Source organism: Dipodomys spectabilis, unplaced genomic scaffold (genome assembly GCF_019054845.1).
Source record: "Dipodomys spectabilis isolate Male_0828 unplaced genomic scaffold, ASM1905484v1 ptg000095l, whole genome shotgun sequence".
In the NCBI taxonomy this organism is placed as follows: domain Eukaryota; kingdom Metazoa; phylum Chordata; class Mammalia; order Rodentia; family Heteromyidae; genus Dipodomys; species Dipodomys spectabilis.
The window spans coordinates 43,317,253-43,433,767 of NW_024870772.1; the positions used below are offsets into that span (position 1 = coordinate 43,317,253).

Genomic DNA, 116,515 nt, shown 5'->3' on the forward strand with positions numbered 1-116,515 from the left:
CTTGGGGGGTCGGTCACAGGTCTTGAACTCAGGGCCTGGGCGCTGTCCCTCAGCATTTTTTTTTCTTAAGGCTGGGTGCTCTTTCACTTTGAGCGATAGCACCACTTCTGGTTTTTGAGTAATTAATTGGAGCTAAGAGTCTTACAGACTTTCCTGCCCAGGCTGGCTCTGAACCACAATCCTCAGCTCTCAACCTTCCGAGTAGCTAAGATTATAGGCATAAGCCACTAGTGCCTAACTTTAGTCCTTTTTCTCTCCATACATATCCTATAGTTTTGGTTTTTCTGGACAACTTGAGTAATATGGATCTGATTGCTACTTTTTAGAAGAAATAGTTACTGAATGGCTCTTCTTACACAATTGCACAGAGACATAAAATTTTACATGTGGCTTCCAGGGAATCAATCACACAATTCTAAAGCCTAGGCATGGCTAAAGCCTCAGGCCTCTTGCTACTGAAAGGAGTGTACTAGATTCCTTCCATCCAAATATCACTTCCTGAGAGCATTTATACCTGGTGAATGGAGTAAGGAGTATACTGTACAGAGTTACACAAGAGCCTGGAAAGAACTCAACCTAAAATCTCCTCCCTTCCTCATTGAGAGCCAGGAATTCCTCCTCTGAGCATCAGGTTCCCAAGTCAGCTAGTCAACCTTGCTGGAATAAAGCATGGCTTGGCTGAGACCAGCTGCCTGTCACTAAACATCTTTGTGGTCTGTCATTTCCTCACTGGGCTGGGAGGGCAGGTGAGATGGGTCAGCTCCAGTCAGAGGTCATTGAAATAGGGATATGTTTTCCTGTTCTTTCTTCCCTTTCAGCAAGTCCCAAGACAATCTTCTCTGAGTGATGCCAGAGCCCTAGAAGTAATGAACATGAAAGAAAAAGGGGCCAGGTTCCCTTCCTCCCTTGCCCTATATTGAACCAGAAATAACTTTTTCATTTTGCTAAATTGCAGAGATCTCCAAGTTGTTTGTCAGCCAACCATGACTAATACAGAGAGTTTGCCCTTAGGATATTACTAGGAATATTAGGTAAATACCTATTTAAAGACCTAAGATGAGTCAAGCCATTGTCATGCATGATATTTGGAAGGTCCCAAGGAAACAGCCCTGATGAGAAGTGAGGAGTTCAAAAGCAGAGACTAGGCCCTTGTCACCGCTGCTATGCTGCAGAAATCAAGGGGGTGCTGTTCACACAGATTCTGTTGTCCTCTGAAGTTAGGCAAGACACAGCCTGTCAATCTTCACCAAATAGACCTGTCCCTGAAAGTGGCAAAGAAGTACAAAAGAACTAGAAAGATGGAGAGAGGGAAAAGGGTGATCCAAAGACAAGGGTGGGTATGTTCATGGCTGAGGCCATGGAAGGCCTACCCACACCTCAACTAATAAGATTCCAAGACAAAAGTCCATGTGTTAGCCATTGTGTCCATGAAAAGAAACATTATCTGCTCTGAAATAGTTCTTCTAGGGTCTTCCTTAAATTATTGGTTATTAAAGGAACGCCAGTACGTAAGGATGTCCTTTATGTTATCTCTGCAGTTGGAAAATAAAAACAACTGGCATCATTTGTCACCAAAAGCCTTTCTTTAGGACTCCTTTGCATGTGCTTCCTAGCACGTCACCACCTTCTCTTTTCTGCCTCCTCTTCCCTGTTCCTTCATTTCCTCCTCTGCCTCCTCCTTTAAAAAAAATTTTATTTTAATACTTGTCCTGGCATTATATTTTTTAATTCCTCAAGGCCTGGGTACTGTCCTTGAGCTTTTGTGCTCAAGGCTAGTGTTCTATTACTTGAGCCATAGCTTTTACTTCCAGCTTTTTGGTGATTCATTGGAGATAAGAGTCCCACTGACTTCCCTGTCTGGGCTGGCTTCAAACCAGGATCGTCCGATTTTGGCCTTCTGAGTAGCGAGGATTATAGGCACTCATGCCAATCCCCTAGTTGTTCTTCTTCTTTTTTTGGTCAGTCATGGGGCTTGAACTCTGGGCCTGCATGCTGTCCCTGGGCTCTTCAGCTCAAGGCTAGTGCTCTCCTAGTTGAGCCACTGGCACCCAGCCTTAGTTCTTCTTTTTACATTTTGCATTGAAAACACATGAAGAATGGTCACTAATGCAGTTATCTACACATGGAAATCCCACGTCATCTATTTCTCCCCGCATTATCCACCTCCTATGATCTCGCTGGATTATTTTGATATCATACCATGTCATTCATATGCATTTTACTATGTAGCTAAAAATAGAGGCTCTATTAAAAACACATGACCACAATATGTTATTAGTACATCTAAAAAATTCAAATATCCTCTGGGCGCTGGTGGCTCATGCCTGTAATACTACCTACTTAGGAAGCTAGATCTGAGGATTGCAGTTCAAAGGCAGCCTAGGCAGGAAAGTCTGTGAGACTTTTACCTCCAGTTTACTACCAGAAAACCAGAAGTGGCACTGTGGCTCAAATGGTAGAGCACTAGCCTTGAATGAAAAACTCAGAGACAACACCCATGCCCTGAGTTCAAACCCGACAAACAACAAAATAAATGAATGAATGAATAAATAAATAATTAAAATATCCAATCTGTTCAAATGCCCCCCCAATTTTCTCATGCTTTTTTAATAGTTTGTTTATAATAATATCTAAACATGATCCACAGATTTCAGTTGGCTGATAATGTTTGCAGACTCTCTAATTTACAAGCTCCCTCCCCTGCCCTCTTTTTTTTTTTTTTTTTTTGCCTTTGCCTTCTAATTTATTTGTTGGAGAAACAAGGTCATTTGTCCTGTGGAGTTTCCTACATTCTGAATTTTGCTGATTGCATCCGTGTAGTGTCATTCTGTGTGTTTCCTTAAGCTCTGTCTTTCCTGAAATTTCCAATTAGGTCTACAGCCTTGATCAATTTGGTGGTATTGGGGTTTGAACTCAGGGTCCTGTGTTTGTTAACGAGGCATTTTGCCTTGAGACATTCCCTAACACTTTTTGTGTTGGTTGTTTTTCAAATCAGATCTTGAATTTTTCTCTAGGCTGGCCTTGGACCTCAATCCTGTCTATTGTGTAGCTGAGATTACCTCTAAACAGCTTATTTGTTGAGATGGTTTCACTAATACTTTTTGCCCAGTTAAGTCTCAAACTACTGTCCTCCTAATCTTTGCTGGGATTATAGGTTCGTATTACCATGCCTATCGTGGGTATGATTTTTGTTGTTGTTTTAAACCATTATTCATAAGTAGTGCTGTAACCTTCAGGCACATCAGGTGTTTGTTTATCCCTCCTTTGTGATGTTAAGCTTAATTAGTGGGCCAGCACCAGTGACTCACACCTGTAATCCTAGCTACTCAGGAGGCTGAGAGCTGAGGATCACAGTTCAAGGCCAGCCTAAGCAAGGAAGTCCGTGAGACTCTTATCTCCAATTAACCACCAGAAAACCAGAAGTGGCACTGTGGCTCAAGTGGTAGAGCACTTGCCTTGAGCTGAAGAGCTCAAGGACAGCACTCAGAGCCCTCAGAGTTCAAGCCCCACAACTGACAAAAAAAAAATTAATTAGTGGGCTCAGGTAGTCCCAGCTTGATTCATGAATTACTAAGTCCCTATCAGCCTCTTCCTCAGTATCTCCTCATTCATTGATCATCACTCAGATCTATTATTGTTGATCATTGTAAAAATTGTGGCATTCTAATTCCACCGTTCCTCCTCCACTATTAGCTGGAATGTTCTAAAAGAAGATCTTCTCCTCAACAACAGTGCAGCTACCCTGAAATACTGTCCATATAGAAAAGACAAATGCTTGATTTTTTTCCCCTTTCTAAACCAGTTTTCAGAGCAATGAGTTGGTTCCCTAGCAACCTATGAAGGTGACCTATGAGAGATTTTTTTTCCCTTAGTATAATTATAAACTCATGGATTTTTAACATATTTGATGTATTTCAATCCATTGCAGATGCTCAGATGATTCCATCTTTGGACAGTGAGAGGCTGTTTCCATTAGTTCCTAACTTAAAGTCTTTTGGATACCACCCCGTCATCCTTGAAAGCTCCCTTACATTCTAGCTTCTTGTCCCAGCTTAGGAATCAGTGATTCCCAAGGAAACCCTGTTTCCCCCTTAGTCACAGATGAGATTCCAAGATCATAGGTGGTGCTGGATTATCCACTGTTCCTAGAGTGCTTTTCCAGGCCTTGTTGCTGATCTGGGTGACACTGTCCCTTCTGGTCTCATCTCTACTTTGGTCTCTACCCTGCTAGCCTACTCCTCTGGCTTTCCCTGCCCCTAAAGGAAGAGTACAGGCAACAACTTTTCTTGCTCTCCTCTGTCCCCCAACACAACTGGCTCATTTCCACCTGTCCTTCAGTCTTTATCCAAATGCTGCCTTCCCAGAAAGACTGATGCTGGGTCCTCTCACCTCAGAGCCCATAGTCTCTCCCCACCCACCCCTCCCTTTCCTGAGTTTTCTCTGAAGCATTTGTTCCCCATGACTACATAGTTTACTTGTTAACTTGTGTGTGTGCACGTGTGCACGCGTGTGCGCTTGCATGCACACGTGTGTGCACGCATGCCAATCTTGGGTTGAACTCACAGTTTGGGCATTGTCCTGAGCATTTTTGCTCAAGGCTGGCACTCTACCCCTTAAGCCACTGATTACTTCAGGCTTTTGTATGTGTGTGTGTGTGTGTGTGTGTGTGTGTGTGTGTGGTTGGGGCCTTTCCTGACCAGCTGGCTTCAAACCATGATCCTCCCGTCTCAACTGCCTGAGTAGGTAGGATTACAAGCGGAAGGTACTGGACCCAGCTACTTGCCAACATTTTGTTTGCCATCTCTTTTCCTCACTGGAATGCCATCCTTGGAAGGCAGATTGTGTTTTCTGTTTTGTTCAGAGCCAGATGCTGGGTACCTAGAATGAGGATGGCCATAGAGAATGAATGGAGAGGGAACAAAGCTATTGTAACAGATCTAAGCCCACTTGTGTATCCTACACAGTTCCTAATTATGTCAGGAAACTTGACTAAATTCAGTTATAGACACATTAGCCTCATAGGTCATTATAAATATTCTAGATTTTAGGTTGAGATGGTACATGTAAGAGAAAGAGTCCAGAAAACTCCAGGGTTATTTACTCTTTTTCTCTTTTCCCTTTCCCTCTCTCTCTTTCTCTTTTTCTCTTCCTTCCTTTTCCCTCCCTCTCCTTCTTTCATGAGATAAACAGGTTGTGAGGGTAAATCAGAATCCTAGACCAATGATGTGTTGGATTGCCAAGTAGGCAATGTGCTTAGAAGATCCAGAGAAAGGCCTGCCTAGGTGCATATATTTAGGAGACATCATTATAGAAGAAAGACTTAAAGCCACTAGCCTAGATGAGAAGAAACAGAAAGGGGATAGGGCCTGCAATGTCCATACTCAAGAGGTAAAGATCAGAAGGATCACAGCTTGAAGCCAGGCCAGGCAAAAAAAAGTTAGTGATCCTTCATTTCAATCAATAAGCCAGAGTTAATGTAACGCTGAGTCTGTGCCTGTCATTCCAGGAGGTAGTAGGAACTGCCTCAAGAAAGAGAGCAAGCAGGGGGGAGGTGGAGGGGAAGGAGAGCCAAAAGGAGGGGGATATGGCTCACGTAGTAGAGAGCCTGCACAAGATCCTGAGCTCAAATCCCAGTACTTCCAAGAAAAAAAGAAAGGGATAAAGGCTTTGAGACACTTATACTCTCAAAGGTCAGGAAGATGAGTTGCTGGTAAAGGAGGCTGAGAAAATGGGCAGGATGGCAAGGAGAGCTGTGTTGCTGGCTACGGCTACTATTGTTCCAAGGAGAATGGGAGGGAGTGGGGGGAAGGTGGGGGGGGGAGCGGGAAGCAACTGCTTTCTCTGCTGCCATGAGATCATGTAAAATGACCACTGGATTAAAGATGGTGACCTTTGATCTATGATATGAATCCAAATCAACTCACACATACCTATCAGCATCCCCAAGCCAATCCCTTTTAAAGCAAATCACAGACAATAAGACAAAGAGCAAGACAAACTTTCTCAGGGTACCTCTTCCTGAATATGGGAAAAAGGGGTGCCAGAAGACAACACAGCCCTACTCTGACTTGGGCTGCAGAGAACAGCATACAGGCTGTGGGGTTTGCAGGTAGCACTTAGGCCACAGCAGGCAATGGAAAGCCAGAGGCTCCCTCCCTCCAGAGAAAGAGAAATAAATGCCTTTCGTGCTTGAGAACCACTATTCCCAGGTCCCCTCCGCAGGAGTGTGATAAGCCAGGTGGAACTGGTTCCTCTGGAGTGAGGGCGTGGCACTACCTGTTCCCCAACCCATTTCAGGAATCTGCCTGCACCAGAGCTGTTTAGCTGAAAGGAAATTGAGACTTGCAAATAATCATCATCTTCTTGACGTGGGTGCAGATTGACAGCTTTCTCCCTGATCCTGTTCCCTTTCCCCTTGGGCACAGGACTCTAAAACTATAGCTCCCCAAACATGGAGGTGGAAGGTGAGAGGACCCTGACCTTGGCCCACCTAGTGCATATCTATCTATCTATCTATCTATCTATCTATCTATCTATCTATCTATCTATCTATCTATCTATCTATCTATATCTGTATATACAAATATACAGGGTCAGACACTGGTGGCTTACGCCTGAAATCCTAGCAGCTCAAGAGGCTGAAATCTGAGGATCAAGGTTCAAAGCTAACCCTGGCAGGAAAGTCTGTGGGACTCTTATCTTTACTAAAGCGTCAGAAGTGGAGCTGTGGCTCAACGTGGTAGAGTGCTTGCCTTGAGCACAAAAATTCAGGGACACCACCCAAATTATGAGTCCCAGCCCCAGGATGAGTACAATCAATCAAATCATAAAAATACAAACAAAACATCACAGCTGCTTCCTTGAGCATCTTGCAACCAAATGTCTGTTAGAGTATATATCTCTGAGCATTTTGCCTGGAAGATTTTATCCATACATCTAGTGGGACATATGATCTGAAGGCATGGGTTAGGGAGATATCTAAGCCATCCTGTAAGTGCAATGTTCTTGTAGCCACAAAAAGCCTTTAGACTGCCAGGTACTGATAACTCAAGCTTGTAATCCTAGCTACTCAGGAGGCTGAGATCTGAGGCTCAAGGTTGGAAGTCAGCCCAGGCAAGAAAGTCATGAGCTCAGAGATAGCGCCCCAGCCCTGAGTTCAAGCCTCAGGAGAGGTACACACACATGCACAAAAAAAATTTTCAGACCTGCTGGGTGCTGGTAGTTAGCCTTGAGGAGAAGAGCTTGGAGACAGTGTTCAGTCCCTGAGTTCAAGCCCCATGACCAAAAACAAAAACGAAAGAAACTCTTCAGACCTACTTCAACAGAAGAGGATCCATCAGGAAGATCTCCTCAGGTAAAAAAAAAAAAAAAAAAACGACAGTATTTATTATATTGTCAATGTGTCAAAGGGAAAAAGAGGGCTTGTACAGCAATGTGCATTACTGAACCTGTAACCAATGGTATAAAAGTAAAAGGGAGACATTTGAGAACACACATTTTTTTACATTTTTATAATGTAATGTTATTATTGTTATTGATTATTGACTAATGTTATTGCTATTGAAAAATTGAATGAAAACCGGGGGCTGGTGGTTTGTGCCTGAAATCCAAGCTTCCCAGGAGGCTGAGATCTGAGGACAGTGGTTCAAAGCCAGCCCGGGCAAGGAAGTCTATGAGACTCTTATCTCCAATTAACTACCAAAAAGCCAGTAGAGCTATAGCTCAAGGGGTAGATGTAAGGTTCGCCAGAAAGGAAACAGCCACATGGTTCAGGCAGAAAAGAGTTTGGGGTGAGAGGGGGGAAAGCAAAGAACCTGTCCACAAGAGATGGAAGAACAGGGAGACAGAAGGAAAGGGGGGGCGGGGAAGAGGAGGGGACTCGTTATTATATAGGGAAAGGCAACAGGCGGGACCAGACTGGATGTGAAAGTAATCTCAGAGCCTGGGGAACCTCTCACTGTGCAAAAGAGGCTGACCAGGACAGTTCAGGAAATGACCTAATCGGAAGAGGAAGTGACCTCAGAGCCTGGGATCCTTTGCTAAGTCACAGTCAGGTGACTGACAGTCAGGAGATTAGTAGTTTCAAGCAACTGAAGAGGCAGCAGGGAGGGCCTGTTCTCCTGGGTAGACCCAACCATAGAGTGCTAGCTTTGAGCAGAGAAAAGCTAAGGGCTTTAGTCCAAGCCCTAATACCAACCAAGGCATCAGGGAACCAATAGTGTTGAATTGACTGATGAGTCTTGTTCATATGTCCCCTTCCATTTGGGGCTTGACAGGGCCCTCAGCATGATGTATCTCTAGCCCCCAGCTGTATCAGTGGAACGCCTGCCACAGGGGCCTGAAGTCCACCCTGCCCTTCCCAAAGGAAAGAGAACTCTCCCCAAGGGCTCCCATCACCTTTGGTTTCTCTGGGATAGGTCCCCATTTCCATTCTCCCACTAGACCTAGTAGCTCCCCTGAATAGGGAGATGCCATTTCTCCCTCTCCCATGAGTGAGGTGGCCTTGTCAGACTTGGCTGACAAATAAGCCCCCTTTCCTGTATGTGACTGTGTCTGCCAGGTCTTCTAGGATGGGTGCTTTCAAATCTCATTTTCTAAGAATCCCATAAAAAGAAGGGAAGAAGGGTGTGCTTTTTGAGGGATACTTCTGTTTTCCAGGAAGAAATGTCCACAGAGACAATTGTGCTAGAAAGAATTTGTGAAAGAATTTCTGACACCTGGAAAGGTGTCCCTTTCTGTAATAGCATTCTAAGATATGACCAGGAGCTTGTTGGGAAAGCCCAAGGCATCGGGCCTCAGGCTCTGGAGCCTTGCTAGGGAGTCTCCTCTCCGTGCCTGGAAGGGTTGTGTCAACTTCATGCACATCTCAATGACCACGCATCTTTTTCCAGCAACTGGTGAGAAAAGGCAGAGATTGATTAGAGTCCAGGCTACAGTGGGTTTGTTCTGGGGAGGATTCTAACACCTCTCTGGTATCTGCCCTCTGGTGGGGAGTGGGAAAGAGGAAAGAGTTGGCTTATTCTTAAAGAAATGTCCAGAGGGGACACATAGTCTCAGGTCTGAATTTGGAATTTGGGATTTGGTTCTAATAAGATTATTCTGAGGGCTGGGAAGGTGGCTCAGTGGTAGAGTGCTTGCCTTGTATGCATGAGGCCCTAGGTTCGATTCCTCAACACCACATAAGCAGAAAAAGCTGGAAGTGGCACTGTGGCTCAAGTGATAGAGCGCTAGCCTTGAGCTGAAGAGTTGAGGGACAGCGCCTAGGCTCAGAGTTCAGGCCCCAGGACTGGTTTAAAAAAAAAAAAATATTCTGGGTTTGACTTTTAATAAGACTAAAGCAAGAAGGGCATAAGGCTTTACAAGTAGTAGAGTACTTGCTAGCAAAGACAAGGCCCATAATTCAAACTCTAGTCCTGCCAGAAGCAAAATAAAACATCTATTGAAATACAAAACAACTTCCCTCCAGTTGTTAATCTTCTGTTGTTCAGTGTAGACTTATTTTAACTGATTTTTTTTTTTTTGGTGGTGGGGGGGATTGGTTGTGGGTCTTGAACTCTGCACCTGGGTGCTATCTCTGAGCTCTTCAGCTCAAGGCTAGAGCTCTACCATTTGTGCCACAGTGCCACTTCCAGTATTCTGGTGGTTAATTGGAGATAAGAGTCTCACAGACTTATCTGTCTGGACTGACTTTGAACCGTGATCCTCAGATCTCAGCCTCCTGAGTAGCTAGGAAGACAGGCACCTGCCTTTTGTTTTTGTTTTTGTTTTTGTTTTTGTCAGTCATGGGGCTTGAATTCAGGGCCTGGGTGCTGTCCCTGAGCTCTTCAGCTCAAGACTAGCACTCTACCATTTGAGCCACAGCACCACTTCCAGTATTCTGGTGGTTAATTGGAGATAAGAGTCTCACAGACTTATCTGTCTGGACTGGCTTTGAACTGTGATTCTCAGATCTCAGCCTCCTGAGTAGCTAGGATTACAGGCATGAGCCACTGGCTCCAGGCAACACATCATTAAATAAGTCCATATTTTTCTTCCAGAATATATTACATTTAGTTACTCTGTCTCCTTGCCTCCTCTTGGATGTGAAAGCTTCTTAGGTTTTCCCTTGGTTTTGATGACCTTGACAGTTTGAGAAATACTGTTGTAGTCAGGTATTTTGTAGCTGGACCTCTATTAGGATTTGTTTAATATTTTCTCATGATAAGATAGGGGTTATGTTTGGGGTGGCGGGGGGGAAGAGCACAAATGCAGCCAGGTGCTGGTGGCTCACATCTTTAATCTTAGTTATTCAGGAGGCCCAAATCTAAAGATAATAGTTCAAAACCAGCCAAGGCAGAAAAGTCTGAAAAACTCTTGTTTCCAATGAACTACGAAAAAGCCAGAAGTGGAGCTGTGGCTCAAGTGGCAGAACACCAGCATTAGGCTGGGGGGCGGAGAGAAGAGGAGAGAACAAATAAGAACCAAATAAGAACATGAAGCCCTCAGTTCAAATCCTGGTACTGGCAATAAAAAAGGCCCTGGGGGCTGGCACCTGTGGCTCATGTCTGTAATCCTAGCTACTCAGGAGGCTGAGATCTGAGCATAACTATATACGTTCAGCCCTTTGTCTGAATGTGGTGTTCTTGGTCATTTCCATAATCAGAGCCAGCCCTGTGGCTGGAGCACAGAGGCTGAAGAGGTTTCACTCATATCAAGTCACAAGTTTCAGCCAAGGAATCCTTCCCCAGAGGATATATTTCAAAGTAAAAATTTCCAGTACGGGGACTGGGAACATGGCTTAGTGGTAGAGTGCTTCGATTCCTCAGTACCACAAAAACAGAAAAGGCTGGAAGTGGTGTTGTGGCTCAAGTGATAGAACACTAGCCTTGAGCACAGAGAGCCCTAGAACTGGCAAAAAAAGTAAAATAAAATTCCAGTGTGTAAACCAGAAACTGATGAGAAGAATGAATCTACATAATCCAACAAGGTATTATCCTTTGAATATGAAAGGTCTTTTACAAGCTCATGTGTTGAACGCTTGGCCTCCAGTTAGTGGCGCTACTTTGGAAAGTTCTGGAACATAGACAGCAGAACCTCACTAGAGAAAGTAGGTTTCTTGGGACAGATCCTTGAAGATATTCTGTCCGTGCTCCCTTCCTGTCTCTCTTTTTCTCTGCTTCCTGTCTGCCATGAGGTGAATAAAACACAAAAAGTACTAGCACAGAAAGTATTACTGTTATTATTCTCACTCTTATTTTTAGTGGATAGGCAGGAGAACATGACCTTCAGCCCCCGAGGCCTCTCGTTTTAAATCCAGTGCTTCTCTGCCATCTGTCCCAGGTTATGTCCCCTAATCCATTGGGACTTTTCTCCTTTTCAGCTGTCAGCAGAACCAAGCTGTCTGTGACTTCTGCTTTTAGTCTGTCTCTGTCTCTCCTGCACTTTTTCCTTTCTTGCATCATGCTTAACAACTCTTTTTTTTTCCTGCCAGTCCTGGGGCTTGAACTCCGGGCCTGGGCACTGCTCCTGAGCCTCTTTTTTGCTCAAGGCTAGTGCTCTACCACTTGAGCCACAGTGCCACTCCTGGTCTTTTTCTGTTTATGTGGTATTGAAGAATCAAACCCAGGGCTTTATGAATGCAAGGAAAGCACTCTATCACTAAGCCACATTCCCAGCCTGTTATGTTCAACAATTCTTTTCCTATCTACAACATCTACAAGAGTTGTATCACAAGAGAAGATTTTGCTGTCACTAGGAAAAATGTAAAAGGTAATATTTGATGTCAGTCCTTTGGCTTGTTCATCTCCATCTTTTTACAAATTGTTTGTACCTCATATTTCTTCCTCCAGCACCATCCTCTCAGGACTCTAAGCCTCTTCCTCTCTCCTAAGCCATCCCCCATGGACCATTTCTAAGTGAAATATTAAGGTACATGTCCATCGGCATTTTTACAAATGTATTATTTGCTGAGCACTGGTGGCTCATGCCTATGATCCTAGCTACTCAGGAAGCTGAGATCTGAGGATCTGTTTCAAAGCCAGCCCTGGCAGGAAAGTCCGTGAAACTCTCATCTCCAACAAACCACTAAGAAAACTGGAAGTGGAGCTGTGGCTCAAGTGGTAGAGCACTAGCATTGAATAGAGAAGCTTGGGGACAACACCACCTTGATTGACAAAAAAAATTATTCAGAGCTGGGCACTGGTGGCTCATGCCTGTAATCCTAGCTATTCAGGAGGCTGAGATCTGAGGATCATGGTTCAAAGCCAGCCCTGGCAGGAAAGTCCATGAGACTCTTATCTCCAATAAACTACCAGAAAAACAGAAGTGGCACTGTGGCTCAAGTGGTAGAGTACTCACCTTGAGCTGAAGAGTTCAGGTATAGTGCCCAGGCCCAGAGTTCAAGCCCCATGACCAACCAAAAAGAAAAAATACACACACACACACACACACACACACACACACACACACACATATTCAATAGTAGGTATCCTATTTGGCTTTCTACAAACAAGCAGTTATGTTAGATGACTGTTGGATAAAAACTTCAATGTGTTATCCTTCTCTGAAGACTTGCTTAAGAGTCAATACCTTTTGGAACAAACTACAATGAAGGTCAAATTTTAGGCAGCAGATAATGAATGAGGAAAGACTCTAGGGAGCATTAGTAGTTTTCCCAGACACTGGGTGCTGGTGGCTCACACTTATAATCTTAGTTTCTAAGGAGGTCAGATCGAAGGATCCCAGGCCAAAGCCAGACCAGGCAGACTGACGGAGAAACTCTTGTCTCCAATTAACCAGCAAATAGCCAGAAGTGGAGGTGTTGTTCAAGTGATAGAGCATGAGCTTTGAGTAAAAAAGGCTAACTGAGCGTGTGACACTCTGTGTTCAAGCTTCAGTACCTGCACACACACACACACACACACACACACACACACACACACACACACACACACACACACACACACACAAATAATCACTCAATCAATAGAAATCTTCAAGCCAGGTGCCAGTGGCTCACGCCTGCAATCCTAGCTACTCAGGAGGCTGAGATCTGAGGATCAAGGTTCAAAGCCAGCCCGGGCAGGAAAGTCCATGAAACTCTTATCTCCAATAAACCACCAGAAAGCCGGAAGTGGTGCTGTAGCTCAAGTGGTAGAGCACTCGCCTTGAGCTAAAGAGCTGAGGGACAGCGCCCAGGCCAAGAGTTCAAGCCCCACAACCAACCAACCAAAAAAAAAAAAAAATCTTCCCAATTCCCTGAAATTATACTGAACATGTCTGGAATCCAAAGCTGGACATATCTATTGTATACTCTGGTAAGACAATTGGCTGAAGTCAAGATCTCCTTATTAATATAAAATTAGTTGTTTGGGGCTGGGAAGGTGGCTCAGTGGTAGAGTGCTTGCCTTGCATACATGAGGCCCTGGGTTCAATTCCTCAGCACCACATAAACAGAAAAAGCCGGAAGTGATGCTATGGCTCAGGTAGTAGAGCACTAGCCTTGAGCTGAAGAGCTGAGGGACAGTGCCCAGGCCCAGAGTTCAGGCCCCATGACTGGCAAATAAAAAATAATAATAAAAATAAAAAAATTAGTTATTTGGTTTGTGAACTTTAAGTATTTATTGTGTATTTTGTTCAGTGTTATATATGTTCATTAGGTCGTTTATAATGTGTTATTTTTATGAGGTGTTGTGTTCCTTTTAGTTTTTTTTTGTCAGTCCGGGGCTTGATCTCAGGTTCTGGGCACTATCCCTGAGCTTCTTTTGCTCAAGGGTAGCACTCTACCACTTGAGCCATAGTGCCACTTCTGACTTTTTTTTGTTTATGTGGTACTGAGGAATCGAACCCAGGGCTTCATGCACGAAAGGCAAGCACTCTACCACTGAGCCACCTTCCCAGCCCCTACTATTAGATTTTTGAATAATCTCAAGTGTAGGATGTCCATCACTGTGGGTTCAACCCATCACTTTGGGCCCTCATCCTATTTTGGTCACTGACCCTTAAATGACTCTGGGCAAAACTCCAGGTATCCAGAACCTCATAAGCCACAACTGCAATTGAACAGATTGCTCTAAATAACAATAGCTAGAGTTTAACAAGTGCTTACTATATGCTCAAAATGGACCTAAACACCTTCCATGAATTATTTCATCCCTATGAAACAGGTATTATTCCTTTCACTCAACAGATGAAGAAATTGAAACCCAGAGAGATGATAACTTGCTCACGTTTCCAGAAATAAACAGAATAGAACTTAAGTCAAGACCAAAAGCTATTGCTCTTGGGAGATTCCATTCCAGGGCAGCAGGAGAGAGGAGAACCAGAGTCTACACATTGCTTGAATTATTTGTAACTAGCTCAGTGAAGTCATATTTAGCCCATAATTATGACAAGGCTGGTGAACAAATACAACCTTCTAGAAAAAACACTGTGATGATCATTTTAAGTGAACATTCTTTACCACAAACATTTTAACAAATGCACTTTTCTCTAATAAGTACTCTAACAACAGTCCTGGGAAGAAAACTATTGAAATTAAACTCTATGGCTAGAAAGTTCTACCCTTCTAAGCAATCAGAAACCCAAACCCAACATGGTCCCAATGCAAATACATTCCAATGAAATCTTATGGTAAGTAGTAGCAAATGTTTACAACCTTCTCCCTCACTTCTTTGTACTCTCGGGGCCGTCATATCTACTGCTGTTTATTCCGTTTCTCATTGAGTGTCATTTTAACTTGTGGCATAAGTTCAACAACGGTATTAACGCTAATGGAATCAAAGCATTTAAAGAGAGCTGTTTTTAGCCCTTTCAATATTCCAAATCCAGCCTTGCCACCCCCTCCAACCCCCAACCCCCATCCTAAAAGGAAGCTGCTGATTCCGGAGCCTGAGGAACAAAAGGCTGGCATCCAGCACAAGGGCATGAGCAGTTCAAGCCAATGGTACCAGCTGGCAGCCCAGAGGCTGGACAGGGCACACACACTGTTTTATTTGTCTTTATTTCAATTAATGGCCTACATTGAGAAGTGAGGAGTTTTACAAAGACAATTAAATTTCTGGCTTCCCTCAGAGGGGACAAATGGGTTGCTCTTTCAACCCTGAGCATGGAATCCTGTATGATGGTAGAAGAAGCAGGCATCAATGGCCCCTCCTCCGGCAATGTCCTTCCCTGGGAGACACAGTCTCCCAGTCTCATTCATGGGGTTCCAGGCTGCCTCTTATGGGAAGTTAGAGAATGTGACCAAGAACAGATCAAAGAACTCTCTCTCTCTCTCTCTCTCTCTCTCATCCATGTAGTCATAGCACCATTGCATTCTGAGTTCCAGCTATAGTAAAGTTCCCTGAGTTCTTGTATCTTTTGTTTTTGTTTCCTCTCAGTCTTAGCTTAAGTCATCAACATGGTCAACCTCTCTTCACCTTTCATGACATCACCTCTGGAGGGAACTTCCCTACATCCAGTGACTAGTTGCAAAGACTAGCTTAATAGACACATAAAGGTTTGTCTGGATATCAGAGAGATTCAGGATCTTTTTTTTTTTGGTTGTTGTTTGTTTGACCGTGCTCATACTGGGGCTTGAGCGCTGTCCCTTAGCTTTTTCACTCAAGGCTGGCACTCCACGACTTGAGCCATAGCTCTGTTTCTGGCTTTTTGGTGGTTAATGGAGATACTCTCACAGACTTCTCTGTCCCAGCTGCCCTTAAATCGTGGTCCTTAGATCTCTACCTCCTGAGTAGCTAGAATTACAGACGTGAGCCACAGGTGCTCAGCTTAAGATTTATTATTGTCATTATTATTTTATTTTATTTTATTTTTATTTTTGCCAGTCCTGGGTCTTGAACTGAGTGCCTAGGCACTGTCCCTAAGCTTCTTTGGCTCAAGATTAGTACTCTATCACTTGAGCCACAGTGCCACTTCTAGCTTTTTCTGTTTATGTGGTACTAAGGAATCAAACCCAGGGCTTAATGCATGCTAGGCAAGCACTCTACCACTAAGCCACATTCCTGGCCATGTTAAAGACAACATTATGGTCTTCCATGCGAATCATGTTTCAGGAAGTAGATCCAACACCCTGCTCCTCTCTCTAGGTCTGATGATCCATTACCCACAGCAGGCATAGTGCTCAGGGCCTGTGGTATTTTGGGAGACCCATAAAAATATTTTAATTTTATTTAGAATCAGAAAGGAGAAAGATGAATAATAATTAATAAAAATAACTACAGCTTGGATTCTATTTGTCATATCAGTGCTGTAGTAAAGCACATATTTAATATACTTTTTATTTTTGTGCTGGTATAGTACTGAGGTGTGAAATCAGGACTTGGAGTTCTCTCTTAACTTTTTCATTCAAGGCTGATACTCCACCACTTGAACCACACCTCCACTTTTGGCCTTTTGTTTGTTAACTGGAAATAAGAATCACTCAGATTTGTCTGCCTGGTTTCAAACTGAGATATTCAGATCTTGGCTTTCTCTGTGGCTAGGATTACCGGCATGTGTCGCTAGCTAAATACAATTTTTTTTTTTTTGCTTTTAAAGTTTTTGGATTGATTTACTTTATATTGTTATTAAGGAGTTGTACTCATGACTCAAGTACAATGTTTCTTGATCAATGTCATCTCTTCATTCTTTGTCATTTCCCCCGTTCTCATTTCTACTTACCTTTAAGTGATGTTGTTCAAGTTTTACATAATGTACCTTGAGTATAATGGCTGCATTTCTCACTCTCTCTTCCTCCGTTCATATGCCTTCCCCTCATTGCCCTTCCCCCGAACATGTTTTGTTGTTGTTGTTGTTGTTTTGTCAGTCGTGGGGCTTGAACTTTGGCCTTGGGCACTGTCCGCGCTCAAGGGGAGCTTTCTACTGCTTCAGCCACAGCACCACTTCCAGTTTTCTAATGGTTTATTGGAGATAAGAGTCTCACGGACTTTCCTGCCCGTGATCCTCAGATCTCAGCCTCCTGAGTAGTTAGAATAACAGGCGAGAGCCACCGATAACTAGTTATTTTTTTATTTTTTATTTTTTTACAGGCCAAGGCTAAGATTCTCAACACCCACAATTCTGCCTTGCCATCATTGCGGGCTGCTGTTCCCCTCATCCACAGGGTCTCCCTGACCCAGCACCACAGTGAGGGGAGAAAAAGAGGAAGGAAGGGTTCGAGCTTTTCCTTTAAGGGCATAATCTGGAAGTTGCACATGTTATTTTTGCCTCACAAGCCATGGTCCAAACCTTAATCCCATGACCATAACCAGCTGAAAAGCAGTGAGTTTTCAATGCTCACTCTAGTAGTTATTGTAAAGAACTATCTCCCTCAGCACAGTGATCGTTCTGGGTATTTCCATGGATTGACTAAGTCTGTCTCAAGACAAGCAAAGTCTGGTGGCCTGGTAGCAGGTCTGTCTTGCTCTTTGCTGCATCTCTAGAATTTACCATGAAATCTGAGGCATGGATGAATGAAAAAGCCATTTCATCAAAACATCTTCCTGAAATTATATTCTTAAATGTAAGACCCAATGTATATCATTTAGAACCTAGTCAGCCTCTGATGGCTTAAGAACTAAAAGCCTAGATTTTTTTGTTCTTTCTTTGGTTCTATTTCCTCTTACTAACTTCTTTGGTCGTATTCTAAGGGTGTGTGTGTGTAGAGATATAAAGGTTCTAATGTGCAACTTTTAAGAATAAGTTAAGCTAAGTATGGTAGTGCACATTTGAAATCCTAGCATTGAGGAAGCTGAGGCAGGAGGATCCAAGTGAGAGTTCAAGACCAGCCAGAGTTACATAGTGAGCTCCTGTCTCAAAAAGCAAAAGAATGCACTATATTACACTAGATGATAAATTTTCATTCCTTTTGTAATACTCATTTTTCCCTCACTTTAACATCTGTGGTAAGATAAAATAATGCAAGATAAAATAAACACAGAACATAAAATTTGCTAACCTTTTCAAGTGTCCACTTCAGTGGTATTTATTTGTACCTATTGTATAACCATCATCATCCATCTGAGAATTCTTTTTTTTGGGGGGGGGGGCCCGGTCGTGGGGCCTGAACTCTGGGCCTGGGCCCTGTCCCTCAGCTCTTCAGCTCAAGGCTAGCGTTCTACCACTTGAGCCACAGCACCACTTCCAGCTTTTTTCTTTTTGCTTATGTGGTGCTGAGGAATCGAACCCAGAGCCTCATGCATGCAAGGCAAGCGCTCTACCACTGTGCCACCTTCCCAGCCCCCTCCAGAATTCTTTATGTCTTACAAAACAGAAATTTCACCCATTCAAGACTAATTCCTTATCTCGACTCCCTCCTGCCTCTACCAACTGCCACTTTACTTCTGAATATTGACTGGTTCTTTAAAGCTTAGCTGGATGTCTGTGGGTGGCTCACATCTGTAATCTGTACCTGTAATCTCAGAAGGCTGAGATCTAAGGATTGTGGTTCAAAACCAGCCCAGGGAGGAAAGTCCATGAGACTCTTATCTCCAATTAATCACCAAAAAGCTCAAAGTGGAGCTGTAGCATAAGTGGTAGAGAGCTAGTTTTGAACAAAATATCTCAGAGAGGGCTGGGAATGTGGCTCAGTGGTAGAGTGCTTGCATCGCATGCATGAGGCCCTGGGTTCAATTCCTCAGCATCACATAAACAGAATAAGCCGGAAGTGGTGCTGTGGCGCAAGTGGTAGAGCACTAGCCTTGAGCTGAAGCGCTGAGGGACAGCGCCCAGGACTCAGAATTCAGGCCCACGACTGACAAAAGAAAGAAAAGAAAAAAAATCTCAGGGATAGCACTCAGGCCCTGAGTTCAAGCTCCAGAATCAGCATTAAAACAACAATAACAAACAAACAAAACCAAACAACCCAAAAACTAAACAGAATCTTCCTGTTCATCGTCATTTGGTTTCAATAGCTATTAATTTTTTTTTTTTTTGGGGGGGTCTGGTAGTGGGGCCTGAACTCTGGGCCTGGGCGCTGTCCCTCAGCTCTTCAGCTCAAGGCTAGCGCTCTACCACTTGAGCCACAGCGCCACCTCCGGCTTTTTTCTTTTTGCTTATGTGGTGCTGAGGAATCGAACCCAGGGCCTCAGGCATGCAAGGCAAGCGCTCTACCACTGAGCCATCTTCCCAGCCCTCAATAGCTATTAATTTATAACCAAATTTATTTCATCTACTCTCAACCTCCTTTCTACTATCAGACTCTGTGTGTGTGTGTGTGTGTGTGTGTGTGTGTGTGTGTGTGTGTGTGTGTGTGCTCATTTACTGTCCCTTAACTTTTACCACTTAAGCCACAGCATCACTTCTGGCATTCTTGTGGTTAATTGGAGATAAAAGTCTCACAGACTTTCCTGCAAGGGCTGGCTTCAAATAACTGTGCTCAGAACTCAGCCTCCTGACTAGTGCCCAGCTTTACTAGATTATTTTTAAGTACATACAGGGCAAACTATTCTGGCATGTATCTTGGTACCAGTTAATCAATGCTATTTAACCAGTCACTCCCAAACACAGCAGCTTACAATAACCATCATTTTTGGCTTATCATTCTGCAGCCAAGTGAGGGTCAGCAGAGCAGTTTTTCACATGGTCTTTCCTGCAGTGATTCATGCAATTGTATCATGGCTGATATATCTTGGGGGGGGGGGATGCTTCTTGATTTGGCCTGGAGCTTTTTCTATGTCTTCTCTCATCACTGAGTAGTCTGATTTGGCTTTCTTGTGTGGCAATGGACCATTTTAAAAGTAGAAACTAAGGCTCTGCTCTAGAACCTACATAGCTGTATCTCCCATGGCAGAGGGAGAGGCAAGGGAATTGAGGCCTTTTTTTTTTTTTCCAGTCCTAGGGCTTGAACTCAGGGCCTGGGCACTGTCCCTAAGCTTCTTTTGCTCAAGACTAGCAATCTACCACTTGAGCCACAGAAGTACTTCTGGCCTTTTCTGTGTATGTGGTACTAAGGAATCTAACTTAGGGCTTCATGCATGCTAGACAAGCACTCTACCACTAAGACACATTCTCCCAGTCCTTGGGATCTCTTTTATAAGACAGTGATCCCATTCATGACCTAATCACCTCCCCAAAGTCCTCACCTCCTGATAGCCCCTCTTTTAAGATTAAGGTTTCAACACATGAATTTGAGGGGACAGAAACATTCAGGTCATGGCAGCCTCTTTTGAGAAAGGATGTGTTTAACTCACCACAAGTTGCTTTCTAATTTTCTGAGTAATGATGTAAATGGACAATTAAAATGTTTACATTGAAATTTCTGAGCATTGCGAGAGATGGATAGAAGCTAATATGGATTGACTCTCTAATGTTGGAACACAGATCCTAAATGTATTTTATGTATGTGTGCCAGTACTGGGTCTTGAACTCAGGACCTGGGTACTGTCCCTTATCTATTTTACTCAAGGATGCTGCTCTACCACTTGAGCCACAGCTCCACTTCAGGCTTTTAATTGGAGATAAGGGTCTCATAGTCTTTCCTGCCCTAGCTGGCTTTGAATTAGTCCTCAGATCTTAGCCTCCTGAGTAGCTAGGATTACAAGCATAAGCCACCAGCACCTGACTAAAAAGTTACATTTTTTGGGGGGGGCGTCTGGTCGTAGGGCCTGAACTCTGGGCCTGGGCGCTGTCCTGACTCAGTTTTTCATCTCAAGGCTAGCGCTCTACCACTTGAGCCACAGCACCATTTCCGGCTTTTTTCTTTTTGCTAGTGATACATCTCTTAATTGAGTCTTCTATTTCATACCACAAAGCAGCTAAGTGGAAGACTGTGGCTATATTTCACATTCTTTAAAAAATGTAACTGGTGGGCTGGGAAGGTGGCTCAGTGGTAGAGCGCTTGCCTTGCATGCATGAGGCCCTGGGTTTGATTCCTCAGCACCACATAAGCAAAAAGAAAAAAAGCCGGAAGTGGCACTGTGGCTCAAGTGGTAGAGCGCTAGCCTTGAACTGAAGAGCTGAGGGACAGCGCCCAGGCCCAGAGTTCAGGCCCCACGACCGGAACCGCCCCCCCCCCCCCCCAAAAGAGATGTATCACTAAAGCCAACAACTATTTATGTTGATCCCAATTTTGTTCACATCTTGGGATGTAGGTTGATAACAATGGCCTAAATGTATGTTTATGTCAGTCATGGCAGCTACAGACCAGGGTGACTGTAAGTGGCCTACAGATCCTAAACACTAGCTGGCCTTTCCCTATCAGAGTGTGTGTGTGTGTGTGTGTGTGTGTGTGAGTGTGTGTGTGTGTGTGTGTGTGTGTGTGTGTGTGTGTACATGCTAGATGAACACTCTGTGACTGAGCTATACTTCCATCCCTCTATATAATTTTTAATAACAGAGACACTTTATTAACAATCGGAGTAATTGGCCTATCAATAGTAAAAGAGGCCAAACACGAAGTAGAAGTACAGAGAATACATACAAATAAAGTCTGGAGAGACACTGAGAACTTCCCAGGGAAAGCAGAAGGGCAACATTGCAACACTGCACAGCAAGGGTCAAAAGGATGAACTCCAGCAATGGAGCAGGCACTGAGACTGCCTGTTACTGTGTAACCCTACATGAGTGACTTAACCTCTCTGAACTTTATTTTCCTCACAGTATATTGTTTTGAGTTATATGTATATAAAAGCCTGGCCCATTTGAGCTATTATTAGAATGTCGATAATGGTCATCATTCTATTCCAAGCTCTTAGCAAAGTACTCAACAAAATGTAGATGGTGGGGCTGGGAATGTGGCTTAGAGGTAGAGTGCTTGCCTAGCATGCATGAAACCTTGGGTTCAATTCCTTAGTACCATATAAACAGAAAAGGCCAGAAGTGGTGCTGTGGCTCAAGTGGTAGAGCGCTAGCCTTGAGCTGAAGAGCTGAGGGACAGTGCCCAGGCCCAGCGTTCAGGCCCCAGGATTGGCAAAAAAAAAATGTAGATGATCAATTCATATTCATTCAATTACCAGACTGAATCTGATGTGCCAAATATCAACATCATTTCCTGCCTGGCCATATTCTCTTCTTAGAAAATTTGCCCTGGCTCCTTCTGTTGCCCCCAGGGTCCCCTGCTGACGTTTGGCCCCAACTGTTGCCCCAAGAGCAGACACAGACTCAGATGTGGCTGCTAAGATGGGATTATAACCCTGTGCATACATATAACCATGTATATACATATGGACAATAGATCAATACAATATGACCCTGTACATATGTATATATACACACATAGATATATGTATATATAACATATTTCACACACATACATATAGTTCATAGGTTGATATGTTTTTACCCTTGCCCAAGCCTTACTGGCTGCCTGACTTTGCAAAACTAAGTATTAATAGGAACATCACCTCACCCACCTGCTCAGGCATTATCGGTGGCAGTTTTTGCAGCATGAAGGTAGAACTGAGTTGAACAGATTCAGCAAAGACCACAGGGCTGGCAAGGCCTAACATAGTCACTGCCTGTAAATATGAACAGCCCTCAGGTGCCAAGAGACCAAAGAAAGAGGTGGACAGATACAGGCTTGCACTGAGTACAATTTATTGGGGACAAATCAACAGAAGCTGAGTCCTGGGTAAGTGAGTCCTAGAGATTTATTAGAAGGAGGTTTATAAATTGGTCAGGACAAAAGTGACTTCAAGCTGGGTGCTGGTTTATCTTAAGCTAATATCACATTCTTGGTTCTGATAGCCTCACTGAGTCGGATCCGCAACATGCTGCAAAGCACTTTAATGGTTTCCTTTACTTATGTTGGGTCAGGAAAATTACTCAGGGGACCTAACGCAGTTATGGAGGTTCACCATTCAAGATAGTTGCACTCATGTCATGCTGAATCCTTGGATTCAGACTGTGGGCCTCCCCAGTCTGCATAAGCTAGCTGGTTGACATTTCACATCTCCAAGCACTCAGCTTAGATTCCAGCAGATTCAGTCCCTTGAGTAAGGCTGTTTCCCAGCCAGTCTCTTAACCTCTGTCATCTCCTTTCTTCATGTCTGGAACAGAGATCACAACATCTGCCCTGATTGCTAAAGAGACCATGCTTAGAGTCAATGAGCCAGGGCAAATCCAAACGCACTGCTAATTCTTAATCTCTTAGGAACATGAGTCAGGCAGTCTTCTAAACAGACCAAGAGTTGTTCTACTAGTATGGAAACTGCTTTTCCTGTGGCCTGGGCCTCTGTGCTATGAGTCCATGATAGTGGAGAAACAATCCATTTCTCCAAACACATTTCCCATCCTGCTTCTGGCTTACAATTTACTTCATGAGGTCATTCATTGAACTAGATCTTGTGCATATACAAACACACATTCCTGTTGGAAAATAACTCCTTTTAATTGAAGGGTAGGGATGGTCCTGGGGCTTGAACTCTGGGCCTGGGTGCTGTCCCTAAGCTTTTTTGCTCAAGGCTAGGGCTCTACCACTTAAGTCACAGCTCCACTTCCAGCTTTTTGGTGGTTAATTGGAGATAAGGGTCCCACAAACTTTCCTGCCCAGGCTAGCTTCAAACTGTGATCCTCAGATCCCATGCTTTTGGGTAGCTAGGATTACAGGCATGAGCCACTGGTACCCTGAAAAACTCTTAAAAACAAAAACAAAAACAAAGCTGGGCACCGGTGGCTCACGCCTATACTAGCTACTCAAGAGGCTGAAATCTGAGGATCATGGTTCAAAGCCAGCCTGGGCAGAAAAGTCCGTGAGACTCTGATCTCCAATAAACCACTAGAAAACCGGAAGTGCGCTATGGCTCAAGAGGTAGAGCACTCGCCTTGAGCTGCAAAGCGCAGGGACAGTGCCCAGGCCCAGAGTTCAAGCCCCACGACCAACAAAACAAAAAACAAAAAAAACAAAAAACTTAGGGCTGGGAATGTGGCTTGGTGGTAGAGTGCTTGCCTAGCATGCATGAAAATCCTCAGTATCACATAAGCAGAAAAAGCCAGAAGTGGAGCTATAGCTCAAGTGGTAGACTGCTAATCTTAAGCCAAAGAAGCTCAGGGACAGTGCTCAGGCCCCAAGTTCAAGCCCCATGACAGCCATAAAACAAAACAACCCCCCCCAAAAACTTGCAGTTATTTATCACATCTCTCAGGCCAGTGTTCCAAATCTGTTTCTGGGTGTCCTGAGGAATTCTGAGCACTAGATTCTCTTCTCCTGTTCCAATGAGGACACTGGGCTTATGGGACTAATTTTGTAGGGCTCATGGAGGACAGAGGCAGCCCCTGATCTTTGTCCCTGCTGCCTCTGTTGCTTGCTTTTTGATCCTGTTAGGTGGCTGTGGACAGAGTTGGAACACCAGTGACCAGGCTTGGAGAGAGGGCTCAGCTGGGAACGGGGGATAAAGAGGGTACAGAAAGCTGAGCCGAGGACATCTTCATCTGGCTCTACCAAGGCTCGAGAATTGTTCTGTGGGCTTTCTCCTCTTCTATTGTGATGTTTCAAATGTCTCAGCCCTCATAGCACCAATGGGATTCATGGAGACACTGAGGATGATAGCAGACTCCAAAAGGGCCTCAGAGGCAGGAAGACCTCTGCAGCCCTTAAACTGAACAACAAAAATCCATGCAGGGCAGGAATCAAAGCCAGGGTGCAGGCAGGGCTCAGGGCTTGGTGCCAAGGCTCAGCACAGTCATTTCCATGGGGACAGATTTCTGTCTGTGAACTTTGTTGCCACCAGGAGAAAGAGATAGTAGAGGAATTTCCAGGCTGTGGTAACTGATGACCCTGACTTGTGACACAAGAGACAAGCAAAGCCAGAGAAGAATGTTAGGACCAACGATGTTGTCCACAGCAGAGGGTGGTTATGGCAGCAAAGATGGCTAGAGTCCCCACTACCTGGTGTGGGATGGAATCATTGTAATGCCCTTAACCAGAACCACCCACACCAGACAACGTGAACTCGGCATGAGCGCGCCCTTCATTAAGGACTGCTTTTTGAACATACTCAGTGCCAGTTCTTCTGTGGTGGCACTCTGCTGGGTCACAACAGGAACAGTTCCATCTCTCTACTGCTACAACCAGGCCTTCTTTGTGGGCTCTAATGGCTAGGTGGTTGATTGTGGGAGGAGTTGGGGAGTACCACCTGCCAATCTTCAAATACAAGTTCAGTGGCTCAGAACAGCAAGTTAACACTGTGGCCAGATTTGCTGGCCTAGAAGGCTCTGTGAGGAGGAAACCCTCTGAGACTGCCCAGCAGTGTGGATGGCAGTAATCCTTTACATGCAGTCACTGCCATTACCACTTTGGAGTGTGTGTGTGTGTGTGTGTGTGTGTGTGATTTTTATTTATTTACTTATCATTTATATCCTGGGGTTTACACTCAGGACTTTGTGCTTACTAGCAGATGCTATACCACTTGAGCCAAGTCTCCAACCCTTTTGTCTCCAGTTATTCTTTTATTTTTGTCAGTCATGGGGCTTGAACTCTGGGCCTGGGTGGTGGCCCTGAACTCTTCAGCCCAAGGCTAGCACTCTACCACTTGAGCCACAGCACCACTTCTAGTTTTCTGGTAGTTTATTAGAGATAAAATAGTCTCACAGAGTTCCCTGCCCTGCTGGCTTTGAACTGTGATCCTCAGATCTCAGCCTCCTGAGTAGCTAGGATTACACACATGAGTCACCGGTACCCGGCTTGGCTCCAGTTATTCTTGAAACCCATCTTTTTTTTTATTTTTTGCCAAGGTGAGCCAGAACCTTGATCTTCCTATTGACACTTCCCACAGGAGCTGGGATGACAGGTACTAGCCACTGTGTCCAGTGTTTTCTGTTGAGATGGGGTCTTGTAAAATTTTCTGCCCCCAGCTGGCCTCAAACAAGGATCCTACCAATCTCTGCCTCCCAAGTAGCTAGGATTATAGGCATGAATCATCAGTCCTGGCTTGTCATTTTAATTTTTAAAGTACCATATAATAGTTGTACTTGCTTATGGAATTTTTTTTTTGCCAGAACTGGGGACTTCAACTTAAAGTTTCCTGAATGCTCACTTGATATCCTACTGCTTGAGCCATGCCTCTGGCTCAGCCTTTTGCTGGTTATTTTAGAGATGAAATCTCAGACTTTTTTGCCTGGGCTGACTTCAACCTTGATCCACCCCAGATCTCAGCCTTCTGAGTAGCTAGGATTATAGATGTGAGCCATTAGTGCTCAAAGTATTATTACATATACAACTTATAACAATCAGATCAGAGTAATTAGCATTTCCATTTGCTCAAACATTTATCACTTGTAGTAAAACCTGTGTTTAGTATGTGAGAGGCCCTTGATTCCATCTCTGGCACTGTAAGAACAAGGAAGGAAGGAAAGAAAGAAGGATAAAAAGGGAGGAAGGAAGAAAGGGAGGTAGGGAAGGAGAGAAGAGGAAAGGAAGGAGAAAAAGGGAAGGAAGGGGGAAGGGCAGAGGAAAGGAAGGAGGGAAGGAATGAGAGAAGGAGGGAAAAAGGGAAGGTAGCAGAAAAAAGGTTAGGAAGAAGGAAGAAAGGAGGCAAGGAAGGAGAGAGGTAGAGAGGGAAAATGAAAGGACAGAGGAAGGAAGTTAGGAAGGAAGGAAGGAAGGTTAGGAGGAAGAACCCTTTCCTCTAGCCATTCTGAACTAGGGTGTAGGGGCAGCAAACAAAACACTAGCTCCTAAACCTTCCCTAGTACCCCTTTAAAATGGTGTGAAGTCATCCATTCTGAAGGGTAGAGAATTAACCTACTTTGCCTTCATCTTCAGAATAAGTCCAAATGATACAAATTAACTTACCTGTGGGTATAGATGGGCAGGGTTATCATGGCCACAATGGCATGAGAGGATTCTGGAGAGAGATCTTAAGAAATAAGAGCTATTCTAGCTTTCCTCGCCCTGGGGTCTTTTTCTGGGCTTTGTGGCTAAGTGTGTAAGTCATTTGGTCCCCCTCTGCTGCATTGTACAAACAGGGCTCCTTCTGTCCATCAAGGTATTTGGCAGACTTTGGGGTCACATGGATCTGGGTTCTTTCTAATCCATTAGCTATGTGACCCTTGGAAGGAAAGACAGTACTATCCAGGGTAAGGGATTAGCATGAGGGGCCCTGACCCACCCTGGAAAGGTTAGAGGAGAGGTTTCAGGAGGCTGCAGGAGACCAAAGGAGGCCAGAGGAGGCCGCAGGAGACCAGAGGAGACTGGAGGAAGTTGGAGCACCAGAGGAGGAAGCCTCAGGAGGCCAGAAGCAGCCCCGCAGCCCTGTGGCAACAGAGTAGCCGCGGGATCTGGAGCCCGCGCGCCCCCTAGAGGCCGAACTCGGGAACAAGACTGCTTCCAGGATAAGGTTGAATTCCAAGCTGTGAGGTGCCCTAGGCCAATTCCCAGCGTGGAATGGGGGCTTCCCAGAGCATGTCAAGCCTTTTCCTTGTTTCCTGAAACAAGGCAGATAGTCTTGGTGCTTGCAGCATCCCCACGCTGCTGAACTGACCCCTATGGGCCAAGCTGGAACCCTAGCTTGTTGTTCCACAAAACATTCACTGAGCACCACTATGTTTCCAGTGCCTGTGCTGGGTGTTTGCTGATGGAAATGACTCCAAAATGGAAAGTTTATATTTTATTTTTGCTGATAAGATCATTGAATCAGGAAATTGTTTGCCCACGAGTGAAACATGGCTAGTGGAGATAGATATTGGTTTCCCAGGGCTGCCCTAACAAAGTAGAAAACAACAGAACTGTGTTGTCTTCCAGTTTCAAAAGCTAGAAGTCTGGAAAGGTCTTGGTTGTGTTGGCTTCTCCCGAAGGCTATGGGGGCCAGTGCTCCCCTGCCTCTGTCTTTGGCTTAGATGGTTGTTTGCATGTTTGCGTGTGTGCAAGTTGTGTGTATGTCTCCAAATTTCCTTTTTTGTGGCATAGATTTTGTGTTTGGTGGTACTGAGGCTTGAACTCAGGGCACTGGGCTTCCTATGCAGACACTCTACAGTTTGAACCATGACTCTAGCCCTTTATGCTCTAGCTATTTGCCAATAGCATCTCTCATATTTGCCCCAGCCAGCTTAAACTTCAACTTCAATTCTAAAAACTCTATTCCTCCTACCAAACTGGGATGACAGGTGCATGTCACCATGCTTAGCTTTTAGTTTGGGGATGAGGTTTTTCCAACTTTTCCCCCTGAGCTGGCCTCAAACCTCTGTCTTCCCGATCTCTGTCTCCTAAGTAGCTGGGATTATATACCTGGCCCTCAATATTGTAAGAGGATCAGACTCTTTCATCCCAGGGGACCACGCAGAGGCAGGCAGGCACAGGAGAAAGATTATTATAAGGTTTATTAGAGGAGCCATATTTCCCCCAAGAGAGAGCACATGGCCTCTACCACCATCCAGGTAGCAGGAGGGCCTGAGGGATAGGAAGTAAGGTAGATGGGAGTTCAGGTGGATCTGGGCAGAGAGAGGGAGGGACCAGCTGTATGGAGGGAACTCCAGGAATGGGAGGGGGGCCCAGGTGTGGGTGGCACTGAGGACCAAAGGTGATCATAATACTAAAACAATTTCTCCTCCTCCTCCTCCTCCTCCTCCTCCTCCTCCTCCTCCTCCTCCTCCTCCTCCTCCTCCTCCTCCTCCTCCTCCTCCTCCTCCTCCTCCTCCTCCTCCGCCTTTCTTCTTCTTCTGGACACCAGTCTTATGAGGTTAGTGACCACATAGATAGTATCATTTTAATTTGATGACCTCTGTAGACATCCTGTCTTCAATATTCTGAAGTGCATGTTAGAACTTTGGCATGGGCTGGGATTGTAGCTTAGTAGTAGAGTGTTCGCCTCGCATGCATGAAGCTCTGGGTTTGATTCCTCAGTGCCACATATACAGAAAAAGCCAGACATGGCACTGTGGCTCAAGTGGTAGAGTGCTAACCTTGAGCAAAAAAAAAAAAAAAAATCTCAGGGACAGTACTCAGGCCCAGAGTTCAAGCCCAGGACTGGCAAAAAAAAAAAAAAAGAAAAAAGAACCTTGGCGTATGAATGGGAACAAGACATAATTTAATCTAGAACTCCTAATTCATGCTTTGCTGGAGAATCTAGCAGTGTCTCTAAAACTTGGATGTATATTGGCTTTATCTGGAGGAGTGTGTGTGTGTGTGTGTGTGTGCAGCACATAGATTCCACAGCTAAAGTTGGACTTAACTGACACAGTGTGTACCTAGAGAGCAGGATGTTCGAAAGTTCCTAGGTGGTTTTAAAAAGCCAAGATTAGACCCACTCGCTCAGCACATTTCTTTACTTCCATTGGATGGGCCCACCACAAAGAAGAAGGCCAGGGGAAGGGGGCCATATTTGTTTTAGAACCACAACCATTTCTATTCTGCAAGCATAGGCGCTCCTTGTACTTGTCAGAATAAGAACCCAGTACCTTGTCTGACACACCATAAGCTAACAAAAGATGCAAAAGAAAAGATGGCAGTAACGGCTCCAGACGTGTACATAACTAACCTCACTAGATGAAAGTTGAAAGTTTGGGTTAAGGGACTGGGAAGGTGGCTTAGTGGTAGAGTGCTTGCCTCCCATGCATGAGGCCATGGGTTCGATTCCTTAGTACCACATAAGCAGAAAAAAGACAGAAGTGGTGCTGTAGCTCAAGTGGTAGAATGTTAGCCTTGAGCTGAAGAGCTGAGAGACAGCGCCCAGGCCCAGAGTTCAGGTCCCAAGACCGACAAAAAAAAAGAAAAGAAAAGAAAAATTGGGTTAAAAAACCAGGCATGGTCAGGTGCCAGTGGCTCACATCTGTAATCCTAGCTACTCAGGGAGCTGAGATCTGAGGATCGCAGTTCAAAGCCAGCCTGGGCAGGAAAGTCCGTGAGACTCTTATCTTCAATAAACCACTGGGAAATGGGAAGTGGTGCTGTGGCTCTGTGGTAGAGTGCTTGCCTTGAGCTGAAGAGCTGAGGGACAATGCCCAGGCTGAAAGTTCAAGCCCCATGACCAACAAAACAAAAACAAATACAAAAACAGGCACGTACAATTAACATGAGATTATAACTAAAGCATAAGGAAATGTAAAGGATGAAAATAAGTGAATAGAAATGATATATCAGTAATACATTAATCAAAATTAGGATGCTATCTATATTAATGTTAAATACTGAACTTAGAGACAAAAATAAAAAATAATGATTCATAATACAGCCAGGTGCTAGAGGATCACACCTGTAATTCTAGATATTCAGGAGGCAAAGACCTGGAGGATTGCAGTTCAAAGCCGACCTGGGCAAAAAAAGTCCTTGCAACTCCATCTTCAAAATAACCTGCAAAGTGAAGGACTGGAATTAGGGTTTAAGTTGGTAGTATACTAGCTCTATGAATGGGAAAGCCAAGTAAGAGTGTAAGGCCCTGAATTCACACACACACACACACACACACACACACACACACACACACACACACACACACACCCCTCATTGTGGGAAATAGAGTAGGTGCAGTCTAGACATTGGGCTGGGTAAAGGCATTTTACACCAAACACCTATTAAATATAAAAATATAAAGATTAACTATAAAATCTTAACTATAAAAATGTTAATTATAAGCTGGGCGCTGGTGGCTCATGTCAGCAATTCTAGCTACTAAGATGGCTGAGATCTGAGGATCGTAGTTCAAAGCCAGCTCCAGCAGGAAAGTCTATGAGACTCTTATCTCCAATAAACCACTAGAAAGCCAGTAGTGGTGCTGTGGCTCAAGTGGTAGAGTGCTTGCCTTGAGCTAAAGAGCTGAGGGACATCACCCAGGCCCAGAGTTCAAGCCCCATGACCAACCCCCCCAAAAAATGTTAACTATAAAAAAGTTTGGGGCTGAGAGTACAGCTCACTCCTAGAGCGCTTGTCTGGCATACTTGGGGCCCTCAGTCTAATTCATATCATTGAAAAATATTGATAAAAATTATTATATAATATTGATAACTTTTTTGTTGTTGTTGGTTGTGGGGCTTGAACTCTGGGCTGGGCACTGTCCCTCAGCTCTTCAGCTCAAGGTGAGTGCTCTAATACTTGAGCCACAGTGCCACTTCCGGTTTTCTGGGCTATATATAAAACAAATTTGAAATACATAAAATTTAGATATTGATATACTAAGTAATTAAAAAAAAAAACAAAACAAAAATCCTTGCCGGGCACTGGTGGCTCATGCCTGTAATCCTAGCTACTCAGAAGGCTGAGATCTGAGGATTATGGTTCAAAGCCAGCCTGAAAAGTCTGTGAGATGCTTTTCTCCAATTAACCACCAGAAAACTGGAAGTGGCTCTGTGACTCAAGTGGCAAAATGCAAGCCTTGAGCTAAAGAGCTGAGTAACAGTGCCCAGGTCCAGAGTTCAAGCCCCACGACCGACAAACAAACAAATAGAAACCCTGGGTACCATTGTATACATCTGTAACACCAGAGCTGAAGCAGAAAGAACACAAGTTCCAAGCCAGCCTGGGAAACTTAGAAAATCTGATGTCTGAAGCTGGTTGTGATGTTGCATGGCTGTCATCCCAGCTACTTAGAAGATGGAAGAAGGAGGATCATGAGACAATACATAAGACTCTCTCTGAAAATAAGTAAAGCAAAGAGGGCTGAGGGCATGGCTCAAATGGTACAAGACTTGCTTAGCAAGTGGGAGGCTTTGAGTTCAATTTTAGCATCACCATAAATAAATACATAAAAACAAATTATAAATAAATAGTAGCAAACTATTGCATTATAGAAAGTGATAAATCCTAGCAATTCATTAAAGAAGTAAATTCCAAACATTGCATACAATGCAATGTCCTTTTCAAAAAAAACTTAAAAATAACTAAGCCGAAATGATTTCCTTTTTATAAATACAAGTAGATACAGCTACACTTTGCAAAATGGAAGGTATGGAAATGGCTGACATAGAATTAAGAAAGAGGGATGGGATGGGGAGAGGGGTAACAAAATAGACGAAGGGTCTCCTTGAAGTTGACTTTTTGCATAAGCTAGTAGGTTCATGAGCGTTAATCTCTATGGTCTCTATCTCTATAATCCATATCTATATAATTTTATTTCATGGAAGAGACACCTTGAGGGCCTCTTAGTAAGGAATATGATAAATAAGATCCTGGATCAATTCTGGACCAATTCTATGCATTTCAGACTATCCACATACTAAAATATTTGGACTTGATCAGATTTGCTCAGGATTCTACAAACTGATATTTCTAGCTTACTTTGATTTCCAAGGCTGGAAACTAGACCCACTCCTCCCACCCCCCCCCACCCCCACCAAGCTAACTGTGACGCATGGTGTGATTGGTCTTGCATGTTCCAGGGTTTTAGATGGAAAGCTCATTAGTTAAAATAAAGGCATCCAAGATTGAAAATTCATTAAGTTCATGGGTAACTCAGTGATGGGAGAAAGAAAATCAAAATAATTTTCTATATATAAAAAGGAAGAACTGAAATTGCTAGACCCAGTTAAAGATGCACAGACGGCAAATAGCTTGGGCAAGAAATGGGAGCCAAAATGTGAAACCACAATGCTGTGAAAATAAGCATTAGTAAAAGACTATAGCAAGAATATAAAAAGCTAAACAAATAAACCAAAACACAACTATAACAAAAACAGGTGGCAGAGAACAGAAAAATCTGATCTTAATGGTGATGGCTAGACTGTCATGTTTTGGCGTGTGTGTGTGTGTGTGTGTGTGTGTGTGTGTGTGTGTGTGTGTGTGTGTATTTTCTGCTAGCATTCCTACCATATGTCTTCAAAGGTTTGTTTTTGCTGGTGGTGGTGGTGATGCTAGGCTTTGTCTTGCTAAGCAGGCTCTTTGACACCTGAGCCCCTGCCCTAACACTTTTTGCTTTCTTTTTATTTTCAGATAGTCTTATATTCATGTCTAGCCTGGATTGAGATCCTCCTATTTATGCATCCGACGTAGCTGGAATGGAATGGAATGTCTAACTACCAGTTTTTGTTTTTTTTTGTCTGTCATGGGGCTTGAACTCTGGGCCTGGCCCTCAGCTCTTCAGCTCAAGGCTAGCACTCTACCACTTGAGCCACAGCACCACTTCTGGTTTTCTAGTGGTTTATTGGAGATAAGAGTCTCATGGACTTTCCTGCCCTCAGATCTCAGCCCCCTGAGTAGCTAGGATTACAGATGTGAGCCACCAGCACCTGGCATCACCACCAGCTTTTATTGGTTGAGGTGGAGTCTCTGAAACTTTTGCTGTGGCAAAATCCCCACCTCTCCAGTAGCTCTTCTTACAGACAGGGGCCACTGTATCCCTTTGAAGTTTTTCTTTGTTTTTGGTTTTAGTCTGTCCTGAGGCTTGAATTCTAGGCCTGGGCGCTGTCCCTGAGCTTTTGTACTCAAGGCTCTTACCAATTGAGCTACAATTCCACTTTTGGCTTTTTGTGGTTAATGGGAGATAGTTTTACAGATTTTCCTGTCCAGGCTGACTTCAAACTGTGATCCTCAGATCTCAGCCTCTTGAGTAACTAGGATTATAGGCATGAGCCACTGGCACTAAGATCCATTTGAAGTTTTAAAACCAATATATTTCAGAGATCTTGCAAGTACTTTCTGTAGATAAAATTGACAGCACAAATCCATTTCATTCAACTATATTTAAGAGGTTTAAATTCTTTTAAGGTGTGGCTGGGAGTTGTTCAGAAGCAGTACTGACAGCGAGTCAGGCATACCTAAGGATGCTCAAATCCAAGGAGAAGAGGTTTGCCACTCCCAGAGTGGCATGCGAACTTACACAATTCACAGCTTCAGTGCTACATCATTGCTCTTAAATTCCAGTGCACAGGGACTTTTTTTTTTTTTTTTTGGTCCAGTCGTGGGGCCTGAACTCAGGGCCTGGGCTCTGTCCCTCAGCTCTTCAGCTCAAGGCTAGCGCTCTACCACTTGAGCCACAGCGCCACTTCCAGCTTTTTTTTTTTTTTTCTGCTTATGTGGTGCTGAGGAATCGAACCCAGGGTCTCAGGCATGCAAGGCAAGCGCTCTACCACTGAGCCACCTTCCCAGCCCCCAGGGACTTTTTTTTATAGTAAGGGAAGGGATCTGAGGAAAGGGAAAGTATCGCAGCTATGCTTCTCTTGTTTCTTTTCTCTTCTACCCTGTAAATATGAGGGCAGAGATATTACTGAGCAAATATTCTTCACAAAAATTTGCTTTCTTCTCCTGTTTAGACATTTTGCTATAGGATAATCATGGTTGTTTACAGTATATATTCTGAGCCTGAAAACCAAACCCTGAAGTATTTACTATGCGTAGGTAAATCATATTATTCTCATGAGTACAAGCTGTTCAGGTTTATACATACCATATGTCACTTCTTAAGTGCTCTTTCCAGTTGAAAAGCATGAGGTCAGTTGTGTTTATACAAGTTGAGAGCCTTTCTTCTACATGTGAACACAACCACAGGGTGGCTGCCAGTTGATCAAGGGGGAGACTACAGGACAAAATCTACCTGCCCAGCACCTTGATCTTCGACTTTCCAGTCTCTAGAACTGTGGAGAAATCAATTGGTGTTGCTTAAGCCACCCAGCCAGTGGTATTTTCTTATGGCAGCACTAACAGAGGAAGGCATCATTCATCCTCAAATTAGAATTTAGATACATTTCAAAGTAAGTGGTAAGAGGGAACCAGGGCAAGAAGAGTGGTAGAAGGGTTGAGTCTGATCAAGGTCCAGTTTATGGATATATGTATATATCAAAATGAAAACCCTTTTGTACTACTAATTACTGCTAATTAAAAATGGAGGAAAAAGCCCAGTGCTGGTGGCTCAAGCCTGTAAATCCTAGTTCCTCAAGAGGCTGAGATCTAAGAAGTGAGGTTCACAGCCAGTTTGGGCAGGAAGCTGTGGCTCAAATGGTAGAGCACCAGTTTTAAGTGAAAAAGCTAAGAGACAGCACCCAGGCTCTGAGTTCAAGCTCCAGTAAACACACACACACACACACACACACACACACACACACACACACACACACACACACACACACACACACAGTAGAAAAATATGCATGTAAAGATCAGCCAAGACTCAAATGATGAAAATTTGGAAATATAAGATTAATCATAGAAATATGCTTTTCTACCTGACAAAGAGGCTTTAGGCTTAAACTATGAGTGAGCTTCTGCCAAGTAAACATTGTACCAAAACTAAATAAATGACATCAGTGAAGCAAGTCTAAAGCCTCATAGTACCTTTAAAATACTTACTCTCCTTGTGTCATTATTATTTTTAATTGTACTATTCTATTATTATTCTTAATAAAAATAAACACTCAAAAAGAAATATTTTAAAAATATTTTCAAATAAAAAATTACCAAAGTAAGTTGGCGATATCAGTAAGCTTCATGTAGGCCCATGTGAGCATGTATATTATTAACCAGAGTTCAATATTTGTTCATGGCTTTCTTTTTTGAGTTTTGAGAAAATAAACATAGTGGGAGGTGGGAGAGATGGATTTGTTCAAAGTACATTCTGTGTACTTACATGGAACAATCACAAAAGTGCATTAACTCAAAAATAAATAAAAAATGGGCATGGTAGTATATGCCTGTAATCCCAGCACATGGGAGACAGAAGCAGGGAAATCATAAGCTCAAATGAGACCATGTCTCAAAAGACTAAGGGCTAGCGCATAGCTCAGTAGTAAAGCATGTGTCTAGTGTGCACAAGGACCAAGGCTCAGTCTCCAGCACCACAAACAAATCAACGAATACATTATATAACTATATGGAAGTTACAAAATTTTTTTATAGCTGTTAACTGCTTGTGGTTAACATGCCTTACTTCTGTAAATTGTGAAAAGAACACATGACCCAGGAGCTATATGGCTAGATACCCCCAGTCCTCTGAAGGGGGACCTGCCCTCCAGGAGACCCTGGAGCTTCAAAACCATGCATTGATTTAAGTTAGAAAAAAGCTGGAAAAATGAGTCTAACAAACTAAAAGAGTGAAGGAGTATCCTCAGCATGAGAATTTTCCAGATGTTGGAAAAAACCTTGAAAAATGGGCTGGGAAGGTGGCTCAGTGGTAGAGTGATTGCCTAGCATGCATGAGGCCCTGGGTTCGATTCCTCAGCACCACATAAGCCGAAGCCGAAAGTGGCGCTGTGGCTCAAGTGGCAGAGAGCTACCCTTGAGCTGAAGAGCTGAGGGACAGCGCTCAGGTCCTGAGTTCAGGCCCCGTGACTGGCAAAATAAAATAAAAAACCACAAAACCTCGAAAGAGCAATGGCACAGCCAAGCCTGGCCTCTGGACACACTTCAGGGCCTCTTCCCACACAGCTTCTGCTGTTGGTGGCTTCAGAAGCAGACACCTGCTAATCCAGTTTTTCTGAGTGCTTTCCTCTCTTGAACTACAACATTTTTTCCTTTTTCTTCTCTTTCTTTCCTTTCTTTCTTTCTTTCCTTCTTTCTCTCTCTCTTTTTTTTTTGCCAGTCCTGGGGCTTGAATTCAGGGCCTAGACACTGTCCCTGAGCTTCTTTTGCTTAAGGATAATACTCTACCACTTCTGGCTTTTTCTGTGTAGGTGGTACTAAGGAATTGAACCCAGGGCTTCATGCATGCTAGGCCAACACTCTACCACTAAGCCACATTCCCAGCCCCTTCCTTCCTTTCTTTCTTTCCTTTCTCTCTCTCTTTCTTTTCTTTTCTTTTTTTAATGGGTAAGGAAAGCTGATTTTTTAAATTGCAAATAAAGCAAAACAAAAAAAACAAGTTTCTGCTGGGTGCTGGTAGCTTATGCCTGTAATTCTACCTAGCTACAAGGGGGCTGAGATCTGAGGAACATGGTTCCAAGCCACCCCAGGCAGGAAAGTCCTTAAGACTCTTATCTCCAATTAACCACCAAAAAAACCAGAAGTGGCACTGTCACTAGAGTGCTAGCCTTGAGCAAAAGAGCTCAGGGACAGTGCCCAGGCTCAGAGTTCAAGCCCCACAACAGACTAAACCCCCAACAAAAGCAAAACAAAACAATGCCCCCCCCCTCACTCCGCCCCAAAGAAATCCCAGAGAAACTGGACTAGCAGGTGTCTGCTCCTGAAGCCACCAACAGCAGCATTTGGCTGTGTGGGACGAGGCCCTGAAGTGTGTCCGGAGCCAGGCTTGGCTGTGCCATTGCTCTTTCAAGGTTTTTGAAGTCCCACATCTGGAAAATTCTCATGCTGAGGATACACCTTTACTCTTTCAGCGTGTTAGACTCATTTTTCCAGTTTTTTCCTGACTTAACTCCATGCATGGTTTCGAAGCTCCAGGATCTCCTGGTCCCCTTTCAGAGGACTGGGGGTATCCAGCCACGGGTCATGTGTTCTTTTTGCAACTTACAGAACTAAGGCACTCGGATGTCCCCTCTGCCCCACTTCCCCTTGTGTTGGGTGAAGCCGTAGGCAATTTTGGGATCTGAGGAGGCTGAGTTGTGCTACATTTCACTAGCCTCCCCCCACCCCCATTATGATCAAATATGCACAATGAAGAAGTATAGATGAATTAGTGAATTAATGTAGTTATTCTCTTTTTTGGCAATACTGAAGTTTGAACTCAGGGTCTTGCGCTTGCTAGGCAGGTGCTCAAGCACTTGTTATACCTCCAGCTCCCTTTTTGCTTTAGTTTCATTCCTTTCAGGTCAAAGATTCTTTTTTTTTTTTTTTGGTCGGTCATGGGGCTTGAACTCTGGGCTTGGGCGCTGTCCCTCAGCATTTCAGCTCAAGGCTAAGCGCTCTACAACTTGAGCTACAGTGCCACTTCCGGTTTTCTGCTGGTTTATTGGAGATAAGAGTTTCACGGACTTTCCTGCCCGGGCTGGCTTTGAACCGCGATCCTCAGATCTCAGCCTCCTGAGTAGTTAGGATTACAGGCATGAGCCACCCGCGTCTGGCTCAGGTCAAAGATTCTTTACCTTAATAATGGTCAGAGGGTTGACTAGAACATGTAACAGCCCTACTGTTGCAGTCATCGTGTATTTGTATTTAGGAGGCTCAAGACAGCAGGGACTGGAACCTTGCCCCGCCCCCACTCCCTCCTTCGCCCTTACAGATGATGAGACTTAAAAAACTCAACTCACCTGTCCTGGCATAGTGACTCATACTAGTAATTCCAGCAACTCTGGAGATGGAGATTGGGAGCAAATAGTGACATTACGTTTCAACAAACAAGCTAGACGTGGTGGTGCTAGACATGGTGGTGCATGTGTATGATCCCAGCTAGTCAGGAGGATAGAAGTTGAGTCTAGCTAGCCCTAGCCAAAACTACAAGACCCTATCTGAAAAATAAAGCATAAAATGGCACATAGCAGATGCTGAAAATATGTATTGAATGAATCCATTCAGTCCTTTCAAAACAAAATCGTATCAGACGCGTGTGATATTAACACCATCTCTGTAGAAGAGATGCCAAAGGAAGAGATGAAGTGTTTGTGAAGATTCTACCCTAACAGTAAAGTAGTGCTAGGGGAACAGAGTTATTTGGGGATAGTTGGGGGGGGGGGGCAGGAAGTAGAAAGCACACCTCAAGGTGTGAACAGGAGCATTCCTACAGGAGCAGCCTGTGGGGAGGGTGTGGAAAGAGATAGGGAGGTGATGAGGGAGGGGCCTGGCTTGGATGAGGCATTGACAGAAGTGAAGGGTCCGCTGCAGCTGGTAGCCGAGCATGCAATAGCAATGCAGGACCTGAGAAATCTGTGAAAACCAAGAGAAAGCATAGAGTAGCGGCTGGACAGTGGCATGAAGAGAGGGAACAGAGGCAGGGGCAGCGTGGTTGAAAAGCTTTTCTGAAGGAAGTCTGGGTTGGTTCAAATGCCCCAGCAGGAACCTATTTGAGCTGCCAGAGAAATAAAAGAAGCCTCAAGGTTAAATGGTGCCTGAAGATTTTATTTATGGATAGACAGACTACATGTCATCAAATACTGGTTCTGGGCTGGGAAGGTGGCTCAGTGGTAGAGCGCTTGCCTTGCATGCCTGAGGCCCTGGGTTCGATTCCTCAGCACCACATAAGCAAAAAGAAAAAAGCCAGAAGTGGCGCTGTGGCTCAAGTGGTAGAGCGCTAGCCTTTAGCTGAAGAGCTCAAGGCCCAGAGTTCAGGCCCCACAACTGGACCCCCAAAAAACAAAAAAAATACTGTTTCTTTCCCTTGTAAACTTCGTTTTTTTTTTTTTTTTTTTTTTTTTTACAAAATTGCCAAACTGCAACAGGATTTTTACTTTATTTGTTGAGCCTGATGAGTAATTCTACGGGGTATCTGGGAGAATACATATGTAAAACTAGCTCCTAGAATCTTAGAAGAGAGGACAGAGAGAATACTAGCCCTAACAGATGTGAGAACATTCTAGAAAGCAATGATAGCAAATCAGCTAACATCAGTGCAACAAAGAGATGAAAGAAGGTTGGACCTTGTGTGGATCGTAGAAAAGCCACATGGTGAATTAGTGTCTACTCTGGTGACACCCGGCTTGAATCCTTATCACTCCACTTTTCCCTATGCAGATAGTTTGTCCAGTGATGGCTTGCAGAGGTCTGACCTACCTTATAATCTGTCTTGAATATTAAATACGCCAGTGCTTATAGGATTCTTCCAATGGTGCCTGGAATGCACATAGTTCATGCAAAACCAACTTTCTTTTGTGATCCCTCTGAAATGCAGAAGCAAGTTGCTGTGTTCATGTCTAGATGCTCTTGCAGTTCTTTTCCAGTATTTACCTAGTGTCACACAGTGTCTTCTTCCTCAGAGCTGCTTGATGGTAAATTTTGGTAATTTTCCTCTTTCCCCACTTCCCACTCCAACCAAGCAGAAGTCCTATAGTGAACAGATGTCATGTTTCCAAAATACTTCTCTCTGAGTGCTAGTGACTCACATCTGTATTAGCAACTACTAGGAGGCTGTGAGATCTAAGGAGCGTGGTTTCTGGGCAAGAAAGTCTATGTGACTGTTACCTCTAATTAACCAGCAAAAAGCCAGAAGTTGAGGTGTGGCTCAGGTGATAGAGAACCAGCTTTGAGTGAAAGGCCTAGAGTTCAAACCCCCAGTACACACACACACACGCACACACACACACACACACACACACACACACACACACACGCATCAAATTGGCAAAAGCAGTTTTGTAATTAGTTTGGTAATTGCTTATAGGGAGCTACATACAAATGTTACAAATCTTTTTCTGATGGACCTTGTAATCTATATTAAGCTTGCACTCAAGCATCCTTCAAAAATAAATGGATAAATAAAACGACACTTCTGAGTTTAATCCTCAATCTGTAAAATCTAACACATACCAAGACTTTTATAAAGACCAGTTTAATGGGACAGACAGGGACAACAAAAACATTCAAGGATGCCAGCTACAGAAAAGCCACACAGGAAGGCCCACTTACACAAAGAACTGTTCATTCTCAGGTATTTCTAGTGCTCATAGTCCAATCTAATTATGAAGATACCATACAAGGCCAAACCCCACATGCTTTCATCTTACCTCTCCTTAGACCACACCCCCACCAGCAAAAAACCCGAGTGAATAATTAACTGGTGTTTGTGCTTATGGAGAAATGTCATACAGATAAACTCAAAAGGTAATTATTTATTTTTTCATATTTTTGGCACCACTAAAAATCTTCATTAAAGTAAGAGCCATCAAATGTGAACCTATGCGTCTTTCCTGGCTTTTGTTCTGGCTCAGGCATTTGTGTAAGGCTATGTTCTATAGGATTGCAAAACTACCTGTCATGCTGTCAGTGTTACAAAGGATAGACTGAAATTTCTAGTTTCTATCAACACTGTTTAGGAACCTTTAGAAATTGTCAATGGCTCTATCTAATTATATAGCATAGTAGAATGAACTACACACAGTATCTGACGGATGAAATGCTTACAATTAATAGATAAATATTGAAATACTTAGATTTTGCTATGTCACCTTGGCTAAGACACCTAACTTCATTCAGGCCACTTTGTCCATTTGTGAAGTGTGGATTTGGACAAGAGATCTCTCCGACATCTTCGCTTTTCACAATTAGTTTCAAAAGTATGTCTTGGGCTAGGTGCTGGTGGCTCACACCTGTAAGTCTAGCTACTCAGGAGGCTGAGATATCAGGATCATGGTTCAAAGCCAGCCAGGGCAGAAAAAATCCATGAGAGTCCTATATCTAATTTGCCACCTGAAAACCGGAAGTAAAGCTATGGCTCAAATTAGTAGGGTGTTAGCCTTAAGCAAAAGAGCTCAGGGACAGCACTCAAGCCCTGAGTTAACCCCATAACTGACAAACAAAACAAAATATAAAAGGTATATCTTGGGTTGGGAATGTAGCTGAGTGGCAAAATACTTGCTTAGCATGAGCAAGACCTGTTTTCAAGTGTCAGCACTGCAAACATTGCTCCTTTTCTCAATGGAGCAATCCTTATTTCCTTTCCTTTCCCTTCTCTTTTCTCTCCCTGATCCCTAGTCTCTCTCTTTTGGAGCAGCTACTGGGGCTTGAACTCAGGGAGGACCTATCTTCTAGCTTTTTTGATCAAGGTTAGTGTGCTATCACAGCACTAGAGCTCTACTTTTTGGTGATAAATTGGAGATAGGAGTCTCATGGATATTTCTGCATCTGTTAGCTTTTTTTTTTTTTTTAAGTTTTTATTTCTTTGTATTTATATAGTTGACATTATGTTGGCTTTGAACCATGATCCTAGATCTCAGTCTTTTCATTAGTTAAGATTACAGACATGAGCCACTGGAACCCAGCACCCTATTTCTTAACATAGTGTGGAAATATCAACTGTTTTGCCTTTAAGCACTCTTTTCTTTCTTTTTTAAGTTTCAAGGGTTGGAACTTCATTAGTTTCAGAGAACTGAGAAGCAAACTCGTAAGTTCACCCTCTACATCAGAGTTTACCATGATTTTGCACAGGTGAAATCAGAGCCCTTCTCCACCTTCGCACTGATCTGCTGACTGCCTCACCTTCTCCTAGCCACCTCCTGTATTTATTCCTGTATTTATTCCGAGACTATTGTGAACTTATCCCGTAACCTGAAGTGCAAGTGGCAAGCTTCCTTACATAGATAAGACAAAGATAACTGCTTAATTTTCCAAATCCCTTCCTAATAATAGGATTTCATTGACACTTTTTTTTTTTTTTTGGCAGTACTGAAGTTTGAACTCAGCCTTTTTGCTTGGTTTCCTTTTGCTTGGCTGGCACTCTACCATATAAACCAAGCCTCCAGACTAGCTTTTTGCTGGTTATTTTGGAGACAGTCCAGGCCGAGCTTGTACCTAGATCTTCTAGATCTACTGAGTAGTTCTTTGAGTTAAAAAGTTATTATAAAGGTAATGTGCAGAGGGGTTACAGTTACATAAGTCAGGTAATGAGTACTTTTCTTTTTGAACAATGTCCCACCCCCACCTCTTGCTCTCTCCCAGTTTTCCCCCCTCATTCCTACCCATAAGTTGTATAGTTTATTTTCTTTTTTTTTTGGGGGGGGGGGTCTGGTCGTGGACCTGACCTCTGGGCCTGGGCGCTGTCCCTCAGCTCTTCAGCTCAAGGCTAGTGCTCTACCACTTGAGCCACAGCGCCACTTCCGGCTTTTTTTGCTTATGTGGTGCTGAGGAATCGAACCCAGGGCCTCATGCATGCAAGGCAAGCGCTCTACCACTGAGCCACCTTCCCAGCCCTGTATAGTTTCTTTTCTTTTTTTATTGTGAAAATACTGTACAGAGGGGTTGCAATTACATGGGCAAGATAATGAGTACATTTCTTATCAAGCATTGTAGCCTCCTCCTTTGTTTCTCCTTCCCATCCTCCCCTCCCCACCCTCCCAGTATAGTTTATTTTCAACATAGTGTTCGGTGAGTATATTGCTGCATTTGCTCACCTAGTCCTTTGATTTTTAAAAATCATTTTAAATTCAAAAGCCATACAGGCTTTTTTTTTTTGGTCAGTCATGGGGCTTGAACTCTGGGCCTGGGCGCTGTCCCTCAGCTCTTCAGCTCAAGCTAGCACTCTACTACTTGAGTCATAGCACCACTTCCCATTTTCTAGTGGTTAATTGAAGTTAAGAATCTCTCAGATGTTCTGCCTGGGCTGGCATTGAACTGTGATCCTCAAATCTTAGTCTCTCAATTAACTAGGATTACAGACAGGAGCCACCTGTGCCCAGCTATTACAGGCTATTTTTAAATTTACCACATCATAAAAGAATAGCTTCTTGTCATCATATTTCCAAGAAATAATAATTTGGTGTACATTACTTCATACATCTTCCTATACATGAGACTCTAGGTCTTTGAAAAAAAATGGATTGATGAGGTTATATTTACAGCCTCTGTTTTTCCCTTATCAACATACGGGATTTTATGGTTATTGTATGGTTATTATAGTTGTATTTATCAATGAATTTTAGTTAGCAAAGTTTCTTTCTTTTTTTTTCCCCAGGGCTGAGGACTGAACCCAGGGCCTTGCGCGTGCCGGGCGGGCGCCCTTCCGCTGGGCTAAACCCCCAGCCCCTAGCAAAGTTTCTTAAGGGCAGATTTTCTTATTTATTTGTAAAATACATCATTGACTCAATTTTCGAATGCTTGCATTGTAATAATAACCTTGCAACCATCCATTTTTCCTTTGAATTTAGTTGGAGTGTGTTTGTTTACACTGCTAGTTGTATCTCACATTACTCTATTCATTCAAGGTAGTTTCATTATGTAGCCCAATTTAGCTTCTGACTTTCAATCTCTTGCCTCAGCCTCCTGAGAGCTGGTAAGACAGGTTTGTATCAGGTCTGGCACACTATTTAATAACTTGGTCCTAGTTATTTTGAGAGAGCAAGTTGGAAGGAAATCTCCTATCTGATTCAGTAAATAGAAGAACATTAATTAATTGGCTCTATTACTATGTTTCCACTGGTGAATAGTTCCCAACAGTATTTCTTTGCCAGGATGCATAAATAATGCAAAGTGATATAAGTAGAATTTGATATTCCTTTTTTGAGTACTATGCTTGGTTTTATCTGTGTACAAAAAATTTCCAGTTGGATAACAGATTTTTCATCTCAAACTTAGTGGTTTTTTAAAAAAATGAAATGATCAATTTCAGGAAATGATCAGTTCACTCATACTTTGTTATGTTTCTTGTCTGCATTTAGACTTACATTTATAAAGCAAGTGGGGTGGTGGTGTAGCTCAAGTGGTTAAGTGCTTGCCTAGTAACCCTAAGGCCCTGAGTTCAATCTCCAGTACCAAAAAAAAAAAAATAAATAAAGCAATGTTAGCAAAAATATCATGCAGTTGTCTATTAATGATTTAGGAAAGCTTTAATCCAAATTACTATTTTTATACCACTCTTAAATTAACTCATACTAATTTGCCATCCAATTTGAAAATACATTCTAATCTTATCTGATGAGCCAAAGGTAATTAAAACCCAAATTCTGCTTTTCTAATTTTAATATGTAAATTGATTATACATATTTTTATCAAATTTGAACGCTGCATATCAATTTTAATGCTTAAATCACTGAATAACACAGAAAATAATTTTGTGTGCAGAGGTTACACTAGTGTGGACAAATGGACAATAGCCAAGAGTCAAGGCAGTGGACACTATCTTTCTGGCCAAGAATAAAAGTAGGTGTCTGTGTTAAAACAAGAGCTGTGGCTGAGAAGTTGGCTCAGTGGTAGAGTGCTTGCCTCCCATGCATGAAGCGCTGAGTTCGATTCCTCAGCACCACATAAGTAGGAAAAAAACAGAAGTGGCACTGTGGCTCAAGTGGTAGGGCTAGACACCACCCAGGCCTAGAGTTCAGCCCCACGACTGACCAAAAACAAACAAACAAACCCAAGAGCACTTTATGTCACATTTATATGTAGCTGCCACTAATAGGCAAGTTATGGGTATACACTGTACTATGTTGTTAGCCTATTTAAATTTTTTCCTGGTTATTAAAAAATACATTTTTTGGGCATTGGACTGTATAGTTTCCATTTATGTCTTCCTTATTATTAACCAATTATTATACTTGAGTAAATATTGATATATTAGTAATCAAAATCCACAATTTATCCAGGTTTCCTTTGTTTTTACTGAATGTCCTTTTCCTGTTCCCTGGTCCCACACAGGACATCAGGTTACATTGACTCACAATGTCTCATTACACTTGTACTGGAGTGTGGCAGTTCATTGATCTTGAGGTTTCTTTTTTGTTGGCACTGGGATATGAACTCAGGCTATCATGCTTGCTAGGTAAATGCTTTACCACTTGGGCCACACCATCAATCCTTTTTTTTTTTTGTCTGTCATGGGGCTTGAACTCTAGGCTTGGGCGCTGTCCCTGCACTCTTCAGCTCAAGGCAAGTGCTCTACCACTTGAGCACAGTACCACTTCCAGTTTTCTAGTGGTTTACTGGAGATATGAGTCTCATGGACTTTCCTGACCAGGCTGGCTTTGAACAGCAATCCTCAGATCTCAGCCTCCTGAGCAGCTATGAGCCACCAGTGCCCGGCTCCATCAATCCTTTTGCTTTAGTTTTTTTTTTTTTTTTGGTCAGTTGTGGGACCTGAACTCTGGGTCTGGGCGCTGTCCCTCAGCTCTTCAGCTCAAGGCTAGCGCTCTACCACTTGAGCCACAGTGCCACTGCTGGTTTTCTAGTGGTTTTTATTGGAGATAAAGAGTCTCATGGACTTTCCTGCCAGGGCTGGCTTTGAACCATGATCCTCAGATCTCAGTCTCCTGAGTAGCTAGGATTATAGGTGTAAGCCACTGGCGCCCGGCTTGCTTTAGTTATTTTTCAGATAGATTTCTATCCAGATTTTGCTAGGGCAAGCCTCAGACTGTGATCCTGCTACCTGCACCTCCCTTGTAGCTAAGATTACAAGCCTGCATGTTCACAACTGGCTTTTTGAGATTGGGTCTTATCCAGACTGGCTTCAAATGGAGATTTTCTTGATTTCCTCCCAAATAGTTGAGATTACAGGTGTAGCCTACTCCTTGACAGCACTGAAGGATATTACCAAATGGTTTGTACAATGATCTTTTTGTAATTTGCTCACTGTTAGACTAAGGTATGAGTTTTGGAAGGAAGAGCAGCTCAGTGTAATCATCCTAAGAGGAATTTATTACCTACAGATTCAACACACATCTAGACTTCAAACTATTACCATAGATATAATTCATGTACTATGTCAAGCATTATGTCTCTGTATGATTACAAAGCAGAATAATAAAGTTTGGCTTTGTAAAAACAAAACTTAGAGGTAGATAACATTATATAGACAGAGAACAGTAGCCACTTTAAGTCACTTCCCTATGGAAACATTTTTTTTTTTACAAAAATTACGGACAGTCCGATGAACATGGATAAATAACATATATACCTAAACTTCATAGATCTTCACAGAGGTAAAATGTGGGATTTATGTCAATATGTATGGTACATAAGCATATCTGTTTTCAAAGCAGTCACATTTTTATCTACCAAAATAGTAACCAAGCATTGCGCAGAATTCTTTAGCTTATAGGGCAAAAATAGCATATTAAATCTGTACAAAATATATAGCAGGTAATTCTTCCTGAAGCATTCTCTCCTTTCAGTGGTTCTTTTTTTTTTCTTTCTTTTTTCATTGTGAAAAATCTTTCAGTGGTTCTTTCCTTCACAGTGATTAACTTGGGTGAGGATCAAGTCCACCCAAGTGCTTGTTCAAAAACAAATGCCTGGTGCTGTCCTCAACTTTTCTGATTTAGGGGTCTAGGCTGGGGCCTGACTGTCCATGAACTCAAAAGTTCTGAGGTACTGCCATCACCACTGCTGGCCAGACGCGCACCAGCAGACACTGTTCCACTGCAACTTGGAAACTGCATGTGTGCAGGGCCTATGATGAGTAAGGCGCAGGTACACTACCCTTATCGGCTAGACAGAACCTATCAGATAAGCATAACTGTCCCTTTTATAAGTGGGGAAACCTAGGAGTCCAGGTATTGAGGAATTCTCTTGAGGAAACAAGGAAGTAGGCAACACAACTGCAAATCTAGTCAACTTAAGTTACTACCTGATTAAAGGAGTGAAAGGTATGCATCGTGACATGCTCATTTGAATGTACCTGAAGATCAGTACCTTATCAGGTCAGTGGAGTTTTAACTAAAGGTAATGGTAAGGACAAGTATCAGGCTAATGGGGAGGACTTGCTTATCCTTGAACTTCTAAAATAGTCAAAGGCAAAGTGAATGTCCTCTATAAATTAAGATGGGAAGAATATTTAATATGTTATGAATATTCCTTAATTACTAGTATTTTATTGTTCCTTATAGAAAATACATATTTAAATAGAAGTCCTTCAAAGAATCATCTCATTTAAATTTAAAGTATCTTACTATATCATCAATCAGCCACTGCTTGCTCTTACAATGACTAGAACACTTATCTCCTTCAACAAAGCAAGTCAAAAGCAGCCACACACCACAAAGGAATAGGCAATCAAAGTATTAAGAAAAGTGGTACATGAGTACAGTAAAAAGACCAAAATGAAATTGCTAATAAATTTTGTTGTTTTGTTATACTGTGTATAAAAATGGACAAGGAGACAAAAAGTATCAAACTGCAGACTTAAATACACTTAGAGGTCTAAAGTTCAAAGTGATATTAAAAACAACTCAATTTTACATCTCTATCAAAACAAACATTTTATATATAAGAAAAGATTCCCTTTAAATACTGATATACATGTTGTCACTAAATACTGTTAATCACTCATAGTTACATTTATTTAAATAGGAATTAAATAAATTGCCCACAATGCAGATTTTCATATCATAAAGCATAAGTATTTAAAATTAAAACTTCTGAGTTGTACATTGTATATAATGGTTCCTTTGACAATATTAACAAGCAAGTTTTAAAGAATATATTTTTATCTATAGCCAGGTAAAGTTTTATTAACTGGGAAATACTTGTAACAGTGAAGAAGTACAAGTTTCAAAAACAAATCTATTTAGAAGATCTGCTGTTCAAACAGTATTTTTTCAAAACCTGGTGGAGGAGTATGGTAAAATTCACTGAATTGACAATCCAAAATTGCACTGTCATCAACTAGAGGACAGAAAGAGAGAAAACGAATTAGAAAAGCAGTTGAATAAAAACTAGAAGATAAACTGTTTTCAAGCTGCAGCAATAGCTCCATATTAGAGTACTTGGCTCAGCATGTGTGAGGCCTTGGGCTCCATCACCAGTACCGGAAAAAAACATTTGAAAATAAAGATTAAAAATAATGTTTTCCCAATATTATAATATTAATAGGCAATGCAAAAAAATACATCTTCTGTAAGTCACAAACCTATTATGTAAAAATAGTCACAATCAAAAGCAAAATCTTTCAAAAATACTGGGAGAAGCTGGGTACTAGTGGCTCATACCTGTACTCCTAGCTTCTCAGGAGGCTGATATCTGAGAATCACAGTTCAAAGCCAGCTCAGGAAAGAAAGTCTGCGAGACTCTTATCTCCAATTAGCCACCAGAAAACTGGAAGTAGCACTGTGGCTCAAGTGGTAGAGCACTTGCCTTGAGCTGAAGAGCTCAAGCCCAGGCCCAGAGTTCAAGCCCTATGACCACCACCACCACCACCATCACCAACAATAAAGAAATACTGGAAGAATATATATCAACATTATTAATAATTATCCCAAGATGGGGTGAATATGGGTAATTTGAATTTTTTTTTTGTCGGTTGTGGGGCCTGAACTCTGGGCCTGGGCACTGTCCCTCAGCTCTTCAGCTCAAGGCTAGCACTCTACCACTTGAGCCACAGCACCACTTCCAGCTTTTTTTTTTCTGCTTATGTGGTGCTGAAGAATCAAACCCAGGGCCTCATGCATGCAAAGCAAGCGCTCTACCACTGAGCCACCTTCCCAGCCCTAAATTTTTTTGTTACCTGCCTATCTGTATTTTTTTATTTTCATATAATTAAGATGTTTTATTTAGGAAAATGACTCATTAGTGGTAAGTTGCAAAAATATTACAAGGAGTCCTATGTATCCCTTACCCAGCTTGTCTCAGTGAAAAAGAAGACAGAGATCTTAATTTTTTTCAGCAATAAAGTATTTGCAATGCCTGGCAATTCCCGCAAGGAGGGGAGGCAAATGACAGAAGTGTTGGTGGGGGTAAGGGTGGCAAAGGAGCCTAGAATGGCTCCAAGTTGATTGTCTGAAGCTGAGTGGTGAGTACATGAGGTTCCATTATAGTGTGCTCTGCTCTACATGTCTGAAATTTACTATAATAAAAATGAAAATAATAAAGATAGACAAAGTCACCTCCCAAGTAATCTAATTCTTTTGTATGTGTAGGTGTGTGTATATGTGCCTGTCTGTCTGTCTGTTGGTCCTGGGAATTGAACTTAGGGACTGGGTGCTGTCCCTGAGCTTTTTTGCTCAAAGTTATCATTCTACTACTTAAGCCATAGCTTCATTTCTGGCTTTCTGGGTAGTTAAGTGGAAATAAGAGTCTCATGAGGGGCTGGGAAGGTGGCTCAGTGGTAGAGCACTTGCCTTGCATGTCTGAGGCCCTTGGTTCGATTCCTCAGCACCACATAAGCAAAAAAAACCCCAAAAACCCGGAAGTGGCGCTGTGGCCCAAGTGGTAGAGCGCTAGCCTTGAGCTGAAGAGCTGAGGGACAGCGCCCAGGCCCAGAGTTCAGGCCCCATGACCAGACCCAAAACAAAACAAAACAAAAGTCTCATGAAATTTCTTGCCTATGATGGCTCTGAACCTTGGTCCTTAGTTCTCAACTTCCTCAGTAGCTAGGATTACAGGTGTGAGCCACTGATTCCAGAAAGCAATTTAGTCTTAGGGGCAAACCTGTACATAAGTGACAGCACTTATGCACACAGGGCTACCATTATAAACTTCAGAAGAGAGTAAACACTTAGATAAGCTTAAAAAGCTAGTAAGGACTTATACAACCACTTTGGAAAGCAGTCTGGAGGGTCCTTAGAAAGCTAAAGATTGACCTCCCTTACGACCCAGTCATACCACTTCTAGGCATCTACCCTGAACAACAGGAACCAATATACAAGGACACGTGCACCTCCATGTTTATTGCAGCACTGTTCGCAATAGCTAGGATATGGAAACAACCTAGGTGCCCCACCACAGATGAATGGATCCAAAAATTGTGGTATCTATACACAATGGAATATTATGCAGCCATTAGAAATGACAAAATAATGGCATTTGCAGGGAAATGGATGGAGCTAGAAGGAATCATGTTGAGCGAGGTAAGCCAAGAACGAAGAGACAAACGGTACATGGTCTCCCTCATAAGTGGATGCTAAATCCAAAAGGTTAGTGATACGACAAAACTAACAGGACTTAAGAAACAAAGAACTCCCGCTCATCTGGTTGAACCACTACTAAATATCCTCATGCTGCTGATCACAAATATGGTATATAACATGTGAACACTGTTATATATTACAGACTGTGGTAGACAATTTGCTCCAGGGAAGTTAGAATGAACTTGTGACTTTGAAATTATGTAATCATTTAATCACAATCAAAAAAAAAAAAAAAAAAAAGAACCTCGGGGAAGGGAGGGAGGGAGGGGATGGTAGGGGGAAAACAATGGAGGGGGTAACAATGTTCAAGAGGAAGTGTACTCATAACCTCACTCATGTAACTGTGACCCTCTGTATAGTAGCTTTACAATAAAAAAAAAAAAAAAAATACTGGATTCACAAAAATAAAATGACAATCTGTGTTGTCAAAAAAAAAAAAAAAAAAACATTATCAGAACCTATAATGAAGTAAAACTGTCACCTTATTTCTTATCCTCTGCCACAGTTTTTTAAAAATGTGGTTTGGTGTGTTAGCTTCCAAAGTTTTGTCTTTTGAATATATACCTATATATGTAGTGATTATAATAAATTATACCAACAAGTCAAAAAAAAAAAAAAAAAAAAAAAAAAAAAAAAAGCTAGTAAGGGGCTGGGAAGATGGCTCAGTGGTAGAGCGCTTGCCTTGCATGCCAGAGGCCCTGGGTTCGATTCCTCAGCACCACATAAGCAAAAAGAAAAAAGCCAGAAGTGGCGCTGTGGCTCAAGTGGTAGAGCGCTAGCCTTGAGCTGAAGAGCTGAGGGACAGCGCCCAGGCCCTGAGTTCAGGCCCCATGACCGGACCAAAAAAAAAAAAAAAAGCTAGTAAGAAGCTGGGCGCCGGTGGCTTATGCCTGTAATCCTAGCTACTCAGGAGGCTGAGATCTGAAGATCGCAGTTCAAAGCCAACCTGGATAGGAAAGCCCATGAGACTCCTATCTCCAATTAATCACCAAAAAACCAGAAGTGGCACTGTGGCTCAAATGGTAGAGTGCTTGCCTTGAGCTGAAGAGATTAGAGACAGCACCCGGGCCCAGAGTTCAAGCCCCACAATCAACAATAATAACAACAACAACAAAGCTAGTAAAAATTCAAGCCACATATAATTTCCATTCCTGATTCCAAAATATTCTTTACAATTACACTTCCTGATCATCTAATTCTTTTATATTTAGCAAACTTTTTCAGTATGCAGGGAATATTCCACTTAATTCTGCAAATGAGTATATTCTAGATAAAAGTTATTAACAATTTATGATAAGTCTAAAATCTAGGCTGGTGAGCTGGTCATGCTGATGCTTACCTGGAATCTCAGCACCTGGTAGGTGAAAGTAGGCAGATTGTGAGTTCAAGGCTAACCTACTCTATATATTAAGATACTGGCTCAAAAATATTTGGGCTGGAGGGGCTGGGATGAGGCCCTGGGTTCGACTTCTCAGCACCACATAAGCAGAAAAAGCCGGAAGTGGTGCTGTGGCTCAAGTGGTAAAGTGCTAGCCCTGAGCTGAAGAACTGAGGGACAGTGCCCAGGCCCAGAGTTCAGGCCCCACCACCAACCAAAAAAAAAAAAATTGGGCTGGAGATACAGCTTAGTGTTAGAGTGCTTGCCTAGCCTGTGTGAAGTCCTGGGTTTGACCCCAGCACTACAAACCAACACCCCTGAGATACTATATACATGTATATACATATACATACATACATATATATATGTGTATATATATACATATGCCAAACGAAAGTTATCTGCTAATAGATGAGAAACATTTCAGCTTACCATACACAACTGGATACACTGTCCCTCGTATACCTGATGCTGGACAATGCATGTTTTTTCCATTCAAATACACATTTAATTCTACATGGTCATACGTAATACCCTACAAAGGAAAAAAAATTAAAAGGATAAAAACGTACATGTTCCATAAAAAAAATGGATAGCCAGAAAGCATTGATTGGAAATCATAGAAAAATAAAAACAAAGCACAGGGAACCAACACTTTTCAATAGGGATTTAAAATCTGGAAGAATTCCAATTCTATTTGGATGGAACTAAAACAATTAGCATTTTTTTTTTTTTTTTGTCGGTCTGGGCTTGGGCACTACTCCTCAGCTCTTCAGCTCAAGGCTAGAGCTCTACCACTTAAGCCACAGAGCCACTTCCGGCTTTTTTTCTTTTTGCTTATGTGGTGCTGAGGAATCGAACCCAGGGCCTCATGCATGCAAGGCAAGCACTCTACCACTGAGACACCTTCCCTAGTGTTGACTTTTATACTTTGAATATTAAGAGACTTCAGTGCTGCATTGCATGGATAGACTTTTAAATTCATACAAGAAAACAATGCCCTCCATAGAACTAGATCTTCCTAGGGGAAGCAGAGTAGTTTTTACCAGCAGAGTTTGCTACTGGCTTCTAAGTAGCAAGGAATATCTTTTTTTTTCTTTGTGTCAGTCATGGGGTTTGAACTCTGGGCCTGGGCGCTGTCCCTCAGCTCTTCAGCTTAAGGCAAGTGCTCTACTATGTAAGCCACAGGGCCACTTCTGGTTTTCTGGTGGTTAACTGGAGATAAGAGTCTCATGGACTTTCCTGCATGGGCTGGCTTTGAATTATGATCCTCAGCTCTTAGCCTCCTGAGAAGCTGGGATTACAGGTGTGAGCCACCAGCGCCGACAAGGAATGTCTTTATGGAACTTATTCCAAGAAAACTCTCTCTCTTTCTCTCTCTCTCTTCCCCCCCTCCCTCTTTCATCTCATACTGATACTGAGGCTTGAATTCTTCTCCTTAGCCTTTTGTTTAAGGCAGGTGGTCTACCACTTCAGTTCTACCTCTACTTTGCTAATTAACTGGAGATGAGACTCTCAAGGCTTTATTTTCCTGGGTTGGGTTCAATCTGGGATCCTCAGATCTCAGTTTCTTTCCTGAGTAGCCACTGGCACATGGCAATACTTGCTTTCAGTCATTATACCATACTACCTCTCTCTTAAAACTTTTTACAAGTTGAGCATTTCTAATCTAAATGCTCCAAAATGTGAGACTTTCTGACAAAACAAGTGGAAAATTTCCTAGCTGACCTCATATGATGGGTTATAGTCAAAATGCAGGCATATTAAAAATATCGTATAAATTACCTTCGGGCTATGTAGATAGGTATAAATGAAGCTTAAGTGAATTTCATATTTAGATGTGGTCTCATCCTCAGAAATTTTCATTGTATATATATATATATATATATATATATGTATATATATATATATATATATATGTAAATATTCCAACATCCCCAAAACCCCGAAATATTTCGGGTTTCAACCATTTTAGGTATGGGATTCTCTTTTGGTTACTACTGGTGGCCAAAAGAGATAGTTCCTTTGAAGAACTAAGGATAGATACTGTGGGCTAGGAATGCGTATCAGTGGTAGAGCACTCAGCATGTATGAGATCCTAGCTTGATTCCCAGGACCATTAAAACAGCAGACACCAGGCTGGGAATGTGGCTTAGTTGTAGAGCGCTTGCCTAGCATGCATGAAGCCCTGGGTTTGATTCCTCAGTACCACATAAGCAGAAAAAGCCAGAAATGGTACTGTGGCTCAAGTGGTATAGTGCTATCCTTGAGCAAAAGAAGCTCAGGGACAGTGCCCAGGCCTTGAGTTCAAGCCCCAGGGCTGGCACAAAACAAAATAACAGATACCAGTTATCTTTCAATTGCATATTGAATATGGGTCAATTATATAATTTTAAAGTTTTTAGAAGTAGAAAAAAGATCTTGGATCACCTTCTTCTCTTCTCCAGGTAAGACAACATTAGGCCCAGAAAAGGCAATGTGCTAATAATGCTTTATACATCTCCTCGAATTTTAGCAAAGGTGGTGTTAAACAGTTTGTAGATTGCCTTGGTTTCATTTTAAGTTTATCTACTTAAATGTAATAAAGTTAACTTTGCCTGCCTGCAATTTTCTTAAACAAAGTAGTTTACTTTTACTTTTTGAAAAACAAATTTGCAATTATATAAAAAGGAAAGTATGTTACTTTCTCTTTATGGGACCATAAAAAAAATCTAGCAGGCTATACTCCAGGCATTCTTTATCACCCAGTAGCAAGCATAATCTATTATAGGCAAGAAAGTTTCCAGGTCCCTAGCACAAGAGCAAAACATCAAAGCCAAGAAGAAGTGAGGAAGGATTTAAGAACCCCTACAATTCTAGTTGAATTTAGTTCAAATGTTGCTTTTTTTTTTTTTTTTTTTGGTCAATCCTAGGGCTTGAACTCTGAGCTTGGGCGCTGTCCCTCAGCTCTTTAGCTCAAGGCGAACACTCTACCACTTGAGCCACAGTGCCACTTCTGGTTTTCTGGTGGTTTATTGGAGATAAGAGTCTCATGGGCTTTGCTGCCCTGGCTGGCTTTGAACTACAATCCTCAGTTCCGGCAGTTCAAATGTTTTTGTAACTTATTTTGTCCCTTTATATGATTTAGAGACAGGGTTTGACTCTGCTGTAATTATACCAAATAATGTTTTTCTGGTCTTGTCATCCAATCTCCTTTTCCTATGACACTGTCAACAATTTCGGACACTTTGTTCACAAGTGTTTGAAGTACAAAGGTAAGTTAATATGGTAGGGTACTATTTGAGTTTTCTTTTTCTGCTTTTTTTGTTGGTCAGTCATGGGGCTTGAACTCACGGCCTAAGTGTTGCTGTCCCTGAGCCCTTTCGCTCAAGGCTAGCTAGCACTCTACCATTTTGGGCCACAAAGCCACTTCCGATTTTCAGTGAATACTTGGAGATAAGAGTCTCGTGACTCCACAACTGATAGAAAAAAAAAAAGTCTCATGAACGTTTTTGCCTGGGTTGGCAGTGAACCATGATCCTCAGCTCTCAGCCTCAGTGGTAGAGTGCTTGCCTTGAGCTGAAGAACGCAGGGATAGCATCTAAGCCCAGAGTTCAAACCTCATGCCCCCCCCCCAAAAAAAAACAGAGAAGCAGATTTTTTTCAAAGTGGTTTACACCTTGTATCTCTTCCATTCAGGAGAAAAACAACAAATAATCAAAAGCTAACTGTTCTTCGTATTTTTAAGTGATAGAGACAAGATCAGATCATAATTTATAATTTTAAATTTTAATAATTTCCCTAAACTTTCTAGAATGCTGTATCTTTATTTAATACCTTGGATTTGTTCACTGAGCCAGGTAACCAAGGTTCTGTATGCAAGGGTGCCTTGGCTAAATGAGACACTACTACTGTTTACAATCACTAGCTAAAAGCCTGGACTCTTGTGGACAAGATTTCTTGGTGAATATGGGAATAGTTGTCTGGAAAGACAGGAAAGGGGCTTTGGATGATATTTTTCAACAGTGATTGTTAAAGAGATATAAAAGAGAAGGCTTACTATTCTATAATCAAGTCTTAAGGTTTTGCATCAAGTTCTTTGAAGAGTTGGAAAAGTAGAGGAAATTTAATTAGATTAAATGTGGTGAAGACCAATACTTCTGATAAAATTCTCTAACAGGTGTTCAAATAAATGTGAAAATTTTCTGTAACAATACAAAAAATTTAAAAGAATATCTAACATTTCCTAATATAAGGTCAGGAAACTTTAAAAAACTGTGTCAAGATTTCTCTGATGCGATGTAAGTAGAAACTATTACTTGGCAGTGAACGTGTCACAACCCTCCTGTATGCAAATAAAAAAGCTCTCCCTGATGTCCTGTGCTGCCCCCAATTCTATACAGACAGGGCAGAGGTGAGGCAGTGGTGCTCTCTGGGAACTGCACTACCTCATCTGATTCAATCCTGGGGCTTTGGGTTACAAACTAAAAACTCCCAGGCAAAACCATGTATACAGTGGACAGCAACAGTGCCTGGAGACTCACCACCACATCTCCCTCCTGAGGAAGGCTGTTTGCTGGCAGCCTGTTTTTCTCTTCATTGTTGTGGTACAGAGCTCCATCGTTTCTCATCACCAAACTGTGCACATCTCGGCCGAGAGGAATCTGATTCAGGTTAACTTTCTGAGTTGCAACACCAATACCCCAGATTCCTAAAAATACAATAGCTTAAATGTCCTCCAAATCTGTGCCTATACATAAAATGCAGTTGTTTTTTTGTTTGTTTTTTTTTGGTCTATCAGTCGTGGGGCTTGAACTCTGGGCCTGAGTGCTGTCCCTGTGCTCTTCAGCTCAAGGCTAGTGTTCTACCACTTGAGCTACAACGCCACTTCCGGTTTTCTGGTAGTTTATTGGAGATAAGAGTTTCACAGACTTTCCTGCCCGGACTGGCTTTGAACCGAGATCCTCAGATCTCAGCCTCCTGAGCAGCTAGGATTACAGGTGTGAGCCACCGGTGCCTAGCTAATGCAGTTATTTTTAAACTGTTTTTTTTTTTTTTAAATAAGAAGTATCATGTTATTAGTAAACTGCTATTTTGTTCATCTTTTTAAAAAAATACTTTAAAAGTATATTGCAAAGTACAAGATGTTTTCCACAGATGAAATACAGCTTAGGAGCACAGTGGGCCCTGAAGTTCTATTACCAAGGCTTACGTAATAACTTAGCGAAGCTATCCTGGGCTGAATATTTAACCACTCTAAAGGGGTACATAAAACACACATAAATGTTAGCTATTTTTTCATTATTTTCTTTTTAGAAGATTTTAAGATTTTTAGCCATATGAAGAGGTTTATGCCTTTTCTCTCTTATTTTAGGAGAAAAAAATTGAAAAATTAAAAAAAACTGTCCTTCATATTTTGAAAGGTATGGGAAAGAGAAGATGACAGTATAATTAAAAAAATTTAAATTCCCACATCTTTCTTTAATCTATCCTATCTTTTTAAATGCAATGCCATGGCCTTGTCTTATTACTAAAAATGTATCCTGGTTATTCAGATTCCTGTTGCCTTTTTACCAGAGCCAGGATGCCAAAGTTCTATGTTCAAGGGTACCCTGTATATCTGTTGTAGAACACTAGCCTAACACACAGAAGGCCTGGGTTTGGCTCTCGCTCCTATTGCCCTACCCCTAACATGACCACCACTGCAGAAACACCACTAAATTTAAGTGGTCTGCAGTTCTTTCAAGCTTTATCTCTGAGAAGTCAGAGATTATGGACATTAGTTTTAAAATTCATAACAAGTGAGAAATAGTACATGCTATGAACAGTATCCTGGAGAAAAGAAAATTAACCATATGAAATAATTTTCTTACCTGATCCTTTAAGCTGGTGGGTTTAAAGCCTTTTGGTCTACACTGACATTTGGAATAAGAAGTTGGTCATATTCTTCCTCTCTCTCTTTCCTTCCCCGTATCCTTTCAGTGCTGGCCCCTGACCAGGGCCTTGCACATGCTAGGCCAGCACTGAAACATAGCCTCAGAGCAGCTGTTCTCTATGCTATTTGATTTGGTCTCAAATTGTTTCTTTCTCAGTTTTTATTAAAATAGGGAGAAATTCTAAATATGCAAGAAGGGATCATTTTGCTAATACATTGATTTTTCTGGATTGACTGAGACCATCAGAAAGTTGTACGTAAAGACGTCTCTATTTGGCCTCCAAAATAATTTGACCCTATACTTTATCCTCCCACGGGATATAACTGTGAGTCATTAGGAAGTGACAATAGTAATTTCACAGGACAGTAACATCTTAAGACAGAACTCTGTCTGCAAGTATTTTTAAAACACTTTCAAGTAGGAGAAATATGAGGGAGGGGGTAACAAGTTCGACAAAAAATGTACTTATTACCTTACTTATGCAATTGTAACCCCTCTGTACAACACCTTGGCAATTAACAAAAAAACACATAACACTTTCATAGATATGGCTCCTAGGAGGCAGAAAGGATAGCTCTTGTAATCTGAATTTTGTAGAAAAAATACGTGAACCCACTCACACATGAGTGGAAGACCAAGGACTTATGAGTAAATTTCTGACTTTTAGTCTTTCAGTCTTTTCATATATATTAAATTATTCTGCCTCTCTCTCTTATCCCCTCCTGTTTTTTCCCTTCTTTCCTCCCTCCCTCCTTACTCTCTTTCTCTCTGTCTGTCTGTCTCTCTGGAACAGGAGATTGAACTCAGGGCCTCACACCTACTAGGCAGTTACTCTACCATTTGAGCTATGCCTCAAATTACTCTTAATATTTGGAACAACTAGGAAGATTAATAGCAAAGTACCACTATAATACTAACCTGTGGACTGTATTTTGAATTCGAAGTAGCTTTTGTTTTGATGTAAAGGTGCGCTAGCTAAACAACCTCCTGTTCCACATATTCTTCTTCCATTTTTTACAATGACAACATCTGTTCCTAAAAAAAAAAAAGTAGACACAAAGTTTTATATTTTCATTTTTAACATTTAGGGTTAGTTTCTTTATTTCTAACTATTTTAGTCTATTAAATAAGGAGGTTTTATATATATATATATATATATACACATACTTCAAAGTACAGATATTGATAAATATTTTATATCTTCAATTTACTGATTTTAGAGAACATTTTATATAATATTTGTAGCTATGAGTCTTGTTTAATCAAGCTATTTCAAATAAACTGTATTAACTGAAATATACCAAATATTTTAAATATTTGTAAAGTAAAAACAGAGTAACTCCTTTAATTTTTAACCAATAAACAAATTTGATGATTGAATATATCTTTTAATTTAAGCCAAGCCATAAATAGGTACAATTCTTTTTTATAGGTCCAAGACCAGAACTTGATACCTGCTGCTTTTGCTCAATGGCTAGCTCTCTACCAGCTGAATAATGCTTCTAACCCCAACAATTCTCACCACTATCCAGATGCATGCAAACAATGTCCTAAAAAATCAGCTGACTGTGTACAAGCATAAGGCACTGTGCAAGTTTATTAGCCAAGAGCTGAAGAGTACACACATCTTTGGAAAGAGCTCACACTGAAAATGCTCATTTCTGGGGTCTTTGTTTAACAAGGATTAAAAATATTTAATAGAAGCCAGGCACCGGTGGCTCATACTTTTTTTTTTTTTTCATACTTTTAATCCTGGCTACTCAGGAGGCTGATATCTGAGAATTGTGGTTTATAGTCTCAAGGGGGAGATTAACTACCCCAAAAAAGACATAAGTAGAGCTGTGGCTCAAGTTGTGAGAGTGCTATCCTTAAGGAAAAAACAAAAACAAGTTCAGGCATAACACCCAGACCCTGAGTTCAAGCCCCAGAACCTGTACCTCCCTACCATACATAAAAGTTTAACAGAGTTACTGTCAACCACATGGACAATATGCAAATAATGGTTATTTTCTTTATTTGCTTGCTTGTTTGGACACAGGGTTACTTGATATAGCCTAGATTGGGTTCAAATTATAGTCTTCATGCCTCAGTTTCCCATGAAATTGAAATTACAGATGTGTGCCACCAAACCCAGCTGTACACAAGGTTTTAAACATCACTAAATGCACTTTATGCGTAAGAAAATTTTTTAACAATGTTTTAGTTTTAACTCATATGGTATTTGTAGACAGCAAGAAAAATAATGTGATCCTACTATTAATGTACTTCTGAATCTTAGGAAATAATTAATATACATCAGAGAAGATGAACAGATTTAACAAATTCTAATTTGTAAAAATATCCTTTTTTAGAATGGAGGCAGTACTGGGACTCGAACCATACTTCTACTTCATTCTTTTTGCTGGTTAACTTAAGAAAAAAGAGCCACTGGCACTAGACAAAAAATAACCTTTTATACCCGGCATATGACTCCCAGGGCCTGTGGACAATATACCCCTTTCCTGGTAAAAAAAAAAAAAAAAAAAAGGGGGTCTACAAGCTGTGTAGATATGCATATTAGAACTACATGGGACTCCTCTAGAGGAGGATAAATAAAACTAGAATAGTAGAAAAAAGAAAGGTTCAATTGATATTTAAACCAAAAATTATTTGTGATAAATACCTAAGAGAAATGCAAAATATATCAGATTCTAAAACATCTTAAAAGATACTCTCTTATAAGGTAAATTTTAGAACTTATTTTATGATATTAAAAAATCCATTAGCACCCATTTTTTTCTAATTAAACATATTTAAACCCAAATTCTAGGAAAGAATTTGGCTGCCCTGCATACCTGTAGTTCCAATTTCTCTAATGGCCAAAACCCTGTAGAGGTTGACATCTTGCAGATACTCAGCAAATGACCAAGAATAAAATGAATAAGTGACTAAGTTGTGCTAAGCACTTCGTGGTTTCTGGACTTACTTTCCCTCTGGAGATCAAATAGCTCCAAGGAAGCTTGGGCTTTAAAGGTATAACCTTTGATCCAGGTCAAATTTGTCAGTAAATTCACATTTCCTGGCTACAGTGATTGGGTGAACAACAGTTATATGACCTAACAAACAAGGAGAGTCTCAGGACTTTTTCAGACAGCCATGGGATAAAGGCACTCTCATTATTATTGGACCTGAATGAGGATGCTTGCAACTCAGGAAACCTCCTGCAAGTGATCCCAGGAACTAGCTTTCAGGAATCAGCAGAAGACAGAGGAAATAAGTGAACAGAAACTGTGTTCTTAGCAGCATTGAGTCTTTCCTGAAGCCAGTGTTGCTTTTGTACTTTTCAGGTAAATGGACTAATAAATTTCTTTCATTGGTTAAACAGTTCTGAGTTTTTTCTACTAAACATGGAAAGTACCTTTAATAAAACACATTTCCAAGGATTATGCAAATAAATGTCATTTGCTTTGTTTTTAATGAGTCTATGATCCACCACACAAATGAAACCACCATCTATAACAGATAAGTTATTATCTTGGATTTCATCCTAAGGTACTAAAATAATAGAAATATCAGAAGATTCTCAATACAATATAGTCTGCTCTGTGAGTTGTAATTATAGAAACAACCATGAGCGTGTTATTACCCTCTTATTTCAATAGTATCTCCAAAGAATTCTGTTAGGGAGCAAAATGTTTTATACAGAAAGGCGAATAGGGGCTGGGAAGGTGGCTCAGTGGTAGAGTGCTTGCCTTACATGTATGAGGTCCTGGGTTCGATTCCTCAGCACCACATAAGCAAAAAGAAAAAAGCCAGCAGTGGTGCTGTGGCTCAAGTGATAGAGTGCCAGCCTTGAGCTGAAGAGCTGAGGGACAGCGCCCAGGCCCAGAGTTCAGGCCCCATGACCGGACCCCCCCCCCAAAAAAAAGAAAGGTGAATATATTTAATAATATTTAATATTCTGGGTGTTTGCAAATTATTAGTCTATTTTTCTTTATCAATTACACAGATACTCAAAGTGCACACCTGTGTGATTTGTAGTGTGTGTATGTATTTGTAGAACTGGAGTTTGAACTTTTGAACTTTGTTAGGCAAGGCCTAGCAGCAAGCTGCTGACTATGCCTCCACCCTCATCTTTTTTCCCCCAGGTCTGAGACCAGGACTCAAACTTGGTACCTGGTGCTTTCACTCATTGGCTAACACTCTGCCAATTGAGCCATGCTTCCAACCCCATAGCTCCATTCCCCGCCACCCGCCAGCCCCCTCGTTATTTTGAGAAAGGGTCTTGCTTGCTTCCTGTAGATCATCTACTTGGGCACCATTCACTGTCAGGTTTCTCAGCCTAACTAGAATGACTCTAGCTAAGTCTCTTGAACTTCTCTGCCTCAAACTTTGATTTTCCCAATCTTAGCCTTCCAAGTACTCAGGATTCCAGGTATGAGCCACTGCACCTGTACCACAGAACTTTCCAGATGAGTAGCACCCTTTTCTAAGGAGCTACTTTGTGTGTGTGTGTGTCCTGATCCTTGAACTCAGGGCCTGGTGCTGTCCCTGAGCTGCTTCTTTTTGTGGATTGTGGGGCTTGAATTCAGGGCCTGGGTGTTGTCCCTGAGCTTTTTCCACTCAAGGCTAGTTGTTCTACCACTTTGAGCCACAGATCCACTTCTGGTTTTCTAGTGGGTTAACTGGAGATAAGAATCTTACAGACTTTCCTGCTAGGGCTCGCTTCGCACTTCGATCCTCAGATCTCGGCCTCCTGAGTAGTGAGGAGTATATATGTGAGCCACCAGCATCTGGCTCGCAGAGCTACTTTTGTTCCAGGCTAGCATTCTACTACTTGAGCCACAACTCAACTTCTAGTTTTCTGGTTGTTAATTGGAGATAGGAGTCTTTCCTATCTCAAACCATGATCCTCAGATCTTAGCTTCCTGAGTAGCTAGAATTATAGGCATAAGACACTGACCTGGCTCAAAGTAACTAGCTACCTTTGAAGGCTTTTGTTTCTAAAAAGTCAGTTCACAATTAAGATCAGACTATATATAACCATGCCACAGAAAAATCTAAAAGAGGAACTCAAATGATTTTATGCAATGTAACATCATCAATGTGAGTACTATGAAAGAGGTAGCATTCAGCTGCAAATGTTTAGACTTTTTTTTTTTTGAAGGAAAGGAAGGGAACACAGTGGCATGCACACCTGGAGGCCTGTTTACTCCAGAGGCTGAGGTGGGATGACAGTCTGAACCCATGAGTTATGCCTAGCCCGGGCAACACAGTGCGACTCCCTCTCAAAACAACAACGGCAGTTACATTCTTTAGGTTACCTATACAACCTTTCACTCATTCAAATATATGCATATTTATTCAGTGTGCCTCCTATATTTTCAACTTAAGGTCAACTCATGCTTGAAACATGCATTTCTAACTCAATACCCGTCTCCTCTCAGGTTTTCAAATCAATCTTGTGATTAAAGAGTTTTAATTTACTGGGAGACTGGTTAAGGGAAAAACCTCCACAGGTTGGAGATATGGCTCAGTTGGTACCGCGCCACCCAATGAACAAAGTCCTGGTCTTGCAGCAACAACGAGAGAGGGGGGGAAGGGGGGGGGAAGAGAGGGAGGGAGAGAGAGAGAGGAAGAAAGAAAAGAAGTATTAAAAAAAGAAGAAAACTTCCATACAAAAAGAAGATTGGAACATGCAATTATTCTAATTCATCCAGTTCATACCTGAAGGGTGCTGGGAAGCTTTGGAGAAAGGCAAATGTGAGTACAATGATTAGCTCTTCCTAGAGGAGAGGTCATGGAAAAAGAACAGTCTATACAGCAGACTTCAGTGATGCCGGAGTCTGATAGCAGAGATAGGAAGAAGAGCTAAAGTTGCCCAAATGCTCCATGAGCTATACAGAACTGTCCTTTACTATATCCCCAGCACTTTGAACAATGCCTACCACTATATAGTCACTCAATAACTAAATATCAGCTCACTAAATAAGTGAAAAAAAATTGGGTGCTAGTACTGGAGCTTGAACTCAGGGCCTTGCAATCTTTCTGGCTTTTTTGCTCGACAGATGCACTACCACTTGAGCTACACCTCCAGTTCCTGAAATAGAAATGTTTTCTGAGGGAAATTACAGAATCTGAGTATCCACTGTCTATAAGTAATGATGGATACAAATAATTTAAAGACATACATTATTTATGTATATACTTACATGTGTATCCTATTAAATACTGCACTTGGGAAATCTTAAAACTGAAAGTATTGTAAACATCCAAATACAAGGTGATAATAATCACGTTTAGTTTAGTATAAGCTATAGAAATGTGTTTCTAGAATCTCACACATACACACACACACACACACACACAAATCTGAGCAGAACAGAGTTTTGTTACAAATGTGAGGAACTCACTGTGAAAATGCAAAGTGCCAAGGGACACTTACAAAACAATCCACAAAAGCCAGTACTCTGACTGAACTAAGGATAACTGGGAAATCTCTCCGGCTAGGAGCATACTCCAGAAGCACCGAACTCTATAGGGGAAACGTCTCAAAAGAGAAATAATCATCGTGGTTTAAAAAAAAAAAAAAAGACAGAGGGGAGAGGAAGAACGTGGGATGAGAAATGGTCCGGCCATTTGTCCCCGGCCGGAAAAACCATGGGTGCAAGGGACCAGAGCCCTGTTTCATTTGGTAACCTGCTGGTCACGAGCCAGTCAAATGAAACTCCAGTGACTAAGGAGTCGGGCAGCGGGAGGCCGGGTGGACGTGGGGCGGGCTGCGCGCAGGTGCAGCCCGAGGCGTGTGCGATCTACCTTGTTTTGACTTTGGGAGGCGAGAGGCACTTATTTCCAATAAAACAAGCCACAGCCTCTCTAGGATGGGGCCGCGGGGACACCACCCGAGAGAAGACCCTGAAGCCTTCTGAAATCGCGCGGGTCCGGACCTGGGCGGGGGGGAGCGGGGAGATAGGGGACATCCACACCCCCGCCCCGCTCCCGACGCCGGCCGCGGCCACCAGCGGCGCAGCCTTGAACACAGAACCCAGACCAGGTCGAGTCCGCCAGCGGGAACCCCAGGGCGTCCAGACGCCGCCGCCTCACGGCGCGCGAGATCCTCCCGACCGGGCCCCCCGCACGCCGGGCCCAGCCTCCGCGGGCCGTTGGGGTCTGGGCGGGGAAGGGAGGCCCTTACCCATGTGCTGCGTGTCCAGCTGCACGGCCGGCATCTCCTTCAGGGGGATATGGCCGGTCCCGCCGTCCCTGCAGCACCGCAGGCAGCAGAAGACCGACGCGGCCATAGCTCCAGGACCACCGAGCTGCCGCCGGCCCTAGGTCGTAGCGACAACGCCCCCACCCCCCCACCGCTCCACCCCGCCTCCCGCCCCCTCCCGAGCGCCCACGCCCACCGGAACAGCGACGCCCGGGGCTGGGAGGCGCAACGCAGGCCCAGGCACGTCGGGCCTGGGAGAAGCTGTGGACCGGAGGGCGCGGCCGCTCAGGGAGGTGGGCGGGACCAGCGGCGTGACGGTGCGGAGGAGGCGTGGTTGGCGGGCGGGAAACGGCGTGCGCCTGCGCACTCTACATCCCTTGGGATGGCCTCGTGCCCGCCCCCCACGCTGACAGGTGAGTGAGGTGGTCGGTCCTTACCGTTGGGGTTCTCAGGTGCTGGTTTTGTTTGTTTGTTTTTTTCTTTTTGAGACTAAAAGTCTCACCTAGTTGGCCCGGCTTGGTGAGCTCCTGGACTGAAGTCATCCTCCCGCCTCAGCCTCCACGCGGGCGGGTGCCACCACACCCAGCTGGATGCTGTGTGCGAAAACCTGCTTTCCTGTGCCGCCATCATTTCTTTTTATTTGGGCAGATTGACAGAAACGGATCGATCTGGGGGGCGGGGAGCTAAGCACACCCCCCTCCCCCCCGGGGGTTCCCCCCCCCCCCCGCCCCCCGGAGCCGAGCAGCCGTTTCCTCCCCGAGGCTCCCGGGCTGGGTTTCGGAATGGGCGGCCCCGCGCCGAGGCCTGCGGGACGGCACCCCGCGCCACCCCGGCGATGCAGGGGCAGAGGTGCCCGTTCCCGGGTCCTGGGTGCCGAGTCGCCCCGGGCGCGCCGGAAACCACTTTGGAAGAGGAGAGACGACCCTGAGTCGGGCGGGGGCCGCTTCTGAGGAAGCCATCTGCTGTCCCGTCGGTGCCCGGGAGTGTGGAAGGAATCCCCCCGCGGCCGGGGCCAGGCTGTGGGGCCTCCAAGGAAGCTCCTTCCCGCTTCCATGTACAAAGTGAACGTGGCTGGGGGCTGGGAAGGTGGCTCCGTGGTAGAGCGCTTGCCTCGCATGCCTGAGGCCCTGGGTTCGATTCCTCAGCACCACATAAGCAAAAAGTAAAAAAGCCGGAAGTGGCGCTGTGGCTCAAGTGGTAGAGCGCTAGCCTTGAGCTGAAGAGCTGAGGACAGCGCCCAGGCCAGAGTTCAGACCCCACGACCAGACCCAAAAAAAAAATCACATGTTAATGGCCCCCCCACCCCCTTAGGCCATGCTTCCGAGGTAACTTTTACCTCTTCAGGTAACACTTGGTATCCAGAACTGGCTTCAGCCTCTCTTCCTAAGTCAGATTTCCATCCTAAAGACTTCTTTCCTGGGGGTCAAGTCGAGAAACTGGACCTAAATCCACACTACTTAAAGCAGTTATTCCCCATACATACCTTTTATCTAGTCACATGAGTATAAAAATCCCTTTATGGACAATTTGGGAAAGATTGAGGAAAGATTTTTTCCGTGCCCACCCCTTTTTCTCTGTCTATACAGATGTTATTCTATTAGGAAGATCTGCAAATTTTGTATTTTGCGATTTTAATTACCATAGAATTTATAGCCAAGGTAATTATTTAAGCAGATTGAGGATAAGTTATTGCTGGTCCCCAACTGCCTATGAAGTATTCTCTTGGTATTCATTTTAAACCTGAAATGTTATTTTACTTAATCATATTTCTTTTACTTAATCATATTATGGAAATTTAGTGTTCTGGTTCTTTTCCAGGGTCAAAGGAGTATTGCATAGAATGTTGGAGCATCTTTTTTTTTTTTTGTCTCCCTAGTAGAAGATGAGCCCCCTTTCCATATATATTATCTAACTGAATTATTGCAAGATTTCACGGTTAATAATGTTCCCCACTTTAAGGTTGAGGAAATAGGTATTAAGTGGCTGCTAACTAAAGAAATGTACAAGAGAGGGCTACAAACCTGCTAGTCAAAATGTAAGCCTGTTTTTACTCCACAGGTCATGCTGCCTCTCAAATTCTGTAGTTCTAATTCTCTGAAACATCCTGTCAGTTCATACTGCTGGTTTGTACTTCATTTTTGTTTGTTTCTTTTATCTCTTTGAATAAAGGTGCCATAACTCATGTACAGAGAATAAAATAAAATTAGTTGTAAGGTAAAAAAATTTGTTCAGAACTATTATTAAAAGTAGAACATAGGCGAGTGCTGGTGGCTCATGTTACTCCTATTTACTCAGGAAGCTGACATCTAAGAATCAAGTTTTTGAGCCACTCTGAACAGACAAATCCTGGAGACTCTTACTTCCTAATAAAGCTGCGATTGAGGGTGTGGCTAAAATGCTAGAGCACCAGCCATGAGTAAAAAAGCCAGGGAAGAGCACAAGGCCCTGAGTTCATGCCTGAATATCCAAAAAAGCCACCTGTAAAAAGTTATCTGTAAACTGGCTATGAATGTAGAAAGGTGGAAATGGCATCTCTTCCCTGACTGGAAAAGCAATTTTCTGGGACACTGCCCCATACCCTTTGCTCCTACTGTGGAAACTCAAGACTACTCAGCAGAACGAATCAAGCAAAACCAGTTTGCTCCAGGAACAGACTTCTCTGTCTTGGCAGGTGAATGTCACCCCTGAGCTCACAGACTTCCTTTCTAATATCAGGATCCTGTCAGCCTGCCATTATTATTTTCAAAGGAGTGATCCATTCTTTTTGAAAAGCATAATTTTAAAGATATTTTGACAGTGTTCCACAGCTATCACTTTGAATAACAATCACAAAGCCTAAAAACTGTTTCCCAATAGTTAGTCAGAAAGTCATTTATCTAAGTCAAAAGCAATAACCAAGAATGACTACTGGAGGGAGGAGTCTGTGTGTTTCAATGACCTATGCCAGGAATTCAAGAAGTAGTAAGACAGTAATGTAAAGCATGTGTCTCAGAGTTGCATTTAACATCATGCTCAGATTTTCTTTAATGGTTTGTATGGCAGTCAAACATCTCCTGTTAGTAAATTTCACACGTACTGGGTTGCACAAAATGGTTTCTTTCTTAAACAGTCATTAATCAGTTTTTAAGCCAAAAGCGTGATTGGAGTGATCCAAACCACATTTTAGATAATTTTAAAAATCAAAATAAACATTATTTTGAAATCCTCATGCTTCTAAAAGCGAACATGTTTCTGGAGCCTTGACTATTCATTTTTATAATTTGGAGTAATAGCAACTGACGTGTTTACTGTTGTCATCAGGAATTGATCTAAGTGTTTTCTCTTTTTTTTTCAGTGTTGTTTTGAATTCAAGATGCTTCTACCTTTTGAGTCACACTTCCAACCCTTTTTGCTTTCATTATTTTTTAGGGTTTTTTTTTTTTTTTGGTTAGAGTGGGCTTGGACTGTGATCTTCCTATTTATATTTCCCAAGTAGCTGCAGCTGATCCTATGTGGGTTTTTTTTGTTTTTTGTTTTTCTTTTGGTTGGTTGTGGGGCTTGAACTCTGGGCTTGGGCGCTGTCCTGCACAATTCAGCTGAAGGTGAGCACTCTACCGCTTGAGCCACAGCACCACTTCTGGTTTTCGAGTGGTTCATTGGAGATAAGAGTCTCATGGACTTTCCTGCCGGAGCTGGCTTTGAACCATGAGCCTCAGCTCTCAGCCTCCTGAGTAGCTAGGATTACAGGCATGAGCCACCAGCGCCCGACCCTATGTGGTTTTTTTATAAATTAATTTAATCCTTGTAACAGCCTTGTGTGGGAAAAACTGTCTTTCACTTTATAGATGAGGAAACTGAAGAGAAGAAAGACAATAAAGATACCCAGTGTCATATTCAAGGAGAGATGTAGCTCCAGTCAAACCCCGGCATTCTAGCCTTAGAATCTGTGCATTTAACCACTATGCAAATTGCATTTCTTAGGCTGCTACAATTATGAAGATATTCCTAATTTTTGTTTTCTTCTGTTACTTAGCTTCATACATTAACATTTAAATTTACCTGCAGTTAATTGTACTCATTTAATCTGAGTTTACTGAATTATGTTATTTTTTTTACATTCAACAAGCCAACGTAAGAAAACTCATGAGTACTTGGTAATGTAATAAACTGCCATCAGTAGGCTTGGACTCTATTATCAGCACCTTTAAACATTTTTCATCAGTCCTTTGCAGGGAGTCTAACTAAAGGCAAGGTTATCTGATACTTTTCAGTGTTAAGCCAGGTAAGCCAAGTTGGAGACTTGCAAAGTACCAGACATTTTTAAGAAGAAAAGAGAAGAATGAGTGAAGTAAAGATATTTAAAAGGTACTGAAGAATAAGAACAAAAGAGGAAGCCGGGCGCTGGTGGCTCACGCCTGTAATCCTAGCTACTCAGGAGGCTGAGATCTGAGGATCGCAGTTCAAAGCCAGCCCGGGCAGGAAAGTCCGTGAGACTCTTATCTCCAATAAAAACGACTAGAAAACCAGCAGTGGTGCTGTGGCTCAAGTGGTAGAGCGCTTGCCTTGAGCACGGGGACAGCGCCCAAGTACAGAGTTCAACAGAGTTCAAGCCTCACGATCAACCCCCCCCCTCCAAAAAAAAAAAAAAAAAGAACAAAAGAGGAAAAAGCAAGACTTTTCTTTGGTACTGGGGATTGAACTCAGGGCCTTGTGGTTACTAGGCAGGCAGTCTACCATTTGAGCCACATTCCTGGCCTTTTTTGTTTTTGTTTTTTTAATTTGGATAAAATCTTGCATTTTTGCCCAGGGTTGGTTTTAGACTGAAATCCTCCAACTATTGCCTCCTGAGTAGTTTGAATTACAGACGTGAGTGTGATCATGTCCAGTTTATTGATTGAGATGAGGGTCTGGATAACCTTTTTCCTGATTAGACTTTGATCTTCTCAATCTCTGCCTCCTGAGTAGCTAGGATTACAGATGTATGCCACCACACCTGCTCCTAAAACATTTTTTAATAGTGAAGAAAAAAGAAGCTGGGAGCAAATGGTTCAGACCTATAATCCTAGGTACTTAGGAGGCTGAGATCCGATGATCACGGTTCAGAGCCAGCCAAGGCAAAAAAGTCTGTGAGAGTCCTATATCCAATTAACTACCAGAAAACTACAAGTGGTGCTGTGGCTCAAAATGGTAGAGTATTAACCTTGAGCAAAGGAGCTCAGGGACAGCACCCAGGCCCTGAGTTCAAGCCCGAGGATCAGAAAAAAAAATAAAAAAGGAAAAGAAACCAATGGCAAACACCCTGTAAATAAAGTCCCAGGGAATGAAAAGGATAGGTAAGCTGGGCACCAGTGGCTCATGCCTGTAATCCTAGCTACCCAGGAGGCTGAGATCTGAGGATCTCGGTTCAAAGCTAGCCCAGGCAGGAAAGTCCATGAGAGTCTTATATCCAATTAACCACCAGAAATCTGGAAGTGGTGCTGTGGCTCCAGTGGTAGAGGGCCGGCCTTGAGCTGAAGACCTGAGGGAGAGCACCCAGGCCCAAAGTTCAAGCCCCATGACCAAAAAAAAAAAAAAAAAGTAAATTACCCCAGACTTTCAACTTTTCTTCTTTTCAGTGCAAGATGCCATAAACTGAGGGGAGTTCTGTGATACCTGGCCAATATTAAATTTTCCTCTTCAAAAACTCAATTATCTATTGTATTAAAATACAATGTAGATTCTCACCAATTTAGCTTCTAAGTTTTATTGTGACAATAATTAGGAAAAGGGAGTATTGAGGGTACGAAATAAAAGTAAAGCAAAGGTTGATGCAAAAGTAAAGTTTGGATTCTCAGAAGAAATAAAGGAAAATGAGGATAGGTAAACTTCTTGGATCTCTATTCTTTGTCTATTAGTAAAGAGAGTACTTGGAGCTGTGACTTGCCTATACTTCTCATGAGAAGTGTTTTGCAAAAAGTTTTCTTAGCAAAAGATAAGATTATATAGCCTGGTATTTTGGGAGGAAGATTGGCAAAACACTTAGCTGTGCCAAATAGTTCAAATAAAAATTTCCCAAGGCATCTCAAACATTCAAGTGATTATGTATGTTTGGACTACAGTAGGATCAGTGAGCAAGAAGTCACCAGGTCTGGATTATAAAATCAGAATGCATTTGCACATGCTATATGCTACATGCTATATGCTATTTCAGCACTTGGGAGGCTGATTCAGGAAGATCAAATTCATAGAGAGACCCTGCCTCAAAAGAAAATCTTTTTAGTTGAGGCATGCTGGTATAGCCTATAAAATCCCAGCTATTCAGGAGGTAGAGATGGGTATCACAGTTAAGGCTGGCCTGGGGCTGGGGGTGAATCATTTGAGAGCTTGTCTTGGATGTAGTGGCATGCCTGTAATCCAGCTAATTTGGGAGTCTGAGGCCAGCCCCAGGCAAAAGCACACAAGACCCCATTAGGGTCTTTAAAGCTAACAAGCTCAGTGATGGACAGCTTTTGAGGCCTGAAGTTCAAGACCTAATACTCCAAATGAACAGAAGTAATTTTTTGACATTTGCAGAATAGACTAGACAGAGGTCAAAGGGTGTATATATAATATATATATTAATACATATTGAAATTGTAGAAAAATTTTAAATGTTTTTGGCAAATAGGAAGGGCGCATGGATTCTTAGGTAAATTGCATCCAACATTACTAATTTAAGATAGATACTAAGTAATGTTACTGAATATAGTTTTATTTGGGGAATTATAAAAATATAGTTTTTCAAAAGGTATTTTTTTTCTCTAAGCACTATTGTTTCACGTGTTTTCTCAATAATGTTTATGCAGATGGGTATTCTAAGTTTCGGGTTGATCAGAAACTTGATTTTTGTGTTGTCTGTTATGGGGAACTGCATTTGGCCACTACACTTTGCAGACCCTACAGCTTGAATTACAGGGGATGTGTGAAACCTAATATTGTTGGTGAGATTTTGTAACAAACTGTACTGGGACTGGGGTGGGATATAGCTCATTGTTGCCTTGAACAAGACCCTGAGCTTGATCCCCAGCACTCTAAAAACAAACAACTCTATAGAACTTAAAAACAACAACATGAAATAATTTTGAAATCCAACAGTGAGAATAAGCCAGGGATATATTATGGCCAAGAGAGCTTCAGTGCAGGCAAGTAGACCTGCAAAGAATTGAGCATGATTGCACTGATGTGTACTGGCTTGTAGTAGGTATTTAGTCACATGAAATGAAAACTGAAATTCACATAAAACATGTTGATGAAAGTATATTCATAATTGCCCCCAAAATAAGCAATCCAGTATTTGTTAATGGATAAAACCAACTCTAATATTCCACATAAACACTAATTGGCAAAAAAAATGTAAAAAATTGATCTAACGTGGTTGAATCTTAAGTGCATTTTTACTAAGATCATTGCTGGGACTGGGTGGAAGGCACATGAGGATTTATTGTTATTCTATTTTGTGTGTGTGTATGCTTAGAATTTTCCATAATAAAAATATTGAAAAGGCATTTTAATGATATCACAATGTCTACATTCTGTACAGATGTGCCTAAAGTTCTATGTTCCAAGCCAGAAATACTGCATCTGAAATATTGTACATCAAACTGCTAGTTAAATGAAGACCAAGTCTAGTAATGTAAGTAATTTGATTTTATTATCTTCAGATATACAACTAGAAAGCATTTTGAATGTTTCTAAGGTACAACTTTAAGAGGGAAAGGCTTCTTGATTTTAAGACTGTAATTTCCCAGGTCCCTAGACACATTGCAGAAAGTTACCAGATCCTAGTAGTCAGACCTTGTAGTTGGAGCAGTAGGACAGAACATGATATAAATGAATACTTAGCTGTCTGTGTTGGTCAATAGAAGGGTGTCCGTGAAAAAAGAGGGTTGTGAAAACTCTGTGTTCATACTTTAATTTGAGAGTATTTAACATTTGAGACTGGCAAATAATCTTTTTTTTTTTTTGGTCCGGTCGTGGGGCCTGGACTCTGGGCCTCGGTGCTGTCCCTCAGCCCAAGGCTAGCACTCTACCACTTGAGCCACAGCGCCACTTCTGGCTTTTTTCTCTTTTGCTTATGTGGTGCTGAGGAATTGAACCTAGGGCCTCATGCATGCAAGGCAAGCACTCTACCACTGAGCCACCTTCCCAGCCCTAATCAAATTCTCTTGAATCTAATTACTAGGGGTTAATTCTTAAGATTATGCACATGCAGTTCTATTTGTCCCCACTAAAATACTACCCTTGAGCTTTCCCCCAGCTGTAATACATGCACATTGATATTTTAATACTTATCCTCCTCACTCATAAAAAGACACACAGACAATTAAGAAGCTGGCCATCGGTTGCTCACACCTATAATCCTAACTACTCAGGAAGCTGAGATCTGAGGATCATGATTCAGAGTCATCTGGGGCAGAAAAATCTGTGAGACTCTTATCTCCAATAAACTACTAAAAAAGCCAGAAGTGCAGCTGTGGCTCAAGTGGAAAGCACTAGCCTTGAACAAAAGAAGTCTAGGGACCATGTCCAGGCCTTGTCAATCCCTCCTCTCCCATAACAAAAATTATGAGGAATCAGTTGAGGGGTCTGGCTCACAGCAGAGCCTATGTCAGGTACTGGGTTATAGAAAGTTTCTGCTCTGTTCTATGTATCTTGAGAGGCATTTGTGATAAATAGCTGTAGGCTTTATTTCAACTTGGAAATTTACACTTCAGATTTTTATATTTTAGTGTATATAAATTTTACTTATGGAAGCGTTTCAACAAATATTTGGCTCTCATTAATGACATACATGCTGAATTATCTAGAGAGATGTCTACTGTCCATAATTTTCTGTTTTCATGATACTTAAGTTTGAACTCGAGGCCTTGTGCTTGGGGCAGGGAAGGTGGGTGGCTCAGTGGTAGAGTGCTTGCCTTGCATGCATGAGGCCCTGGGTTTGATTCCTCAGCACCACATAAGCAAAAAGAAAAAAGCTGGAAGTGGCGCTGTGGCTCAAGTGTTAGAGCGCTAGCCTTGAGCTGAAGAGCTAAGGGACAGTGCCCAGGCCCAGAGTTCAGGCCCCACAACCGGACCCAAAAAAAAAAAGGCTTTGTGCTTGTTAGGCTCTCTTCCATGTAAGCCACACCCTCAGCCTTTTGCTTTTATTACTTTTCTAATAGGGTCTTGTATTTATGTGTGTGGTGGTGGTGGTGGTATGGGAGGGATAGACCTTGATCTTTCTGTCTGTGCTTCCCATTTTGCTAGAATGACAGGTGTACACTACTGAGCCCAGCTATTTTTTTTTTTTTTTGGATCTTGTAAAAAAAAATTTTTTTTTGGTCTTTTCTTTTTGGTACTGGGGATTGAACCTAGGATGTTGCACTTGCTAGGCAAGCCCTTTGCCACTGAACTACATCTAAGTCCAACTTTTTTTTTTTTTTTTTTGGCTGGCCTCAAACCTGAGTCCCTGTGATTTCTATTTTCTTAGTAGTTATGGCTACAAGCCCACCATACTGGGCTATAGTTTATTTATTTTATTTTTTAGAAATACTGGGGCTTAAACTAGGGCCTTGTACTTGCTAGGCAGGTGATGTGCCACTTGAACAATAGCTCTAGCCTTTTTCCTTTAAATAAGCAGTTGTGCAAAGGGGTTTCAACAAAATTTTCTAAATTTAATTATTTTTGCTTTTATTATTTTTCTAATAGGTCCTCTTTTTTCCTGAGCTGGCCTAGACCACAGTTCTTCCATTAATGTTTCCCATATAGCTGGGATGACAAATGAGAACCACTGTTTTCTGTTTTCTATTGGTTGAGATGGAGGGATGTATCTCATGAACTTTTTTCCCAAGCTAGCCTTGAACTAAGATCCTCCTGATCTTTACCTTCTGAGTAACTTGGATTATGGCTGGTGATAGAATTTATTTGTTTGCTTGTTTATTCCAAATCTTTGGTTGATAATAGAATAGATAGAACCATTTTATTTTATTTTATTTTAATTTTTTTAATTTAATTTAATTTTATTTGTGAACATACTGTACAGAGGGGTTACAATTACATGGGCAGGATAATGCATACATTTCTTACCAAGCATTGCAGCCTCCTCCTTTGGTTTACCCTTCACATCCCTTCCCAGCCTCCCCCCTCCCCCCCAATCCCAATCCTTCTCCTTCCCTCCCCCTTCCCCCCCCCCCCCCCCCCGACGTTGTAAAGCTCGTTTTGGATATGACAACTTGTACTTCTCATTGTTGCAACAGGTCCACCTGTATCCTTAAACAACTGGTTTTTCCCCATCTCCTCCACAAGTTATACTGACATCAAATATAGTGAAAGCAGGAGTTATACCGTGGGGGAGGGACATACAAAGCAACAAAGAGATAATCTTATAAATGTGTTAGAAACACATGCATGAAAGAAAAAAAACATTAAAATACATATCTAAGGGTAGATAGAACCATTTTAGATACTGAATACTATATACCTCAATCCAAAGGTCTAGGAATTTTTTTAGGGTTCTATGAATTTTTTTTTGTGTGTGTATCAGTTGTGGGGCTTGAACTCAGGGCCTGGGCACTGTCCCTAAGCTCTTCAGCTCAAGGCAAGCACTCTACCACTTGAGCCACAGTACCACTTCTGGTTTTCTGGTGGTTAATTGGAGATAAAAGTCTAACAGATTTTCCTGCCCAGGCTGGGTTTGATCTGTCAACCTCCAATTTAAGCCTCCTGAGTAGCTAGGATTACAGTTGTAAGCCACCAGTGCCTGGTGAGAAATATTTTATGCTTGGGAAAAAAAATCTGTAGTTCACTAAAGAAAATTACAAAATCTCATTTATTCCCTAGGCTACTAAAGAACTCTGATTTTCTCTTTTTCACAGCTCTGAATCCTTTTTGCCATCATTCCTAGTCCTAGTGGCAAATGCAGCTCTAGTGTACATGTAAATGTAGCTCCTAGGGGAGAAGATTCTCTAGTGGAGCTAGGCCTGGATGCTCATATTCTCATAGCCTAATGCCATTGCAGCTTTATCTTATAATGTCTCTGGTGCCAACTCCTTGTTCACTAGGCCATTTTCCGAATGCCATGTAGGTCTGAAGAAAGGAGGCTGTATATCTTGTCTCTGCAAATGGCAAACCAATAAAGTAGCCCGTGTCTAATAGTTGACTGTATTAACTATAAAGGATTAGCACCCTAAGAAGACAGTGTTCTGTCCCTTTCCTTGTTGAAATGATTGAAATGAATTGAAATGACAGTTCTTTAAAAAGAACTGTCTTTTCTAATTCTTCGGTCTTCTCTAATTCTTCTCACTCTGTTGTATTAATTTGAATGACTATAAAAAGATTGAAATCTGTTTCTCTGAAAAAGACCCCAAAAGGTTCACTATATAGGATCTATTCCTTCTTGTCTTTGTATGTTCTGTTTTTTTTTCCTTCTGCTGTTCTTCTAGAAAACTGTAAGGTACAAATAGACAGACAAATAGATACATTGATAAACAGATGGATATAAATAGGTATTTGTATATACATATACATACATCTTCATTCAAAAGGATAGCACTATATATATATTTTTTTAATTTTATTATTTTTTCTCACTGAGACAGGGTCTCAATATGTAGCCCAGGATGATCTTGAATCTTTATCCTCCTGCCTCAGCTTCTTGTGTGCTGGGATAGCCACACTTGGCTATATTTATACGTATATATGTGCTCATATATACACAAACAACTTATAGAAAAATACATGTATTTTGTAGCCTGAAATCCTACTTCATTAGTAACTTCAGAAATTCTATCCTGAAAAACAATGACTATCATTAATTCATAATCTGATTGACCATGAAAAAAATTTCACTAGCATAAGTATATATTTATGTGTATAAATGCTATTTAGCATGTCTGTAATCTATATGATACGAAAGACCCCAGATGACTCTAGAACAAAGTTGGGAAAGCAACAGCCAGATAACAAACTAGATAAAGATACAATATGGGTGATTCAGAGTGTTGGACTAGTCCTTACATTGCTAGAATCTAGTTGATACACTGATGAAAGGCTAAGCAGGCACTTGAGAATTGTTACATAAAGGAATAATAATAACATAATGGAGCTTTAAAAATAATTGTAGAGGGCTGGGAAGGAGGGTCAGTGGTAGAGTGCTTGACTTGTATGCATGAGGCCCTGGGTTGGATTCCTCAGCACCACAGAAACAGAAAAAGCTGGAAGTGGTGCTGTGGCTCAAGTGGTAGAGTGCCAGCCTTGAGCTGAAGAGCTGAGGGATGCCTAGGCCCAGAGTTCAAGCCCCATAATTGACCCCCCCAAAAAAAATCATAGAAAGGATGGCATTCTGTATTTAGTTAGAAATATTAATTTTATTTTATTTTAGAGTTTGAACTCAGTTCTTGTACTTGCTAGACAGACACTCTATCAGTTCAACTTTTTTTGCCTTTGTTTCTGAATAGGGTCTTGCTTTTTTCCTGGGACAGCCTGGGTTGTGACTCTCTTATATATGCTTCTGGAATATCTGGGATGACAGATGTGTTCCACAGCACCCACCTCATTATTGGTTAAGATGAGCTCTTGTGAAATTTTTGCTTGGGTTGGCCTGGAACTATAACCACCTGATCTCAGCCTCTCCAATAGACAGGATTATATTCATGAGAAACTGTGTCCAGCTAAAATAATAATTATATTAGTCATTATACAAATACCGATATTTTTGTGGGTTACACAGATACATTTATTCATTCAAGTTACATATGTTATACATTAGATTGTACATTAATACTGTTCTTATTTATAGAATAGATAAGGTATTATATGCTCACTATACTTTAGGAGTTCTGAGTCTTATGTTAATGCTATTCAGAAAATATTGCTTAAACTTCTCCAAGATATGTGAAATGCTAATATAGCTGTGGAAATCCAACATGGTTTATCACCAGGTAGAAGACATATCTAAAAACCCTTCTCTCAGCTCCTTCCTCACGTGGCACTTATCTCCATCAACTAGGACAAAAGAAAGGTAAATAAAATATAACTCTTCATCTTGATGAATTAATAGAAACAAAACAAGTATAAATACTGTATAACTGGGGGCTGGGATCCTAGCTTAGTGGTAGACTACTTGCCTAAGCATGGGTGAGACCTTGGGTTAAAGTCTCAGCATTGTAAACAAAATAAAGACATCTACATTATCTATCTATATCTATCTACCTATATCTATCCATCTGTCTGTCTGTCTGTCTGTCTGTCTATCTGCCTATCTGTCTGTCTCTAGATATGTATGATATATTTATAGTATCTCCATCTCTCTATATATGAACAGGTGAATGAATCTGTGTTAGCTTTTCATTGCAGGTGACTTTTTTTCCCCTGGTTCTGGTATTGGGGCCTCACATTTTTGCTTGGCTTTTTCAAAACTCAAGATTGGTACTCTACCACTTGAACCATACTTCTACATCTCTTCTTTTGCTGGTTAATTGGAGATAAGAGTCTCCTGAATTTTTCTGCCTAGGCTGACTTCGAATAGCAGTCCTAGGATCTCAGCCTCCTAAGTAGCTAGGATTAAAGGTACAAGCTACCAGCTCCTGGTTGGTTATAGATGTTTTGATTCACTTATTTTTTTTGCCAAGTAAGTAAAATGCAGAGGGCATCTGTTGTTTCTGGCAGAGAATTTTGTTTTTGTTTGTCATCGTGCTCATATTTGCTGAGGAAGAGGTAAGGATATTCTGTGGCAGGAAAGCTAGCTAGGATATGGTGTCAACCCCATGTCCAGGCTTCTTTGTGTGTGTTTTATGTGTACGTTTCTTCATTACTTTTTCAAAGATGACTATTTCTTCAATTTGAATTGTAAATTTAAGATACTTAAGATGGTAGAAGCCCCTGCCTTCTGACTGTCTGATTTTATTTCCCACTACTATTTTCTTAGACCTCCTTTCTTCCTTCTGGTCTTTTGTTTTCTTATTTCTTATACTCTCCTGAGAGAGGGTCACTTTTTTTTTTTTTTTTTTGCTTGTTTTGTTTTGTCATGGGCCTTGAATACAAGGCCTGGGCATTGTCCCTGAGCTCTTTTGTTCAAGCTTAGCGCTCTACCACTTTGAGCCACAGCTCCACTTCCAGTTTTCTGGTGGTTAATTGGAGAAACAAGCTTCACGGACATCCTGCCCCTGCTGGTTTTGAACTGCGATCCTCAGATCTCAGCCTCCTGAGTTAGGATTACAAGTGTGAGCCACCAGAGCCCAGCAAGGTTCAAGTTTTTTTCTTCCATCTTTTCTTCTCCTTTTTTCCTCCTTACTTTCCTGTCTCCCTTCCTTTTCTCCTTTTCTTCTGCATAAATTTTCTAAACTATATCTTTTATGGAGCCATTTTTGAAGCGTTTGGAATATGCCTTCATTATGTTTTGAAGGTGAGAGGGATGTTCCTTTAGGCCCTGCGTCTATGTGATTTGTCCAGAGTGATAGTTGCATTCAGTGATATAGTCTTCTATGTCATTTATTTGTATCTACAAGTTCTGAAAAGAAATTTTATAAAATGCTCTTCTTTTTTTCACTCTGGTTAGTATAGTAGGTATGTTATCAACAGAATTTTCTCTAAAATGAAAATAAATCATTGCTAGAGGACATAGTTAAGTAAAAGCCACACAAAGTTTCTATGTGTCTAGAACCTGAGAAAATTTGAGAAGAGGTGCAGAAAGAATTTTTGTTTTAGGAATCGAGGGAGCTGCTTGGTCTAGTTTGAAAAACATGGCCATATAAAATTACATAAGGAAATAAAAAAACAATAACATCTAATGGGAAAACAAGCTAGAATCCTGTTACAAAAAGTTGCAGAGGTCTTGGTTGTGTTTTAAGTGAATGTATTAAACATCAAAGTGAAAGGTGCTCTCCTGGCCTCAGTTCTTAACTTTCTCCTTTCCCTCTGAAGACCTTCCTATGCTCAACCTTAGGCACAACAGAGCTTGCCTGATAAAGGCCTGTGGCCGGTTGTCAACACTGCTCCCAGGTGGCTGTGTCTCCAAGGTTTCACCCATTGGCCCTGTTACTCCTAGTCAGATCCTAGTGAGTCACCAGTTCTAACAAAAGAGCATTGTGTAAGGATGTGTGATTTGGGCTCTTGCGCAAACTTTGGTGGCAAACTAATGGATACATGAGGGGGCAGCACCAGTAATACAACTCTCCAGTTGTGAGATCCTTTAAGGCTCAGACTTTTATTTATCTTTGCCCAGCCCGGAGCAGTGTGCTTAGCTGATGAAAGCGCTGAAAGGCTTTGCATGGCTGAAAGCTGTGGGAGGCAAGAAAACTAGCAGAAATGTCCGATGTGCGCCGGCATGGCCAGCAGAGGGCGGGCTTGTACCAGCTGCTACTGTGCTGTTTCCTTCTGTGCCGCAACTTCAGAAATTTAAATTTAAACCTGCATAACCGTATCAGGATATTGTCAGTTGCACACAACAAACCCGCATTATGGTTAGTCCAAATAACAGTCCAGAATTTAAAGAACACTGAACCACAGCATCGCATAAAGTCAAAAGAAAAAGTTTCTGGGTCTGTCTTTCGGGAAATATGAGTTTTTAAATTTGAACGGCCCTTACATTCATTTGGCAAGTGAAGACACAGGTTTGTGAAACTAGTCCTTTAGATGTGTTGGCAGAAAAATTAAGGATTCTTTTAAATTGGGCTATAGGTGTTCCTGAAACTAGAGATGTGGCCCTTAGGAAAAAGGTTACTAAAGCACTGCTTGTCTCCCTGTGGATTATGTGTATAATTAAATCAGAATATTTATGGGCTGACAGTAGAGCCAGGAAGCCCTGGATTCTAACCCCATCACTGAAAAAAATTGAATACATTAATAAGATGTATACATGTGTACTTATTTTTTCACTTTATTTAGAGAAGTGCACTACTGAAGTAGTTCAGTATTTGGATGTGACACATTCAAATTATAAAACTAAGATGTATACATGTGTACTTATTTTTTCACTTCATTTAGAGAAGTGCACTAACTGAAGTAGTTCAGTATTTGGATGTGTCACATTCAAATTATCTGGATTTGAATTCTGGTTCATCGTTTATTAGCTGGGTGATCTTGAGGCAGTTACTTAAACTGCCTGTTTTCATTTTCTCATCTATAAATAAGGTTACTGTTTCCTTGGAGTATTTTAAAGATTGAGTTGTCTTAGAGAAACAACATTTGGTACATAAAAAAGTGCTGGGTCTGTTGGCAGAAGTAAAATGCAAACGCTGGGCTCAGTGGCTCAAGCCTGTAATCCTAGCTACTTGAGAGGCAAAGATCAAGGGATTGAATGAAGTTCATGGCCAGCCTCAGCATAAAAAGTTTGCATGACTCCATCCAACCATGGCTGGCTACAGTGTGTGAGGAAGATGGCAGCCCATGCCAGCCTGGGTAGAAATCAAGATCCTATCTGGAGATTAACCAGGTGCCATTGGGCTCACTACTTACATAACTACTGAGGAAACTGAGATCTGGAGGATCACAGTTTGAGTCCAGCCCAGGCAAAGTAGTTTACTAGACACACCATCTCCAAAATAACTAATAGAAAGCTGAGCTGGAGTTGTGGCTCTAGTGGTATATCGCCAGCCTCGAAAGCAAGCTCAGGGGCCTGACTTCAAACTTTAATACTACAAAAATAAAAGAACCAACACAGAATGGACTGGGAGTGTGAGTCAGGTAGTAGAGTACCTGCCTAGCAAGTATGAAGCCTTGAATTCAATTCCCAGTACTACTAAAAAATAAAATACATAAAACTTAAGGGAGACATTTTTTTAAAATAATGTATGATGGCTAGCATTTTGAGGGTATTTTTTTTTCTTCAGTGCTGGAGTTCGAACTGAGGGTTGTGTGATTGTTAGGCAGGTACTCTACACCTTGAGCCATGTTTTTCAGATAGGGTTTCTGGTGAGGCTGGTCTGTGCTTCCGAAATAGCTGGAATTATTGGCATGAACCATTACACTCAGGCCCTCTGAGGCTGCCTCTTTTTTTTTTTTTTGTTGCTTATGTGGTGCTGAAGAATTGAACCCAGGACCTTATGCATGTGAGGCAAGCACTCTACCACTGAGCCACCTTCCCAGCCCCCAAGACTGCTTTTTTTCAAGGCTAGAAGTGGGCTTTTAATATCTTTCTTGAGGAGAATCAGTTGTGTAATATATGGTAACAGTAAGAAAAAAGTGGATAGTTAGTCTGACCACCAGATTGAGAAACAAAAGGCCTTTAGTTATGATTCTAGACAAGGCTGTCATTTCCACAGTCCAGAAAAATTAGCTGACATCTCACTTTGTGAAGCTTAAAATACAGTAGTAAAACACAGTAGTCCTAAACTCAAGTCCCTAAACTCTCAAGGAACTGAGAGCTAAGAGTTTTTCTAATGTGTTCTGTATGCCAGTGCATACCTCCTCACTACAGAACAAGTCATGTTGTTTAAGGTTTCTGTTTTGTTTTCATGGAATTTGGGATTGAACTCATGACTTGTACTCTATATCACCAGAGCCACATCCCTAGAGCTTTTTTACTTTTACTTTGTTTATTGATAGGGCCTATGCTTTTGGCCAGTGCCTTACTCCACAATTTGACCTCAGTCTTCCAGATAGATGCAATTACAGGTGTGCATGCTGGCAAGGCAGTTTCTTACTGAGCAACTCCAGGTGTCCCCCATGTGAAGGCAACTACAATGAGATTATATCTGATTGTGTGCTGGGTTAGTAGGGAGCAGTTGGCAGGAAGGAAGGAAAAGAATTGTCAGTTCATGCATGCAAAGAAAGGAACCTGAGTTCAGGGTAAGCTATGGTAAAGAGGAGACCCTGACCCACAGGAGGTCTATGCAAGGCCCCTTCCAAGGATGGGTAGGGGTGTGTGGAGGGGGTGGAGAGTCAAGCTCAGCTCAGGGGCTCTTGCTGGACAGGTTGAAGCAGCTCTGAGAAGGGCCACAGAAGCTGGTATTAGAGGCCCCACTTAGAATTCTTCACCAGACTGTTTTTCCAGGGAGCTTTTTGGGAGATGCTGACACTCCCCTTCCAGCAGGGTATCAACTAGATTTAGAAGAGAGAGCAGGAAATGACTAGAGACCCGACTATAGGCCAAATTCTTCAGTAGTCTTTCACCTCAACTTCACATTCAAGGTTGCTTTTGCAGGCTCCTGGTTAACAGAAGAATTCAAGGAGACACTCACCCATGGGGCAAGGATGGAAAAGGCAAACCAGATTCAGGGAACCCTCTGTAAGAAAAATGACTGTTTTGCCGGGCGCTGGTGGCTCACGCCTGTAATCCTAGCTACTCAGGAGGCTGAGATCTGAGGATCGCGGTTCAAAGCCAGCCCGGGCAGGAGAGACCGTGAGACTCCTATCTCCAATAAACCACCAGAAAACCGGAAGTGGCGCTGTAGCTCAAGTGGTAGAGCGCTCGCCTTGAGCTGAAGAGCTGAGGGACAGCGCCCAGGCCCAGAGTTCAAGCCCCACGACCGACAAAAAAAAAAAAAAGAAAAATGACTTTTTTTTGTTAAGTGGGAAACTCACATCACCAATAATCTGGGAGATCAGGAGGTAGATGAAAAGCTAGCAATAAAGTCCCCAAAGGACTCAAGAAATAGCTATTAAAAGTCTCTACAGAGTTTAAGCTGCAGACTGACCAAAAAAAAAAAGTCTCTACAGGGGCTGGGAAGGTGGCTCAGTGGTGGAGCGCTTGCCTTGCATGCATGAGGCCCTGGGTTGGATTCTTCAGCACTACATAAGCAGAAAAAGCCAGAAGTGGTGCTGTGGCGCAAGTGGTAGAGCACTAGCCCTGAGCTGAAGAGCTGAGGGACAGTGCCCAGGCCCAGAGTTCAGGCCCTATGCCTGGCCAAAAAAAAAAAGTCTCTACAGGCAGCTTTTTCACATGTTACCTGCATGCAGCCATTGGGAAACTGTGCAAGCAGATACAGGGTTACCCTGATCAAGTATTTACAAAACAGAGGTCTTACTGAGAGAAGCTGCTACTTGTAATAGAAAGCATGATAGCTATACTAAGCTTAAGGCAGTTTTTCAGGGGGAAATGAGGACAGACTAAGGAAGCCAAAAAGGGTTGGGTGTTGGCTTTGCAAAAAGCTGAGTTACACTTACAAATAGAGTTGCCAGGTGTCCTTTATTGAACTGGACAGCGTGGTATTTTAGCTTCTGGTGTATTCAAATGCAGTCACTGCCTATTTTGAGAAAATCATTATTTCATTTGCACATTATCTTATGTTTTGATTGTTTTTTAATCTGCAGAAGTTTGTAATTTCAGCTTTTACTCACTCCTGCTAAGAACTGAATGGATAAACATGACCTTAAAGAACCTTTTTTTTATTTTTTGAAATGTGAGGAATCCTTTTATTTATCTATGTGCAAGTACAATGTTCCAAAACTACTGTTAAGTATTCTGTTAAAGAAAAAAATCTGTCCTTCAGATGGAGAAGGCATACTCTACAAGAAGTCATCTCTCTTAGGCTCTGAGGAGTGAATGTTTTTGTTATCCTGTAGGGAACACACATTTCTCTTTGAGGTAATAAGAAGAACTAACACTCACTGAGGGTTACACACGCCTGGTGCTAGGTGAGCACTCTCTGCCTTCTTTCTTACAGAAGAGAAAACAATTTAGAAAAATTCACTATTGAGCCCCAGTCCTGGAAGTTATCCTCAAGCCCTCTTTTCCTCTTTGTCAGCTATAGCTCCAAAACATGTTTCCTCATTCTCTTTCTAGCTTGAAAGTTACATTGTCCTCCAAACCACCCTCCCTCTTTACACAAGGGCCAGAGTGATTTTTGGTTTTTGAACTGTAAACTAGAGTATGTACTCTCCAAGGGCCTTCCATACATGTAAACAAACCCCAAAGTCCTTCTTGATTGCTTACTGCAAATTCTCCATCCATCCATCCGAGCCTACTATATGCTAGGCCCTTGTCTGGATGCTGGCATATTGTTCCTGTATAGAACTTACATTCCAGTTTGAGGGGACTATAATCACAAAAGTCCATAGTAGGTCAGGTGGCCGTAAGTGGTTTTGCTATGTAGGAAATTGCCTCCAAAGCGGGGAAATGAAAACTCAGAAGTGTCAAGAGGTGTGAGGGCTATTGTAGCAGGATAGCCAGGAGGGTCTTTCCAAAATGATGACATTTGAGCAATATAGAGAGTGAGCTGAGTGTATTCTGGAAGAATATTTCAGGCACAGGGACAGCAAATACAAAGGTCCTAAGGAAACATATTTGGCACATTTGAGGAACAGCCAAAAGACTACGGTGACTAGCGCAGAGTGGGGAGGACAGTCGGAGTAACTTACAAGCTTCCCATCCAGGGACTCGGGCTTTGAGCTGGTGTGGAGCTGGGTTGGGATGGTAGCACAATTAGCTATGTGGTTCTATAGAAGGATAGGTGTGGCTTCAGAAATCCTGATACAACACCAAAGTAAGGAGTGATCAATGGTGTGACTAGACTGAGAGAAGAGAGAAAAGCTGAATGAGAAAAGGCTGATGAGTAAACAGGGATCAAATGAACTTGCCCATGGCCACTTACTCAGCTTGTGATGGAGGTTTACTCCCTGCAGGCTGACTCTGGAGCCTGCCTCTCAGCCACTGGTAGAGTAGAAGGAGCACTAGGAGAGGGTTGTTGCAGCCCCTTAGGTTTCCTGTCTGAGAGGTTAGCAGTTCCCTAAGACTGAGTTCACAGGCAAGAAAGGAGACAGTTTCCTATTAGAAGCTTTATTAAAAGAAGCAAAAAATAGAAAAACAACTTCCTAAATACAGAAACGTCTAGAAGATCAAAAGCAGCAGAACAAAACCCCCAAATCTATAGGGTGAAGCTGGAGTCTTTATCAGTGCTTTTGTGTGATTCTCAAAGAGAATGCCTAGGGACAATGCTTTTGGAATTAAAAAGAGAAAAAGTTGCAAAGACTATGACTTTTGAGTTCCCTTTTCTGGGAGAGCAGCTGGTTTAGAAGGTGAAGGCTATGCAAATATAAAGTGAAGATTTTTTTTTTGTTTGTTATTTTGAGCCACCCATTCTCTGGCTTATACTTTAGTTTTTAGCTTCCTCTGGAATGATTTAGATCTCTATCCTTGTGATGCAAAACTTTCTCCTCGGTGTTATTTTCCATTTGTTAATCAGTTGGATTTATTTGAGTTAAACTGTGGACTTGGTTGAATCTTTTGGAAGTGTTTTTTCCTTCAAACTAGGTTATAGAAATAATTAGACACACAGCTGCAGCAAGCAGACTTCTACTTTCAACTTTAAGATAAAAAATATGAATATTCAGAAATTTGCTTCCATGTTGAAACTGACCAACTTTTTTGGTACAGTTCTAATTTGTGTGTGTGTGTGTGTGTGTGTGTGTGTGTGTGTGTGTTTGTGTGTGTGCGCGCGTGCGCGTGCGCGCCTGTATACCTGTGTGCCTGTGTGCCTGTCCTGGGCTTGAATTTAGGGCCTGGGTGCTGTTCTTGAGTTTTTTGGTTCAAAGTATATTCTACCGCTTGAGCTACAGCATCATTTCTGGCTCTTTTGGTAGTTAATTGGAGATAAGACGGACTTTTCTAGGCTGTCTTTGAACTTGATCCTCAGAAGCTCAGCCTCTTGAATAGCATGGATTACAGGCATGAGGCATAGAGTTCTATTTTTAACACATATATAAATAGGAGGATTGCATGTCCTTATTTCTTGAGAAGGCAGGTAGGCCCCATGAAGAGCAGGAATTGGCGTTGGCATAAGGGGACATAGGTATCCATTTGTGTTCAACATAGTTGGATGACCCTGTGACTTCCTTAACTCAAAAATTCATTTCCTCCAAACTAACTGATATGTTTGCTCAGTGTATTAATTGAAGTAGTGTGTGATAGGGTACACAGTGATTTATTGCATGATTGGAATCCTTACGTAAATTGCTGGCAGACCACTTCTCCCTTTTGTATAGTTATGGTTTTCACTTCAGCTTTGTTGTTTTACAACAAAGTAACTATTATTATCTAAACCAGGAATGAATGGGTAAGAATGAAAGACACCAAACCAGCGGGGTGGCTGGCTGGGCTCAGGAGCTGTCAGGACCCTGCCAGGTAAACCTAGACCCATAGTCTCCAGTGCCACCGACAGCTGGAGAAACAAGGAAACCCAGGGGATGACAAAGTCAGATCTTATCTGTGTTGTAGTGTCTAACTAGTAAGTATGTTAACAACTAATAAGCTAGTCTTTGAACACAATCAATGGTAGAATTGCTAAGTATAGTGGTACATTTTTGTAATCCTAGAACTCAGGAGGTGTAGGCGGAGGCAGGAGTCCAGAACTTGGAGGATCAGGAGTTCAAGGTCAGACTGGGTTTCATAGTGAAACTCTTTAAAAAACAAACAAAACCAAAACAATCACCTCTATCCCACAAAAGAAAAGCTTTTCTTTCTTCATATAATTGGGTAAAGGGCTTCCCTCCATTAAGTCCTGATTTTTTCCAAGAGATAAGCATAGTTAACATGTGCCAAGATAGTATGAAACCTGCAGAGTTCAGTTGGCCCCAGCATGAAGTTATAAGACCTTTTTTTGAGTCCAGCTTCAGGAATTTATGCTACTCATTTCTCTTTGTTACTTTCCAGCACAGTGAGACTCAAACAGACAGGAATTTAATAATGATGGGTATTACTTTAAAATATCTATTCCCAGACCACCCTCCCTCCCACACACACATACACATTGCAGGTCTGAATTCAAGTGCTCTTGGATTCTGTATATTCTAGGCAGTTTCTATGATTTTGAAAGGTTGCAGAACATTTTCCTCACCTTGTTTTTTTGTTAAGTACTATGTATCTGTACCTACCTGTCATCCATCCATCTATCTATATTCATCCTATCTATCTCTGGTCTCATTGCAATGCCCAGGCTGAAATTACATGCCCATTATATACCACTATGCCCAGCTTTCCTTGCCTTTAGAAAAGTCATTTCTAGTCTTCAGTTACTGTGCTATTTGTACTGACATGCTTGAGCCGCAGGTAGGAATGGATGAAAGGATTTGAGGAACCAAGATGACCAGTGAGAGATTCTCAAGAAAAAGAATTGAGAACTGAGTGGCCTTTATTCTGTGCTTGGGGACTCTTTTTTGAAGTACTGGGATTTGAGCTCAGAGTCTTCCATTTTTGAGGTAGGTTCTCTACCACTCGAGCCACTCAGGGGTGTTTTTTTTTTTGTGCTATTTTTCAGATAGGGTCTCACTTATGCCTAGGCTGGCCTGGACTGCAATCTTCCAAGTTATGCTTCCCCTACCTAGGAAGTAGGTATACACCACAGTGCCAAGCCGTTGTGCTTTCCCTGTAGCTGAAATGACACCTGTGTGCCACTATCCTCAGGCACTGAGATGGAGTCTTCCAGATCAATCTTCCAGATGTCTACCGCCTAGAAAGGTGGGCTGCTGTGCCTGGGAATTCTTTCAGTGCAACCTTGGATGAGCTGAACTTTATTTTTATAACTATAAAAATAGTAATTTCTGTCTCTGTACTTTTATTATTGATTGTACTTTCCCTTTTTTCTTTTCCTGCCATACTTCCAAAAGAACTGTTGTACTCATTGTCTTGTGTCTCTGCTTCCTCAGTCCTTACTCCTGACAGCCATCTTTAAACTAGAGAACTCTTACTTCCTTAAGACATTAGTGAAATAACTGAGTTAGGTGCTGGGAATGCAAATGAAAACACACACACAGACACATACACACATATATACATACATATACAGTATCCCAGAACCCTTGTAGCATGTAGTCAAATGAAGAGACAGCAGTACTCAAATAATTACATAAATAACTAACTGCAGTGTGTACAATGGAAGAGAAGAGGATAACATGAAGGATCTAGTCATGGTTTAAAACATCTTGGAGAGCTAATTGTGCTATGGTTGGGGCATGGGAATGGGAGGGGGCTTTTGGGAAAGTGGGAACTACAGGAGGCAGGAGCCTTGATGCTGGAAGTAGTATAACATTAGGCTGCATAAGCACGAAGAAATGCTTGCAGAAAGAAGATTGTGGGAGCAGGAAGAGAATGTCTTTAAAGTATTTAACTTCAGATTATATGTTTTAAAAATGGTGTAACTGTAGGTAATTCCTGCTTCATAGGGGGATATGAGAGCCATTACTTGATTATTGGTGTTCTAGGAGTCCTAAGACTAGGTGTTTGGAGTGAGAGTATAGTTCAGGTGCTTTTTATGTGCCGATGCTCAGTTTGATTCCCACTACTGCAAACAACAGAAAAACAATGGGAGTGAAGGCCTACGGAATGTAGATGCTGGGTGGAAGAAGATAACCCCCAGTAAGTGTTCCTGAGTGAGAAGAAAAGCCAGGAGATACTGGGAAGCTTTTCTGAAGGAGGCAGTGGTAGAGTACCACTAAGAGATCAATGAAACTAAGAATTGACTAATCCACTAATAATGTGGTGGCCTATGCTTGCTTATGTTCAGCTTTTGGTAGGTTGAGGCAGAAGGAATCAGAATTCAAGGCTAGCCTGGGTGACAGAGAAACCCTATCCAGCCTAGACTCTTACCACCACCACCACTACCCCCAGAAAAGGAGAAGAAAACAGAATTGAAAAACTTTCTGGTAGATTTTACAGCATGGTACTCTATTATATAATCAGGCCCATGCATCTTCATAATCATCTGTTTTTTGCCTGATGGGGAAGGAAGGGTGTGGGTTGCTTTAGATCCATCCCAAGCTTCTAGAGATCTGGCTGCATGAGCAACTATCTGCATGGTGTTATAAACAAGACCATTATAAGATAAACACTTTTGACAAGGCATTTATTACCAAATGCTTTGATATTAGAGAGACCCAGCTAGTTTCTTGTGTTTTTTTTTTGGTTTTTTTTTTTTTCAAGCCTGTATTTCTTGTGCAGTGCTTGTCAGGTTTCTAAAAAAGTCTAGATCTTCAGAAACAGAGGTCTACAAGATGCCTATTGATTTTAAAAGTATGTTTAATGCTACTGAAAATGATAGAACCATGCTGTACCCTTGTTTGCAAAATAAACAGTCTAAAAATATCTACAAGAGTAATTTTTGAAGCTAAAATAAGATTGTCATCATCAAATCATTTTCAGGATAAAAATCTAGCACATGGGGCTGAGGTGTGTTTAAAGTGTTAGAATGCCTGACTATCAAGCCAAAGATCTGAGTTCAATCCCCAGCACTGCCAAAAAGAAAGCTTAGTAAATCTTGGAATGGGGATGTAGTTCAGGGGTAGAATGCTTGCCTATTATTTAAGAGGGTCTGGATTTGAATTCAAATACCAATTCTTTCCCTACCCCGCCCCCAACACCAAGTGAGCCCATGATTTGTGACCTAAACAGGCAGCACACAAACCAAGTTTCCAGACAGATTTAAGAAGTTATTAGCTTTCACCTGAATTTAACATATTAAAAGCGCTAAAAGTTCTCTTAGGAAAATCAATGTTAAAATATCAGAACACAAATACCTTTCAGAGTTATATAGGAAATGATTTTTAATGTACTAAAGAGGCATACTATAAGATATAGCTAAGAAACATTAACATTAGTCATTTACACAGTATACTTAATATCTTTATCTTTTAAAGACAGATATATGGAAATATATATGTACATGCCATTTTCCTTTGGAGGATTTTAAAATATTTGTCTTGATTCATTGTACATTTTACTTATATATTGTATAATTAATAGATATATGGTATGAAATGGTTCAGAAGAAGAAATACCAAGTAAGCTTGGAGTCAGTGGTTAATGCCTGTAATCCTAACTACTCAGGAGGCTGAGGTCTAGGATTATAGTTTGAAGCCAGCCTAGGCAGAAAAGTCCGTGAGACTCTTATCTCCAATAAATGGAGAAAAAGCTGGAAGTGGCACTGTGGCTTAAGTGGTAGAGTGCTAGCCTTGAGTATAAAGACCTTCAGGGATGGTGCCCAGATCCTGAGTTCACAAACCCCAGGACTGGCCAAAATTAAAAAAAAAAAAAAAAGATTCCAAGTAACTTGAACAAGTAGCGAGTGGCCAAGCTAGATTCCTATCCCTTGCAATGTTGGTGCTTTTTTAAAATTTATTTTTAAAAAATTATTGTCAAGGTGTTGTATAGAGGGGTTACAGTTACATAAGGAAGGTAATGATGACATTTCTTATCTAACTTGTTACCCCTGTCAGTGCCTTTTACTGACAGAAATAATCTCTGGAAAATGTTGGGCTGGAATCTGAACTATATAGCAGTTTATAGGGAAGGAAAGAAAATATGTGTTCAAATGTATCCAGGGAGGCTCTCCAGTACCTCTTTTTTGTGCACACCTTCTCCAGTCTTAGTGATTAGATGTTCTTCACCGACACATTCAGTGTACACTAAATTCCACTGTCTAGATTTACCTATGTCTTGTTAGGTGGAAAGAAGAGCTAATAATCATGGTGTACTTACATAACTCACTTTAAATTCTTGTGTTTGTCTTTATTGCTTTGCTGGTAAATTAATTTTAAGCTTTAGCTGTTAGTTCACTTTAAAGAACAATTCAAAAGAAGGAAATTCTAGTGTGACAAGAACTTTGACAATTCCAGGGTTATCTCTACCAGAATCTACTTAAACTGTGTTGTTCCAGGAAAGATGCAGTTTGTTGTTGTTTGCTGATTGTGGGGTCTGAACTCTGAACTCTGGGCTTGGGCACTGCCCCTCAGCTCTTCAACTCAAAGCTATGGCTTAACCACTTGAGCCACTTCCAGCTTTTTCTGCTTATGTGGTACTGAAGAATCGAACCCAGGGCCTCATGCATGGGAGGCAAGCACTCTACCACTGAGCCACCTTCCCAGCCCCAGAAAGATGTGTTTTTTTAAAGGGCAGTTGCTCTACACTTGTGTGGCAGTCCCCTTGCTGTTGGGCAGAGGACCCTGGGAGAAGAGTGGAGAGTTGTTCTTCCTTTCCCAGTGAGCTTCATATACTGTGTGTTTACTTAGTATTTAATGAGTGTTTTACATTCAGTTCATTAGTATCCACCACCACACCAACATATATAGAAGTACATATTATAGAATTATATTGAAGACAATCATGGTTCATGAGTTAGTAACTTAATGTTCACCAATTTAATCTTCCTGTATTATCTATTAGGCTGTGTGAAGTGTTTTTAAACCACTTTGAGTAACATTAGTTTAGTAGCGGTCTGGGGTGCAGTGTTTGTTAAGACAGTTGCGGCACCACACTGAGAACTTGTAGGTAGCGCCTGATTTTAGCCTCCCCTCTGCCTCGGTCACAAAGGGCCGTAGTCTCCACGGCGCTGTGCCGTCAGAGGACGGAATAGGCAGTGTCGGAGCCGTTGTCCAGTGCTGGCTGCGGCCCGGGCGATGCGCCCTGCACTGGATGTGGCCAGGGCCTTCTCATGGATTCAGGAAGCTCCTTCTATCAGGTAACCAACCCACTGCTTCCTTCCCTGCCAGGCTGACTCCCCGGTGCGAGGGGGCCGGCCCAGGCCGCCGCGGCCGGCCTGCCCGCCCGCCCGCCCTCACGCTTTTCCGTGTCGTCCTTCAGACCCCTCCCTGGTAAGTGTTGAGGTGTCCGCCACCAGACAGTCCTCACACGGGTGCTGGGCCTCAAAGTCAGGTTAGCTACGGCAACTTGGAACCGATTTTCAAGCTCCTCCCCCGCAGGGAAACGTGGTGTGCTCTGCCTTTCCCGAAAACCCAGGTGGGAGGTGGCAGGCGGGCGCTGCGCGCGGGGGCTCGGGCCGCGGGGGCGCGGGCGGAGGCGGGCTTCGGGTCTGGGTGCAGGTGGAGTGGTGTGAAGGGTTGGGCTTTTTTTTTTGTTCCTAAAAATGCAACGAACAAAAAAAAAAGTACAACAATCCAAACCCAACCGTCTCCTGGCGCGTCGCCTCCTCGGGGCACTTCCTGCGCGGGGGATCCGGCGGGGACGCGGGTCGCGCGGCCGCCGGCGCAGCCCCGGGGTGGGAAAGGGCGGACACCGCCTCTCCCCGCGGCCAGCGCGCGGGCTCCGGCGGCGACCGGGGCACCGGAAGCGCTCCGCCGCGCCCCGCCCCTCCCACTCCCTCCGCCTTTGTCCGTCGAAGGCCGGGCCGGGGGGCGGGGCCGAGCAGGGTGGGACCGCGAATCCATCTTGCGGCCGGCGGGCGCGAGCAGCGCGGGGCTGCAGCTGGAGGGCCTGCCGCACCCGCGCGGGGCTCCGGGGTCCCAGAGGTGGCATCTGGGTGGCCGCCGCCCTGTTCCTCTGGGCAGGGGGTAAGGGAGAGCCTCCAGGCGGCGGGGGCCCGCGCGGGTGGGAGTTCCAGTCTCGGCGGTGCGCCGGCCGCCCGCACCCGTGCCGGGTGGGCCGGGGGCGTCTGCCGGGAGAGGCGCTTGGCCGGGCCCGCCGTCAGCGCCTGGAAAAGGCGAGAAGGAACCCGAGCTCTGCGGGGCGCGCACGATGGCGCCCTAGCCACACGTTGTGGGCACGAAGGCCTCCAGCCTATCCCCCTTTATGTCCGTGCTGTCCGGTTTGTATGTGGGGGCGAAAGAAATTAAGGGTTAAGAAAACAGATCCGGTGCCTGACACCTCTTTCTCTCCTCGCAGCGGCCTCTAGCTTGTCAGCCCCAACGAGAAAGAAACCCTGATTGCTCTGCCCTGGGAAATAGTAATCCTGCCGAAAACACCTGCTTGCTGGGGACGGAGGTAAACTATACTACCTTTCTTTGTCTCTCATGTTAAGAGAAAGCAGCCGATTTATTACGCCCAGCATCTTTCCAAATTGAATGTTGTGCAAGAGTATATTTGTTCCATCCACTTCTTTCGTTGGTGATCTTTTGTCTTTTCATATTCTGTCAAAACACACAAAAAAAATATAACCCGTACTCGTCAGTCTTTATATGGCAATGGTGTTAGACGTTTCATATTTAGAAAAAAAATTGCAAAGAAGCTCCAGCAACATTAAAAAAAATTTTTTTTCCTCTCCTGGTGAACTGTCAGGTTCACCAGGACTTTATGACTATAGATAAGGCGTTTTAGGAGCAAAAATTTATTTACAAAGCCATTCTAGAATTTGATGGCCTGTTGATTAATACTTCTTTCTTGCACAACTGGAAGATAACATGTTTGAAAGTTAATTTTTGTGGGGTTGGAGATGGAGTGTATAGTATAGGGAAAGCTAGGCAAACACTACCATGGAGTTTAGATATATTTTGTGTTGTTGTTGTTCATGAGCCTTGAACCAGGGCCTAAGTGCTACCCCTGGGCTCTTTGCTTAAAGCTAGTGCTCTATTACTTTGAGCTCCAATTCCAGTGTTCTGGTGGCTAATTGGAAATAAGAGTCTCACAGACTTTCATGCCCAGGCTGGCTTTGATTTGCAATCCTCAGATCTCAGCCTCTTGAGTAGCTAGGGTTACAGGTGTAAGCCACCTGTGCCAGGCCTTAATATACATTTCATTTATTTATTTAGTTAGTTAGTTATCTGTTGTGTGGCTTGAACTCTGGGCCTGGGTGCTGTCCCTAGGCTCTTCAGCTCAAGGCTAACACTACCACTGGAGCCATAGCACCACTTCTAGCTTTCTGAGTGGTTTATTGGAGATCCCAAGAGTCTCAGACTTTCCTGCCTGGGCTGGCTTTGAACCTCCATCCTCTGATCTCAGCCTCCTGAGTAGCTAAGATTACAGGCATGAGCCACCAGCGCCTGGCTTTTAATATACATTTCTTCAGGCTCTCTTTCCCTAAAAATTCTAGTGCTGTTGTGTAACAGCTGACTTAGGAACCTGCCTCCTGGTCTTTCTGCCTTCTCTATTCTACACATTTATGATAGGTCACCTGACTACCTCTTTTTAAAAAAATTATCTTATTATTAAGGCATTCTACAGACAGATTACCATTTCATAAATCAGAATGAATACATCTATTTTTTCTGACTCCTCTTTTGATTTGGTGTTATTAGCATTTGAACTCAGTGCCTCTTGCTAACTATCGCGTATTGTTATACCATGTGAGCCACATGACCAGTCTTTGCTTTAGTTTTTTTTTTTTTTTTTTGGTGTGTGTGTGCACGCACACTTCTCCTGGGGGGCTTTAACTTGGCCTGGGCACCATCCCCTGAGCTTTGCTTTTTTTTTTTGGGTCCGGTCATGGGGCCTGAACTCTGCGCCTGGGTGCTGTCCCTCAGCTCTTCAGCTCAAGGCTAGCGCTCTACCACTTGAGCCACAGCGCCACTTCCGGCCTTTTTCTTTTTGCTTATGTGGTGCTGGGGAATCAAACCCAGGGCCTCAGGCATGCAAGGCAAGCGCTCTACCACTGAGCTACCTTTCCAGCTCCTCCCCTGAGCTTTTTTGTTCAAAGCTAGTATTCACTTGAGTCACAGCCCCACTTCAGCTGTTTTTTGTTTTGTTTTCTTCTTTATACTTAATTGGAGGGTAGAGCCTCATGGACTTTCCTTTCCTGGGTTGGCATTGAACCATAATCCTCAGATTTCAGCCTTCTGAGTAGTTAGGATTTCAACTGTAAGCTACCAGATGCTTTAGTTATTTTTACCCTGATCACTCTGGACTTTGATCCTCCTATATATGCTTCCAGCAACGCTGGAATGATAGCAGCTTTATTGGTTGAGATGAGACCATGCTTTTTATGCAGGCAGTCCACAAATTGTGATCCTCCTAGTCTCTGCTTCCCTAGTATCTGGGATTATGAGAATGATAGCTCCTGGCCTGTTGTTAGTTTTTACTAAGCTTCATAAAAGTATGGTTTTGTTGAGGAATTACATGGAGAGCTGGGACATTCACATGAGAGTTTATGGTGTTTTATTTCTGCAGAAAACTTTGGAAAACTTTTCAAGAGCTTTCCTTGACCCAGTAGTACAATTAAGGGAATTATCTAAGGAAATAATCAGAACTATGTAAAGTTTTAATCTAAACATTAAAATACAGGAACATAAGCAATGAGAAACTATGAGTCAGGCTACCATGTTTTTGAAAATATGATAGGGATGTGTTGAGAATGAAATAACTGTATCATGCTACCAGTTCTGTTAAAATTGTGTGTGTGTGTGTGTGTGTGTGTGTGTGTGTGTGTGTGTGTGTGTGTGTGTGTGTGTGTGTGTGTGTGTGTGTGTGTGTGTGTGTGTGTGTGTGTGTGTGTGTGTACACCCAAGGACCTATGCAGATAGAGATTGGGAGAAACAGACCAAACTAATAATGGTGGTTATTTCTTGCTAATGTGTTTTGTTTGGCAGTTTTTTCCTATTGTATTTTCTGTAGGCATAGGCTACTTGATAATTTAAACACGAGCTAATTGCATAGCTAACCCTTCCAGTTTTAGTGTGTTAATTTTTTTTCCCCATCTTTTTAAGGGAAGATCTGGTCCTCTCTCTGGTGGTTCGGATGAGCCTTGAGCTTGAACTCATCCTGCTTCCTCCTCTGAATACTGGTATTGTAGGCTTGAACTACTCAGCTTGGCCCTGGTATCATCTTTTTGTGATTTTTTTTTCCCCCACTCCTCCCCTGGATTGAAGGCCTGGCGTGCATTCAACCACTTGACTTACACCACAACCCTTTTACCTATTGTCTACCCATATAAACTGCCTCATGAAAAGAGAATATATCTTCCAGGCACCCTGACTCCTACCTGTAATCCTAGCTATTCAGAAGGCTGAGCTCTAAGGATCAAGGTTTGAATCCAGCTTGGGCTGGAAAGTCCATGAGACTTATTTCCAATTAATCTGGAGATGTGGCTCAAGTGGTAGAACACTCATCTTGAGAAAAAAAAAAGTGCTCAGGGGCAGTGCCTACGCCAAGTTCAAGCACCAGAACTAGCACCACACATACACAGAAAGAGTTACATATCACTACTCTAGTAAAAGATGAAAGTTAAGTTCGAATGGCTTGTGTGTCATTTTTGTTTGCCATTGCAACAATAAAGCTTGGTAAGCCAAATTGGTAAATCAGGCATGTCTCTAGTTGAGACACACAGTGTTGTACAGCAGATTTGTAGAACTTATTTTTAAAGTACAAGGTACTTACATCTTTTAGAGTAACAATTCTTTTTGTAAATTCTACATTTCTGAGTTTAAGGTAGGAATTGCCTTTTGGTTTATATATTTTTTAAAGTATCTATATATTTATTGTCAGTCTTTCATGAAAGACCGCCATATTGTCATTGCCTTGCCATTGTCATATTGTCATTACCTTGGCCTCGGACTGATTCTAGAATGGTACTAAAATAAGAATATATTTAATTTAGATAATATATGCTGTTACATATATCTCTTACCATAGTTATTCAGAAATTCCTATAATGTGAACCTGAATATTATAATTTAAATTTTGTTATAGGAAAAGTTGAATTGATAGTTTAAATGACTGTCTCCTGATTTCTTTTTTTTTTTTTTTTTGTCGGTGGCGGGGCCTGAACTCTGGACCTGGGCGCTGTCCCTCAGCTCTTCAGCTGTAGACTAGCGCTCTACCACTTGAGCCTCAGCCCCACTTCCGGCTTTCTCTGCTTATGTGGCGCTGAGGAATCGAACCCAGGGCCTCATGCATGCAGGACAAGCACTCTACTATTGAGCCACCTTCCCAGCCCTCCTGATTTCTTAAGTACCATAGTTATATCCTCTTGGGCACTATCCTTACTTCCAATGAAATGCTTTTTCTTTCTTCCTCAGAATATTTGCAATCTTTAAATGTAAGTTAAGCAGTACTAACATAGAATATATAATAATTTATCTAACCTAGAAACTGTATAAGTCTAAGCATAATTAGTATTCTACTTGATATATTCTATAGATCAGGTTGGTTTATGAAGAAGTTCATGCCCCTCACCCACCCCCAAAAAGCACTTTTCAGAGCAGTATCATTTTGGGTACTCATTTAAAAATAAAGGAATTCTACCAGAGAGAAATGTAGTACATACATAATACCTTGTTTTGTGACTAATTTCCTTTGTAACTATTGACATTCCTATTTTTAATATTTTGATAGTTTGTGTTAAAGTTTTTTTTTTTTTGCCAGTCCTAGGGTTTGAACTCAGGGCCTAGGCCACTGTCCCTGAGCTTTTTTTTTTTTTTTTGTCGGTTGTGGGGCTTGAACTCTGGGCCTGGGTGCTGAGCTCTTCAGCTCAAAGCAAGCGCTCTACCACTTGAGCTACAGCGCCACTTCCGGTTTTCTGGTGGTTTATTGGAGATACGAGTCTCACGGTCGCTCCTGCCCGGGCTGGCTTTGAACCGTGATCCTCAGATCTCAGCCTCCTGAGTAGCTAGGATTACAGGCGTGAGCCACCAGCGCCCTGCTGTCCCTGAGCTTTTTTTGCTCAAGTAGCACTCTACCACTTGAGCCACAGCACCACTTCTGGCTTTTTCTGTTTATGTGGTACTAAGAAATGGAACCAAGGGCTTCATGCATGCTTGGCAAACATTCTATCACTAAGCTACATTCCCAGCCCCTATGTTAAAGTTATTTGTAAGAGGCTGTTGTATACATAAAAAGGATTGATGAAACACTTTTTGTTGTAGTCCTTGAATGCAGACAGTTTTCTTTTTTTTTTTTTGGGTCCAGTCTTAGGGCCTGAACTCTGGGCCCATGCACTGTCCCTCAGCTCTCCAGCTCAAGGCTAGCACTCTACCACTTGAGCCACAGCACCACTTCTGGCTTTTTTCTTTTTGCTTATGTGGTGCTGAGGAATCGAACCCAGGGCCTCAGGCATGCAAGGCAAGCGCTCTACCACTGAGCCACCTTCCCAGCCCGTATGCAGATAGTTTGTTTAAAAATCAATGGCTTAGCTTTGCACCAGTGGTTCATGCCTGTGATCCTAGCTACTCAGGAGGCTGAGATCTAAGGATTATGGTTCATGCCAACCTGGCTGACTGCCCGTGAGACTCTTAACTCCAATTAACCACCAGAAAACCGGAAGTGGCACTGTGGCTCCAAGTGGTAGAGTGTGCTAGCTTTGAGTGAAAAAGCTCAGGGACATTGCCCAGGCCCTGAGTTCTTAAAGCCCCATGATCACCCCTCATACCCCCCACAAAAAAGAAAAAGGCTGGTGGAGTTGTATAACAATGCATTTTTCTAAAATACAATGGTACACCTAAAACTATAAATTCATGGGGATTTTCTCTATGATGCTGGGGATTAAATCCAGAGCCTTTATAAATTAAGCAGGTTTTTCCATTTTCCAGCCTAGTATTGTACAGAAATAAAAGTCTAATAAAAATAAGGTATAAAGCTAAGTGTGATGGCTTACATCTGTAACTCTAGCTACATGGTGGCAGAGATATGTGGATCAAGATTTGAGGACAGCATAGGGAAAAAATCAGTGAGACTCTTCCTCAAAGGAAAACCAGACGTGTTGGTAGATCCCTGTAATCCTAGCTATGGAGGAGTTCTGAGTATAACTAAGAGTAATTTTTTTTTTGGAGTATAACTAGAGTAGTTTTGAATATGACTAAGGAAGAAAAAGCATAAAAACCAAAGGAAAAAAACAATTAGCATTTAAAGTAAATGAAAATAAGCTTTTAAATTATAAATCAGAAGTGAACTCTAATCATTAAAAATGAAACAAAGGAATATAATATTGACATGATGTTCTTAAGGGGCTGGGGCTCAAACTCAAGGTTTGTACATGCTAGACTGGTACTCTAACCACTGATCTACCTCCCTAGCCTCCCCATTTTTTTTCCCTCTGTTAAGAGACTTTCCAAGTAATATTTTTCCTTCTAGTTTATTTTTAGAGCAGTAGGTTGACCGACTTTGAGATGACTATTGGTTATTTCTAAATTTTCCTATGTGACATTTTTCTTTTCAGTGTTGATCACCTTGATTGCCTTAGAATTCTTCTTGGCCCATATTACAGTGTCGTTCTCCATTTTGTCTAGTGTCTGTTTGCCTTCTGTATCTTTTTCTCTCCTCCTTATTCTAACTACTTGGGAAATCTTTTGCTTTCCTGTTAATATGTTTGGATAGCATTTTCTGAAACCCTAAAATGTAAAAAAATGACTGGGAAAGGCGGTGTGCACTTGCCACGCCAAGCTATGGGGGAAGCAAAACAGCTGGGCATAGTGATGTGGCCTGTTATCTCAGGGACAAGTTATGCATAAATAGGAACAGTGCAGTCCAGCCTGGCGTACATAAAGTGAGACCCATCTCAAAAATAACGTAAAAAGTAATAGAGTACCCACTTAGTGAGCATGAGATTCTAAGTTCAAACCCCTGTACAAAAACAAATGGCTTTTTACTGCCTACTCAGAGTTGACCTTTTGCATAAATGATATGCTTTCTTATATTCACAAGAGGTTTTAGAAAATTCTACAAGTGTATGGGTATGGCTTGCGTTTTTAAGAAACCTGAGTTTTGGCTGTTTACAACATTTGAGATAGAATTTTTGCTTTCTTTATAACAAAATGGCCTATAGATTATGAGGTATTATTTTGTTATTTTAGTGGTAGTACGTTGTGTGTCCCTGAGAAAACTGAAATATTGAATACTTTTGGTTTAGTCTTATGGATGAATGTACATTTTAAAAATAATAAACTTGAATTAGGAAACAGTATCAAGGATATCTTTTAATCTTAGGACCAACACTTCTTCAAAGAATTGATGACCAAACAAGGAACTGGTGGCTCATGCCTCTATCTCAGGAAACTGAGATCTGAGGATCATAGTTCGAAACCAGCTTGGGCAGGAAAGTCTGATATTCTTATCTCCAGTTAACCACCAAAAAGCTGGAAGTGGAGCTATGGCTCAAGTGGTAGAGCACCAGCCTTGAGTGAAAGCCATATAAGAGCTCAAGGTCCAGAGTTCAGGCACCATTACTGAACACACACAGAAATAATGAGGATCCTAAGAGCTTTTGTTTATATGTGTATTGTGTAAGTTTATTAGAAAGTAAAATTTAAAGATTAAAAAAATACTGTTTCATTTAAAATAGCAAAGATAAGCTATCTATCACACGTTAAGTACATTAGAAAAAAATTCCCCAAACAAAATTATGAGAAAAGTAGTATTCCATTATATACTTGTAAAGTATGTGGAAAGCAGCCAGGCCATGCTGGGGATTAAGCCTAGGGCCTTGTGCAAAATAAGAAGCATGTACTTTTATCAAGTCACTGAACTACATACCAGCCTTGGTTAATTAGTATAAGACATCTGAAGTCTTTTATCTGATTCTACATTTCATATATTGCAATAATTTATTTTGATTGAAATGTACAAAGAAAACTCTGGCTTTACAGATATGTATAGTTGGTAAAGGGAGGAATGCTTTCATAAAAGCCTTTTCAGATAATTGTCAGGCTTTGATGTTCCAAATTCAACTAATTAGGGTAGGAAATCATAGTCACCTGGGTACTGGTGGCTCACGCCTATAATCCTAGCTACTCAGGAGGCTGAGATCTGAAGATCGCAGTTTAAAGCCAGCCGGGGCAGGAAAGTAGGTGAGACTTATCTCAAATAAACCACTAGAAAACCGGAAGTGGTGTTGTGGTTCAAGTGGTAGAGCGCTTGCCTTCAGCTGAAGAGCTCACGGACAGTGCCTACGCCCAGAGTTCAAGCCCCACGACGGACCAAAAAAATCGTATTTATGAGTTTATATTGTTCTTGCACATTTTAAAATATAACATTGTGTACTAGTGACTTAAAAAAATACCAGCTCCAAAATGGTATCTCCTCCAAAAAATACAACTTTAAAAAAAAAAACACCATTCTATCTCATCAGAGAAATCTTTAATATGAAGCTGTCAAACTCACAAGTTCCAAATATATTTTTCAAAATTTTAATTTTTATCTAAAAACTCTTATTTTTCCATTGCCACAAAACACTTATTTTTCTTGAAGTAACAAGATCATTTTATTCAAGGAAATGCCTGCCAGATACCTGAATCTGTATAGTTTGTTTTGTTCTTTCAAGTAAAAGTGGCACCGGTGGCTCATGCCTGTAATCCTAGCTACTCAGGAGGCTGAGATCTGAGGATTGTGCGGTTCAAAGCCAGCCCAGGCGGAAAGGTCTGTAAGACGCATCTCCAATAAACCACTTAGAAAACTGGAAGTGTCCCTGTAGCTCATGTGGTAGAGCACTAGCCTTGAGCTGCAGATCTGAGGGACAGTTCTGAGGCCCAGAGTTCAAGCCCTACGACAACTACCACCACCACTAAAAATCCCAACTAGCTCATGTTGCAAATCATTCACATAAATGCTTCTCTTTCAGACAACTGCTAGAATATAGAATTGTTTTTATGTGTACTTCTTGTCACAATGTTATAAAGATGTGTATATGACAGTTGATAGTTACCAAAATAATTTTTGTTGCTGGGTACTATTGGTTCATCCCTGCAATCCTAGCTACTGAGGAGGCTGAGACCTGGAGGATGGAGGTTCCAAGCCAGCTGGGCAGAAAAGTCTTCAAGACTACATTTCCAATTTACCACCTGGTAGACTGGAGGTGTAACTCCAGTGGTAGACTGCCAGCCCTGAGTAAGAATGCTGAGGATGAGGCCCTGAATTCAGGCCTAGTAACAAGACAAAATAGTAATAATAATTACTATTACTGCTGCTTCATGAAGTTCTTTTTTTTTTTGTTGGTCATGGGGCCTGAACTCTGGGCCTGGGCACTGTCCCTCAGCTCTTCAGCTCAAGGCTAGAGCACTCTGCCGCTTGAGCCATAGCCAGGCTGGCTTTGAACCAAAATCCTTAGATCTCAGTATCTGAGGATTTATAGGCATGAGTCACCAGAGCCCCACATCAAGAAAACTTCTCAATGAAACTGGCCTATACCCTATCCCACTTGGTATTTGTGGTGTTTTGAGAACGTAATGACTAATGATAGAATTTGGTGTTGCTTAATTGCTTTGCTTGAGTCCTATTAAATCTGCAGTGTCTACCTACCATTACTTTTATACTGTCAGTGCTTGGTATCGTGGTGCAAACTATAAAAATAGTTTTGACTTCATGAATTCTCTGAGAGAGGGATTCATAACATTTTGAGAACTGATAGTGTCAATGATTAATAGGATGGCTTTGATTGCTACTGGTATTTGAAAATAAAAAATCCTTATTTCATTCTCTAGGTAAAACTGAATTGCAACTCTTGAGCCTTTAACATGATTTTAGTAATTGTGGTCTTGCCTTTGAAATTTAAAAAAATGTTAACTATAAGTTTGTATGATAATGCATTCTTTTTTAAAATACATTTTTTAATTTATATTTTTGTGCTTTTAAATAGCATACCATTTAATATTTGGGCTCAAAGTGAAGGAGCTCATTCTGTTACAGACACTGGGTAGCTTTGTTTCTGATAGCTAGTAGTCAACTGTGTTTTTAAATCAATTGTTGGGTCTTGCTGGCTCAACTTCCAAGTTGTCCTAGTCCTAACCCCGTTTTAGCCAAAGACTGTTGTTGGAAAGAACACACAAAGGCCTTGTGTCCTTGGTGCCCTACTAACAAGGAGCATGTTCTCATTCTAGTGGATTAAATCTGCTGTGGTGTGCATTCCATTTCCAAATTTCGTTCTTCCTTTGGCTGGTTATTTCAGTAACAGATCATTTTAATGTGATATAGCTTTTTCTAATTACATAGTCCTAGAGAGAATTACCAGAATAAGCTTTTTCCTATTATTACATAGTAGTGGAAGGGATTACCAGAGTAAAATAAAATGTTTCTTTCTCTGTGGTAGGATGTGATGGAGCTGCTTGAAGAAGATCTCACCTGCCCAATTTGTTGCAGTCTGTTTGATGATCCTAGAGTTTTGCCTTGCTCACACAACTTCTGCAAAAAATGCTTGGAAGGTCTCTTAGAGGGAAATGTGCGCAATTCTCTGTGGAGACCATCTCCATTCAAGTGCCCTACATGCCGTAAGGAAACTTCAGCTACTGGAGTCAATAGTTTACAGGTCAATTACTCCCTGAAGGGTATTGTGGAAAAGTATAACAAAATCAAGATCTCTCCCAAAATGCCAGTGTGCAAAGGACACTTGGGCCAGCCTCTCAATATTTTCTGCTTAACTGATATGCAGCTGATTTGTGGGATCTGTGCTACTCGGGGTGACCACACCAAACATGTCTTCTGTTCTATTGAAGATGCCTATACTCAGGAAAGGGATGCCTTTGAGTCCCTCTTTCAGAGTTTTGAGACCTGGCGTCGGGGAGATGCTCTTTCTCGCTTAGATACCTTAGAAACTAGCAAGAGGAAATCCCTACAGTTACTGACTAAAGATTCAGATAAAGTGAAGGAATTTTTTGAGAAGTTACAACATACTTTGGATCAAAAGAAGAATGAAATCCTGTCTGACTTTGAGACCATGAAGCTTGCAGTCATGCAAGCCTACGATCCGGAGATCAACAAACTCAATACCATTTTGCAGGAGCAACGAATGGCATTTAACATTGCCGAGGCTTTCAAGGACGTGTCAGAACCGATTATATTTCTGCAGCAGATGCAGGAGTTCAGGGAGAAAATCAAAGTAATCAAGGAAACTCCTTTGCCTCCTTCTAATTTGCCCTCAAGCCCTTTAATGAAGAATTTTGATACTAGTCAGTGGGAGGACATAAAACTAATAGATGTGGATAAACTTTCTTTACCTCAAGACACTAGCACATTCATTAGCAAGATTCCCTGGAGCTTCTACCAGCTATTTATGGTAGTCCTTCTGCTTGGCCTTATTTTTTTCTGTCCTACCTTATTCCTAGAATGGTCTTTATTTGATGAATTGGCAAGGTGGAAGGACCATTTTTCAAACTTCAGTTATTATCTAACTAAATCAGCTGGTTTTATAGAACAATCAGTTTTTTACTGGGAACAAGTGGCAGACATGTTTTTCATTTTCAGTGAAAGAGTTAAGAATTTTACTTTGGTGGTACTGAACAATGTGGCAGAATTTGTGTGCAAATATAAACTATTATAAAATCTCTTTAGCTCTGCAGTTTTTTTTTTCGTAAACAAAACGGATAGAAATTGATATAAGGGTAGTAACTCAGATTTAGTCAAGATTCCAGTCATTTTCTTCCAAAAGTTTTTCTGTTTAATGTAATGTGTATACATGTTCAAATTTGGTAAAAATAAAGATAAAAGTGAAGTTTTCATGTGGTGGAGTACTTGTTTAACAATCACAAGCCCAAGCTGAGCCCCTACTGTTACCACCTGAAGGGTTGGAAAGAGAGTATGAATAGGTTGGGTTTCCAAGTTTTTCTAGAGGGCTGATCCCTTTCTCACCAAAATGTAAATTTTATGTGAAGAAAAACTGGCTAATGACACAAAGCATTTTTAGGAGGATGGATATTCTGTCAGTTTTTCACCAAAGATGACATGCTATTAGGTGACTGTGCAAAAATGTTGTTTTTGTTGGTTAGTTTTTATGGTTGTACTAAGGTTTTAACTTAGAACCCCGTGCTTACTAAAAAAAAGTGCTTTGCCACTTGAGCTATACCCTAACCCCAAAACATAAGTTTAACAAAAAGATTGCATGCAGTCATCTTTTTTTTTTCCACTGGCAGCAGAGTGTTGTGGTTTTAAGTATGAAGCAAGTGTCCAATCTACTTACTCTACTTGCTTATAGAATTTGAGCCCATAATCCTAGCTACTTGGGAGGCTGAGATAGTGAAGCTTGCAGTTTGAGGCCAGCCTGGGCAGAAAAGGTGGTGAGATTCTTTCTCAACTAATAGCTGGGCTCCCTGATGTGTACAAGTAATCCCAGAAAATTAAGACCCTGTCTTATATTATTTAACAAACAGCCAGGTGCTGGTGGCTCACACCTGTAATTTTAAGATCTAAAGATGGAGGTTCAAAGCCAGCATGGACAGGAAAGTCCACGAGACTCTAATAAACCACTCAGAAAACCGAAAGTGGCGCTATGGCTCAAGTGGTAGAGTGCTTGCCTTGAGCTGAAGAGCTGAGGGACAGTGCCAAAGCCCAGAGTAAAAGCCCCACAACTGACTAAAAAAAGTAAATAAAAATAAAAATAACGAACAAATAGATCTGGAGCCATGGCTTGAGTGGTAGAGCCGTATCTAGCAATTTCAAGGTCCTGAGTTCTAACTTTATACTGTCCTCCCCCAAAAGACTTAACTATAGATGAAACTATTTGCTGTTATAAACTATAAAGTAAACAGCTGAACACTGATGATGATTAAAGATTCCCATAGAAAAAAAATAATTTTTGTGCCTGGAATTTAGAAAATAAAGATGTAATCTTACCTTGGAACTGCTGTTTAGTCTTCTTTATTTCTGTCATGGGAAAAAAAAAAAATTCCTGTGAAAGTCCATTAAATGGGATAGAATTCAGAGAAGAGTGTCTACCCTATTTCTTTAGTTTGGTTGAGAGGTAAGAAGGAACAAAAAAATGGCAACCAAATTTTTTTGAGTGTGATAGTACTGAGGCTTAACTTCGTTCGGGTCCTGGTACTCTTGTTTAGCTGTTTTGTTCAAGGCTGGTGTTTAGCTCCTGGCTAGCACTTTACTACTTAAGCCATACCTCCACTTCTGGCTTTTTCTGGAGATAAAAGTCTCAATTTGTTGCTACAAATGGGGATTACTGGATTACCAGTTGTGAGCCACCAGCACCCACCTTGGAAGTAACTACTTTTTATATTACTGAAGAAATTCAGTTATGAGAAAAGTCAAAATTCTGGGTGAGGTAATTACCACCTCACTCCCAACAGAATTGTAATTTAACCACTATATTGCCTAAGGGCATCATAAGAAATTCAGACAATTGTTTCCTTATACATTTTACCTTTGTCTTGGGTGGGGGGGCAGTTCATGAGAAATAAGAAAGTCTGAGGAAGAGTAATGCTTGGTAAATTTTTGTTTCACATATAGATTATACCATGGTTCCATACACTTCCATCCTAAGAGTGTAGTTTTGTTTTTTTCTTTAATGGAATAAAGGCAAGGGATATTTCTGATATCAGTCCTGATATATTGTCATTTTTCCCCTGGAACTATTGTTTCAGCTGTTGGATTTTCCATTTTGTATACTGCAAAAGTTCCTAAGCAACTCAAATTTGCAAACCCAACTATGGATACACTATCTTAGGATAGTTACCTAGGACTCTGGGTCTCTGGGTTTTGTTATTCTCCCCTCCTCTCTTTCTTTTTACATATAACTAACAACACTGCTGGTAATAGGTTGATTTATGAGTTATCCATAGTTTGTGGATGATGGTGTGTAGCCTCTAGTTTGAAGCAAGGGAAGAATGAGTAGTCAGGAACTGGTCACTTTGAGCATGGGAGGGAAGATATTCACAACAAGACTTTCTGCCATAAAGCAATTTCCTACCTCTTGATTGGCCCGAATGTTAGATGGCAGAGACCAAGAATTCAGCATGGTTGGTGGCCAAATTTTTGTTGACAGAGATGGTGTTCTATTTAGTTTCATCTTAGAGTTTTTGAGAAGTCGCCAGCTTTTATTACTCTCTGACTTTTCAGACTATAGTAGACTTCAGAGAGAGGCTCTTTTCTATGAACTTGATTCTCTGGTTGATCTCTTAAATAAACTAGCATTTGCAACAAGAAAGACCTGTTCTCCTGAAGGTACATTTTTTTAAACCAAAATACTCAAGCTTTTTTCAGTGTTTGGCTCCTGCAGCAAAGCAATTGAGATGCTAACTAGAAGGATTAGTGTTCATAGAACAACCTACAGCACCTACTTGGAGTAGTACCTCTTTCTCTGCTCAGATGACCTTCCTTTCACTATCTCCACAAAGACCTTCTTATCATGACCTGGCTTTCCAATGTGGCTCTGACAACATTGATAAGCAAACCGGAATCAGGTATTAGTTCCTTATGCCTAAAACTGTCCTTGGAAGAAACGCTTGATCAAACTAGTCTTTTGGAGTAACCAGTAGAGTTGGGTAGACAATTTTTTTTTCTAAATCTGGACAACACTGCTGAGAGTACTGTTGGGATGTGGAACAATAGGATTAAACCAAGACTGCCCAAGGTAAACTGGGACTATAGTCTTGTAAATTAAAAAAGGAAATAGTTTAATATTTAGATTATATTCCATTGCTAGTGAATTTGGCTTGGAAGTGAATCCCCTTATATTCTCAGTAGATTATTTTATGCTTCCATATTGGAAAGGTTCAACAGTTTCACCTGATTTCCTTACACAGCGTTTGTTCTTTCAGTACTTTGATTCTGATTTTTATTCAGTGGAGAAGATGAAATACCATTAAATACCTTTGTCTCATGGCGAATTTGGTGTCCTGTTAATACTGTGGCTTTTATACTGGAATGGGCTCTCAGAATATTAAGGACTGCTCCTGAGTTGTTTCTTCTTTGGTTCTTGGCTGTATCCCAAGGCTGATTTCTACCATGTAGTTGGAGACATGCTCCCTTAAAAATGTCTTAATTATTTTTATTAAATGTGAAAGCAAGTATTAATTTTTAAGAGGAAAAAAAAAGCATGTATGTGTGTTTTTTTTTTTTTTGGGTCCGGTCGTGGGGCCGAACTCTGGGCCTGGGCGCTGTCCCTCAGCTCAAGGCTAGCGCTCTACCACTTGAGCCACAGCATCACTTCCGGCTTTTTTCTTTTATGCTTATGTGGTGCTGAGGAATCGAACCCAGGGCCTCGAGCATGCAAGGCAAGCGCTCTACCACTGAGCCACCTTCCCAGCCCTCATGTATGTGTTTTTAAACAGCATTTAAAACATTAAAAAAAAATAAAGGTAGACAGTACTTTCTTAACTTCAGCAGTAGCCATCAGGAAGGGATACCACTGTTTATTTCTCCCACAACATAGTCACTGATCTTGGCTTACCAACTGGAGAACACTGGGCAGTATAATTGAGTATGACAATATTTTTTATTTTATTTTCCAGTACTGAGGCTTGAACTACAGACTGTGCTCTTCCTGAGCTTATTCCCTTCTTGGCTGGTACATTACCTCCAGTTTTGTGCTGTTTAGTTGGAGATAAGAGTCTCATGGATTTTTCTGCTTAGGCCAGCTTTGAACCAATATTCTCACATCTCAGCCTCTTGAGTAATGTACTGGTGCTTGGCAACCTTACTTAAAGATTTTATACCTTATAGTTTCCTGTCCTTCCAAACCAGTTGAAGGCTGGGGGCTTAGTTCAAGTGGTAGAGTGCTTACCTGGTAAACACAAGGCTATAAGTTCAAACCCTAGTATGGACAAAACAAAACTGAAGAAAACCAAATAGGTTATGAAGAAAATCTAAGAACTTAGTTTTTTTTTTTGTTTTTTTTGCCTGTCATGGGGCTTGAACTCAGGGCCTGGGCATTGTCTCTGAGCTTCTTTGGCTCAAGGCTAGTGCTCTACCACTTGAGCCACAGTGCCACTTCAGGCTTTTTTTCTATTTATGTGGTACTGAGGAATCGAACCCTGGGCTCCATGCATGCTAGGCAAGCATTCTACCACTAAGTCACATTCCCAGCCATAAGAACTTACTTTTATTAAACTGTTTTATTGTGCACGGCTTTTTATTGGTGGAATACTTACATGAGAAAAATGTTAGAGACATAAGGAAAATGGTGTTAAGAAAGTTCCCAAAGAAACAGGCTAGGTTAAAAAGGAAGTTTGAAATGCTTTTTAAAAACTGTTCACTTGAAGAAAGTAATTATAATCTTAAAACAATCAGAACTGAAACTAGACTATTCTTGTTGATACATATTGCCAAATAGTTCCTACCTTTTAAAACTATATTTTAGAAATAGCAAAGTTTTTTTTTTTTTTTTAACATCTTAGTATTTCAACTGGGCGCTGGTGGCTCACACCTGTAATCCTAGCTTCTCTGGAGGCTGAGATCTGAGGATTGCGATTCAAAGCCAGCCCAGGCAGGAAAGTCCGTGAGACTCTTTTTTTTTTTTTTTGTCCAGTCGTGGGGCCTGAACTCTGGGCCTGGGCACTGTCCCTTAGCTCTTCAGCTCAAGGCTAGCGCTCTACCACTTGAGCCACAGCGCCACTTCCGGGTTTTTTCTTTTTGCTTATGTGGTGCTGAGGAATCAAACCCAGGGCCTCATGCATGCAAGGCAAGCGCTCTACCACTGAGCCACCTTCCCAGCCCCATGAGACTCTTATCCAATAAACCACTAGAAAACTGGAAGTGGCGCTGTGGCTCAAGCGGTAGTGCACTAGCCTTGAGCTGAAGAGCGCAAGGACAGTGCCCAAGCCCAGAGTTCAAGCCCCATGACCGAAAAAAAAAATAAATAAACAAAAATAGTATATTATTTAATCTTAAACAATAGTTTAAATATACTTAAATATTCATGTCAACATTTTGGGAATATTTTCAGTTGTTTAAATGACAGACTGCCTGGTGCTGGTCGCTCACACCTGTAAGCCTAGCTGGTCAGGAAACTGAGATCTGAGGGTTGAGGTTTGAAGCCAGCCCAGGCAATTAAGTCCATGAGAATTTTCTCTCCAATTAACCCACCAGAAAATGGGAAGTAGAGCTGTGACTCAAAGTATTAGAGCAGTAGCCATGAGCAAAAAGGTCAGGGACAATGTCCAGACTGAGTTCAAGCCCCATGACTGACCAAAAACAAAACAAGACGAAAAAAAAGGTTCATAATTTTTTTCTCTCCTGTATGTTTCTTTTTTTGAAATGTCAGTTTCAAAGGAGATATAAAGTCATATGGAAATCTATGGTGACTGGGTGAAAACCCTGACCCTAAAAGGCCCACGTTTGTGTATATAACTGCATAAAGAACAATTATTTTTACTTTTTGCTCACTTCTTGGTTTGAATTTATCCAGATATTTTTGAAAGGTAGAAAAATGGAAGAATAAGCCTTCTACTGTTAGAGTGGTGTGTCATCTAACTTTTCTTTTTTTTTGGTCAGTTGTAGGGCTTGAACTCTGGACCTGAGCTCTGTTCCTCAGCTCTTCAGCTCAAGGCTAGTGCTCTACCACTTGAGCCACAGCGCCACTTCCGGTTTTCTGGTGGTTTATTGGAGATAAGAGTTTCATGGCCTTTCCTGCCTGGGCTGGCTTTGAACCCCGATCCTCAGATCTCAGCCTCCTGAGTAGCTAGGATTACAAACATGAGCCACTGATGCCTGGCTGGCATATAATTCTTGAACTACAATAATTTATAAAGTGATTTTGGAAAGTCTACAAAGATTTTCTGAAAAGAAAGAGCTAAGTTTTATTCTTAAATTTAACGTATGATTATAAAGAGTTCTTAGTTTATGGTAAAGTTGGAACTTTTTCTCTTGAAATCAGGAACCTGAAGTAGTATATCATAGTATAGGGAATTAGAATTTATTTTTTTTGTATACCATTTACATCTGACAAATTTCAGCATTGTTCTAAAAGCTTTTGTGCAAATTTTCTATTACAATAAGAAATAGTTCCAGTATTAGAAATATATCACTAGAGTCTGTGCTACAATAATAAGATTTACCAGAAGTATTTTTGTGCTGAAAAAAGTTGATTGTAACATCAAGTTCAGTAAAGTACATGCTGCTAAGAGGGAACTTTCACAAAGAAATTTAGGAAATTTAGGGTCTGGGAAGTTGGCTCAGTGGTAGAGGGCTTGCCTTGCATGCCTGAGGCCCTGGGTTCGATTCCTCAACACCATATAAGCAAAAAGAAAAAAGCCAGAAGTGGCACTGTGGCTCAAGTGGTAGGGCACTAGCCTTGAGCTGAAGAGCTGAGGGACAGTGCTCAGGCCCAGAGTTCAGGCCCCATAACCGGACCAAAAAAAAAAAAAAAATTAGGAAATTTATTACCTTTCTACAGTGTGTGTGTGTGTGTGTGTATGTATGTGAGAGAGAGAATATGAGAATTGAACTTATTTTTTAAAGTTCAAAAGATAGAAGAGATAAAAATACATAGCTGAAATGAGAGTTCTGATATATAAGTGATGTAGTTAAAAACACACACACACATACACACAATTTACCCATCAGCTTTGCTCAGAACTTCACTTCAAAATGCATAGGGCCTTCTAATGAAAAGTTACAAATATAACTTAAAACTCATTTAAAATGCCTTAGTATATTTCTCTAAACTTTGAAAAATGCCTTAATATATTTCTCTCTTTTTTTTTTTTGTCGGTCGTGGGGCTTGAACTCTGGGCCTGGGCGTTGTCCCTCAGCTCTTCAGCTCTAGGCGAGCACTCTACCACTTGAGCTACAGCGCCACTTCCGGTTTTCTGGTGGTTTATTGGAGATAGGAGTCTCACGGTCTCTCCTGCCCGGGCTGGCTTTGAACCGCGATCCTCAGATCTCAGCCTCCTGAGTAGCTAGGATTACAGGCGTGAGCCACCAGCGCCCGGCTTCTTTTTTTTTTTTCTTAATATATTTCTCTAAACTTTGATTTTGATCCAATTCACAAAAATCATTCAATGGGTTAACAAGCTAAAAGGTTTCATGGGTAAAAATGGGAAATAAGTGCACAGAATAAAACAAGAAGTAAACATGTGGGTGGCAAAATAAATAGGACTTGATTTCCAAAAATAAAATATGCCTATGATTTATCTAACCATTCATGAGTTTTGGGTAGGCAGACTTCTACACTTTCAAATTTTACACAAACATCTCAGATTCCAACATCATTAAGACTTTTACTCAGCTGAGTTAAAATATACCATGTCTACAATTTCTTGTTCCTCAAAATTTCACACCACTTCAGGAAAGAACTTCAATTTCTTTGAGTACTCAAGTAGGGACTTAAATGGAGAGGCTTGTCTTAACCTATTTGGAATAAAAGACCCCAAAAAAGTTGGTCACAATGTCTAAGGTTTCTTGGCTCTTTTAAGAGGGGAAATAGAATTGTGATTCATTAGTGGTCTTTCTATTCTCCCACACTGCTCAGCTATGAATAGGCTTAAACAGAAACATTTGGAAGTTACACTCTCAGTTAACAAACAGAAAAATAAGACTTAAAGCAGATTCAAAGATGTTTGAAGTTCAAGTAACAGATTATAGGTATTTTCCATTAGAAGCTTACTTAATTTCACATCTAAAATATGAATATACATATAGAACACAAACTCATTAACAACTATACCAAATTATACAAATAAACACAGTATACTAGCCCAGCCCAAACTGTAATAGACAATTTGCTAACAAAAATAAAAGGGACAAAAGTGCTTCGCAAGTTTAGAATGAATGTCACATGACTATAATTGATATTAAATTACTACTTACCTCTGTGATTAGGAGCTATGAAAAGATAGAAGTCAGCAGATCAGGCATGTAAGTCAGAGGAAACTAGGACATAAAAAAAAGAAACAAGATTTCCAGTTCTGGAAAAATCGAAGAATCAACTTGAGGTTGTATGTTCACTGGACTTGAATTATTCAAGTAATTCAAGGATTAAGGTATAATGGACCAAAGATCCTCAAATACCTTGGAGACATCAGCAAAGTGTTTGAAGGCTATTTTTAAGGTGTAGATTTACATTTTTCATTTCCTTAGATATCCCTAAAATTAATTAAAAATATAGAATGACAGACAAGAGACGCTGTATGTATGTGCTGGTTCTGGGGCTTGATCTCAGCTTGAGCATTGTCTCTGGACTTTTTTTTTTTTTTGGGTCCGGTCGTGGGGTCTGAACTCTGGGCCTGGACGCTGTCCCTCAGCTCTTCAGCTCAAGGCTAGAGCTCTACCACCAGCGCCACTTCTGGCTTTTTTCTTTTTGCTTATGTGGTGCTGAGGAATCGAACCCAGGGCCTCATGCATGCAAGGCAAGTGCTCTACCACTGAGCCACTTTCCCAGCCCTTGTCTCTGGACTTTTTTGCTCAAGGCTAGCATTCTACCACTTCAGTCATAGCTCCACTTACAGCTTTTTTTTTAAAGTAGTTAATTGGAGATACATTTCATGGACTTTCCTGTTTGGGCTGGCTTTGCACCTTTGATCCTCCCATCTGAGCCTCCTGAATAGCTAGGATTACAGCTGGGCACCACTGGTGCCTTGCAAGAGGCTACTTTTTAAAAGCAAGTAATTAATTTGGTAGAGATACTTTGCCTATAGATTGGAGTCCTACAAAATTATGTTTTACTCCTATAAAATCTAAATATTTGCTTTAAATTGTTTATTTTTTCATTTTGAGTGTTGGAGCTTGAACTCAGGGTGTGAGTGCTATCCCTGAGCTTTTCGGCTTAAGGCTTATCACTTGAACCACAGCTCCTTTTCCAGCTTTTTTGGTGGTTAATTAGAGATAAGAATTTCCAGGACTTTACTGCTTGGGCTAGCTTTGAACTGTGATCCTCAGATCTCAGCTTCCTAAGTAGCTAGGATTACAGGTGTGAGCCACCAGTGCCTGATTGATTTTTTTCACTTTTTAAACTCGTACAATTATTTAGTACTGATTTTTATTGTTAAACTTGCTTATGGTGATTAAAATGTTTCAGACCTTAGATGCAACCATTTTCTTGTGTTCTTTCTCCATCAAAAACAAGTATTCAAGTAAAGAATCTTAATTATCTAAATCTACTTTTGCACATCTTCCAGAAATTCTTGTTAAATCTATTCTGAAATGCCAGTCTTGGAAAACCTGTCTTCCTGGTTTTCAATGTTATGTTTATTATTACAGCTCTTCAGCCAGAATGCCAGATCTTTGTGTTATTACTATTTCTTGAAACTGAAGAGCAGTACACTTCCCCAATTCAATTACTTGTCTTTCCATTTCAAATTAAAACAGACTGAATTACTTTAAGTGCTCAATTGCACTTTTGTAGTATAATTCTAGGGAAAAAAATCTTTGTTTTATTAAAAGAAGATTCAAGAAAAATGTTTCAGACACAAGCTTGAGATGTAATACTATAAGGAAAAAAGGAGGAGCTTTAATTCAATTTTGGAAACATTTATTTACAATTTTATACTTAATAAACATTTATTTATTTACATAAATGTGTGTTGTATGTGTGTGTGTATGTTTGGGGAAAGGATCTGCTGTCCTTAATAAAGAGCATTAGATAACTTACTTACCATTATTAGTTTCTGTGAATAATTTCTGCCAAATATGTCCTCTCCAGTCTAATCTATAATAGAATTCCAGTTTGGAATATCCAGCAACCTTTAATCAAGATATTTCAAGCTAAATATCTAAATATCAGGTTAAATGTAACATTACACAAATGGGATCCCAAATCTTCCTCTCAAATTGGCTTAAGTGTCCTATTTTTGTCCTTTCTGTGTTGTCTATTGTCTGTGTTGACTATTTCTTTCCAGTATAGAATATTTGTATTTATGCCTCCTTTTTATCTGAAACCATAATGATATCTTTTTCCTAAGCCTCCCAAGTACTGGTTACAGCTGTGTCCCTATGCCTGGCAATCACCTCCATTCTTACTGCCAAGTACTCTTAAGATTTTCTTTATTCCTTGATTACTATAATAGTCACATGCTCAGGTTCCTTGCTATTAGACTTTCTTAGAAAATAGTATTACTACAATTAAGTTCCAAAAAGTGTCAAGATGCTATGATGTTTCTCCATTCCTTGTTATATCAAGACCCTAAGTTCTCTAACTTCTTTTCCTGGCAAAGGCCTAATAATTTAGTTCTAACCTGGTTATTCAGCTTTATTTTGCCTCAGTTCTTATGACCTTTGAAGAAATGCTGCAGTCTATTTTAGATTAAATTCTTACCAACAAACTAGGAAAAATTTACTGCTTGACAAATCATCTTAGTTTCCAAGCATGCAGGCCACAAATTTCAAAAGGAAGACATTTTTACTGACAATGGAAACAACTATGCAATTTCCCTGTAAGTTTCCCGAAGTTACTTACAGTTTTGTATGGAGGGGATAATTTCTTGTACTTACAGGGCTCCACTAAAGTGAGCTGTTGTAAGACATTCTGCCCTGCATTGACAATGTCTGTTTTCTGCTTCCAGTTTAGTCCCTTCTCCCATAGTCTAAGTAACTGTGGATTAGTCAGTTTTCACCTTTTTGGGGCATGGGGAATGGCCATGGTGTCAAATTCATACCTGGAAAACAGGTCAGAAAGCAAATCACGACAGAAGGTAAACTGCTTCACCATAGGAACCACTGACCATTATGTAATTGTTGGTTGAATTTCTAACTTTTGGCAAAATGATAAATATCTCAACCTCCCTCAAAACCATCCATCCTCAAAACTAACTATCGATACGCTTTTTTTTAATAAGTTTTTTATTGTCAAAATATGGTACAGAGGGGTTACAATTACATGAGCAAGGTATAATGAGTACATTTCTTATCAAGCATTGACCTCCTCCTTTGTTTTTCCCTTATCATCCCTGCTCTCCCATCTCCACGACTCCCCCCTCCCATAAGCTTTAAAAAATATAATTAAACTTGTGTAACTGATAGAAGCCAAGAAAAATCTAAAGAAAAGACGAGAGCTTAAATTAATGGCAGAGCACTTGCCTAGCAGGCCTATGGTCCTGGGTTTGATTTCTAGATTGAACCCTCCCTCCCCCACACTGTCTTCTGGTTTTAGTGTTTTTTTGTTTTAAAAGACATTTTATAAACTAAGAGCCAGTGCTTCACATCTGTAATCTAAGCTATTCAGGAGGCTGAGATCTGAAAATCGTTTTCTGAAGCCAGTCTAGAGAAGGAAAGTCCATGACTTATCTCCAAAAAAAGCCAGAAGGGGGGGCTGTGGCTCAAATTGTAGAGTACTAGCCTTAAGCAAAATAAACTCAGGGACAGCACATAGGCCCTGAGTACAAGCGCCAGGACCAGCACACACACACACAAAGACATTTTATGCCATTTAAGATTTTAAGGAGCTGGGCACCGGTGGCTCATGCCTATAATTCTAGCTACTCAGGAGGCTGAGATCTGAGGATCGTGGTTCAAAGCCAGCCTGGGCAGTAAAGTCCATGAGACTCATATCCAATAAACCACCAGAAAACCAGAAGTGGTGCTGTGGCTCAAGTGGTAGAGTGCTCACCTTGAGCTGAAAAGCTCAGGGACAGCGCGCCCAGGCCCAGGCCATGAACGACAAAAAAAAAATAAAGTAAGGCACAAAACTGTTAGTTAACAGGTAA

At 41.6% G+C, this 116,515-nt stretch overlaps 3 protein-coding genes across 7 annotated transcripts; 2 read left to right on the top strand and 1 right to left on the bottom strand.

The window, feature by feature from the left end:
• Positions 1 to 45,702: 45,702 nt before the first annotated feature.
• Spryd7 (SPRY domain containing 7) lies at positions 45,703 to 64,832 on the bottom strand. 2 transcript variants are annotated; one of them, XM_042685481.1, is made up of 5 exons: positions 64,649 to 64,832; positions 58,393 to 58,509; positions 56,083 to 56,249; positions 51,992 to 52,094; positions 45,703 to 47,941 (listed from the first exon to the last, which is right to left on the bottom strand). In XM_042685481.1, exons 1-5 carry the CDS (start codon positions 64,752 to 64,754, stop codon positions 47,844 to 47,846), a joined length of 591 nt encoding a protein of 196 aa, XP_042541415.1. In that variant the 5' UTR covers positions 64,755 to 64,832; the 3' UTR covers positions 45,703 to 47,843. The 2 variants fall into 2 exon arrangements, with proteins under 2 accessions (XP_042541415.1, XP_042541416.1); XM_042685482.1 differs by lacking the exon at positions 51,992 to 52,094 and having other exon boundaries at positions 47,840 to 47,941.
• Positions 64,833 to 65,042: 210 nt separating this feature from the next.
• Trim13 (tripartite motif containing 13) lies at positions 65,043 to 104,824 on the top strand. Of its 4 annotated transcripts, XM_042685690.1 has the most exons (4): positions 65,043 to 65,079; positions 72,204 to 72,296; positions 93,186 to 93,284; positions 103,246 to 104,824. In XM_042685690.1, exons 2-4 carry the CDS (start codon positions 72,276 to 72,278, stop codon positions 104,470 to 104,472), a joined length of 1,347 nt encoding a protein of 448 aa, XP_042541624.1. In that variant the 5' UTR covers positions 65,043 to 65,079; positions 72,204 to 72,275; the 3' UTR covers positions 104,473 to 104,824. The 4 variants fall into 4 exon arrangements, with proteins under 4 accessions (XP_042541624.1, XP_042541625.1, XP_042541627.1 ...); XM_042685691.1 differs by lacking the exon at positions 65,043 to 65,079 and having other exon boundaries at positions 72,200 to 72,296; XM_042685693.1 differs by lacking the exons at positions 65,043 to 65,079; positions 72,204 to 72,296 and adding an exon at positions 92,286 to 92,303.
• A 1,733-nt stretch (positions 104,825 to 106,557) lies between these two features.
• On the top strand, positions 106,558 to 107,764 carry Kcnrg (potassium channel regulator). Its single transcript, XM_042685694.1, is given in 2 exon segments — positions 106,558 to 107,184; positions 107,186 to 107,764. Coding segments are annotated over 2 exon segments (582 nt in total). The 5' UTR covers positions 106,558 to 106,762; the 3' UTR covers positions 107,346 to 107,764.
• The last annotated feature ends 8,751 nt before the right edge of the window (positions 107,765 to 116,515 follow it).

Excerpts from the sequence above, each read along its gene's own strand:
- Spryd7 (XM_042685481.1), bottom strand. The coding sequence starts at position 64,754 with ATGGCCGCGTCGGTCTTCTGCTGCCTGCGGTGCTGCAGGGACGGCGGG. Across the intron at positions 56,250-58,392 it reads ATTCAAAATACAGTCCACAG|GAATCTGGGGTATTGGTGTT; the intron begins GTTAGTATTATA and ends TTGTATTTTTAG. Across the intron at positions 47,942-51,991 it reads AGTGTATCCAGTTGTGTATG|TTGATGACAGTGCAATTTTG; the intron begins GTAAGCTGAAAT and ends TCTGTCCTCTAG.
- Trim13 (XM_042685690.1), top strand. The coding sequence starts at position 72,276 with ATGAAGACCAAGTCTAGTAAT. Across the intron at positions 72,297-93,185 it reads TGAAGACCAAGTCTAGTAAT|CGGCCTCTAGCTTGTCAGCC; the intron begins GTAAGTAATTTG and ends CTCTCCTCGCAG. Across the intron at positions 93,285-103,245 it reads CCTGCTTGCTGGGGACGGAG|GATGTGATGGAGCTGCTTGA; the intron begins GTAAACTATACT and ends TCTCTGTGGTAG.